Below are 142,945 nucleotides of genomic sequence, written 5' to 3'. Positions count from 1 at the left end.
CAGTCATCACAAACTGAGAAAACACTTGAGGTTGCTTCGTTTTATAGTCAAAATACTTTGAAAGTGAAAAGGTCATTTAAGACCCCTCTGAAGTGAGAGTGTAACCGGATCTATGTCATTTTAAATAATGCATCAGTCTTGAATGTTTAATGAGAGAAACAAGCCATGCAAGTGAAAACATCTTTTCTGAATTCTTTATTCACTCAGACTTGGAGGTTACACTGACAGAGAGCAGCATTGTGGGCTTACATCATGAAAAAATAACAAAGAATGCTTTCGTAGAAAGTTGTTGCAAAAAGACTGTCAGCTATGCATGAAGTCAGTTTATTGTCCACTCTTCTATGAAGTACAGCAATAACTAACAGACAACACAGAGTTAGATTTTAGCAGTTCTGCCCATGTGCAAAGGAATTAGCAGATGCCTTGCTGTATATGAATCCATCATTTATTCAGTGCATTTATTGAAATGAAAGACAGTTGTGTGTAAAAAAAAAAAAAAAAAATCAGGAAAAAAAAAAACTTTGAATGCAAAACTAATGAGGATAAACACTAGTAAAGTAGAAAAAGTAACACATAAAAATTGCTCTTTTCTGGAAGATATACTCTTGGTGACTGAGATACTTGCATAAAGGGAGTGTAAAGAAAATAAAGAAAGGAGATGGTCTACCTTCCCTCTGTTTAAACCCCTCTATCCTGAACATAAGAGCAAAAGAAATATACATCATCAGTAACTTCCATCTTCATTCCTTCCTCTGATACCACCAATCATTTACAACCTCAATAACCACTTTTCTTTATTCAGTGGTGGTCTCCTTGACCTTCTGCATGACATTCTCAAGGTGCTCGCGGACCTGAGTGGCGTATGGGGAGAGCAGCTCCGTTAGCTCCTCCAGCTTGCTGTCCATGGAGGTGCTCAGCTCCTTCATGCTGCTTTCCAGCTGGGTCTTGATGGTCTGAGCCTGGGTCTCCAGGATGGTGGAGATGTCCCTCAGCTTCTGAGCGGCGCTCTCTCTGGCCTGCTCCACGTAGGGCTCAACGCTCTCCTTCACGGTGTCTAGGTTCTGGTTGGTGCGGGACTGGATCTCACTCATGTAGGTGGTCACAGTGCTTAGGGAGAGAAAGAAAAGAGGGGAACGTTTAGGTTACGTGCGAGTGAAAGCTTTATTCAGACAGATTCCCGAAACCCAACTTACTCTTTGATGTCTTCAGTGTCTTTGGTCAGGCGCTTCCTCAGCTTTGTTGTGTAGGCGGTGATGCGGTCGCGGACGTCACCTGTGTTCTCCTCAACCATGGTCTGGAGCTCGTTCAGGTACTCAGTGCTGCGCTCCTTGGCATCTGTCATGTCTTTCTGCAGTCTGTTAGCCAGAAGCTGGAGATCCTCAGGGATCTGGCCTGGGGAACCTGCGGTGTAGGTGGCCAGCCTGCTATGGATGCCGTCTCTGTATGTTGTAAGCTCACTCATGGTCTCGGTGATGAGAGTTCTGGAGAAATCAGACCAAACATCAGAATACTGTGGTCCCAATGGCAGAAAGGAACATGCAATCAGAAGACATCACTCACTCCAAGTTCTTGCTGAGCTCAGGGACTTTGAGGTTCGCCAGGACTCCATCGGCTTGTTGGTTCAGGTCTATGATGTACTGCAGGAATCGTTCCACACTGTTCTCCACGCGGGTCATGGAGGTCTCAGCCTGTCGCACAACACGGCCATTGCAGCCTACAGTGTATATAAACACAAAGCATTAATAATTAGAAGGAAAAAAAATTGCATCGTGTGCTATCTGGCAAAGCAACACAAAACCTACCAGTGATGACTGCCAGAGCGAGGATCAGAGCTACAGCCTTCATGGTTGCTGAACAGAAAGATACACCTGGAATATAAACAAAAAAAGCAACAAAAAAAAGTCAGAAATTGCAAAAATGCAGCAGCTAAATTCAACAATTCAGAATCAGATCAAGGCGAACAGCCTTTTAAGTTTTTTTGTTTTAGTTAGTTTAATTTATTTCTTCCTTGCATCACTCACCTGAGAGGTTGAGCTTCCTTCGTGCTCCCAGGATTGTGGCGGAGGGTTTTTATAGTCCCAGGGTGCCGCTGCTGTTCCGCGTGGAACGGGAGGGGTGAAAGAAGGAGGAGGAGGAGGAGGATGGGGGGGTTGATGGGGTGAGTGATTGCTCACGCTCTCGCTCGCGCGTGCGTTCATGGCGTGATGGTGATTTGTCTGCACAGATCCGCGTGTCCTTGCACGCAACGTGCCACCAGCGACACCGCGTCCGAAGTTCTCAGCAGTTTGCATGGCGCTGAGCGCGCTGCGTGGCTCTGACACGAAAGCAACAAGGTGAAAGTTAAAACCTGCAGCGGGGTGATTCATTCATTCTGCAGCGGGATTTTCAACGTCGCATTTTGTCCTCATAAAATTGACAAGACGTTAATTCATCAGATTAGAGTACATCGAGAGACACTGTATTAATCCCAGAAGGTAGATTATTTTGTTACAGTAATTTAAAACACGAACGACTGTAAAGGTTTAGACTTCAGGGGCGCAACCAGAGCTGGATACAGGGGGCAAATCCCCCAGGCTGTGTCCAGAAAGTGCCAGCCCTTTTTATTTTATTTAGTATTTTTGGGAAAATAGGAATAAACACAAGTTAGAGTAATGAAATAGACATTTGAAATTCATTGTCTAAGAGTAGTAAATCAAACTGCAAACAAACATTTGTGTATAATTACTTACATATTTACAGCTGAAGTGAAATGTACAGTGAATCATTCAGTCAAATTAATCTAATGTAATTGTTATGTGAAATGTAAAAAACATGAGAAGCTGAAAAAAAGAATTAAGATACACCTTTTTGGCATTCATGAGCTGAAAAAAACAGAGTGATCTAAGTCAGAAGAAATATCTGTTTTTTTTTCTTGTTTTGCACAAACATGATTTATAGTTTTTATATTTGTATGTCTCTACATTTTACACAGAAAGTCAGTCTGAATGCTTTCTTTGCTGCTCTTTTTTGCAGGTTTGTGTTAACTGGGTTTTCTTACTCTGATTGTTGACAAATCAGTTCTCAACCAAAAGCATCGTCTAACACCAGGATGTAAAGCAGCTTTTCACATCCACATTTTAATTCAAATGACCTGCATTAGCATTTATCGCCACAAAGAGATTACCCAACCGTCTCCATCACAAATAGCTCCCTTTATATGCCAGTCTCATGTTTCCAACAGTAGATATGTGATTCTCAAACAAATAGGACGTCCTGATGGCATGATGTGCATGTGTAGGCTTGTGGGATGGAAATCCCATGGTACAAAAACAGGATTAGAATCAGGGAACATTAAGTGTGGATGCCATGGAATAAAATAGATGCTACGAAATCGGCTTAACGTCAAAGAGTGTAAAAGAAAAGTATATCGCAAAGTGAATAGAGGTTTATGGTTAAAGAAAGTACTTATTACAACTTGCTAAGCAGTAAATATTTGTGTTGCTGCACAAATGTGTCATGGACTGTGTTGCTACTTTGATTATAGTCATGCTTCATCTTTCAGTCAGACAAGTATATTATTTTACCGCTCTAATTAGAGCCTTACAACATTGTTGTTGCTTTTGCTGCCAGATACAAGTGGAACAAGAAAAGACTCAAAATCCATAAACAAGAATTAAATCTTTAGTGCATAGCTGAAGTGATCTGTTGAACATTTTGAAAGAGAAACCAAGTTAATGTGTGGTGCTTTGCAGTCATAACTTCATAATCAGAGAAGCAATAAATGGTTTTGGGTTTGTGGAACCCAGACTGGCTATGTGGCCACCTTTGAACATCTTTGCCCTTTAGAACTTGACCGCTTTGTTGTTAGATTTTTAAGTTTCTGTTTAGTGTTGAAAATGTGCAGGTAATTGGTGCGAGGCCACGATAACAGGACCGTGTGATAACTGAGTGACGTCACTTTAACTATCCAGTGATTGGTAAAGTGTAATAAATTGCCTGGCTGTATTCTAATGAGAAAACTTATTTACTTTCCTTGAAATGTGATAACAGCAAACATACCTAAAGCCCTTTGATCCTAATGTTCCAACACAATAATGATTAATGAGGGTTTGGAATGAGTGTCACACAGAAATCATGACGATAACCAGCCTATTCCAGAAAGGGAACGCATTGAAAAATCTTGTTTTTAATCTCTTTGGAACACATTAAATGTGGTAACAGTAGCACCAGCAAAAGACGTTTTCTGAGAAAAGTTCTTACAGTCAAAACCTGCTTCCACACACAAAAAAAATCAAATAAATTTGGTGTCTGTATTGTGCAGATGGAATGTGTTACCTCTAGCACACAACACACAAAGAAGTCAGAGTTTAGTCAGGCAGATCATTTAGGGTTGAGTGCTCAGTTTTTGTTTTTCAGGGGCATTCGGGACAAAAGGCCGTACAGAAAAGGAAGTGAAAGGGACGGATTCAAGAAGACATATAAGGTAATACAGTGAAAATCTGACAGAGTCATCCAATCTGCAGATGCTTCTTCTTTTGCTCCACGAAAACACCAAACGTCTGATGTCAGGGGTCGGCAGGCAGAGCACTGAACGAACGTAACCCCAATGAATGTGTTTTTTGGCTGATGGAGCTTTAGTTACTGAACAAAAGGCAACTTGTTTGGATGTGTCAGTAAGGTTATCATAGGTTAATTAGAAGAACATGTTCACGTTAATGTAGATAAACATGTTTTGATTTCTGCACAGGAAGCTGCACATTGTCAAAGTCTTCTTTATGCGTTTGCTTTGTTTGATATGGCAAAAATGAACTCAAAAAACTTCTTACCATCGGATTCTGACTCAGAGGTATCAGCTGATAGGAGTAGAAATGAATCAAATGTTAGGAATTGCTGAGTTTGTCATTGTTTTGAGCTCAGCTAATTTCAGGAGGAATATGTAATCAACAAGACTGATGTGGAAAAACACCATATAATGTGTGAACTGTTGCATTTATTTGGATATGCATCTTGGTGCAAGATGAGGAAAGATGTCTCTTTAAGTTAGTGCTAAAGTATTTATAAAAAGTCTTCTGTTGCTTTTCAGATATATATGTACTGCCCTGACAGATGCAGTGATGAAAAGTGGGAATGATTTCCATCCTTTGTTTCCACCTATCAAAAAAGAAGCATTAAAAGTAAGGAAACACAGTTGTATGCTTTAACTCACTTCTTTATTTTTATCATATCTCTTATTTTTTTCTCATTTTATGTCATTAAAACCTGCAACTTTATTTTACTTGTTGTCTTATTTGATAGACCAACTCAAAATAGCACATAATGATAAAACAAAAGGGGAATCATGATTTTAAAACATTTTTAGAAATAAAATCTTGAGTTTTTGAGTGCAGTTATAGCGAGTCTTTGTCTGTCTACCAACTTTGCACACAATGTTTTACAAATTCGTTGCAAAATAGGTCAAGTTAAGTCAAATTATAAGATGAACATCTGTAAACAATCTATAAGCCTTGCAGAACATTCTTGATTGAATCTGGTCTGAACTTTGATTGGGACGTTCAAACACATGAATCTCTTTGATCTGCTTCAGCCTAAGAATTTCTTTGCCATCCATTTAGCTACATCCTTCTTCCCATCAACTTTAACCGGCTTCTTGTCCCTGCTGGAGAAAAGCATCCACACAACCTAATGCTCCATGAGGTTGGTGTGTTCAGTAGAGCTTTGCAGTGAGATTTCCAACAAACATTATTTTAAATATAAGCCAAAACATGGATTTTGGTGTCATTTTAACAAAGCACCTTCTTCCACATGCTTACTGTGTCCATGCATTAATGTGTGTGACCCAGAACCCAACTGTGTGTCCCCTGGTTAGGTTTTCTGCCTTAAGGAGCATCTTAAAAAGACTAATGTGGAATGTCAGGGCTGCCAAAAATTGGCTGAAACAAAAACCCCATAACCTGGGTTTCCAAACAAGTGTTATTTGGGTTAAAATGTATTGTCTTATTTCTTGTTCAGTCTGTGGAGGGTTAACAGTGTTTTTAGGTCCTGTAACAGCTGGGGGCAGAACTGAGGAATGTTGTTTGCCACTGGGTAAGTCAGCGTGGGAGTAATCTTGCTGAAGGTTTGGAGGCACGAAAAGAGAAGTGATTTAGAGCAAAAAAAAAAAAAAAAAACAAACAAAGAAGGATCAGGATGTGTTTACGAACATCCAGACTTGCAGGTGAAAACAAATTTGAACATGCCCTCCACAAGAGAATCGTACGAGGGCGTGGAGGCGGGTGTTGGGGGGCAGCTTTTGTAAGTAGAACATAAAAACAGCGTGTTGCTCAATTCTTTCTCAGTATTCATTAATGCCTTTACTTATCACTGATGTTGAGTGTTAAAGACAAGGTGTGTTGTTATTTTATAAAATTTGACAATTTTTGTTAGGTGTTAAAGCAGGGTTTAATTCAGGATTTAACGTATCATTGACTAGACTGAACACTTTATTTTATGCTAAGGCCTCATTCTCCTTACCCTGCTTTACTTACAAATTCTTTAATAATTAAAAAGGTTGTGATAAAACAAAATATATTTTGCATGAAATCTATAGCTACTTTACTAAATTCACTCATATGGTCTGTTTTGAATATGCCTGTCTCGCAAACTCGCAACTCTTTGCCGCTGCAGCATCTATAGTGCCTGGCAAAAGTATTGGCAAAAGGACCATGGTAACTTTGGAGGAGCAGCACTAATCCACAGCTCATATTGACAGGAAAACTACTAGTAATTAGGAAGAGTTGTATGCAATAAGCCACTTTTCCGTCTAATACACGTCACACATCGATGTTCTTTCAAAACCCTTCCCTATAATGGAACATAGGAATTAATTAAACATCATTAAGTAAGAATTATCTATAAAGCTTTTCTTTATATTTCTTTTCCCATAAAACCCCAATCATTAGCAGCTGATCTTGAAAAAAGGTTTCAACTTTAAACGTGATTTTTACAGAAAATTTCTTCTTTGCTTGTTTATAAACGTAACAGTTGCTGTTGTTTTCATTTTGTTTATTTTTTAACATCTTTAAACATATTCTGTGTTTTTTTGTCCAAAGGCTGGAAAATGAAATATTACAAAGAAATGTAATAAAAAATAGACAAGGATCTCAAGTTTCTTTTGCTTTTGTTTTATTTTCATAAATTAGGGAGCGGACACCTTGTGGTCACAGACCAACATGCATTTGTTATGTATCACTTTTCTGACAACGTTACATGAACTAACAACTGTAGCTTTTCCAAACAGGTAAATTAAAGTTGCACTGCCATGTTTCTGGCATCCAGGAGAAAATTCTGTTTTATTTGATGCAGTTTCTTTTGGTTCAGAGTCAGCTGGAGTTTGACTTAGTTGGCCTTGATGTAGGATTCATAGAGGGAGGTCAGACGAGTCTGGAGGTCCTGGGCGTAGGGGTCCAGCCTCTCCCTCAGGTTGTCTACGTATGGGGCAGCCATTTCCTTCACCTGCTGGGCTCTCTGTGTGAGCTGATCCTGGACTCTCTCGGTCATGGGAGCGACTCTCTGCTTGAAGTCTTCCAGTTGCTGGTCAACCTTCTGCTTCAGGTCGTCGGTGTAGGGCCCGAGGTGAGTCTGCAGCTCCTGCACACTCTGCTCCAGCTGAGCCTTCAGCTCCTCGCTTTTCTGGATGATGGTGGTCCTCAGGGTCTCAGTATCCAAACTCTCGGTGTAGGGGGCCAGCTCCTGCTTGAGCTGCTCCACTCTCTCCCTGATCTGGACCTTCAGGTTCTCAGTGTAGGGCTCCAGCTTCTCCCGGGCGTTGTTCAGGTCGGTGTTCAAGCGTTCTCTCAGATCTTCTGCCTCTTGGGTGACTCTGGTGATCAGTTCCTGGGCTCTGGGTGGGAGCTGCTCCTGCAGGGTGACTGCATACTGGCTGGCTGCTTCAGCGCCGTCGGTGATACGGGCACTGAACAGAGTGACAGGAGACAGTGAGTTTACGCTCTGCAAAAGCTAAATAAAAGCCATGCTTCATGTGATGGTGTATGTCATACCTGATATCCTGGCCAAACTGGGACTTTCTGATCATCTGAAGGGTGTCATCAGCTGTCTGGGTGGCTTTGCCGACATAGTCCCAGAAAGCATCAGTCATTACTTCCAGCTGAGGCTTGGGAGCGTCAGCGTAGAAGATGTTGGCATTGCAGCCTGTTGGACGGACAGAAGGATAACTTGAAACTACCGCAGCTGTCTGAAGGTACAATGCAGTCATTAACAAGACTTTACGCTTCATTTTGATTTGCCCCCAGCTTACTTACCGGTGAAAACGGCCAGGACGAGCACAGCAAGGACCTTCATGGCTCTTTGAAGCTACAACAAAACAAACAAAAAAAGAAGTCACAAAAGCATTTTCCCTCAGTAAGGTTAGATGAAAAGAGCTTCCTCCGTTTCCTCTTCTTACCTGAGTTTACAAGAGTGTCTGTAAATCCGCTCAGTTGTGCTGGTGCCGAAGTGATGAAGCTCTGCAGCTTATATAGTGAATTCGGACAGTAATGATCCCAAAGTCCAAGAGGTAGTGCTTTGCTGTCACCTTGCCTCACCCTTCTTTCCCTGCTGATATTTTGTAGCAGACAATCTATGCAACAAGCAAGTACAAGCCCCTTCTGCCCCAGAAATATCATTTAAGTACTGGTTTTATCCTGTACAATTACCACTTTAAGAGGAAATGATCAATGTAAAATCAAGATTACATTGTTCTGTTATTGCCTAAAAATGTGTTTGTGCTTCATGACTACAGCAGTGAAACTAAATCCATAGTGTTAACCCTATTTGACCTTATGTTCATCTGAAAGCCTCCAGCTCTTTACTACAGACAGAATCCACAACATTACTGTCACTGAATTCCAACTTTAAGTAGACATACAGAATTTTTCCTGTAATCTTTTTTATTGTGCCAACAACTTTCAGGGTAATTAATAGTTGTTGCTTTTGTGTCATGCCAATGTTCAGCAGTCTTGCATATCTGTCTGACCAAAGGTCAGTACATTCAGGCATCGTCAGCCTCTGAGGGACAAAGTAGCTTCTGCTTCAGTTACATGTGTCAGAGGTCAATTCTCATAAACACATTTTAGAGTTTTCTTGATTAATCAATCTTTTTCACTCAAAGAACAATATTACACCATGTAGAGTGTCAAAAGTAGCTAAAGTACACCCATCCCCTGAACTTTCTAATGTGTTGTAAAATTGCGACAAGAAACTTGATTGCATTTTATCTTTCATTGGGGTTTTATGTAAGAAACCAGTGAGAAGTAGCACATTATTTTGAAGCAAAAGGAAGTGGATTGAAGCTTCTTTGAGGAGTTTTTTCTGTACTTTCTTGTAGACAGCATCTTTAGTGGTGTTTTCATTACAAATGTTCACAAAACTTTGTCAATAATCTGCTAAGATTGGAAAATCACAATTTGCAATTGTAGTGTTTTCATTAAACGAGGAACACAATTAAAATCACACGTGAATACGTTTGTCCACGAGATAAGTAGTTAAAAAGTATGCAGCGGCATCATCCTCCTGCTGCTTCCTGTCATCTTCTTCATCTCTTCTGCCCATATTAACAAGTTGATAACATGACTTGATGCAAAAAAAAGTGTTTTCATTTAAGTTTTGAAAAATATACTAATTTTGATAGAGTCAAAAAACCACCTCACACATATGCAAAAACATTTTAGCAAAAAATTAGATTTTTTTTTTTCAAAATTGCCATTAACAAATTTATTTTTAGTGATTCCAATTTGCACAATTATGTGATCAATGGAAACGCAGCTACTGTTGAGTCTTTAGTCTTTCGCCCAAGTGAAAAACAAGTTATTTATACTCCACCATCTCCACTTCTTTTCCACAAATGGAAGTACAGTGTCTAGAAAGTTTAATATATCCCATAGCACAGTTCAAAATGTCATTCAAAAATGGAAAGAATATGCCACACATGTAAACCATACATTTATTCAAAACACAGGTAGAAGAATCAGCCATCAGCTGTGCTTTCAGATTTGTGGAGAGAAGAGAGCCATTGTTGGAAAAAAAAGGCAAAAAAGTCCAGTTTGCAGTTTTTCAATAAGCTACGTAGGATGCACAGCTAACATGTGGAAGAAATACTCTCGTCAGGTGGGACCAAAGATTAGCTTTTTGTCTAACATGGACAGAGAAGCTGTTTAAAGCTGACAAGTAAGTAAGTAAAAATGTACTTACAACACCTTTTAAGATCACAAAGTGTTGTCAAGAAAGCTAAAGGAAAAAATAGACCGAGAGGAAATCTGCTAGAGGCTACAGAAGACATGAGACTGGGGCGAAGCATTATGTTCCAGCAGGACACTGACCTAAATATTTTTGGGACAAAGCTGTCCTGGGCTGCTTTCTATTTCCCTCACATTCATTTAAAAATATCTCCTTTAGTAGTCAACTCATAAAACCATTCCAAATAGAAATGTCCAACAGGTATCTCCTGAATAAATAAAAGAAAACCCTTAAATGAGATAAAATTCTGTCCACAATGAATTCAAGGGGCTAAAATTAAGAAATAAAGAATTTAAGTGGATCCATCTTGATAGCGCTTAATTCGTGGAGCTTGACCTGAAGACAAAGTCCACAAGTCTAACAGGGTTATCTTAAGTTATCTAGTGACTGGTAGTGCTGGACCATGTTGACACCTTAAAAGCTGCACACTTTTAAAGCTTTCTGCAAACAGTTTAGGGGAGGAAGTGACACTATTGAAAACCAAAGTGGATTTTTCTGTATGTATTTTCCATCATTCAGCTGTTCAGTGAAAATATATTTAAAAAAAAACAGCAGATATAAAAAATAGAGCAGTTGTGACAGCATGGCAGGGACTCCTGGACTTTGGGCTCTTCACTACAACGGTCATCTGACTCCTGTATATATACACGGAAGCAACACTGAGACACAGTCACTAACACGCTAAGCCCTGAAAGATACACACGCCCCAAAGCAGGTGAGACAAGCACTGCGCTTCAGACTACATGTTTACAGCAAAATCTAAAAGTGTTGATGTAGCCTTACTAGTAGGAATTGATTATTAAGTATTAATGTCTTTCAGCAGGTTGCAGTCATGAAGGTGTTTGTGTTGCTAATCGCCGCAGTGCTCTCTGGTAAGATGCTCTCACTTAAATAAAATAAACAAGGACTGATAATATTAATAGCAACAAATAAATAAATAGTAATAAAATAAATTAGGTCTGAAAATAACCTTTATTGACATCCTTATTTTTGCAAGGCTGCAATGCCAACCTCTTCTACGCTGATGCACCAAAGCCAAAGTTAGAAGTGTTGACTGATGCTTTCTGGGACTACATTGCCAAGGCCACACAAACAGCGGATGATACTCTGGAGATGATTAGGAGCTCACCAATTGGACAGGAAGTTAAGTACGTTGCGTGAGGGAGAGTTGGAGGGGGGAGGCTTGTATTCTGCAGCATGTTACACAGTCGTAGATGTCCTGACAGTCATTTTGTCTTGTTTTGGTCGTCTAGTGCCCGCTTGACAGAGAGCGCTGACTTAGCCAGCAAGTATGCTGTGACCCTGCAGGAGCAGCTTTCCCCCGCAGCCGAGGACCTGATGAACAAGATAACCACAGAGGCTGACATGCTGAAAAGTGTGCTGACCCAAGAGCTCAGCTCCGTCAGAGACAAACTGGAGCCCTACACCGAGAACATGAAGGCCCAGATCCAGCAGAGGGTCGAGCAGCTCAAGCAGGAGCTGGCCCCCTACGCGGACTCGCTGGACTCCGAGGCGCTGAGGTCCACCTTGATTCAAAAGAGCGAAGAGCTGAAGACCAACCTGGAGCAGAGCGTGAAGGACCTGCAGGCTCAGCTGGGGCCCTACACAGATGACCTGAAGCAGAAGGTGGACCGGCACCTGGAAGCGTTCCAGAAGAGCGTAGCCCCCGTGACCGAGAAGGTCCAGGTAGAGCTGACCCAGAGAGCCAGTCTGGTGAAGCAAATTGTGGCTCCCTATGCTGAGGACCTGAGGGACAAACTGGACCCCTACGCCCAAGACCTCCAGTCCCAGCTCATGTCTCTCTACCAGTCGTTCATCGAAGCCAACTAAGTCGTCTTCAACCTCTGCAGACATAAACACAATCCTGAAAAAGCGTTCCACCACCAGCCATATGGAGGATGAACAATGAAATGCCAATGTTGCACTGTAAATGAGACCAAACAGTTTGAATATCCATGTTATATTTATTGCTGAGTCCTGAAAAAAACAAGCCAGATCCTGCACTTGTCCACATGTATATATGTATTTGCTGTTTATTCCGTTTTGTGGAAAAAAAAAAAAACTGTGAGCATTTTTGTAATTTCTTTAAGTTATCTAAAATAAAAAAAATACTGCATAAAAATGTCTGAACTTTGTTTATCTGTGTATAAATGCAATTCCATAAATCACACACCTCTGATTAGCTACCACAAAGACATGTGCTTGGTTTTTCCCAAGAAGCAATAAGTATTTTGCCTCAACATGTTTCAGCTTGTACCACAGTTTCGCCTTGTAGTTTCTCCTCAGGCTCCCTATTGTTCTTGCCATGAAAGCTTTAGTGTGTTATCACTACAAATCAAACTCAAAAAGCCATGATGGACCAACACTATTATGGGAGAAAGTAAGATAAGCAGATGTTTTTACATATAAAATATTTTGGTAAAAATGCATGCCTAACTTTCTTTCATATGACACGATTTAGATTGTGCAATCTAGCCTTTCCTCCTTTTAGTCCACCCCCTCACCTCCATGCTGACAGTGCCAGCATCCAACGTGGAGGGTTAGAGTCCAGCAATGATAGAGCAAACATGCGTGCATACACAACACATTTGCTCTCCAATCGCATCTTATGAGAAAATAATGTTGAGATTTATGTCTCACAGAAAGTTTTCTACATTTTTTTCACATATTTTCCTATTACACAAAAAGCTATAATTTTTTATTCCAGGCTGAGAGCACAAACAGTTTAACAAAACACACTAATTTGTATGAGGTAAAGATAAAGTTTGTGTTTTTGTTATCTCTGTAAACTGTGTAATTATCCAAAAATGTTACCTCCAGGGAAATTCTGAGAAGAAAGACGCTAACTGAAACTCCGTGAGGCTCTGCAATGGCAAATCTTATCTTCCATTTTCATGTTCCAGCCTGTTTTATTGCTGATTAGAGCTGTTGGTGCTGCCTTATCAGTCATTGTGAGGCATTAAGAACTTGGTCCAAATGGCCACGGTAAAGGCAGCTGTTGGTACAATGAGAAGCTAAAAATCTCAGTTTTCTTGAACATGATAGGACTCGCATAAAAAGGCAATAAGACATTTGGTTGTTGTGATGGAGGTAAGAAGTCATTGCTTGTGAATTTGAGGCAGTTTTAAAGCAACCCAGTGCCATTAAAGACCAGAATGGCTTGTAGATCAGTGGTTTGTAACAAACCCTCAAACATTTCCCATTTGTCTGGTTTTACAAGACCTATATGCAAACATAAAAACCTGAAAAACTGAGAGGAGTGAAAACAGAAACTCAACTGTGCACCCTAGTGGCAGGAAGTATGTTACTGTTTCACATTAATGAAGCCAAAATAACGAACGAGAGATTACACAAACAAAGGAGAACAAGAGTAGGTATGAAATGATAATTTGTGAGAAATGTTAAAATTAGACATACTTTTATTAATACAAAATGTGCCAACAAACCAGTGAAAAGGGATGCCAAAACAAAGGGAATTCAGTCTTACATGCCACATCACCTTCACTGTGGATTTCATTAAAAAGAGAAAGCCAATTTATAGAAAAACATTTGAAAAAATGCACATTAAAAAAAGTTATTAGTATTTTAGGTTTAAATAATATATATAATCAATTCAATAAAGTTATTTTTTTTTCTGAGTTGTGGTCAGGTTTGTAGCCAAGATTACTTTCTTTACCAAAATCAAGAAATGTGTGTAAAAGCATCAAAGGGAAAAATTAAGCACAACAGAGAATGCAGATGAAGTGATGTATCTGCATAAACCAATGACCAACCAAGGCAAAAGTAACAAAGTTTATATAGTGATGAGGAAGTCTTTAGAAATGCCATCTGAATTCCGTTGCTTGGAGACTTAACAAATTGGCACCACACCAGTGGCGCAAAAAGTGGGTATGCAGCTCATGCAACGCATAGGGGCGCTGCATCAGAGGGGGCGTCAAAACCCTGTCTGGAGGGGCCCGATGATGTCTGTTTTGCATCCACGTCAGCGCACCCTTACGCTCCTTCACCTCGCGCACATAACGAGGTAAATGTAGGGAGTTTTACCTTTCACGTGTCTTTGTCCTGGGGGATGAAGGGGGGTAGAGTGAGCGTCTGTTTTCTACGCTCCTTCACCCTGACGTACCTTCCTTCCTTCTTTCCTATGTTTTCGCATCCACCTGAATAACATTTAGTTGCGACCCTGCACCACACTCAGGGATTTGAAAGCATTCTCCAGCACACCCAGCCTGCTTGTTATTCACCAGTTTTAAAAGACTGCTTGCAATACAAATAATAAAAATAAATAAAATTCTGGCAACATTTAGATTAAATGTTGCAATTTCTGCTCCAGATCTGATCAGCATTGATACTCTAAAGCCAGTTGATGTTTTACCTTCATTTTTCCAAATAACTGTGTAGCAAGAATACTTTATGTCAAGTAGCTTTGTTGTGATTCTGTAACTCTCACATTTCACATTTCACACACCACCTGAGTACCTGTTTATTGCTAACGTTGCTGTTGTAGATCTATTAACTCAAGATGAGCTTTAATTTGAACAAAATCATTTAAAGTTACATTTTCTCTGTTTATTCATGGATCAGCCCAATGAGTTCTCATTTGGGGAAGTTTTGCTTTTTGAGGCATGTTTTTCCTGTTATATTGTAATATTTTTATTCAACAACTGAGACTGATTCTACAGTTTAACTTAACATTTGATTCCCGTTAAGGAGAGCCTCTCTCAAGCTAATAGAAGGTGTTACACTGCCACCCAGTGTTGAAATTGTAGCAGAACATTTTAACTGAATTATTTCTAACCTTAATATGAAGTTAAAATCCCACAATAGATTAAGTTCCTACAATAAAATTGTTAACATATTGTCAGGACACTACTAATGCACTTTCAAACTGATGTCAAAGTCAAATTTATTTATGTAGCACTTTAAAAACAGGTGTAAAACTGCAGCAAAGTGCTGTACAAGAACGATAATAAAATAAGTTGATGAAAAGAAAGAGAAATATTACAAGAGAAGAAAAAAAATCCATATATATTTTTAAAATAAAAAATCAAAACAGAAGAGCTACAGTATCAGGCCTCAATTGAATGCCAAAGAATAAAAATGAGTTTTGAGAAGTGATTTAAAATGATCCAGGCTGTGGGCAGATCTAATCTGGGAAGGTAGATTATTCCATAGAAAAGGAGCAGCAACAGAGAAAGCCCAATCTCCTTCCCTCTTAAGTCGAGTCCGAGGGACTTTCAGTAGCAGCTGATCATTTGATCATAAAGTTCTGGACACAGAATGACATTTCAAAAGATCCTGAAGATAAGAAGGAGCTAACCCATTTAAAACTTTATAAATTGTTAAAAGAATCTTAAAATCTTTTCGAGAACAAACAGGCAGGCAGTGTAAGGAGGCCAATACGGGCCTTATATGGTCACGCTTCCTGGTTCCTGTAGGAAGCCCAGCTGCTGCATTCTGGATCACGTGAAGATGTTGCATCTGGGATTTATCCATGCCTTTATATAATGAATTCCAATAATCCAATAGAGATGTAATAAAGGAATAGATAATTCCTTCAAAATCCTTAAAACAAAAATAAGATCTCACCTTTGCTAATATCCGTAAGTGATAAAAACTTGATTTAACAACAGAACCAACTTGTTTGTCAAATTTTAAATGACAAATGACACATTTGTGGGTCTACGGCCTGATTTATAAGACAGTAATCATTAAACTAATATGGATGTTAATGGATGGTTGTCTAGGACAGTCCTACAATCAAAACCAAACTCACAGGTTAGCGGTTATCATCTCACATAGAGTACTGCAGCTTCCTAAAACCTAAACACAGTTGTGTACTGTAAGTATTCTCCAAGCAAAACAGATTATATATTCAGGTGAAATGTTTTATTCTGTGTGTTTAGTTTAGATTTCAGCATATGTGTATTTTCTGAAAAGATTAAAACGGTCTCACATTTCAAGTGCATTATTTGTAGAAATGAGCAAATCTACTAAAATGGAATATACTGCAATGCTGCCCAGTAATGAAAAACAGCATAGTAAATGTCATGTATTGCATTACAAGAGCTGGAACATTTTAACATGGAAAATTTGCAGAAATACAAACAAATATGCAAGATTAGAAATATAGTTTATAGGAAATCAACGGAATTGTGACAATCATTTCGTGGTTAGAGGTCATTTTTTGAGATGGCCACTGTTTGTTTTTTTCATGCTGCAGTATCTCTCTTTGGAAAGTTTTCACATTATTCTTCATACCAGTAAAGGTGAGTTTATCTATCAATTGTGTCTGAGTTTAGCACATGTGCAGTAATAAAAATAAAACAAACAATAAAATTCAAAACATAATATCATGTTTATTTGTTGCAGTGAGTGTGATTTCTGCATGAACCAGTCGTTTTTACTAATAAAGTTTCTTGTACTGCCTATTGTTAGGTAAATTGTACTATTATCAACTATTTGTTATACTTTTATAATGTTCTTACTTTATGTACTCTTATTTGTTTAGTCATAACTTTTAAGGAATGTTTCTGTATTGTTAATCATTCTGATTTCCTTTCTCAGAGGGCCTCTCTGAAGAAGAGCAGTGACAGCAGCTCTTCACAGAACGCACTGCTTTTGACCTCTTAAGATAGCTATAAAACCATTGCCATGAAGATCTACAACTTGCTCTGTTTGACCTGTGTCAGGAACTGGAGAATCTAGGTTAAGATAGATTGTGTTGTTAGTTGGTGACAATCATTGGCGCTGTGACTTGTGATGAAGTGTTTTTCCCCCCTCCCTTTAGAGTTGCAGCGCTCTCTGTGATTAGGGATCCGAAAGACAATAAAAAGAGAGGGGCAGGCAAATGTGCTTTCAGAACAGTTGGAGATTTGTAACTGAAAGCACATCTCTGTCTGTTCTCCTCGCGAGTATTCAGAATCGAACTTTCTCTTGTCTTTCCTGTGTTATTTGGTGTGTTAATAGGTGTCAACTTTGACATCTATGTCCTACTGAAACAGGTGGGAGATGGATGAAGACGGAGCTGAACCTCTCCTCGCCTCAGAGGTGAGGTTCTCATTCATGAATCCAATCAGTCATATTTATTTTATTTTCTCAGTCACCTCTTTAATGGTTTATTACACCGGTAATGCAGGTAATCAGTTTTCATTATAGATGTGTTTTGTTTTACATGCTTGCATAATATATTGAATCGGTCGTAAAACTGTAGGGAAGCAGCCAGAGCTGAAATGTGCAGTACCTCTACTGGTCTCTTCTGACAAGACTGCAAGCACCAAACACTGGCTAAAAATTAGAATGTCAGATGTTGTGGAGTATCAGTTGATTTATTTGATCAGACAGCATAAAACTGGAAACTCCAAACACGACTTTCCATCTGAAACTGAACAGGACTGAAACTGGAAGTATAAATCAGATTAGAGTATTAGGTTAAAATAAAAGAGGCTTTTTGAGTAAGACATGCTGACAGTTGAGAAGCAGAGTCAAGACGTTAAGTAGAGGCAGTGTTAAACAGGAGAAGTTAAAGTGGGAAAGTCAGGGGTTTGCCAATGGCTAAGAGGCCGTGTAGAAACCACCGATGTGGACGGTTGAGTTGTCACGTGTACCATCCACATACACACACATGTAGACAAAAGATATATCAACTCTAAGAAGGGGAAGCAAAGTGTTCTTTGTTCCTGGTGTCGGAGTAGAGCTAACTTGATGCAGAAGGATTAACAGCAGAGGATGACGCCCTGGAATCCAAGGACCGGCTAAAGGCTCCACACCCCAGTAAGGGACGAGATCCGTGTACCCACTGTTCCAAGATTCCTCATTCGACCGCTGCCCTGCTCTCTGCCCAAAGACTCCAAATCTGCTGCAATGGACTTGGTGAATGGACAAAGTACAAGGATTGATGGGGATCTAAGAGTCTAAAACAGTGGTTCTTAACCTGGGTTCGATCGAACCCCAGGGGTTCGATGAGTCGGCGGAGCCTCTGCCGCGGAGGTAAAGACACACTTGTGTAAAGTCGTGATGACGCCCCGCTTTGCCATCACTTGCTGCAGAGGATCACATTACATTGCTTAGCCAATCAGAGCTGCGGAGGATCACTGATTGAAGGAGTTCCACTCTCAGCATGGATTTGAACTTGTGTCATTAATTACTTCAGCAAAACTCACCGTTTTTACTAAATTCTGTAGCTTTCGGTGTACTTCTAAATCTGCTTCTTAGTCGCATCTTTTCGGGGTTGGTACTGCCTCTAGTGGCGTGGGGGTGGTAACAAACTAATATAATTACATTACTAAATCAGAATGTCGCAAAGTCTTTATTATTTATTATTAATTTTTCATTCTCTTAAGAATGTAGAGCTAATTAAATAATCTAAACAAGACCTTAAAGTGGTTCCAGTTTCTCTCAATGTCCAACCTGTTGAAACTGTGGCACATTTTAAATACCTTGGGTCGTTCCTGGACAGTCAGCTCAACTGTGCTGAAAACACTGACTATGTTTTGAAGAACTGTTCTCAGAGACTCTACCTTTTAAGAAGACTTGGTGATCAAGGGGTGACCCAACTAGACTCTAGTTGGTCATGATAAATAAAAATCATATTTTATTTATCACTACAGAAGGGTTCAGTGAGTGCGCATATAAAACTGGTGGGTTCAGTATCTCAAAAAAGGTTAAGAACCACTGGTCTAAAGGATATAAAAGACTGGATCTACTTTGTTCCATTTTAAGGGGATTTTTGTCTCAACAAAGACTAGATCCTGACCAAGAACGAAGAAATTACTGTTGCAAAGGGACATTACATCTGCTGGGTATGAGCAGAGGCGCAAAAAATGGGTATGCAGCGTATGCAACGCATAGGGGCGCAGCACCAGAGGGGGCGCCAAAACCCCGTCTGGAGGGGGCGACGCACCGATTATGTTTTCCCATACACTTCAGCGTGCCTGACGCTTCTTCACCTCTCGCACATAACGAGGTAAATGTAGCGATTCTTATACTTTACGTATCGTCGCCTCGGGGGGGCGCCGATTTATGTTTTCGCATCCACCTGAATAATGTTTAATAGGAAAGGGATAGATTATGGGGTATTAATCTGGCTTAAAAAGTGTTGATTATAATCGGTAAATTGTTTGAAATAAGCTACTATCCATCCATCTATCCTTGTCCCTCAATGGGGTCAGGAGGGGTGCTGGTGCCTATCTCCAGCTAGCGTTCCGGGTGAGGGGCAGGGTTCACCCTGGACAGGTCGCCAATCTGTTGCAGGGCAACGCAGAGGCACACAGGACAACCAACCATGCACACACACACACACACGCACACACACACACACACACACACACACACACACACACACACACACACACACACACACTCACCTAGGGGCAATTCAGAGAGGCCAATTAACCTGACAGTCATGTTTTTGGACTGTGGGAGGAAACCAGAGTACCTGGAGAAAACCCACGCATGCACAGGGAGAACATGCAAACTCCATACAGCAAGAACCCAGAACCTTCTTGCTGCAAGGCAACAGCTCTACCAACTGCGCCACAGTCTAGCCTCTAAATAAAATATGTATACAATTTTGTTGACAGTTGTGGATATTGAAATTAATTCTGAGTCCGGAATTTACTAATGGTTCTTCTGATCTTTGTACAGTCTATGCACATGGTTCTAGGAAAATGGTGGCTCCATAGGTTACTTTGGCGATGAGTAAATAATCACCCAGGGGTTTGAGCCGAGCTACTAAAAATGATCTAATCTGTAACAAGTGCTTGTTATTATAAGGGAGAGAGCTGCCGTTAACAAGAGTGATTATTAGAATTTAATAACCATGAGCTACTGGGTTAATTGTTCTAATAATTGAAAAGGGGGATAACTTTTGGATTGAAGGCAGTTAGAGATTAGACGAGTCCTCCCGCCACCAGTTTAAACAGAATGTTTTCTAGACTGTCCATGGAGTAAAAGCCCTAGGAACTAGGAACTTTCTGGACCCTTTAAATGGAGAGCTGGTCAATAGTCAGTCGATGAGAAGCGAGGTTTAGGTGGGGCTGGCTATTGCACAATAACATACATACCCCACCCTAAAAAAATAATTAACAGAAGCAAACTACACAAAACCCAATGATGAGATCACTTTTTCCATGACCGTAAATGAGCTCATGTGAGAAACAGCAGAGTTATTTGTTGATATGGGAACAATCCAAACAGTTGTCCAGCTGGTGTAATGAAACCAAACAACAGACTCATAAAGTGTCCCGTCATTTGACAGTTACAGTCAACATACTTTCTCACAACTATTCCTTCTCTGCTGAGCTTCCAGACAGTGGTTGCAACATTCAGTGTGGTTGAGCTCCTTGGACAAAGGTTACAGAGGATTAACATTGTTTTAGAATGTAATCCCATTGTAACGTAAAGTACACAGTGTCTGTCATCTTTGCGTTTATCTTCTTAACATAAATTGTTGTTCTTGTGACTGTAAAGGTTTTACAAGAGAATGGGAGTCTAACTCAGTCAAATGAGAAAACAGTTCAGCCCCAAAAGAGATTGAACAATTGTTCAAGTAGGCAAAACAATATGCCACAGGTCATTTTGTCTAATTGAGGTTGTACATTATTTGGTTGGTGGAATTTGTTTTTGTAGTATCTGTCTGGTAATTTACAGTAAAATTCATTAGGTAAATGTGCTATTCCTTTGAAAACTCACATTTGGCTGCCATGTTAGAATCAAAGAGTCCAGTCTTTTTCATTAGGATCTAATGTGTTACACCAAAACCGTAGAGCGTAATTGTAAAATGGAAGGAAAACTGTGGATGCAAAAACCACAGCTTTGACCTTTTGAGACGCACCTGAAAGACGAAACTGAAAGGTGATTCTTAAAAGAATTGGCACAGAAAAATGAATAGATCTGGAAAGCATGAACATATTTACTTGTAAATGAAACAAAAGAAGCAACATATCTTTTTCGTCCACTTCAAAAGTACGTTCTACCTTTTGTTTATCGACCACAAAATATTTTCATAAGACACCTTGACAGTTGTGGGTACTGCGTGACAAGATGAAAATGTAAAAGTATGAATGCTACTCGTGCAGATAAACACAACATTGAGATATAAATCTTTTATCTTCCCTCAGTTGCATCTACTTTTGAGGACAGAACTGCACCAACTTCTCTCATTTCTCAGTGTTTTTATTTTTTGTAAAAGTACATAAACATATGTTGTACATATTTTGTATGAACTAGTTACAATGCAAAGACACTACCTTTTCTGCTAGCATTATTTGTTCTTTCTTGATAGGCAAAGGAAGATTTGAAGTGAATCGCTCTGAATGACTCTTCAGCTGTGTTTAAAACTCAGTAAATGTTTTTGTTGCACAAAAAAACACTACTGTTATTTACATCAGATGTCATCCGGCGTTAGGTAGATCTGACGTAACAGTGATGAGCAAAATTTCAACTATATTGAACTTTTAATAAACATATTAAACAAAGTCAACGTCCTTTTCAATGCCTGACCTGTTTTTGTATTTTGCTTTCAGCTCTTTACTTAATAATAACACAACTTGAGTTGCGTTCACTCCCCTGTTTTAAGCTGCTATTGTTCAGCAAAAGTGGTTGATGCATTTCCCTTTTAAATTGCCAAGAGAGGTAGATACAGCTCTGTAATGGCATATATAAACTTGGATCCAATTTGGAGCTTTGAGTTTTATTGAAGCATTGACAGAAGGTCTGTTCAACCGTTTGGGTGATCTAAGGTGAATGTGTAACATTCAGCACTTATCTCTCCTCATGACTGAGACGTACTTGAAGGAGGCGGTGTGAACTGGATCGTGACAGATTAGATTACAGTAATATTAGGTAGTGAAGCTCCTGGTGGGCCATGGAGAGACATTTTTTACTGTAATTTAGACCAGTGGTTCTCAACCCTGGTCCTCAGGCCGCCTTTCCTACATGTTTTAGATGTATTTTTATTCCAGCACACCTGAATCAATTGACTGCATGTCCTCCTCTGCTTGCAGTCTAGAGCTGCTAAAGCTTGTTTATCACACAGTTATGTAATTCAGGTGTGTGGCAAAAAGAAGACACCTAACCCTAGTTTGAGGACCAAGGTTGGGAACCACTGATTTATATAACAGAAGTGTGTGTCACATGCTGTTAATAGATTTTACCCTAAAAAAAGCATTATTTTATACTTACGACTCTATCAACCCTGCTGACTTTGATTCCTGCTGTGAGCCCTGATGAAGTATTTATACACCTTGAACTTCTTCTACCATGGTAGAATTGCAAACTTTGATGCATTTTATTTAGAACTTTTGCGCCACAGAAAATATGGAAACAGGAATGATTGAAATAAAAATCTGAATCTGAATTTACTTTTAGGCCTCCGTAAAGCAACACTGTGAGAGACACATCTTTCCTGTATGAAAGCTGCAAGTCATTTGTAGTACGTCTCAAATATCTTTGCACATCTAGAGACTGAAATGCTTGTCCACATTGTTCTGAACAAAATATCTCAACGTCTATCAGATTCATTAAAGAGCATCAGCAATATTAAATGTTCCCACAGATTCCAAATTGGATTCAGGTCTGGACTTTGGGCCATTTTAGTACATGAATATGTTTTGAGATAAAACCATTGTGTTGTAGATCTTGTTGTATATTTAGTGATATTTTGCTGCCTGAAGGTGAACCTCCTCTTAAGACTGGAGTCTTTTCCAACCTCTAGGATGGATCTGTGTTTAGCTGAAGACTTCTTCGATTCCGACCTGTTTTACTTCTTCATTCGAAAGAAAAACATCCCTACAGATCCCAAGGTTTTGCAACAGTGGCATGCCTTAATAGGTGATTTATAAATAGTTAGCGAGGATTTAAAGATGGGTTCTTGTTTTGTTGTGTATGATGGAAATGTGTGAAAGATGCTCCACAAACTCCACTTTCATTAACACAAACACAAGTTGCACAAATCTGAGAACACAACAAACAGCAAAGATTCTGCATAGGCACAAATATTGATTACCGAAGCTCAAACAATGAAATCTGGAACAGTTTCAGGTTGGGCTGATAGGAAGGGAGTCTGACTGACCAGGTTACGACTGATCTTTACCAGCATTTTCACAGCTGCGTGACAATGCGGGCAGAGACGCACAACCATGGAATGAGCAACATGCACTTGTCTTTCCGGTCTATTTAGGTTCATCAAGCATGAAACAACAAACTGTCTGTAGTTCTCTGATTATCTGGGAAAAGGTTCAAATCATTTCATGCAAACTGAAAATTATATGGTCAAAAAGAATAATAAAATCATTTAATGATGTGATAAAATAGATGTTTTTCTTCATAAATAGCTAAAATAATTGGTCTGAAGAAAGTACAGTTAATTCATTTGGTGTGAAATATTCAAAATATCAGGTCAATTTGACAGGTATAATTAAACTTAGACTTTTTATTGAACAATCACCTTTTAATAAATTACATATTTACACTAGCAAAAAATCTGAAATTCTGGCTAATTAAATCTAGTAAACTTGTGCTGGTTTCAAAGATCCTTTCTCAAAAAGGGAACGTAAATGACTTTTGTTGCTACAAAACAAAACAAAAACAAAACAAAAACTTTTGTTCTACTTAAATCCTGTTTTGTTCCCAGCAAGTAACCCGAAACATAGCAAACAAATGGTGACAAGCAGCTTCAGAAGAACGACTAGATCAGTCTGACAGATATACTGAGACACAGTCATTACCAAGAATGAGGACATAATGTGAAGCTGGCAGGAAAACTGGAAAGCATCACTGTGTCTTTGACATCACAGCCAGCAGTCAGGTGTTGTTACCTGCATGCATGTGTCAGCCGAGTTCATGGGCAAAGAGATACAGTAACTTTATGCCGCACTGTTCTTAGAGTGTGTATGGAAAATATTAGCAACTTGGAGTTTTTTTACATTTTGCTATGTTATAGCCTTATCCTAAAATGAATTAATCATATAATCCCCTTACTCTACTTGTAGCTGCTGAACAGGAATTCGACGGCGAAGAATCTGAACCCTGGAGGCCTCATCTGAGTTTTCAATGGGGGGTACGATCACTAAACAGGAAGTCCTCATTTTCCAATTTGCCTTTTTATAGAGGAAATAACACATAAAATAATGCCAAAGCAGAAGCTCAGCTTTAGCTGATCTGAGTTTTCCTGGGCGTTCGACAATTTTAACAGGGAAACTAGACCACCGCTCCACTCACGTTGCCAATTGAGCATCTGTCTCAGAAAATAGTGCAGCCACCTCAAAGAATTATGTTTTTTATGTAATGATAATAATATTTCCCCAACAAATCGTGTTGAAAACATTTAGTAAAAGTCACCACATACAGATTTTTTGTTTTCACACATTTTATTTCTTGTTTTTTTAGGATTCTACTTCCATATCTCACAACATGGACGACAACATCACACTTTTGTGACCAAACCGCACCCATTCCTACATTACTGGGATAAGTATCAAAGTCAATACTGGAGTAGATAAAATCCTTTAGCTTCTCAAAAGCCTTCTGACAAGCTGGAAACCATTTACACTCCCTTTTCAGTCTGCTGATGCAGAAGTTATCCCATCTCAGTGACAATAACAATAAGTGTAGAAAAACTATTAAAAACAAAAAAATTAAAAAAGAAAAGAATAAGCCATCAGGATCAGATTTAGAGGTGATGACAGAATAGTCAGTTTCTTACATAATAAACTGACACAAATCACACTGTGAGCAGTCTTTGTATACTCCAGCTGATTATGTTTACATCATTGTATCTGCCCTCGCCCTTTTAGCTGAAGGTACAGAGTGATATAATTGAAAGATTTAAACAACAATTACAACTATGCTCTTTGTTTGGTGCTTTATGTATTTCACTTATAAATATTTGCCATTTTGGTGAAACTGTCTGCACTATGCACCTTGTCTCACACTGCAAAAGCATTCATTTCTGCTTCTGGGCCTGACTCAAGGTGCCATTGTACAATTGCATATCTCTTTGCCGACATTTTCACATAAAAAGTGTGAATATAAACATGAAGTTGGGGGAATGCGGCCAGCAGACACTTATTTGCATGATAGTGACATAACTCTAAAACAGCTCATTGTGAAAAGAGTTTAAAATAAGCAGAACTGACTAGGTGGAATCTTGAATGATTTTGTTCAAAAAATCATAAAGGACATATTTTGTACAGCCATATCTTAACTTGTTCAAGGAATCATAGTAGGTCACTGTTGAAACCACGAGTGCAAAAGATTTTGTAGAGACTCGGAGAACTACTCAGTATGCTTCTTGCATAAAATAATAAAAACAATATTTGAGTGAAGGATCCCGACCAAATATCAAGTATTGCTTTTTCTTAGTGTTTGTCAACAGACTCCTGATCATGAATGTGAGTTTATTGTATTAAATTAAATGTATTGATTAAATTAACTGTGCGCCTTTAAACTTACCATAAAATGAGGAAATGGAAGTGAAGTGTCTGATCACCGATCAAAGCCTTAAAAAGTGACTATAGATCAGACTAGTGGTTGACCAAAAGCTGATTATATATGTGTTTATGTAGTTAATGGAAAGAATCAGTTTAATTACTGATGCTAAATGACTTTAATCAGTATTGATTTTGTATAACTGAAAATGCCCTGTCATGGTGACTAAATGATACAGCATTTACAAAGCAAAGCTGTGCAGTGATCCTGGAGCTCTGCCCACTGTTGAAGCAAACCAGATGTTGTTTGTGGTTTTGGTGTGCACTTAGTGACTTACTGCACCAGCTCCAACATTTTTCTTTTAAATGTGTTCTTTTTTCATAATTGTCAGTAATATTAGTTGTTATACTTGTGTAATACAGGGACAAAGAGAAACCAAGGAAAGCGTAAACAAGACAAAACAATTTTATTTAAGTACTGACATTCATATGAAAAAAGGAAACAAAGCATCCAAATAAAAACAGTTTCTAAAAGTATGAGAAGTAAAAAACACGTTATACAATAAATAACAGTTTAAAACAATTGTCTTTACAAAAACTGTTTTAAGTCCTGATTTAAATGAACCAATTGTTTCTGCACATCTCATGTTTTTAGGGGGTTTGCAGAGCTAAAGAACACGAAACTAAGTGATGATGGTAAATGCAGAGCTGTAAAATATTTGCTTTGTTCCCAAAACAGCCTCATTTCCTTGTGTGAAGTTATGCAATAACCTGAATAGTTGCACCTAATCAGTCTGTTCAATTCTAAAATTATTGCACAACTAAAGGTGTGAGACCAGATTTACAGTTTTAACTCAAACTGCCTGAACTGTGTTCTTGCCACACTATCAATGACACACCTTGATTTGCATCAGAGAAAACAATGGCCTTCACATTGGACATACAACAAACAAGAAAGCCAAGGAATAACTGATTGTGTAAAAATGATCCTACTTGTTTGTCTTGAAAACCTTCATCCATTTCTATATAATCCTGGTCAGAATGAAGACGGAGGTGAGAGTGGTTGACTCCTTCAGGACAGGTACGAGACGAGTCACTTTAAATTCAGATGAACTGAACTAAATCCATAGACTTTGTTGGTTGAAGTATTTTTGACATTTATTTCATTTGATATTTATTCAGTAAATCTCATATTTAACTTTTATTCCAGGACCAACCATGAGACTGAAAAGCTACTTTTTTCTTTTGGTGAACTTGGCAGTTTCATCAGCACTCTCCCTCCCTACGGTAAATATTTTTTTTTTATATATATAGCTGTTGTGTTATAAAGTATTAAGCATATATATATATATATATATATATATATATATATATATATATATATATATATATATATATATATATATATATATGCTTAAACACAAAATACAGTAGAATAAGTTTTTGGTTAAAAGTCAAGATATACCTTCCTTTACCTTTAGAGATCTGCCAGCATTTATAAAATTTAACAATCGTTAAACAAAATATTTCATTTATAGATTATCTGTAAATCTTGTTTTTAAATCCCAAAATAATCCCGTTTTTTCTTGGTCAAAAACAGGACACAGATTTCTCAACATCCTTTATTGAACAAAGAAAGTCAAAACGTGAAATAGTGCAAAAAATAAGAACATCCTCCAAACATGTAAACCTCTCATGTTTGAAGGAAGAATGCTTTCTTTTTACCATTATTTTATGTCAGTTGTTTTGTTTTTCCATTGTTTTAATCCAGGTGGAGGTAGAGATAATTGGTAAGTTATAGACATTTATTTTATATCTTCATACATTTAGTCTTTTGTATGACCTAATGTGAACTTACAAAGAAGAATACTGTGTGATTTGTAGATGTCAGTGAAAACAACACACAAGGTAAAGTTACATTTCAATGTTTTTGTAAGAAGATTTCTGAGAAATGGATTTATTTTTAAAAACTATTAACTTTATGCCCTCATCTTAGATTTAACACTTGATGATATTCGTGAGGTAAGTTTGGTGCCACAAGCCCCTGATCAGGGTTCAGTTAAAAGTATATTTTTGTGTGTATGTTTTGTCTTATGTGGCCGTGTCTCATGCACAACTTGTTCAGCCTCCAAACATTCAAAGGAGCAGCATTGTACCTGGAAGCAGTCAGTGGACATCCCCAGTTCCCTACGTCTTGGATGAAGGCCTGGGTATTTTTCTTTCTTTCATAAAAGAAATTTATTTGAACCAAATTTTGTGGTTTGATATTTTAGTGGATGTGTGATTCAAGGAAGTTCTTGTAGTGTAAACGTTCACTGTTGAAAACTGGATCTGCAACTCAGCAAATATCAATATAACGGAATCCTTTTTCAAATGATTTGTGCGATGGAAAACTGCAAAGGCAAATGAGTTGAATGAAAATATTTTTGTGTTCCTGTTTTTTCTAATGAATATTATTGTGAAGTGATTCTAAGAACAATAAGCAAAAGTAATGTTATGTCATTTGTTCTCTATTTCACTGCTTTGAAATTGACTTTGAACTGAAAGACTTGAGAGCTAAAGGAGTCATCATGAGAGCCTTTGACCAGTTCAGAGTGAAGTCATGCATCGATTTCAAACCCTGGGACTCTGAAGATTATTACATCAACATCAAAAAGGCAGATGGGTAAGTTCCCTGTTTTCTTATTTTCATACTTTGAACAATATTTCCTGATTGAAAAACCCTAGTCACACAGCTGGTTTACGTGAATGCAAAAGCTCTAAGACCCGCCTCCTGGCTCTGATTGGTTGTTCTGGTTAGCAACGGGTGAGGGCAGAAGAGCTTGATTTTTTTTTTTTTTTTTCATATCATAGTCTCACGACATGGTGTGTCACAGTCTTTTTGTTTTGAATTATGAGTGTATAAACAATGTATAATGTTATTATCACGACGGAAATCACTTTCACAGTACATGTAGTGGTGCTTATTTGAAAGATTTTGATGCACGTGTCTTACTGGTGTTTTTTTCTGTTCTAGATGTTTGTCATATATTGGTCGAGTATTCGCGAATGGCCAGGACCTCTCTATTGGTGCAGGCTGTGATACCATTGCCACTGTTGAACATGAGATTCTTCATGCTCTTGGTTTCTACCATGAACAGTCTAGATATGACAGAGATGACTATGTACGGATTGTATTCGCCAACATCCAAACAGGTAGAACTGATATTATAAGATTCATTTATATGGAAAAAGTCATTTTAATTATAGCTTTGTCTTTTTTTATTATTTTCAAAATGTAATATGTACAAAGTACATCAACCAGTTAGTGATTCTGAACCAAAAGTTCATTTTCCAGTGAATAAATGTGTATTTTTACTGATGAACAAGTGCAGTGTTTAGCAAAGCAAGAAAACCTGTCAAGGTACATTCAAGAATTAAAAATCCTGCTCACCTTCAGAAAAGAACCAGCATGTAGTGAATGGATATGTTGCAACTGTCATTCATGCATCAGATCACAGTTGCATACGACTGAGATGTTTTTGAAATAAATTCCATAATATGAAAAAACATAACTTGCAAAAAGCAGCAATTTGACAAATAGTTCTTTTTACCCCACAAAGCAAAGAGTTTTCTGTAAGAGCAAGTTGTCTTGTAAAGAGAGCAGATTATCAGAAAAGCTTTATTTCTGGAAAAAAGTACAATTAGTCAATCTATGCATATGTAAATATGTGTGAAAAGTTTTACTCAAAATACAAAGATTTTGTGTCATATAAGAGTGAGTCCTGAATATTATTTTTCAAGGCTGAAAAGATATCATGTGTCTCTATAGATTTTGTATTTGTTTAATGACATCACAGCTCAGCAATTGATGCCCAACATGGTTTCAATAAAGTGTTACCAGATAAACGCTAACTTAATTAGGAGACTGTTGACTTATAATAATAACAATGATCAATTTAAATTATTCTTAAGACCTGAAAAGTGTCAGAAAAACAAAATTCACTGAAGAAATCCCTGAGGGGTTCAATACCTCTTACAGCTCTGTAGATGTCTATGCACTCTTTTCAGACATGTCCTCAGATTTTATTTTAATAATTTTGTTCTATATTTCCAATATTTTTATGATAGTTGTAGGTTTAGAAATTTACAAGAGTTTAAAAGCAAAATGAAAAGATTACTGACCTCTTTTGGAAATTATGACCAGTATCCTTGAAAGTGCTGAAAAAGGCATGTATTATAAAACATTTCTCATTGCAATGGGTTTTTTTCACTCTATTGTGTTTGCAGTTAAAAAACTGGATGTTGCCAGCTATGTTCAGCTTTACCAAATGGTTAAGGAGTTATGCTGAGTAAAATTTTTCTTATTCTTACTATGTTTTTAAGTGCAGCATGTTTTGTGTCTCCCAGGTAAAGAGAGTAATTTCAGGAAAGTTGAAAGTGGTGTAAGCACCTCCCATGGAGTCCCGTATGACTACATGTCAGTGATGCACTACGGCAAGGACGCATTCAACAATGGAAATGGCAATCGCACAACAATTATTACCATAGACCCTAAATACCAAGATGTGATTGGTCAAAAGCTCGACATGAGTCCTAGTGATGCTCTGGAGCTGAACCTCCTCTACAACTGCAGTGAGTCCATACAGATTGTTGGAGAAATTGTTGAGATTACCAAAATTGGTGTATTTACAATCTGTCACATACAGCTGAAGGTATTAATTATACCATCAGAGTTGAAGTTTTCTGCATATGTTTATTGTAGCTTTCAGCTGATGATTAGTTTTACAGTTCAGAGTAAAACAGTAACAACTGCCATGATGAAACGTGTAAAGAGTAACTTCAAAATACTGTATCAAAATCAAAACCTAACACATACATGTAAACCCTTTCACTGTTTCAGACACAACTATTGCCTCCAAATTTTACTGTGGCTTTTCTAATGGATCGATGTGTCAGATGAGCCGCTGTTCAGGGGGTGGGAGTGGATGGGAAGTGGTTACCCAAGTTCCAGGGGGTCCAAGCTCGGACCACACCACTCTACCAAGTGGAAGTGAAGATTATGGTGAGTTTTGGAATTAACTTTATATTCAATGCATAATAATGAAAACAAATTCAATATAAATTCAGATAATAAAAATGTAATCTCTTGGCAGTTGTCATAGAGTGAGTAAATATATCAAACTTTTTTCCTCAGAGGGGTTAGGTGATGGTTAAGTGTAGAAACAAACATGCTACGTATGTCCTATGTCCTTGTTTTATGGAGCAAGTGCTGAAGTTGTGCAAATACCTTAAATTGTCTGTAAGCTACATGTAAATAAAATGGAGAATACACCAGAAAACTTTATTTTGGACATTTTTGCAGGTCAACAAACAGAGTACTTCATTGGTTATAACATGCATAAGTAACTTTTACCTTGTGCAAATGCATGGAGTTGTATGTTATTATATTGTAGATGAAGGAAATCTACCAGAAACTTTATCTTGAACAACATTTTGCAGGTCAACAAACGGGGTACTTCATCCACGCAAGCACAGCATCAGGACAAGAAGGAGATTCAGCACGACTGGAAACGGAGGTAGTGAAGCCGACCAGGGCATGTAATGTCCAGTGTCTGCAGTTCTACTATTTCCACAGTGGAAATGAATCAGATGAACTTAATATCTGGATCAGAGAGTTTGAAAACGATCAGGACACCACAGGAACTCTCCGCCTTATGGGACAAATTACTGGTAAAACTTATAAATATCTGTAACTTTTCACTTTTGTATGATGTAATATTTAAATTGTGTAGCATAGTAAATTAAAACCTCTCACTCCAGGTTCACCAACATCTCACTGGAAGATCCACCATGTTTCCTTGAATGCCACCAAGGACTTCCAGGTGGTGTTTGAGGTCCGGAAAGGAGCAGGAATCTCCACAGGAGGTTTCTCCATTGATGACATCAATCTCTCAGAGACAGAGTGTCCACACTTTGTCTGGCAGATTGATGACTTGGAGAATCTTTTAAACACAAGCAGCTCTGGAACCCAAATATACAGCAAACGACAATTCTCCAAAGACGGCTATGCTTACCGAGTAGCCACTATTCTTTATAAAACGTATATTGGAATGTATGTGCAACTCTTGTCTAGTCAGAATGATGACCAGCTGCAATATCCTTGTCTGCAAAGACATATGATTTTCCAATTGCTGGATCAAACCCCGAACAAGCAACTGCAAATGTCTAAGGAATCTACTTTAGTTTCTGATAAAACTCAAGTACTATCTGGTAAGTTTGTCATATAGTGTTGATATTTTGAAGAAAAGTTGTTGGTAAAAAAAACAAACCAAATAAAAACAAATGTGTTTTCTCATGTAACAGGAACAAATACCTCAATCTGGGACAATCCTAGGGAGACTGGAGTTGCATTGTTTTATGAGGATGGAGAATTAGTCTATGGTGGTAGGGTTCTCTGGGGGTCCAATCCTTTTACAACGTTACAAGAATTGCAATCCAGAGAGTTTCTCAAGGGAGGAAGTGCCATTTTCATGTTCAACTTTGAAGGTGGGTTTAATATTCTGATCATAATCATATATTGTTAATGTTGCAAGAACTTGCTTTCTCTACAGCATTCTTGGAAAGGAATGTTGTAGAGAAAAAGGATCAAAGAAACATCAGTCTTAGAAATATCATATTTTTACACACAGAGAACATAAGGGAAACGTATTTTAGATGTAAAAACAATACAGTAATAATATTGTAGGTTATTTAGTTTTTATACACTTTAATAAAATGTTGTCACATGAACGTCGCCATGTTGTTCACACTGCAATGCATTCTGGATAAATGACGTGTAATGGCCCAACTGCCTGCATCATCCAGCCAAAACAGTGATGATTAACGATATTAAGCCTTTTCAATTTGAACCGAAGCATTTTAAAATCGATCGGAATGTAGAAATCACAAGAGGTGATGAAGGTGAGGAGGACCAAACAGAAGATAAGGACAGAATTGGCTGCAGAAGCTGGTATTTTGCTGCTGATGCCTTTGGCTTCATAAATGAAACGATGAACGACATACCCCCGGTCGGACTGTGTGATCCAGTAAGTAGCGATAAGCAGATGCCTCATTGCGTGTTTGGCACATTTCCCGAACTGTGTTGACACTGGGTTGCTGGATTCAAAAAGTCATTGCAGGTAAATACATGTTCAACTTATTGTGGACCCTTTCAAAAGAAGGTGAAAGGACAGTGTAAAGTTCCTAATTCAAAAGCATTACTTCAATTGTCCAGAGGTGATAAAATAACCATTTACAATTTAACTTCAAAATGCAACATTTTGCTTTTTGCATCTGCAGAATTTGTATTTTGCCATCCACAAGACTACCTAGTCAACCTAATTGGTCGACAATGTCGACATTCTCGATGCATTTCTTTTTTCTAACTGACATTTTTGTCGTTTGATAGATCTCACCCCACTAATCAATGGAACAACTCTACCATGTCCTCAGTTAAGACCAGTGAGCATGGCAAATCCTCCACAAAATCTGAATGAAAGTCAATGCACTGCAAGGTAAACTTTTTGACAAATGATAATTTAATACTAACAAATTTGCATTCCTTCACAAAGCTGTAAAAGAAAATGTTTTGGAACTACAATCAGATTTTAGAGTTTTTGTTGAATAGTCCTCTGACTTTTACAGAGTATCTCCACGCATCAGTCCACCTTTTACAAGCCAGGAAAACAGGTATTAATTATACTTTATTTTTTCTAATGTATATAAACTGTAAAAATTATGTATTCTCTTTTTCTGTTATTTGTGGTGTATATGTTGTTACATTATTCAATCTGTTTATTTATTATGATACTGATTCACAACAGAAGTCATGTCAAGGCTGTTTACAGAAAGAAGATATCACCTTCTTCTCATATTCATTTTTTTGATATCTTTTATAGAATCTTTTCTACCATCAGTCAAACTCCTAGTATCTCACATTTATTGATACATTTTCTTCAAACACAAAGTATTGCTGTCCTTTATTTAGCTATTCAAACAATGTTAATTTTTATGCTTTGATGAACACACAATAATAGTACGAACCGAATGCACAGCTTACCTATGAGGGGCCGTTTAGGACAAAATTTACGTTTTGTCTCTCACACACTACCAAAAACTCTCACACACTCAAAAAAAATACGTTTTGTCTCTCACACACTACCAAAAACTCTCACACACTCAAAAAAAATACGTTTCCTCTCTCACACACTACCAAAAACTCTCGCATACTCCAAAAAAGTAGCCACGCACACTCAAAAAAATTACGTTTCGTCTCTCACACACTACCAAAAAGTCTCGCATACTCCAAAAAATAGCCTCGCACACTCAAAAAAATTACGTTTTGTCTCTCACGCACTACCAAAAACTCTCGCATACTCCAAAAAAATAGCCTCGCATACTCAAAAAAATTACGTTTTGTCTCTCACACACTACCAAAAACTCTCGCATACTCCAAAAAAATAGCCACGCACACTCAAAAAAATTACGTTTTGTCTCTCACACACAAACGTTAACTTTCTCGCTCACACACACACTATCAGCTCGCTCACATACACTGTACTAACAGCTCGCTCACATACACTGTACTAACAGCTCGCTCACATACACTGTACTAACAGCTCGCTCACATACACTGTACTAACAGCTCGCTCACATACACTGTACTAACAGCTCGCACATTCACAAACGTTAACTTTCTCGCTCACATACACTACCAGCTCGCGCACATACACACAAACGTTAACTTTCTCGCTCACATACACTACTAACAGCTCGCACACACACACAGACGTTTATCTCTCACATACACAAGACTAAAGTTGAACACACACACACAGTACTAAGACTCGTCACAAGACCTCTTAATAATTCCTGTAATGCTGGCACCCAGTGGACAAATTGTACTACAGCAATTTTGCTATTTTTAATCAATTAATCAGATTCATTTATTTCTATAGCACATTTAATCTACAAGAAAGTTAAACGTTCTATATATATTTAAAAGCACAACTAAGTAATAGAACATACAGTGAGTCAACAATCGAAACTTATAGTTTAGGATCTACGCATGCGCAGTTTGATCCAAAAATTATGCCCCGCCTCTTCCGTGACAACTCTCACACATTCAAAAAGAGTCTCGCTCTCACACATTCAAAAAAAGTCTCGCTCTCACACATTCAAAAAGAGTCTCGCTCTCACACATTCAAAAAAAAGTCTCGCTCTCACACATTCAAAAAGAGTCTCGCTCTCACACATTCAAAAAAAGTCTCGCTCTCACACATTCGAAAAACGAGTCTTAGTACTGTGTGTGTGTGTTCAACTTTAGTCTTGTGTATGTGAGAGATAAACGTCTGTGTGTGTGTGCGAGCTGTTAGTAGTGTATGTGAGCGAGAAAGTTAACGTTTGTGTGTATGTGTGCGAGCTGGTAGTGTATGTGCGCGAGCTGGTAGTGTATGTGCGCGAGCTGGTAGTGTATGTGCGCGAGCTGGTAGTGTATGTGAGCGAGCTGGTAGTGTATGTGAGCGAGCTGGTAGTAGTGTATGTGAGCGAGAAAGTTAACGTTTGTGAATGTGCGAGCTGTTAGTACAGTGTATGTGAGCGAGCTGGTAGTGTATGTGCGCGAGCTGGTAGTGTATGTGAGCGAGCTGGTAGTGTATGTGAGCGAGCTGGTAGTAGTGTATGTGAGCGAGAAAGTTAACGTTTGTGAATGTGCGAGCTGTTAGTACAGTGTATGTGCGCGAGCTGGTAGTGTATGTGCGCGAGCTGGTAGTGTATGTGAGCGAGCTGGTAGTGTATGTGAGCGAGCTGGTAGTAGTGTATGTGAGCGAGAAAGTTAACGTTTGTGAATGTGCGAGCTGTTAGTACAGTGTATGTGAGCGAGCTGATAGTGTGTGTGTGAGCGAGAAAGTTAACGTTTGTGTGTGAGAGACAAAACGTAATTTTTTTGAGTGTGTGAGGCTACTTTTTTGGAGTATGCGAGAGTTTTTGGTAGTGTGTGAGAGACGAAACGTAATTTTTTGAGTGTGCGTGGCTACTTTTTTGGAGTATGCGAGAGTTTTTGGTAGTGTGTGAGAGACAAAACGTAATTTTTTGAGTATGCGAGAGTTTTTGGTAGTGTGTGAGAGACAAAACGTAAATTTTGTCCTAAACGGCCCCTCATACTTACCAGCTGGGGTTGGGCGATATAGATACCAAGTTTTATCATGATATTTTCTAGTACTATTGTGATAATGATAAAAGTGAAAATAGTAACTTTTTATTATTTCTTTTCACATAAAGAAGAACAGTTGCTTTCACTAAATTGCTCAAAGTAACTGAATTAAATCATATTTTCAAATTTATTTCTATATAATGATACTCTCCTTTAACAAAAAATAAAGAAAATACTAAAACTCACAATCTCCACGATACGGACAGTTTTGGGGGCGGATAACTTTATAAATCACAATTTTTTTATGAAAATAATAAATAAAACTTTTTATCATGATAAGAAATTTGTCACACGATAAATGATCACCACGTTTGTCAACGCACAGTTCCTCTTCTCCACCACAAAATGTTTTCTGTTTGGATCATTTTTAGAGATGCTACAGCTGAAACCAGATATTTACCTAAATTGCAGAAAAAGGCAATTTTTTTTTATTTTTTCACCAACTTTGCCTGTTTTAGATCAGTTTCACTGACCTAAAACACAAAAGACTTCATTGTGTGACTTTTATAAAAATGTGCTTTTTTCACTATGTTCTGACAATATAAAATGGAACAAGACTTCATAATATTTCAAAGGGGTAGTAATGGCAGTGTATGTAAAGATGGGAATTTGCAGAAATTGACACAAACATTTTCCACAGGGTTGTCTCACTCATTACTTAGAAAAGTCATTAAAAAAAAAAAAAACAATAATTTGGCTAATTCATACATCTTAAGACCTATGTAAGATATTTAACATGAGTCAAATATTTATTTTTGTTTGGTTAATATTTTACAGGGTTTCCTCTACCGTCCGTCCACCCTTTACTACAAAAAGATATTGTAACATTTAACGAGAGTTGTTTGCAAATCTTTGAAACGTCATATAGGAATATATGCAGGGCATAAAGGAAATAAATACAGCATTGCTACTGTAACAAGACATTATCAACAGCAACAAGGTGATAAGATCTAACAGGCACATTTTGATTGAATTTAAACCTAAAAATTAATATTCACACATGATGATTCATGTTGTAGCTGTAAGTATTTTTGCTATGCTGCAAAAAATCTCATTGTTCATTGATGCTTTGGCTTTTGCAGAACCTCCACCATCGTTCCACCACCCGGTCCTACAACAGATCACAGGTATTCCCACGTTCAATGAACACCTCATTTTTTCAAAGCCATTTAGGTGACGTTGGATCAGAACAGGGATGTGTTCAACTGCACTTATATTGAACATTTTTCTTGTACTAACCAAACTCCTAACAACTATGTAGACTTACTGTTAAAAAATTCCCAGACTTTCTCCAGAATAGGCCTGCTAACCTGATACATTTTAATTAATGCTAAGCATGGAGGCATTGTTTTGAGTTGTTGCCCTAAAATACATCCACATTATCAAGTTGGAGATTATGGATTTCAACAAATCAGAAGATTTTCCATATTGTCCAAAGGCATAGCAGTCTTAGTGTAAGTAAACTTGTAAATTATAATAAAATGTTCTTAAAGGTTCTTTCTTTCTTAGTAAATAGAAACTACAAGTAGTTGTTTTACTTCTGACTGATCTAGAAATAAATTCAATGAGACAATTACATTATCAGTGCTTTGTAAGGAATTAAGGTTTTTTTTCAGGTTTGTACTTAAACTTTGATTCAAATTTCTACTACTATCCAACTGTAGTATTTTACTACAGATAATAGGCTGCAAAAATTATGTTGTACGATGATGCTTTGGCTTTTGCAGAATCCCAACCACCATCATTCCACCACCTCCTGGAACGACAGATGACAGGTATTCCTAGATTAACTTGACTCCTTATGATGGGTTGTTTAATATTATTTCATTGCTCTGTAAACAGGTTTTATTGCTTTCATTTCTGGTGGTAAATAAAATATTCACATGCCTTCACCCACCATCAATCCTTCTCTTAAAAGATATGACAAATTTTACCCATTTAATATTTATCATAGAGAGGAAAGTCTGGGTCAAACAATTTACACTGTGCAATAATACCTTTTTGACTTTTGCAGAATCTTCCCCACCAACACTCCACCACCTGCTACGACAGATGACAGGTATTCCTAGACTTAGTGGTTATCTTGTATCTTTTTAAAAAACATATTTATCAGTGTTGACCATAGTCTTTTACATAGAAGGCTGTTTCTGGATCAGTGTTGCTAGATGTCAGATATTGAAGTACAACACCTTTTTCTGAGACATTCTAGTTATCCATTATGAGTAAACGTAGATTCACTCCATCTGCTTAACTTGCCATGCAAATATGTTATGCAGTTTAACTAAAAAATAAAAATAAGTCACATTTTTGCCGACATTTTAAAAGTGTTAGCAATAACAGCATCTATGAACCACATGTGTCTTCTGTCAGTTCAAATTGCTACATTTAACCTTTAATGCAAAGCAGGTTTCTTTTTCACTTTCATGGCTTCTTCCAACGGAGCCTTTTCTGAATTTTTCTGCAGACATTGTGTTATTGGTTTCTAAGCTCTATGACATGTTTGTGTGACCTATGTGGTTTTGGTGGCTTCTATCGGTGTGGTAATGAACGACAAGGAGCTGCTCAAGTTGGCATCAGCTGTTTCTTTAATTCTCCATCTGCATTTCACAGAACGGGCATGGAGGTAAGGTCAGTCTCTGGCATAAAACAAGCTCCTCGTCAGTGATCCTCATGGCTCTGAGGATTACCCATAATACAATAACCACAATAAAATAATTTAAAATTACAGTGATCGTATAGTGGATTTTGTTTTACAATAAAAGGACAACCAGTGAGTCTCCTTTTTAGAGAAAATAAAGTAACTAATTAAAATGTTCTGAAAAATAAAATAAAATGCTGACATTTTATTTACTGGATGCCATTTTTATGTTTTAGTTTATATAACCTTGCATTTTAGAACAATGCAGAAACATAAATTAACCACATCATTGTATAAAACTGTTAATATAAAACTCAGTGTCATGCTAACCATCTGCTACAGGAGATTTGGTAAAACATACCTGCATTTCACAGAACGGGCATGGAGGTAAGGTCAGTCTCTGGCATAAAACAAGCTCCTGCAAGGAGGAGCCATAATGTTACCACGTGGGAAATTCCCACTGCACTTTCCCACGAACTAAACATTCTCAAACACGACAAAAACGACATAATAACAGAACTAGCGTGACCCAGACCGAACATATTTCAACAATATGCAAAAACGACAACCACAAACGCACTTCACAAAATGCATTAATAATATTTCTTTAACACATGACAGAGACACGTTACCTCGTCAGTGATCCTCATGGCTCTGAGGATTACCCATAATACCTCGCTCTTTCTAGGGTGAATGCAATACAACTTTTTACCAGCAGATGGTGCATTTTAGCAGGATTTAACCTCAACCATTTTAACTATGTTACATACACCCCCCTTAAATTCTGCTAAAATGGGGTTGCATCAAACAAGCACACACAGCACTAAAATAAAAGTGCGATAAAGAGAGCACATAGTTGTCACATCAGTTCAAAACTTCCCCTAAGGAATAATGCTAGCAAGAGTGTGGCCAATACTCTCACCAACACAGACCCAAAAGATGCCATTTACACCTTTTGATATTCAACCGTTGCTCTATAAGGCAATCACCGAGAAAAAAAAAAACAACCCCCAAAAAACTTTGAATTAACACAAATCTACCCAGCAAACATTGTCTTTACAAAGGAAAACAGAGAGTCCACAGTCGACATTGAATCATCCACAACCTGTTCATTCATTTCACATATAAGTCTGGCCGGAGGCTTAACAGGCCTACCCGACCTAGTGCATAGCCGAGAAGGCTGAGTGCAAATAACATCAGTTGCGGGCAAGTCCAGTTTTGTGTCAATACTATGTTCAGCTGAAAGATCATGCTGAATGAGCTCAGAGTGGACAGCTGCAGTTGTAAGGTTGGAAACTGGTTCAGGAGAGCTTGACAGTGCAACAGATTCAGGGAGATGAGGTTCAGGCAAATCCTTGGTCACATCACTTGAGACAGGAGACACAATGTCTACTGAAGAACCACATACTGAAATGTCAGAAGCACAGTCAGGGTGATTTACAACAACTTCATCCATACAACCATTTCTGTCCATCTGCAAAAGCCAGTTCACAGTTTTAGTTTCATTGTCCTGTACCTCATCAGGCACAACAGGGTGAGAAGGTCCACTTCCTGCTGTGGAAGGGCAAGAGGAATTGTCCACATCATCAGAAACGGCAGCAGCAGTAAGAAAGTTGACAGGGAGGAGAAGATTTCTGTGGAGAACCTTTGTCCTTGATGTGACAGGGTCTCTGATGCAATACACATTGATATCAGGCTTCACAGACACCACTTCATATACCGTTGATTCCCATTTGTCTGCAATCTTCCTCTTCCCTCGCTCACCACGATTAGCAACCAAAACTCTGTCACCCACATCGAGAGGAGAACCTTTAGCCTTGCGGTTGTAGTACATTGCTTGATGGGCTTGTTCTGATGAACTGTTTTGTCGGGCAATGCGGGCAGCCACAGAGAGGTCATGTTTGAGGCGGGAGACAAACTCATGATGGTCTACAACTGGGCCATTTGACAGAGCGTGCTGGAAAACCACATCAATGGGCAGGCGCGGGATCCTGCCGAACATAAGGAAAAACGGTGCAAATCCAGTTGTTTCATGCTCAGTGCAATTGTAGCAGAATGTTAGCATTTTGAGCATCTGAGGCCATCTTGCCTTGGACTGGGGAGGAAGTGCACGTATCATGTTTCCTAAGGTTCTATTGTAACGTTCAACAATGCCATTCCCCATCGGGTGGTACGGTGTAGTGTGAGATTTTTGTATGCCAGCCATTTCCAGAAGTTCTTTGATGAGAAGACTTTCGAAATTTGCTCCTTGATCTGAATGAATGCGTTTAGGAAATCCATATGTGCAAAAGAAGTCATCCCACAGACGACGAGCAACTTGTTTGGCTGACTGATTCTTGCATGGAAATGCATGTGCCATCTTGGAAAAGTGGTCTGTTACAACTAGGACATCCACACTACGCTTATCTGAGAGCTCAGCTGTCCAAAAATCAATACAGACCAGTTCCATTGGCTCAGAGGTCTGAATACTTTCAAGGGGAGCTCTGTCATTAGGTTCTGGAGTTTTGCCAACCACACATCGAAAGCAACACTTGACATGGTTAATGATGTCACGTTCCATCCCAATCCAAAAGAACCTCTGTCTGGCGAGAGACAGTGTGCGGGCCTGGCCCTGATGACCAGCTGAGTCGTGCACTCCTTGGAGGACTTTGGCTTTCAAAGAGTCAGGGACAAGAAACTGTTGAGTTGTCATGTTCATTTGTTTGTCTTTCTTAACTCTGTAAATCAGGCCATCTTTAATGACAAGCTTAGGCCAATGTCTCAGCAGGTTTAAAACACCAGGTGACTCACTTGCTCGTTCACGTCTGGTGGGTCTCCTGTGACGCTGCATATAATAGAAAAGTCTGCCCAGCACACCATCCTGACCTTGTAAATTAGCAAGTTCACTCTTTGGCAGCAAGGCAGATTGATCAGTGTCACTGAGTTGCAAGACAGCTGGATCAGTGGCTCTCATCTGACTGAAACCTCCAGACTCATGTGCCTCAAGAACAGCTGACACATCTTGTGATGTTAATGATGTCTGGGAAGTTGGTGAGGGCACCTCAGCATCGTCATCTGTGCATTCAACAACCAACTGACAGTTGGTCGTACAACGAAACGCGTCTTGGACCGTTTTCTCCACCACACCGTTCACCTGGTTAAGTAGTGCGGTATATGGTTCAGTTACAATGCGATGGCTCATGCATGACTGAACAAATGGTTCTCTACTCAAGGCATCAGCGACAACATTTTTGCTACCAGGAACATAGTTCAGATCAAAACTATAGGGAGCGAGCCTGGACACCCACCGCTGTTCACACGCATCTAACCTCGGTTTGGTTAGTATGTACGTTAATGGGTTGTTGTCTGTCCAGACTGTGAAATGACGCCCTTTAAGCCAGTGGCTAAACTTGTCACAGATTGCCCATTTCAGAGCAAGAAATTCCAAGCGATGTGCTGGATAGTTTAGCTGAGAGCGTGAGAGAGTCCTACTGGCAAAAGCCACCGGTCTAGCCACCTTTCCATCAGGAGGAAGCTGTGACAAAACAGCTCCAATGCCATCAAAAGAGGCATCAACTGCAAGGATGAATGGAGCATTAAAATCTGGATGAGCCAAGGTAACACCACTTATCAACTCATTTTTCAAAGTTTTAAATGCTTCCTTGCACTCATCAGTCCAGTCAGATGGGGACAGTTTAACCCGACCCTTTTTAAATTTGGGTTTGTTGCCTCGCCCCTTTTTGTTTGTCACTCGTGGCTCAGCTACAAGGCTAAAGAGTGGTTTAGCTTTAACGGAGCACTTCCCAATAAAGTGATGATAATAAAGGACCATCCCAAGAAAGGATCTAATTTTCCTGGCACATGGTGTCTCACCATCAGGCTCCATAAGATCAGTTTCCTGTACCTCACTGATAGCCTGAACTTTACTAGGATCAGTGCTTACACCATCCTCACTTATCACATGACCCAAAAATTTCACTGACCTACGAAGGAAGTGACACTTTTTGGGAGACAGTTTTAAGTTATTTGCAGCCAGACGAGAGAAAACCATCTGGAGCCGATCAAGCGCAACCTGTTCAGATGGGGCAAAGACCATCAGGTCATCCAAATAACATAGCAAGCTAGTGAAATTTTGGTCCCCAAAAATAGACATCATCATCCGCATAAAAGTTGCGGGGCTGTTGGTCAAGCCTTGAGGCATCCTATTGTACTCATGCAGGCCAAAAGGAGATGAAAAGGCAGTAAACCTTTTGTCATCCTCGTGTAGTCTCACATTATAGAACCCTGAAGTCAGGTCCATGGTGGAAAAGAATACATTCCCACCAAGTGCAGCGAGGGCATCTGTTTGATGAGGCAATGGATGCGCGTCTTTAACGGTTCGCGCATTCAACCATCTGAAATCATTGCAGATACGGAGATCTCCATTCGGCTTCACAACCAGAACCAGAGGAGAGGAGTATTCGCTTTGTGATTTACGAATAATTCCCAACTCCTCCATTTCACTCAGAGCAGTGCGCAGTTTTTCATAATGACAAGGCGGAACACGCCTGTATGGTAGCCTAAAGGGCTTGTCATCCACCAGACGTATTCTGTGCACAAAATCTGTAGCATCCCCACAGTCCATTTTATGCCGAGAAAAGATGTATTCATACTGCTGAATTATTTGCAGTAACTTATTTTTCCACTCAAGGGAGACTTCACAAGATGAGAGGTTCAAGTCCTGGAGTCCAATGTCACTCAGAATGTGAGACATCTCCTCGTCAGTTACTGGTGTTTCTACAGGGTCTTTGGTGTACTGTGTGTTGGATTGGATGCACTCAGGTTTGGTGAAGTCATGTACAGAAACACAAGTGGACACATCGGCAACTTTTGCATTTCTTCTCAGAGTGAGAAGTTTTTCAGTTGGATTTACAATCTTGACAGGAACACAACCATCAGCATACAATGATGCTACAACTCTCCCCACTAGGATTTGTCTGGGTCTGCACTTGGACTGAGTTGGTTCAATGATGACTGAACATCCAACTAAAGAAACATCAGATGTAGGCAGTTTGGCCCAAACTAAATGTTCAGTTAGGGGCTGGAGAGTAACAGACCTTTTGAGTTTGGCTGTGCCCACTTTGATGGGTTTCATGCCTGGGTCACAGGACATCGAGTCTGACAGCAGAGACATTAAACAGGGCAAATTGTCTTTGTGAATGTCTCTCTGAGAGGAACAGTCAGTTGTCTCATCAAAAGAGACTTTCATTCGTGAAATCAGCCATCTGATAGCATTACTGCCCAATATCATTTCATCAGATTGGCCCGGAACCACTAGAACAGGGATCATGACATTAAAGCCAAAAACTGTTAGAGTGAGTTCATACAATGCAGAAGGTGTGACGACATGACCTCCACATCCAACAATAACAAAATCAGCGGCTGGTTTCTTATCCAGGTTCGTGAGATAGTTTGAAAGTTTTGCTTCTGCTTCCTCACTCATGGTGCATGCCATTGATCCACTGTCAACCAAGGCTTTGAGGGAATGTGTGCCTCCAACAGTCACATCCGTGTAGAACAAGCTGTCAGTCTTAGAAAGTCTCTGAGGGGCTTGCACAATCAGTGTCTTTTGTGGTGGAACCTTGCTGCTGTAATTAATGTACAGAGTCTCACAGTCATCATCAGAAGAATCCAAGGTGGGAGTGTCACTAAGAGGATCTGCGCTGTCCTCCCCTCCACGCAGATCTTTCAGTTTTCCTGTTAGTTCGTGGGAAGGTAGCTGATCTCTCTGACTGCAGTTTCGACTTGAATGGCCAGGAAGATGACAGAAGAAGCACAGATTGTTCTGTCGGCAGTGCATACGTGCAGTGTGAGAATTATCATTACACACAGAACATGGTATGTCATTCAGTCCTTTAATAGTCGGCAAACGGTTTTTAACAGGTTGCCTTCTGCTGGACTGGGAGTTGCACTGGGCTTGAAGTAGCACTTTCTCCAACATGCCAATCAGTCTTTCCATTGTGGAATTGTCTGGGGCCACACATTGTTGCAGTTCCTGCTTTTGAACAGATGTGGGCGCTGTGCAGGCCACTTCTGCTCGGTTCACACTGAGTCTGCTTTCTTTCTCAGCAGACCGCAGTCCCTTTTCCATATGATACTCATCCAACACTTCCTGAACATCTTGTGCCGACCATTTTTCTATGGTCTTGGATCTGAAGGTGAGAGCTAAATCTTTACATGGACAGTATCTGATGAACATGCGAGTGACTTCAACACTTGGATTGTCAAAGGTCTTACCCTGTTCTTTAAGTCGGTTAGCAGCAACATCAGCTGCTCCATTCAATCTTAGCCAATATTCGAATGGATCCTCGTTCTCTCTTGGCCGGGTGGAGTAAAAATCAGCAAGTGGTACGGGAGAGCACTGATCAGACCCAAAATGTTTGCGCAGAAGCGAATAGATGGCTTGAGGATTACGCTGAACATCAATTCCACAGTTGCGTATTCCACACCTCACAACATCCCTCGCTCTGCCTCTAAGATGGATAAGGATCTCCTCAGCCTGGTGTTCTTGCTGCACACCACTCTTTTTTTATGTAATTTTTCATCGAGTCCTCCCATTCATCAACTGTAACCGTATCAGAACTCTCCCCCTTAAAAATAGGTGGTTCCTTCACCTGGCTTCTGGAGACGAGTTGGACCTGAGAAAGATCCAGTGAGCCGCATGGGACTTGATGGTTCTCATTTCGAGTTGTTTCAATTACAGTTCCACTTGGGCTGCTTGAGTTCAGGTGTGCCATAACACTATCAGCCAGCTGTTGCCCTATTTGTTGGACAATAGTGCTCATCTGATCCACTAGCCCAGCATTATCAACATGAGAATCTTGGATAGATGTGCTAGAACACTGAGGAGGTTGAATAGTAGGACAGGTCTGACCACTGGGTGTAACAGTTTCCCCAGTCACCAATGAGTCATTTACAGTATGTACATCAAGTGATGGACTACCCAATGAAAATGGAACAGGGGTGTTAGAGAACCCTCTACCTCTGCCAATACAGAGTGGAGTCACATTTGATTGTCCAAAATTACTGTAACTCATTTTGACAAAAGTCCAAGAGCATTCAAAAGAAATGTCCTTTCACAAAGATGTACAAACACACTCAGATGCGCTACTTAGACTTCCGTTGCAAATTCAGATGACACAGTGGAGCTCCAGCGACGTGAGGATCAGAAGTCACCAGCCTGGTCCGATGTAGTTCTCGACGAGTCACGGCACCATTGTGGCCTATGTGGTTTTGGTGGCTTCTATCGGTGTGGTAATGAACGACAAGGAGCTGCTCAAGTTGGCATCAGCTGTTTCTTTAATTCTCCATCTGCATTTCACAGAACGGGCATGGAGGTAAGGTCAGTCTCTGGCATAAAACAAGCTCCTCGTCAGTGATCCTCATGGCTCTGAGGATTACCCATAATACAATAACCACAATAAAATAATTTAAAATTACAGTGATCGTATAGTGGATTTTGTTTTACAATAAAAGGACAACCAGTGAGTCTCCTTTTTAGAGAAAATAAAGTAACTAATTAAAATGTTCTGAAAAATAAAATAAAATGCTGACATTTTATTTACTGGATGCCATTTTTATGTTTTAGTTTATATAACCTTGCATTTTAGAACAATGCAGAAACATAAATTAACCACATCATTGTATAAAACTGTTAATATAAAACTCAGTGTCATGCTAACCATCTGCTACAGGAGATTTGGTAAAACATACCTGCATTTCACAGAACGGGCATGGAGGTAAGGTCAGTCTCTGGCATAAAACAAGCTCCTGCAAGGAGGAGCCATAATGTTACCACGTGGGAAATTCCCACTGCACTTTCCCACGAACTAAACATTCTCAAACACGACAAAAACGACATAATAACAGAACTAGCGTGACCCAGACCGAACATATTTCAACAATATGCAAAAACGACAACCACAAACGCACTTCACAAAATGCATTAATAATATTTCTTTAACACATGACAGAGACACGTTACCTCGTCAGTGATCCTCATGGCTCTGAGGATTACCCATAATACCTCGCTCTTTCTAGGGTGAATGCAATACAACTTTTTACCAGCAGATGGTGCATTTTAGCAGGATTTAACCTCAACCATTTTAACTATGTTACATTTGCAGCCCAGGACAGGTCCTTCAGAGGTCATAGCAAACATGTATGACCTCCACAGGCCATGCATGTCTGATGGTCTTATTATAAAAAACCTAATCAGCTCTTTTTGACATGCATGTAAAATGTTACTTGTGACAAAAAGCAAACGCCCTGAAGATTCTGTTGCCATGATAAATCAGGTTAGTTGCTAAGTTTCAGGTCTTATTTACACTCCTAATTTGATGACTAAATCATATCAATGACCTTATTACCTAATCTATTAAACGTGATACAGGATGACTGGACTGATGTATATTCTCAGGGTGTTTCTTTTTTCTTTCTCTTGTAGCATTTTTTGCCTCAGTCCTGGCATGGTGGCCTCTCCCATCCTCACTGTCCTGCTGGCGTTGATCCTTCTGTTGTCATAACGTATGCCTCTCATATAAATCTTCTGTCTCTGCATAGGCAGGAAAATAATTAGAAATGTCTCCCAGCTATGCATATATGTTATAATGACAATGTAAGTTCATATATTATCCTAAACATGTGAGTTCATTGTGCAAAAGCAAACTGGGAAGATATGCATTGCTTTAAGAAATCAGCGTATAGTGCCTGAACTTGGGGCTCATATTCAACAATATTTGGTGATGGGAGTTTATTTTTATTCATTGTGCATCAGTAGATTATTGTATGGTACTGCTAAAGCCTGATTGAAGCAACGTTTTGTTTTTACAACAATTGATACACTTTGTTCCAAGTGCTTGAATTTCTGAATCAAACCCATAATATTCTGTATAAAGATTATTCTGTTTTGCACAAATATTTAACCATATGCTAATATATTTAAACATATGTGCTTGGTGACTTAATGGCAAAGAACGTTTTTAGTCAGATATGTATGATCTATTGCTTTGCAAAAAGTTTGAGACAATAAATATTAATATAATGAATAAAAAGCCACCATAACTTGAAATTTCTTGCATTTTTGTCATGCAAATTTGAGATTTTATTGTTCCACTACCCATAATAAAATCTAATAAATTAGTTAACAGGAACACATATAGGTCAAATGTATTCATATTTATAATGTACAGTGGATTGAACATTTATGATAAATGGAACTTTCTTCAAAATTTACATGGAAGTACCTGTACACTAAAACAAGTCTAGTGCTTGCAGTAGAAATGACTCGTGGTCTTTAGCCCAAGACAAAAGAGAAACCCTAGAACTGCTAAAAATAAATTTTGATGTGCCTTTTGAGAAGAAGGAAGTTGCACTCAGAGTCTTCTTGAGAGGTTTTCATGTTTCCTTTAGTGTTTTTTGGTTCAGTGCCACCACAAGAAAACAGGTTTGAAACAGGTTTTTCAAAGGGTTTGCTTTGTTTCATACAATGCAGCGTGAAAACAAACCCTAGCAGCTGAAAATGTCACATATGTTGTAGTTTTTCTCTCCAGTCGAACCGAGTTTACCATCAGGTGTGAAAACACACTACAATTTGGAAATATGAATAATTTAATTCACATTGTGAAAAAGTCTGGTGTCATCTGTTTAAGAAGTGTGATGGAGCCACCACACCACATCTCTGTGGTTATTCTTTTGTTGATGTGCTGTTGATTTTGTAGCAAACCTACCATTGGAAACTATGGCCTAAAAGTTCCAGTTTGATTTCATGAGACTATAACAATTACTCCCACAAGATTACAGGTTTTTTGCAGGCTTGGATGTTGAATCTGAATAAAATAATCTTGTGCAAGCCTGATTGAGTCCTGTCCACACAGACAAAACTAACATCTACTGAATACTGACTTGAAGGGGATGAATTCTTATGTAATCACTTATTTTAGGGTAAATGTGATTTAATTTTCATCATTTTGTACAAATTCACTTTCAAATTGACATGAAGAGGACTTTTTGTAATTTTTTTTTTGTCAAAAAGGTCAAATTTTGTGGGCCACGGAGAGACATTTTTTACTGTAATTTAGACTAGTGGTTCCAACCCTGGTCCTCAGGCCGCTTTTCCTACATGTTTTAGATGTATTTTTATTCCAGCACACCTGAATCAATTGATTGCATGTCCTCCTCTGCTCGCAGTCTACAGCTGCTAAATCTTGTTTATCACACAGTTATGTAATTCAGGTGTGTGGCAAAAAGAAGTCACCTAACCCTAGTTTGAGGACTAAGGTTGGGAACCACTGATTTATGTAACAGAAGTGTGTTTTTAGGCATGTGTCACATGCTGTTAATAGATTTTATCCTAAAAAAAAGCCATTATTTTATACTTACGACTCTATCAACCCTGCTGACTTTGATTCCTGCTGTGAGCCCTGATTAAGTATTTATACATCTTGAACTTCTTCACATATTTACCATGGTAGAATTGCAAACTTTGATGCAATGATGATTTATAAACTGTTAGAGAGAGTTTAAAGATGGGCTCTTCTTTTGCTGAGTATGATGGAAATGTGTGAAAGATGCTCCACAAACTCCACTTTCATTAACACAAAGACAAGTTGTACAAATCTGAGAACACAACAAACAGCAAAGATTCTGTGTAGGCACAAATATTGATAAGTGAAGATCAAACAATGAAATCTGGAACAGTTTCAGGTTGGGCTGATAGGAAGGGAGACTGACCAGGTTACGACTGATCTTTACCAGCATTTTCACAGCTGCGTGACAATGCGGGCAGAGACGCACAACCATGGAATGAGCAACATGCACTTGTCTTTCTGGTCTATTTAGGTTCATCAAGCATGAAACAATGAACTGTCTGTGGTTTTCTGTTTAACTAGGAAAAAGAAAAATAATTTTTTACAAACAGTGAGAATTTTATGGTCAAAAACAATAATATAATCATTTAATGATGTGATAAAATAGATTTTTTTTTTTCATAAATAGCTAAAATAATTGGTCTGAAGAAAGTACGGTTAATTCATTTGGTGTGAAACATACAAAATATCAGGTCAATTTGACAGGTATAATTAAACTTAGACTTTTTACTGAACAATCACCTTTTAATAAATTACATATTTACACTAGCAAAAAATCTGAAATTATTTTACATGTTTTTTAATTCTGGCTAATTAAATCTAGTAAACTTGTGCTGGTTTCAAAGATCCTTTCTCAAAAAGGGAACGTAAATGACTTTTGTTGCTACAAAACAAAACAAAAACTTTTGTTATACTTAAATCCTGTTTTGTTTCCAGCAAATAACCCGAAACATAGCAAACAAAAGGTGACAAGCAGCTTCTGAAGAATGACTAGATCAGTCTGACAGATATACTGAGACACCAAGAATGAGGACATAATGGTAAGCTGGCAGGAAAACTGGAAAGCATCACTGTGTCTTTGACATCACAGCCAGCAGTCAGGTGTTGTTACCTGCATGCATGTGTCAGCCGAGTTCATGGGCAAAGAGATACAGTAACTTTATGCCGCACTGTTCTTAGAGTGTGTATGGAAAATATTAGCAACTTGGAGTTTTTTTACATTTTGTGATGTTATAGCCTTATCCTAAAATGAATTAAACATATAATCCCCTTACTCTACTTGTAGCTGCTGAACAGGAATTCGACGGCGAAGAATCTGAACCCTGGAGGCCTCATCTGAGTTTTCAATACGATCACTAAACAGGAAGTCCTCATTTTCCAATTTGCCTTTTTATAGAGGAAATAACACATAAAATAATGCCAAAGCAGAAGCTCAGCTTTAGCTGATCTGAGTTTTCCTGGGCGTTCGACAATTTTAACAGGGAAACTAGACCACCGCTCCACTCACGTTGCCAATTGAGCATCTGTCTCAGAAAATAGTGCAGCCACCTCAAAGAATTATGTTTTTTATGTAATGATAATAATATTTCCCCAACAAATCGTGTTGAAAACATTTAGTAAAAGTCACCACATACAGATTTTTTGTTTTCACACATTTTATTTCTTGTTTTTTTAGGATTCTGCTTCCGTATCTCACAACATGGATGACAACATCACACTTTTGTGACCAAACCGCACCCATTCCTACATTACTGGGATAAGTATCAAAGTCAAGACTGGAGTAGATAAAATCCTTTAGCTTCTCAAAAGCCTTCTGACAAGCTGGAAACCATTTACACTGCCTTTTCAGTCTGCTGATGCAGAAGTTATCCCATCTCAGTGACAATAACAATAAGTGTAGAAAAACTATTAAAAACAAAAAAATTAAAAAAGAAAAGAATAAGCCATCAGGATCAGATTTAGAGGTGATGACAGAATAGTCAGTTTCTTACATAATAAACTGACACAAATCACACTGTGAGCAGTCTTTGTATACTCCAGCTGATTATGTTTACATCATTGTATCTGCCCTCGCCCTTTTAGCTGAAGGTACAGAGTGATATAATTGAAAGATTTAAACAACAATTACAACTATGCTCTTTGTTTGGTGCTTTATGTATTTCACTTATAAATATTTGCCATTTTGGTGAAACTGTCTGCACTATGCACCTCGTCTCACACAGCAAAAGCATTCATTTCTGCTTCTGGGCCTGACTCAAGGTCAAAGATGTGCCATTGTACAATTGCATATCTCTTTGCCGACATTTTCACATAAAAAGTGTGAATATAAACATGAAGTTGGGGGAATGCGGCCAGCAGACACTTATTTGCATGATAGTGACATAACTCTAAAACAGCTCATTGTGAAAAGAGTTTAAAATAAGCAGAACTGACTAGGTGGAATCTTGAATGATTTTGTTCAAAAAATCATAAAGGACATATTTTGTACAGCCATATCTTAACTTGTTCAAGGAATCATAGTAAGTCACTGTTGAAATTACGAGTGCAAAAGATTTTGTAGAGACTCGGAGAACTACTCAGTATGCTTCTTGCATAAAATAATAAAAACAATATTTGAGTGAAGGATCCCAACCAAATATCAAGTATTGCTGTTTCTTTGTGTTTGTTAAATAAAACATCATGCCCCAGTGGAACAGATTCCTGATCATGAATGTGAGTTTATTGTATTAAATTAAATGTATTGATTAAATAAAGAGTGCGCCTTTAAACTTACAATAAAATGAGACAATGGAAGTAAAGTGTCTGATCACCGATCAAAGCCTTAAAAAGTGACTATAGATCAGACTAGTGGTTGACCAAAAGCTGATTATATATGTGTTTATGTAGTTAATGGAAAGAATCAGTTTAATTACTGATGCTAAATGACTTTAATCAGTATTGATTTTGTATAACTGAAAATGCCCTGTCATGGTGACTAAATGATACAGCATTTACAAAGCAAAGCTGTGCAGTGATCATGGAGCTCTGCCCACTGTTGAAGCAAACCAGATGTTGTTTGTGGTTTTGGTGTGCACTTAGTGACTTACTGCACCAGCTCCAACATTTTTCTTTTAAATGTGTTCTTTTTTCATAATTGTCAGTAATATTAGTTGTTATACTAGTGTAATACAGGGACAAAGAGAAACCAAGGAAAACGTAAACAAGACAAAACAATTTTATTTAAGTACTGACATTCATATGAAAAAAAGAAACAACGCATCCAAATAAAAACAGTTTCTAAAAGTATGAGATGTAAAAAACGCATAGTATACAATAAATAACAGTTTAAAACAATTGTCTTTACAAAAACTGTTTTAAGTCCTGATTTAAATGAACCAATCGTTTCTGCACATCTCATGTTTTTAGGGGGTTTGCAGAGCTAAAGAACACGAAACTAAGTGACGATGGTAAATGCAGAGCTGTAAAATATTTGCTTTGTTCCCAAAACGGCCTCATTTCCTTGTGTGAAGTAATGCAATAACCTTAATAGTTGCACCTAATCAGTCTGTTCAATTCTAAAATTATTGCACAATTAAAGGTGTGAGACCAGATTTACAGTTTTAACTCAAACTGCCTGAACTGTGTTCTTGCCACACTATCAATGACACACCTTGATTTGCATCAGAGAAAACTGTCAATAGCCTTCATATCTGACTTAACTCAAACAAGAAATGCAAGGAATAACTGATTGTCCAACAATGACTCGACTTGTCTGTCTTGAAAACTTTCATCCTCGTGTTTAGGATCTTAGTCAGAATGAAGACGGAGGTGAGAGTGGTTGACTCCTTCAGGACAGGTACGAGACGAGTCACTTTAAATTCAGATGAACTAAACTAAATCCATAGACTTTGTTGGTTGAAGTATTTTTGACATTTATTTCATTTGATATTTGTTCAATAAATCTCATATTTAACTTTTATTCCAGGACCAACCATGAGACTGAAAAGCTACTTTTTTCTTTTGGTGAACTTGGCAGTTTCATCAGCGCTTTCCCTCCCTACGGTAAATATTATTATATTTTATATATATAGCTGTTGTGTTATAAAGTATTAAGCGAAAAATGTTTGTAACCTTTACACATGTTAAAAAAAAATAAATATATATATATATATATATATATATATATATATATATATATATATATATATATATATATATATATATATATATATATATATAGTTCCAAAATACAGTAGAATAAGTTTTTGGTTAAAAGTCAAGATATACCTTCCTTTACCTTTAGAGATCTGCCAGCATTTATAAAATTTGACAATCGTTAAACAAAATATTTCATTTATAGATTATCTGTAAATCTTGTTTTTAAATCCCACTATAATCCTATTTTTTCTTGGTCAAAAACAGGCCACAGATTTCTCAACATCCTTTATTGAACAAAGAAAGTCAAAATGGAAAATAGTACAACAAATTAGAACATCCTCCAAACATGTAAACCTCCCATGTTTGAAGGAAGAATGCTTTCTTTTTACCATTATTTTATGTCAGTTGTTTTGTTTTTATGTTCATCTTTGTTCCATTGTTTTAATCCAGGTGGAAGTGGAGATAATTGGTAAGTCACACACATTTATTTTATATCTTTATACATTTAGGCTTTTGTATGACCTAATGTGAACTTACAAAGAAGAATACTGTGTGATTTGTAGATGTCAGTGAAAACAACACACAAGGTAAAGTTACATTTCAATGATTTTGTAAAAAGATTTTTGAGAAATGGATTTATTTTTAAAAACTATTAACTTTATGCCCTCATCTTAGATTTAACACTTGATGATATTCGTGAGGTAAGTTTGGTGCCACAAGCCCCTGATCAGGGTTCAGTTAAAAGTATATTTTTGTGTGTATGTTTTGTCTTATGTGGCCGTGTCTCATGCACAACTTGTTCAGCCTCCAAACATTCAAAGGAGCAGCATTGTACCTGGAAGCAGTCAGTGGACATCCCCCGTTCCCTACGTCTTGGATGAAGGCCTGGGTATTTTTCTTTCTTTCATAAAATAAATTTATTTGAACCAAATTTTTGGGTTTGATATTTTAGTGGATGTGTGATTCAAGGAAGTTCTTGTAGTGTAAACGTTCACTGTTGAAAACTGGATCTGCAACTCAGCAAATATCAATATAACAGAATCCTTTTTCAAATGATTTGTGCGATGGAAAACGGCAAAGGCAAATGAGTTGAATGAAAATATTTCTGTGTTTTTGTTTTTCTAAAGAATATTATTGTGATTTGATTCTAAGAACAATAAGCAAAAGTAATGTTATGTCATTTGTTCTCTATTTCACTGCTTTGAAATTGACTTTGAACTGAAAGACTTGAGAGCTAAAGGAGTCATCATGAGAGCCTTTGACCAGTTCAGAGTGAAGTCATGCATCGATTTCAAACCCTGGGACTCTGAAGATTATTACATCAACATCAAAAAGGCAGATGGGTAAGTTCCCTGTTTCCTTTTTTTCATACTTTGAACAATATTTGCTGATTGAAAAACCCTAGTCACGCAGCTGGTTTACGTGAACGCAACAGCTCTAAGACCCGCCTCCTGGCTCTGATTGGTTGTTCTGGTTAGCACTGGGTGAAGGCAGAAGAGCTTGATTTTAGGGCTGAAACGATTCCTCGAATGATTCGAGTACCTCGATTACTAAAATTCCTCGAGGAAAATTTACCTGCCTCGAAGCTTCGTTAATTTATGTTTTATTATTTAGCGCACCGTGTTCCGGCCGGGACTTCATTTGCGTTGCGCGGAGCTCTCACTTCCGCCTCTGAGTTGTTGACAAAAGCTAAGTCTCAGCGGCATAAAGTCCAATCTTCAAGATTGGCCCGTGGGGATTTTATTGATTGATGATAATGCCCGACTTTTTTATCGTTTTTGGGGAACCAATAAGCATCCTTAAAATGACTGGGGGAATGCCTGGAGTACGGCAGCATTTCTCCTCCGGGGCTGCTGGTTGAAAGCGAACGGCGGGAAGAGCGCTGAGGTGAGCGGATAGCCTGAACAGGGCGGGCGGCTGAGTAGCTGATGCTTACCGTGTAAATGTAGCTTTACCGACGAACCGCACAATAAATTTCATATCCCGGTCTGAAGAAACGGGTGGCGGAGCGCATCGTACATGGCTGGTAGATGAGTTTCTGAGTGTGACCAGTGAAGGTGTCGTAAATATCCCGTATTGCTTCCCCCCGTGTTCGTCCCCCGGTCTAACGGTTCGTCAGTCCGCTGGTCCATTTCCTCCCTCCACCCCATCTTACGTTCGTTCATTCGCCCTCTCCTCCCACTCCAGGCGGAATTTCCCGTATTTTCAAACCCAAAGCGTGACAGGTTAGGTGGCAAGGTGAGTTTAATTAATCTATTAAACTCACTGAAGATGAATACATAAACTAAAAGCTGGATTGTAGACATTTTTTATAAGCATATTTGTGAGCCTGCCTCTTTGTTATTAAATTCAATATAATTTCAGATTTTTCTATAACTTTTCTTCTGGTTAACTTAGAAAGTGAGCTATTATTGTTACAGGTTAGTTTTCTAAACTACAAAAAAGCAACTGTTAGGGATGCTCAAATATGAAAAATTGGACTGATATTGATATCTGATAGTAACACCGGTATTATGCCAGATTTACCAATATTTCATTTTAGAATTTTTTTTTATCCGATTACTCGATTAATCGTAAGAATAATCGATAGATTACTCGATTACTAAAATATTCGTTTACAACAGCCCTACTTGATTTCTTTTTTTTTTTCACATCATAGTCTCACGACATGGTGACAGTGTGTCACAGTCTTTTTGTTTTGGATTATTAGTGTATAAACAATGTATAATGTTATTATCATGACAGAAATCACTTTCACAGTACATGTAGTGGTGCTTATTTGAAAGATTTTGATGCACATGTCTTACTGGTGTTTTTTTCTGATCTAGATGCTGGTCATATATTGGTCGAGTATTTGCCAATGGCCAGGACCTCTCTATTGGTGCAGGCTGTGACTACATTGCCATTGTTGAACATGAGATTCTTCATGCTCTTGGTTTCTACCATGAACAGTCTAGATATGACAGAGATGATTATGTATGGATTGTATCTGCCAACATCTTATCAGGTAGAACTGATATTATAAGATTCATTCATATGAAAAAAATCATTTTAACTCTTTCATGCATGAATTATGATCCTTTGTATCAGGATTTTTTTTCCAAATTTTTCTTGATTTTCTTAAGGCATAAAAAGGTAGGAACATATTATTTGTAAAATTTATTTATTTTTATTATTTTTATTTTTTTTATGTGATCAATTGTAATTTTCTCCAAATACAAAGTTATTTGAAAAACACATCATTAGTATTGTTCTTTAGGGGCTATCTGATGTCACAATATTTCATAGTTTGTTTTTTTTTTACCTCCAAGAGTCGTCTACAGCAGATGGAGGGACCGGGTCGGTTGGCATGCTTTGTTGTCTGTCAGCCATATTGGATTTAACAAAATAATTTATTTCATTTGCAGCTGATGGCCAGTAGTTGATAGTATATTTTATGATGTATTAGTGTCCACTTCAGTGGTCTGTGTGCATTTATAACATAAAAATCCACAAGAAGCACAAGAAAATGGCTTTTAGACAGCTACCCACTGAAGTGACCACTATGCATGAAAGGGTTAATTATAGCTAAGCAATTGATGCCCAACATGGAGTCAATAAAGTGTTACCAAATAAACGCTAACTTAATTAACAGACTCTTGACGTAAATAATAAATATAACAATAATCATAATAATAATAATAGTAATAATAATAATAATAGTGATCAATTTAAATTATTCTTAAGACCTGAAAAGTGTCAGAAAAACACAATTCACTGAAAAAATCCCTGAGGGGTTCAATATCTCTTACAGTTCTGTAGATGCCTATGCATTCTTTTCAGACATGTCGTCAGATTTTATTTTAATAATTTTGTTCTATATTTCCAATATTTTTATGATAGTTGTAGGTTTAGAAATTTACAAGAGTTTAAAAGCAATATGAAAAGATTACTGACCTCTTTTGGACATTATGACCAGTATCCTTGAAAGTGCTGAAAAAGGCATGTATTATAAAACATTTCTCATTGCAATGCTTTTTTCCCCCACTCTATTGTGTTTGCACTTAAAAAACTGGATGTTGCCAGCTATGTTCAGTTTTTCCAAATGGTTAATGAGATATGCTGAGTAAAATTTTTCTCACTCTTACTATGTTTTTAAGTGCAGCATGTTTTGTGTCTCCCAGGTACAGAGAGTAATTTCGGGAAAGTTGAAAGTGGTGTAAGCACAACCCATGGAGTCCCTTATGACTACACCTCAGTGATGCACTACGGCAAGGACGCATTCAACAATGGAAATGGCAATCGCACAACAATTATTACCATAGACCCTAAATACCAAGATGTGATTGGTCAAAGGCTCGACATGAGTCCTAGTGATGCTCTGGAGCTGAACCTCCTCTACAACTGCAGTGAGTCCATACAGATTGTTGGAGAAATTGTTGAGATTACCAAAATTGGTGTATTTACAATCTGTCACATACAGCTGAAGGTATTAATTTTACCATCAGAGTTGAAGTTTTCTGTATATGTTTATTGTAGCTTTCAGCTGATGATTTGTTTTACAGTTCAGAGTAAAACAGTAACAACTGCCATGGTGAAAAGTGTAAGAGTAACTGTAAAATACTTTGTCAAAATCATAACTTAACACAGACATGCAAACCTTTCACTGTTTCAGACACAACTATTGCCTCCAAATTTTACTGTGGCTTTTCTAATGGATTGATGTGTCAGATGAGCCGCTGTTCAGGGTTTGGGAGTGGATGGGAAGTGGTTACCCAAGTTCCAGGGGGTCCAAGCTCGGACCACACCACTCTACCAAGTGGAAGTGAAGATTATGGTGAGTTTTGGAATTAACGTTATATTCAATGCATAATAATGAAAACATATTCAATATAAATTCAGGTAATAAAAATGTAATCTCTTGGCAGTTGTCATAGACTGAGTAAAAATATCAAACTTTTTTCCTCAGAGGGGTTAGGTGATGGTTAAGTGTAGAAACAAACATGCTACGTATGTCCCAGTAAAAAGTAGCATACCTTAATACAAACATGCTGCCCAAAACAAATCAAATAAGACATTAGAATTCATATAGACATGATGAGACATCTTGCTTTCTTTCTTTACATTCAGACTGATGTAAAATGTTTTTTTGTTTTTTTTTCTTTATTATCTGCAGAAACATGTATGGTAAGATAAACACAATGACAGTAGCTTTATATCATAAAAACATAAACTGACATGAATCAAGCTGAACTAGTGCATTGATGATATTCAATAAAACATGTCAACAGACATTTAGAACATTTAGACAAATCTTAGAATATTACTGTTATGGATTGTGTTGCATATGAGCAAATTCTACATGTGAATCATGTGGAATATAATGTCTGTAAAGGACTTTGTAATGTTTAGTGTGGACTCAAAGGAAAAATAGTCTGTACCATAGCAGACTAATGTGAATCCTGAGTTAAACAAATAAACAAAAACCTTTAAAATTACTTGAATATATTCTTCAAAATGCGTGATAGTTTCAGTTTAATTTATTTCACCACAAATCTCAGTTTTCCAATTGGTATAAATTGTAATAATATTGATTTAAGATGATAAAATCCGTTACTGAAGTTGTGCAAATGCCTAAAATTGTCTGTAAGCTACATGTAAATAAAATGGAGAATCCACCAGAAAACTTTATTTTGGACATTATTGCAGGTCAACAACCGGAGTACTTCATTGGTTATAACATGCATAAGTAACTTCTACTTTATTATGCAAAATGCATGGAGTTGTATGTGATTATATTGTAGATGAGAGAAATTGATCAGAAACATTATTTTTCAACAACATTTTGCAGGTCAACAAACGGGGTACTTCATCCACGCAAGCACAGCATCAGGTCAAGAAGGAGATTCAGCACGACTGGAAACGGAGGTAGTGAAGCCGACCAGAGCATGTAATGTCCAGTGTCTGCAGTTCTACTATTTCCACAGTGGAAATGAATCAGATGAACTTAATATCTGGATCAGAGAGTTTGAAAACGATCAGGACACCACAGGAACTCTCCGCCTTATGGGACAAATTACTGGTAAAACTTATAAATATCTGTAACTTTTCACTTTTGTATGATGTAATATTAAAATTGTATAGCATAGTAAATTAAAACCTCTCACTCCAGGTTCACCAACATCTCACTGGAAGATCCACCATGTTTCCTTGAATGCCACCAAGGACTTCCAGGTGGTGTTTGAGGTCCGGAAAGGAGCAGGAATCTCCACAGGAGGTTTCTCCATTGATGACATCAATCTTTCAGAGACAGAGTGTCCACACTATGTCTGGCAGATTGATGACTTGGAGAATCTTTTAAACACAAGCAGCTCTGGAACCAGAATATACAGCAAACGACAATTCTCCAAAGACGGCTATGCTTACCGAGTAGCCACTATTCTTTATAAAACATATATTGGAATGTATGTGCAACTCTTGTCTAGTCAGAATGATGACCAGCTGCAATATCCTTGTCTGCAAAGACATATGATTTTCCAGTTGCTGGATCAAACCCCAAACAAGCAACTGCAAATGTCTAAGGAATCTACTTTAGTTTCTGATAAAACTCAAGTACTATCTGGTAAGTTTGTCATATAGTGTTGATATTTTGAAGAAAAGTTGTTGGTAAAAAGAACAAACCAAATAAATTCAAATGTGTTTTCTCATGTAACAGGAACAAATACCTCAATCTGGGACAATCCTAGGGAGACTGGAGTTGCATTGTTTTATGAGGATGGAGAATTAGTCTATGGTGGTAGGGTTCTCTGGGGGTCCAATCCTTTTACAACGTTACAAGAATTGCAATCCAGAGAGTTTCTCAAGGGAGGAAGTGCCATTTTCATGTTCAACTTTGAAGGTGGGTTTAATATTCTGATCATAATCATATATTGATAATGTTGCAAGAACTTGCTTTCTCTACAGCATTCTTGGAAAGGAATGTTGTAGAGAAAAAGGATCAAAGAAACATCAGTCTTAGAAATATCATATTTTTACACACAGAGAACATAAGGAAAACGTATTTTAGATGTAAAAGCAATACAGTAATAATACTGTAGGTTATTTAGTTTTTATACACTTTAATAAAATATTGTCACATGAACGTCGCCATGTTGTTCACACTGCAATGCATTCTGGATAAATGACGTGTAATGGCCCAACTGCCTGCATCCTCCAGCCAAAACAGTGATGATTAACGATATTAAGGAATAGGGTTAGGGTTAGGATTATCATCGTGAAATGATGAACAACGTACCCCTGGTCAGACTGTGTGATCCAGTAAGTAGCGATAGCAGTTGAGGCCTCATTGGGTGTTTGGCACATTTCCCAAACTGTGTTGACACTGGGCTGCTGTGTTGCTGGATTTAAAAAGTCATTGCAGGCAAATTCAATAAAGACTGGAAACTGGATAAGTTTCACTTATGTTTTTATTTAGAAACATCAGCCACTGTAACAACTTTGGGCCGAGGCGATTGTGCCGTTTACAAACTATTTCGGTTTGGAAATGGTGAAACGGTGCTTTTGAGAACACCCTTTCACATTACACTGATGATGTCGGCATATATAGAAATTTAATTGCAAGTTTGTACAAGGTAGTGTCATGATATGCAGTGAAGAGGTGGTGAGGATGACACTGAGGACCCAGGTTGGAATGAAAGAATGATGATTTAATGATCCAAAAACACAATAATCCAGGCAGCACAGATGAGCGGAAGGCTATTGCCCACAACTGGTAGCAACTGGTACAAAACAAATAACTGACAGCAAGATTTAGACAAACTAGACGATAAGACAAGGACCCGAACAAAGAACAAGGAACATAGCTGAGTTTAAATACACAGGGAGTCAATCCGTGGGAAGCAAGGAACAGATGTCACTAATCAAGGGGTAGACGGGACAACATGGAGGTGCCACAGAACACAGAAACCTAAATAAACACAGAAAAACTCAAATCCTTATGGGTAGGGCAATGTAGTCTTTGCATTTCCCAGTTTTGTAGTGGATCCAGTGATTTTGGCGTATTCATCTCGGAGGTGCGTCTTTTTACCTCAATAATGGCATCGGTGGTGACATTTGGATTGGCCTTGCTCTCTTCAGCTTCCATGTTCAGTTGCTGCCACAGGCCGTCATCGGAGAAAAAAACAAAATGCATCTGTATTACTAATTCATTGTAATTACATGGAGTGATTTGCAAGAACATTAAAAGGCAAATAAATCAATCATGACACACCTGAATGTCCTGTGTGTACACTGTAGATTTCAGAATGGACCAAAACGCGTCATCAACCCAGCAGGTGAAAAAAAGGCGACCTCCATTGGTGAAAAATATAACAAAAGATGATTGAAGCAATTAGGAGTTTTAGCGTATCACAAACAGCAATTTTTTTAGCTTACAAGGAAAATTACAACATGTTCAACTTATTGTGGATCCCTGTAAAAGAAGGTGAAAGGACGGTGTAAAGTTTGTAATCAAGAGCATTACTTCAATTGTCCAGAGGCGATTAAATAACCATTTATAATTTAACTTCAAAATGAAAACATTTTGCTTTCTGCATCTGCAGAATTTGTATTTTGTCATCCATAAGGTGGGAAGAATTAGCTGGAAAGTTCTAATTATTCCAACTTCCTATGAGGAAGTTCGTCAGACATTGCATTTCTTTTTTCTAACTGACATTTTTGTCGTTTGATAGATCTCACCCCACTAATCAATGGAACAACTCTACCATGTCCTCAGTTAAGACCAGTGAGCCTGGCAAATCCTCCACAAAATCTGAATGAAAGTCAATGCTCTGCAAGGTAAACATTTGACTAATGATAATTCAATACTGACAAATTTGCATTCCTTCACAAAGCTGTAAAAGAAAATGTTTTAGAACTACAATCAGATTTTAGAGTTTTTGTCAAATAGTCCTCTGACTTTTACAGAGTATCTCCAAGCATCAGTCCACCTTTTACAAGCCCAGAAAACAGGTATTAGTTATCCTTTATTTTTTCTAATGTACTGTTGTTGCACAACACCTCCCCCACCCCCTTCTCTCTCTCTACTTCCTCTTCTGAGAGGAGGGAGATGTTGCTCCCAGCTCTCCGTCTAACGGGTGAATTGAGTTTCCTAAATCTGCCGAGATTTACCCTACCCAGAACTGAAGTAAACTCTGTTTAAGCTGGGTGCGAGAAAGACTAGCCTGGCTTCTAACGACCTCCATCCAGATGTCCCACCCTTTTTCACCTTGTGAACCAGCCAGATAGAGCAGCCCGGAATCAGCTAGTTTCACAGAGCACACCTGTTAACGGTCGCTCTTTCTCTTATTACAACTTGCACTTGTTACTGAACCAGGTTGGTTTTAGTGACTTGGGCGAGTCCCAAGGGTGTTGTTTTAGTTTTGGCTAAAAGCAACCTATAAAACATTTTCCACTTTCTCCTCCCAGAATCAAACTTCATAGCTATTTTACAACCATCAAAGAACTTTAAGGTGACTCATTAACTGAATGTCCACAACATCTTTTAGATTTTCTTGATGCTAATTATTTTATTAGTAAGGCAATTTTGCAAGGGTCAGTACAGCTTAAATCAGTAGCAGAAATAATCAAATAAGTAAAATCAATAATCCAGCCTATCTTTCCCTAATGCTGACACTGTGAACTAAAAAAGGGAAACTTTGAGAGAGACGGATGGAGTTTGGCATTTTGAAGCCCAGAACTGGCCTGATGATGAAAAAGGTGTTGCAGCAGCAGGAGGCTCCCAGTACAGGAAGAGTACTGAGTCAGAGCGGCAGGTCTCGGGCCTCAGGGTGACTTCCTCATGCGCGTAGCGGCCCTCTCCTTCTTGTCTTGCAGCTCTGTAGCTCCTTTCTCTTCGTCTCACGATCTATCTGGTCCATTGAGATGTAGATGAGCTGGTCTCATGGAAGGAACACACCAGTTCTTCCTCTTTGCCTTTGTTCTTTGCCTTTGTCTTTATCTTCATCTTTGCCTTGGTCTTTGTCTTTGGGGTCTGAACCCACCTGATGAGAGAAATGCAATTTGAAGCCACGTGTTGCGGGGCTAACGGGTTGGTCCCCATGTGCAGAACAGTCTTCGGCTCTGTGGCTCCGGCTTTTCTTCAGCTGCAGAGTTCTTTGTCCATCTCGATCTTGGCTCGAAGCTGCCTGAAGGATCCAACCAAAGACTCCTCTCTCGCACTCACCTTATATAGGGTTTATCCACCCTTTTGGTGCATTAGCATTGGCCGATGATCTCATATCCATCACCATCTTTGGACATGACCTGATGTCTGTTCTAATGTCCCAAGTTGCTCAACAGTCCTCTTGTGTCTAACCTTCTCTTAGGTATGTTTAAAGTTTAGCAATAAGGCCTTAAGACACCTCCGCTCTCCCATCAGTTCCTCTTTCTCCCTGACATTTCACCTACCATCCACCTCTAACACAACATCAGTGACCTTTAGTTACAGTTACACATTTTACACCATTTCAAGTTCAATGTCAAAATCACATTTATAACCTTTTAGTTTCTCTGATTTAGCATTCACTTATAATATTATAATAACCATTACTTATTAGTTACTCTTATAATCATAATGTGTTATTACAGACATTTCTGAAAAGAAACCAATAATAATTCATCATTCTAATTATTTGACACCATGTTACAGTTACTTCTTTCACCTTTAAGTATAAGAGTAAGTGTAAATATTCTTATAATCAAACCAACATCAACCACTGGTTAAACCAATATTAATTATTGGCTTAATAACAAGTTATCATTATTAATTCAAGTATTTTACTCTGGGTTTTATCCAATTACTCCAAATGTCTAGATTTTATTCCTTAAACCTTTAGCGCTCAAAATGAGCAGTCTGAACTATTTTTAATCACTGCAGGCTGGAAACTTCCTCTTTTTCCAGGAAACCTGCTTTTCCTGTTTCATAACTCTCTTTCTGCCTGACTATGATTTTATGATTAAATAGAAAAAAGTAGAATTAAAGCAGGACACAATAACAACACACACAACCAGATTAATTTTATTACCGTCTGACTCTACTGTTAGGTCTTGATGTCACCTGTGTAATCAGTTTTAAAGATAACTTTATTTATTGTTATTATTAAACTAAAATCTCCAGCATGGGGAAGTGGGATGAGCTCGACTTTTCTCGACAGTACATAAACTGTAAAAATTATGTATTATCTTTTTCCTTTATTTGTGGTGTGTATGTTGTTACATGCTCATCATTTTAGTTTAACTAAATTGAATCTGTTTATCTATTATAATTCTGATTCACAACAAAAGTCACCTTCTTCTCATATTAATTTTTTTGATATCTTTTATAGAATCTTTTCTACCATCAGTCAAATTCCTAGTATCTCACATTTATTGATACGTTTTGTTCAAACACAAAGTATTGCTGTCCTTTATTTAGCTATTCAAACAATTATTTAATTGTTCGAATATTTGATTAAACTAAAGGATTTTTGGATTCAAGCTTTTTCTTTTCAATAATTATCTCTGTAATGACATGTAAGACGATGTTTTGCATCTTTCAAAACTAAACATTCATGTTTTGTTTTTTTCTTTGCAAAAATTCCCTTCCTCTTTTGATTAGTTCTCAAGCAGTCACTCCTACAGCTGAAATTGCGAACTTGCCAGTTTTAGTCTCGGTTTGTTTCACAGGTAAAAATAAAACACTCTTGTAATTAGATGATTGCATCTATTGAAGCCTATTTTGATACGCTAACGATGGCGAGCTTTACACACATGACAATTGAAACAGCTGCAAGTATTTTGTTATAGATGATATAACCTCCAGGAACACGCGTGTTCTTGCTACGCGCGTGCTTTCTCAGTGCTCATCACGAGCACGCGCGTATTTTGCCGCATGGGCGGGGCGGAGCGGCAAGAGACGCAGGGGGAACCGTATCTGATGGGGAAACGCGGATTGACGTAACACAGGCAAGTGGTCCGACAGGCTGAAAAATAAAAGACACGGTTAGTGTCGTGACTGAGTGGTCAGCCACGAACACCAACCGGAGCAGCTCGGGTCACATTTTTCCAGCCCAATCACGAGAAAAACTTTACAAATTATATTTGTAGATGTTAAATATTCTTACAGTACTTCGTTAATTGTTGAACTAGAAAAATATGACCCTAAGTAAAAAAAGAAGTGAAGAGCTGCCTCTCTCGCACCCACCTCCACCAGCGCTCCTCAGAACTCTGGTGGGGGAAGCCGCGAGAGAGCCTGACGGACCAGGTGCATGCAGTCACTCATCACACCACTAGGTGGCTTCAAACAAACGCATTGATCAAAGAGCTCATAAACACATACAACCCTACAATCATTTTGATCAAAACTCACAAAGACACACACAAGCTTTTATCTCTGTTACATACAGATAATAGGCTGAAAAATGATGTTGTGATTGATTCTTTGGCTTTTGCAGAATCTCAACCACCATCATTCCACCACCTCCTGGAACGACAGATGACAGGTATTCCTAGATTAAATGAACATCTCATTTGTCATAGACTTTGATGTGGACTTGGTGTGATGGGTTAATGCACTTATTGCAAGACATGACAGATATTACCCACTTAAAATGTTTATTATAGGATAAAGAATCTCCAAAGATCAGTCGTTAGATAATAATCAAAACTAAAATTGCATGCTTTTTAAATATAAATACAATTTCTGTGTACTACAGTTGTTCTCAAATGTAACTGGATTTGTAACCACTGGGATTAACTCTGACCCATTGTGCCACCAAATTAAAATTCTTTAAAAGATTTTATGGCAAATGTTTTTATTAGGGCTTTATTAGGATTTTTGGTGTTTAATTTAAAATTATATTTGGATAATTGTGTATTAAAGAATTGTTTGAGAAAAATATTGTACACACTCAATTTGGATTCTGATGAGAATCAAGATAACCTATTTTAATAACACATGACCGCAGACATTCAATGTGTATTGTAGCCCTTAACATTTATTTCCTTAATGTGAATTGAGAAAAAATCAAATTTAAATATTTGCTCCACATTTTAGCTCAGTGTATCCTGGCTCACTCAAACAGCAATGCGAAAAAAATAAATAAATAAAAAATTGGCATCAGTACGAGGAATGCTCAACAGCACTTTTTTTTTGTTGATATTCTTCATACTAATATTAACAGTTATTTAGACTTAGTGCTAAAAAAGAATTAAAGAATTGTTTGAGAAAAATATTGTACACACTCAATTTGGATTCTGATGAGAATCAAGATAACCTATTTTAATAACACATGACCGCAGACATTCAATGTGTATTGTAGCCCTTAACATTTTTTTATTTCCTTATTGTGAATTGAGAAAAAATCAATTCTGGCTCACTCAAACAACAATGCAAAAAATAAATAAATAAAAATTTGGGATGAGAACAATTAATGCTCAACAGCACTTTTTTTTTTACATTTTCTTCATACTAAACAAAATCTTAATCTCTGAAAAATGATGTTGTGATTGATTCTTTGGCTTTTGCAGCATCGCAACCACCATCATTCCTCCACCTCCTGGAACGACTGATGACAGGTATTCCTAGATTAACTTAACACTATCAACAGCAACAAGGTGATAAGATCTAGCAGGCACATTTTGATTGAATTTAAACCTAAAAGTTCATATTGAAAACTTTTTTTGACATCAGCCAAGGTTCACAGCTGTAATGATCACATCATTCACACACGATGATTCATGTTGTAAAATAGTATTTTTGGTATGCTGTAAAAAATCTCATTGTTCATTGATGCTTTGGCTTTTGCAGAACCTCCACCATCGTTCCACCACCTGGTCCTACAACAGATCACAGGTATTCCTGCGTTCAATGAACACCTCATTTTTTTCAAAGCCATTCAGGTGATGTTGGATCAGAACAGGGATGTGTTCAACTGCACTTATATTGAACATTTTTCTCATACCAACCAAACTCCTAACAATTATGTAGACTTAGTATTAAAAAATTCCCAGACTTTCTCCAGAATAGGCCTGCTAACCTGATACATTTTAATTAATGCTAAGCATGGAGGCATTGTTTTGAGTTGTTGCCCTAAAATACATCCACATTATCTAGTTGGAGATTATGGGTTTCAACATATCAGAATATCAGAAGATTTTCCATATTGTCCAAAGGCATAGCAGTCTTAGTGTAAGTAAACTTGTAAATTATAATAAAATGTTCTTAAAGGTTCTTTCTTTCTTAGTAAATAGAAACTACAAGTAGTTGTTTTACTTCTGACTGATCTAGAAATAAATTCAATGAGACAATTACATTATCAGTGCTTTGTAAGGAATTAAGGTTTTTTTTCAGGTTTGTACTTAAACTTTGATTCAAATTTTAACTACTATCCAACTGTAGTATTTTACTACAGATAATAAGCTGCAAAAATTATGTTGTACGATGATGCTTTGGCTTTTGCAGAATCCCAACCACCATCATTCCACCACCTCCTGGAACGACAGATGACAGGTATTCCTAAATTAACTTGACTCCTTATGATGGGTTGTTTAATATTATTTCATTGCTCTGTAAACAGGTTTTATTGCTTTCATTTCTGGTGGTAAATAGAACATTCACATGCCTTCACCCACCATTAATCCTCCTCTAAAAAGATATGACAAATTTTACCCATTTAATATTTCAGTGATTCTTGAGAATAGGGACAAAACAGGTCCTATGGATAAAGCATGAAATTTGAATAAAATATACACAAAATATATTTTTTTCAAATATCTAACTAAACTAACCTGGGTCATGTGAGCACAACAATGTATATTTTTCTTTTTTTTGCTGAATATTTTTTTTATTTTAAACATTGTAGTCGGTGGATGATGCCTGTAAAAGCCCTTGTCCAGGAGCAGAACACAACACATTCTTATAGTTTAAAACAATTAAAGAAATACTAAAATTACATATTATGACAATTAAGTATAAGTAGTCATATAAATAATTATAAAAGTATTGATAAATTGAATTAAAAATAATTTTTAGATATTTTCCAACTCCGTTGAAATTTGTCCTTAGTTTTTGTCAACACCGTCAGAAATGAAAAGAATGTAAAAAAAATCAGGCATTATTGGGGGGCACCAGAACTTCTGAGGACCCCATGACGTTGTCTTTTCTCTTCCTTTGCTAGGAGGGTTAGTTAGCTCCGGTTAGCTTAAGTTATTCTTTAGTTTTTTCTTCTGTTTTATTCCTAAGTTGTTTGTCACAACCATGATGTGTCAACTCCATAACTGACAATTTACAAAACTTTGATGAAATTTTGCGAAATAAAAGCTTAATTTTGGTATAATGTAAAGATTTCATGGACCTGACGAGCTACAATATGGCCTGCTTCAGAATAACATCATATAAATTGAGGTAGTTTGGCATTTCGTCAACTCCGTCAGATGTCAACTCCGTCAGAGTTTTTCTGACTCTTTCAGTGAAATTGTTGTCAAATCTCACTTAATTGTGCAACTAATTCATTTTAATGTATTTTACATGAATTGCATTACTTCACATGTACCAAGTTTTTCATTTTACTCACTAGTTTGTCACCACCTTCAGTTCTGTGTCAACTCCGTCATGCACTGTCAACTCCATCAGATGGACTTTTTCTTGTTTTTTGTTTTAAATAATATTTATTTTATTTCTTGAGAAGCATTTGTCTGTAAATTGAGTAAAAATATCACTAACAGGGTATTTTAAAAATCATTTTAGATTTATTTTTGTCAGATGGTGATGACAAAGTTTTGGGTCAGGTCGATTAAAAATGTAATTTTTTTTTAAAAATTCGCAACTGGGAGCCTGTACCTTAGCATCTTCATATTTTCTAAACATTATTTGTCATATTTGCATAAATAAGGTTGAGAAATAATAAAAAAAAATATGGGAAAATTAAAACCCATTTTGTCCCTATTCTCAAGAATCACTGATTTATCATAGAGAGGAAAGTCTAGGTCAAAAAAACTTACATTGTGCAATAATACCTTTTTTTGACTTTTGCAGAATCTTCCCCACCAACACTCCACCACCTGCTACAACAGATGACAGGTATTCCTAGACTTAGTGGTTATCTTGTTTGATAAATCCTTTTATTACTGGTTTTATATCAGTTAGCATAAAATTTTAACATTTTATTCTGGATAGTGAGGCTCATTATAAAATTCTAGTTAATTGAGTGCAGACAGAATTTTCAGAAAAGGTTGTTGTTGGATGCTTATTTCTTTTTTAAAAACATATTTATCAGTGTTGACCATAGTCTTTTACATAGAAGGCTGTTTCTGGATCAGTGTTGCTAGATGTCTAGGGCTGTTGTAAACGAATATTTTAGTAATCGAGTAATCTATCGATTATTCTTACGATTAATCGAGTAATCGGATAAAAAAAAATTCTAAAATGAAATATTGGTAAATCTGGCATAATACCGGTGTTACTATCAGATATCAATATCAGTCCAATTTTTCATATTTGAGCATCCCTAACAGTTGCTTTTTTGTAGTTTAGAAAACTAACCTGTAACAATAATAGCTCACTTTCTAAGTTAACCAGAAGAAAAGTTATAGAAAAATCTGAAATTATATTGAATTTAATAACAAAGAGGCAGGCTCACAAATATGCTTATAAAAAATGTCTACAATCCAGCTTTTAGTTTATGTATTCATCTTCAGTGAGTTTAATAGATTAATTAAACTCACCTTGCCACCTAACCTGTCACGCTTTGGGTTTGAAAATACGGGAAATGCCGCCTGGAGTGGGAGGAGAGGGCGAATGAACGAACGTAAGATGGGGTGGAGGGGAGGAAATAGACCAGCGGACTGACGAACCGTTAGACCGGGGGACGAACACGGGGGGAAGCAATACGGGATATTTACGACACCTTCACTGGTCACACTCAGAAACTCATCTACCAGCCATGTACGATGCGCTCCGCCACCCGTTTCTTCAGACCGGGATATGAAATTTATTGTGCGGTTCGTCGGTAAAGCTACATTTACACGGTAAGCATCAGCTACTCAGCCGCCCGCCCTGTTCAGGCTATCCGCTCACCTCAGCGCTCTTCCCGCCGTTCGCTTTCAACCAGCAGCCCCGGAGGAGAAATGCTGCCGTACTCCAGGCATTCCCCAGTCATTTTAAGGATGCTTATTGGTTCCCCAAAAACGATAAAAAAGTCGGGCATTATCATCAATCAATAAAATCCCCACGGGCCAATCTTGAAGATTGGACTTTATGCCGCTGAGACTTAGCTTTTGTCAACAACTCAGAGGCGGAAGTGAGAGCTCCGCGCAACGCAAATGAAGTCCCGGCCGGAACACGGTGCGCTAAATAATAAAACATAAATTAACGAAGCTTCGAGGCAGGTAAATTTTCCTCGAGGAATTTTAGTAATCGAGGTACTCGAATCATTCGAGGAATCGTTTCAGCCCTATAGATGTCAGATATTGAAGTACAACACCTTTTTCTGAGACATTCTAGTTATCCATTATGAGTAAACATAGATTCACTCCATCTGCTTAACTTGCCATGCAAATATGTTATCCAGTTTTACTAAAAATAAAAATAAGTCACATTTTTGCAGACATTTTAAAAGTGTTAGCAATAACAGCATCTATTTTAACTTTATCTCCTCATGAACCACATGTCTCTTCTGTCAGTTCAAATTGCTACATTTAACCTTTAATGCAAAGCAGGTTTCTTTTTCACTTTCATGGCTTCTTCCAACGGAGCCTTTTCTGAATTTTTCTGCAGACATTGTGTTATTGGTTTCTAAGCTTCTATGACATGTTTTTAGCCCAGGACAGGTCCTTCAGAGGTCAGAGCAAACATGTATGACCTCCACAGGCCATGCATGTTTGATGGTCTTATTATATAAAACCTAATCAGCTCTTTTTGACATGCATGTAAAATGTTACTTGTGACAAAAAGCAAACGCCCTGAATATTCTGTTGCCATGATAAATCAGGTCAGTTGCTAAGTTTCAGGTCTTAATTACACTCCTAATTTGATGACTAAATCATATCAATGACCTTATTACTTAATCTATTAAACTTAATACAGGATGACTGGATTGATGTAATTCTCAGGGTGTTTTTTTTCTTTCTCTTGTAGCATTTTTTGCCTCAGTCCTGGCATGGTGGCCTCTCCCATCCTCACTGTCCTGCTGGCGTTGATCCTTCTGCTGTCATAATGTACGCCTCTCATATAAATCTTCTGTCTCTGCATAGGCAGGAAAATAATTAGAAATGTCTCCCAGCTATGCATATATGTTATAATGACAATGTAAGTTCATATATTATCCTAAACATGTGAGTTCATTGTGCAAAAGCAAACTGGGAAGATATGCATTGCTTTAAGAAATCAGCGTATAGTGCCTGAACTTGGGGCTCATATTCAACAATATTTGGTGATGGGAGTTTATTTTTATTCGTTGCGCATCAGTAGATTATTGTATGGTACTGCTAAAGCCTGATTGAAGCAAAGTTTTGTTTTTACAACAATTGATACACTTTGTTCCAAGTGCTTGAATTTCTGAATCAAACCCATAATATTCTGTATAAAGATTATTCTGTTTTGCACAAATATTTAACCATATGCTAATATATTTAAACATATGTGCTTGGTGACTTAATGGCAAAACACATTTTTAGTCAGATATGTATGATCTATTGCTTTGCACAAAGTTTGAGACAATAAATATTAATATAATGCATAAAAAGCCACCATAATGTTAAATTTCTTAAATTTTTGTCATGCAAATTTGAGATTTTATTGTTCCACTACCCATAATAAAATCTAATAAATTAGTTAACAGGAACAAATATAGGGAAAATGTATTCATATTTATAATGGGCAGTGGATTGAACATTTATGATAAATGGAACTTTCTTCAAAATTTACATGGAAGTACCTGTACACTAAAACAAGTCTAGTGCTTGCAGTAGAAATGACTCGTGGTCTTTAGCCCAAGACTCAGACTCAGTCTTCTTGAGAGGTTTTCGTGTTTCCTTTGGTGTTTTTTGGTGCAGTGCCACCACAAGAAAACAGGTTTGAAACAGGTTTTTCAAAGGGTTTGATTTGTTTGCTACAATGCAGCGTGAAAACAAACCCTACCAGCTGAAAATGTCACATATGTTGTAGTTTTTCTCTCCAGTCGAACCGAGTTTACCATTAGGTGTGAAAACACACTAAAATTTGGAAATATGAATCATTTAATTCACATTGTGAAAAAGTCTGGTGTCGTCTGTTTAAGAAGTGTGATGGAGCCACCACACCACATCTCTGTGGGTATTCTTTTGTTGATGTGCTGTTGATTTTGTAGCATTGGAAACTATGGCCTAAAAGTTCCAGTTTGATTTCATGAGACTATAACAATTATTCCCACAAGATTTTACAGGTTTTTGCAGGCTTGGATGTTGAATCTGAATAAAATAATCTTGTGCAAGCCTGATTGAGTCCTGTCCACACAGACAAAACTAACATCTACTGAATACTGACTTGAAGGGGATGAATTCTTATGTAATCACTTATTTTAGGGTAAATGTGATTTAATTTTCATCATTTTGTACAAATCCACTTTCAAATTGACATGAAAAGGACTTTTTGTATTTATTTTTGTCAAAAAGTCCAATTTTGTTCATGATTGATTTGTAAGAGCAATAAAAGGGGGACATATTCAAAGGAGATGTCTACGTTTTATAGGCACTGTATGGCCATACAGAACCAGCTCAGAATAAACAGCTGCTTTAGCTATAAGGCATTGTCATGTTGTTCTGTAATTTCAGAACCCACATGTAAAACAACTCTGCAAAACAACACATGCAAAACAAAATCAGATATAGGACTTATTTACAGAACGAACAAAGGAATGATTCGACAACGGGATCCACGGAGTATCTGATCTGGAATCGAGTCGGCAGTGGACAGCGATCTGGAGGCAGATTATGCAGATGAGGACCCAGAGGGGAGAAATTGACTCTTAATGGACTGGTGGGGACCTGAGCCAGTTTCAGTATTAGGTGGTGGCAAGATAGAAGACTAGCAGGTGTCCTTCTTTGACGGGGAATAGAAAAAGGAGCGTCTTACGCATGGAGTATCCAGGTGGCACTTAAAACCTCAGACTTCAAGGCCATGGGTAATTTGGCTGAGATCTGATGACCACAATGGAGAGACAAGAACAGGTAAGAAAGCTAACTGGCTGAATCACTTCTGGGGATTTCTGAGCTAGACGTGACCATGATGGTGAAACACTCTGGTGGCGTGGTGCTGGGGAACTGCTCCTCTTATGCAGCCGCTGATGATCCACAGGTGTGCCAAAACACACCTGTGAGGAAGACCACACCTGGCGAGCTCTGAAGACCACCTAGAGAGGAATAGATGGATTGCTGGCGAAGCAGCAGATCCTGACGGGTATAACAAGCAGAATAGACTGAAACCCAATTTTACTGGTTGAAAAGTTGTGTTCCCCCTCCCATTAAATCTAATGGTTTCTAACATACTGTGTTCTTTCTGTTGTGGCTCTAACTAGTTCAACTGGACCTGTCGCATGTTTGCATACTGAACATTCTTGGAAGTTGTGGTTGATGACACCATTGGTTTGCATGTTCTCTGAGGATTTATAGTCTTAAAAAAGTTTTAAGTTCACGTAAGAAATTCCAACTATGCTTGTTTCGTGCGAAACAAAAGCAAGAGACAAAAAAATAAGACTTACACATTTGTTTCTCAGCTTATCCAAAGTTGAATATCAGGCTTAAAAATATAACGTTTGCATACAAGTCTGACTATCACGTAATTTTCAGTCATACTGTGGTGGGTATGACTGCAATCATCCCCCTTTGTTTTTCACATGCAGAGGACTAGCCAAAAAGTTGTGGACATAACAGGTCAAACAGGTTCAAGCTGAAAGGGAATGTACCAGGAAGTAGTTGGCGTCTTATCGCTCCTTTCCATTTATGACTTTTGATTTCAATAGTCGTCCCAAACATAGCATATCAGAAAACACTGAAGATAAAGTCCCCTGGCATATGCTACCTGTTTTTCAATGGACATTTACAGAAATAAAAAAAAACCTAATGCAATTCAGTCTGTCACAATAAAAGTTTTTTTTTTTTTGTTTTTTTTTTGTGTGATCTTATTAGATACTTACTCTCTAAATGAATCAGAGTCAGTTCACCCACTCTGTCTATTGTCTATATCTGTCTATATATTTTCTGTTTATAATGTAAATCAATTCTGATGAGGAATCAATAGCTACTTTTAAAAGAGAGTTGACTAATTTTAGTAGCTTTAATTTTTTTACCTTCTACTTTTTGAAGTAGTATATACTGCTCTGTAAGTATCATTTGATTAAGAATTTCAGATATTATTTATCTATTAATATTAATTAGCTGATAATGTTCAAACCAATTTGGAGGAAAGAGAATCTAGGTCACTTTGAGGGTGGCATTGGTCCCAGATATAATTTTAGTATATTAGGAACTGCTAAAGTGATGTGATTTATTTTTTTTTTTTCAATCATCTCTCAGATCTACAGCAAAAGGTCCACAAAAAGGAGAAAATATCCGGTGACTCCTTGGTGTTGGTCAAAAATGACTTGCTGATGTCAGAAGAAAGGGCTCACTGGCTTAAGCTTAATGGATCTAGAAGACACATAGATCCTTGATGGACTACAGGAGTAATTTGGCAATTTCCAGGAACCGTATTGTGTCCTGTTTTATGACTTGACCCTTACATTTGTCAAACAATTACAACTAGTCAGTGTATCATATATTTTACATCTTTTCTTCATGGTAAACAATATACATTTTCTATGTTGAGTGACTCTGTCAGCACCTTTTTATAACCTAACAGGAAATAATGTGCGAGAGCTGCAAAAGAAGAAGGCCTGCCGACAACTGTAAGATCAACCTCAAAGCAAAGCCTCTCAGTATGACTCTGACACTTTGAAATGATCCAACCTGTTTTGTAACAGAGTGAGATTTTAAAAGTCCTTCCTGTTCGTTTGGAATCTCATTTGAACAGATTTCCAGCTACTGAAAGTCTTCATACAGGTAGGAGATTAATTCCTGTAAAATTTATGGAATCTTAAAGTCATGAATCTTCACTGGATTAAAGTATTTTAACATTTAATTCCATCTAATGTGTTTTCTGTGAAGATCAAAGTTAGACTTCATCCACAAAGCCAGCATGAAGATGAAAGGCTACATTTTTCTTTTGGTGCACCTTGCACTTTCTTCAGGACTCTCCATCCCTGGAGTAAGTATATTTTTGCATAAACCACAGTTTAAATGTCAACCGGTTTGACATAAATAAGAAATAAATAAGAATAATTTTGCTATTTTATGTAATAGTAAAAACCTTTAAAAAAATTATGAAAATCTGGTGACAGTGAGTATAATAATTCAGTCCAGCAATCCATCTGCATTTTCCAGTGGTTGCTGTATTTTCATTATATGTATACTGATACCTTTCTATTAACTGTTTAATTGGTTTATTAACTATTAAAAGAAGTTATTAACTTCTTTTTATTTCTCTGTCTCACTGTCTGTTTTTATCTTTTTTTCAAAATGTCTTTCTCTTTCTCACTGTTTAATCAATGTCACATGCTGTTTTTATTTTAATTATGTAAAGCACTTTGAAATGCCTTGCTGCTGAAATGTGCTATACATATAAAATTTGATTGATTTATTGATTTTATATATTTTTATATAGAAAATGTATCAAAATATATTTCAATATATATCAAAACATATCAAATTTTGATATATTTGATAGTTATATCAAATTAACAAGGAATATATATATATATATATATATATATATATATATATATATATATATATATATACCTTGTTTTATTTTAGTGTAAAACCTATTTAATTATTTTGTGCATTTTGTCCATTTGCCACAACATTTTATGCACGTGTAAGTACATTAGTAAGTAAAATGTATTTACTTACTAACAGAGTGCTTCACAAAGATGCAACCATAAAATCAAGAATAAAAAACATTATATAAAAGGTAACAACCTAATACTGTTGGTATAACAATGACCTTAGCTGTTTCTTTAAAAGGTCGGTGGAGATCATACAGTGCAGGGACAACAGATTTCTAGAGCCACAACCTGAAAAGCCAAATCTCCAAGAGTTTGACAAAGTAGTATCTAAAGTATTATCTAAAAAGAAAACTATAGTTTTAAGGTCTTCATTTCAGGTCTTAGGTCTAAATACCCTTAACAGCAATTTCAAGAGTCCTTGTTGTCATGACAGCATCGTGCAGGTACACTGTCAAACATTTGAGCCACATTTAGTTGTGCCTACTCTCGTATTCTCTTTAAGTCAGATAAATCTTCTGAACCGAAATGTGTGCGTTTGTGAAAGATAAACCTACAGTAGTAAGTTGCGTTAACTTTGTATTAATCTCGTCATACCACCAAGAGTTGGAAAAACCAGGTTAGTGTTACAACCCCCTCCCCAAGACCACTATGGGTAAATTCTGGCACTGGGTGTAACACAAAAGAAGAAGTAACCTAAACAGTTGATATCCGTAACAAAAGGGTTTATTTACAGTGCAGGTAGAAAAAAACTCAATCACAGGAGCAAACCAAACAAGAAGAACAACACAGGGAAGCTTTGAGCTTCAGGGTCTCCAAGACCAAAATAATAAAACATCCCCTTCTAACTATGATACGATAAGAACAGCTTTCTAGAGGTGAAAGTAAAGCCAAATACAAAACCTGAGCTCCCTGGATAATCATCAAAACAGGAGAAAACAGTTAAACAAAAAAGGCAGAGAACCCCTACCGGCTTCCAGTGTGAAAGAAATAAGGTTTTGGGTTACACACTTGATTTGTCACAAAATGCTCACAGCAACATCAGCCAAGCTTCCACAAACAGCCAGCTTACAGACAAGAGCAATACAGATCAGGAGAGAGGAAAAAAGGAGGCCTGACGTCTCTTGTAGGGAGCTTCTTTTTGGATGGCAGACGAGCTCCAACACATTCCACCTGTGGCAGCCAGGTAAAATGAAACACAAAACAAGAGAGCTCTCTCATGAAGAGAGCCCCTAGAGGTCAGTGAACGTAACAGTTAGCACTTTAAAAAATGTCCTAGTGTGGTTAGTGGCATGTTTTTGTATCCTGCGTTACACTGAGTGAGATGGAAGATGATCTGACTCTTGTTTGTTATTAAGGAAAATAGTCATTTTAATCCATTTGTCAGTTTCCAAATCTTGAGGATAATGTTCTGTTCACAATAAATGTTTTTGAGCACAATACATTCTGATGTTTAATAAAATTCATTATCAGATTAAAAATTTTGTTCATGCAATTTGAAACAAGATTTGAAATTATTCTAATGTAAAACTAGGTAGGTATTTTAACTCTGTAACATGAGTGAAAATAAAACAAAACTGTGTGCTCTTAAACTAGGTGAGGAATAATTATATAAAAATAATTAGGTAACACTCACAATTCCAGATTAATTAGATGACAATACTGTTTACACACTTGTCTCTTGTTTTTAAATCAACTTAATTAAACTTTAAAACTGAATTAAATTAATTTTCGGAGTTCAAACCAAAACACTTTTCTTGTTAATTAACTTTTATTGCATTTTCAAGACAGCAGATTAACTTTAGTTTTCAAGTTGAGCCACCTTCAAATGTTTGTTGGCAGCACACACGATCAAAGATTCCCCGTCCTACCACACCCAAAAGTTGCTCTACCAGATTGACATCTGGTGACCCTGGAAAGTTTGTATGTGCATTATTATGTTCACAAAAATAGTTTTAAGTTTCTTAAGCTTTGTGACACAGTAGTTGTCCCAAATCAGTATTATGTCACCACCAGCCTGCACTATTGCTTCAAGAAAGGTTGGATTGACGGTTTCATATGTTTAAAGTGGCATTATTATGCGTTTTCCAGCCACATAGTATCATTACATAGCACAATCAAGTAACTATGTTATTTTCAGTCTTTGTGTCATCTAGGTAAAGAGAACAACCAAAGCCTAGTTTTTTATTAGTTTACTACTTAAAAATATATATTTGCATGAAACAGTTTCTCAATCCTGTTTTATTTGTTTCTCTGCCCAAACTTTGAGTAGAACAAACAATAATATGTAATGCTACACCGTCACAGGTTAGGGTTCATGGAAATGAGCATTGTGGTGCAGTTTCATGTATGCAAATGTAAATGCTAAAAGCTAGCAAGCTAGCCTCATTCTTGATGAACGCCTTAAAAATCTTAAAACAACTTTTTTAATTATTTGCTACTGCTACTGGTACAAAGCATTTTGGGACATCTTGCTGGCCAATGCATACTGTCACATGTAAATCAGTGTCCTAAACGAATAAATTACTATGAGTGTTTTTTTTTTCTGTGGATAAACTCAAAAAGATATGCTTTCAGTACTTAATTTATTTTCTGAAAAAGAAATTACAACGTCTTGTATCCTAAACAAATAATTTTGACCTCAATACTATATATATTTGTGTGAAGATACTAACTTGAATTTTTATTTATGATTTCACACTTTTAGCTATGTTAAATTTACTTCACCACAGAATCATTTTTTTCAGTGTAGGAACATGCAGGTACAGACGTTGGATGGATGACACTCATTTTTTATGGCTAAATTAGGGTTAGAGTGTGGGTTTTGATGTCTTCGATGATTTAATGTTTTTATCTTTACTTTCACATACTGTTTTTCTTCCTTCTTTAAATATGTAAAGCACCTTGAAATGCTTTGCTGCTGAAATGTGTTGTGCAAATAAAATGTGATTTATTGATTAAAAAAACAAAACCATTTGTCTGTTCTTAGTTTGATGTCTAAATGATTTAGTGTTTATCATGTTCTAAATTTTGAGTCTAAAACTTTTAAACAAACAAATATATTGAACATACAGAAACACCTGATAAAAATGTACACTTTGGTTTACCTTGTTTATATATTTTCATTTTATCGTTTTGACTCCAGTTTGATGGAGAAATAATCGGTAAGTTTCATGTATTTTCTTTATACTACAGTGTGGATTTCACTATTAATTTTAAGTAATTTTTAATGCTAATATGAAATTACCAAAAGTGTGTTTGTGTTTTAGGGTTTGAAAACACCACGAATAAAAAAGGTAAAGTGACTTTTCTTAACTTGTTGTAAAAAACAGTTTTGACATTTGTCTGTGAATTGTTATCCAACTTTCTTTGTTAAAAGAACTAACATTATTCCCTGATCTTAGATTTGACTCTTGACGACATTTGGGAGGTATGTTTTAGTATTACTTTAAGCAACTAACTGCAGTTTGTAGAACAACATTAATGTAGGCATGTTGTTTTCTATTTTTATGCCCCACATTCTTGCTTGTTAGCCTCCAAAATTTCAAAGGAGCTCCCTTCTTGATGGAGATGATCTATGGACATCCCCAGTTTCATACGTTTTGGATGAAGGCCTGGGTAAATATTATTTTTCTTTTATAGCAGCCAATTAGACAAACCATAGTTCTGCTGGGTGTGGATGGAAGTATTAGTTAGTCTGTTTTATCCAGAAAACACTTGGAGATAATATCGGAGAAACCGTGAGTGAAACAGTGACTGGACAAGCCTACTATATAATTTACTTGTATAGTAAATTATAAGTAAGTACATCCACTTTCTCCGGATGTACTCAGACATTAAAACAAATTTAAACTCTTACTCTCAGGGCCCCTCACCCAGCCCAGCGGACCGCTGCCCTCCCGGCTCCCATAGCTCCGCCCCTGCACATGGTGTCTGCAGCAGCAGAGACAGTTCATCTTTGCAAAGGCCTCTACTTTTAATTTTAATTGAGGTCTTCTTTTCTTTTGCTTTAAACTTGACTTCAGTTAGCTTTGGTTGTAAAGACATTAACTGAACAATCAATTCTCCAACCCTTAAAACTATCAGGTTATACTGACAGATTTTTGGGGGGACAAAAGTTTGAAAAAATGTATTAAAGCTGTTACGTTATACTGCTTATGAGGGCAAAGAGAAAAAGAGAATGAATCAGATTCTAGATATTCTAGATTTCTATTAATAAAATAATCAATATAAGTTGTTCCTGTTGGTTTGTTAATTTTAAATCACTGATCTGGATCAAATTTGATAATTGAACAAGAACTAGTTAAAGTTGGAGATGGATTTAGTCCAAAGGTGCCAAACTATGAGGATGAATTAATTTATTTTAACTTGACAGGACTGGAATTAGATAGAATTAATCTAAAGGATGAACTGGCACAATAATGGAAGCACTTGTCCAATGGTGTTTTTTTATTTTTTTTAATTTGTTTTGAATTAATGTTCAAAACAAATTGAACATTAATTCAAATGTTCAGAAATGTAACAGTAGTAACAGAAATGTTACGGTAGTAACATTTCTGTTACTACCGTGTAGTAACAGAAATGCTATATTACATATTATCTAAACAATAATTATGTGTGTTCTTCATTTTCTACCATTTTGAAATTCCTCTTGGAATGAAGACTTGAGAGCTAAAGGAGTCATTATGAGAGCTTTTGAACAGTTCAGAGTGAAGTCATGCATTGATTTCAAACCCTGGGATTCTGAGGACTATTACATTAACTTCCAGAAGTTAGACGGGTAATTTCTCTTCATCTTTGATTTCTTATTGTGCTTACTTTCAGATAATTTTTACTTGTACATTGTAACTGAAACATGAACCCTCTACATGTTGCAGTTGCAAGTCATTTGTTGGTCGAGTATTCGCCAACGGACAGACCCTCTCTATTGGTGAAGGCTGTGACTACATTGGGATTGTTGAACATGAGATTCTTCATGCTCTTGGTTTCTACCATGAACAGTCTAGATATGACAGAGATGATTATGTACGGATTGTATTCGCCAACATCTTATCAGGTAGAACACTTACTTTTTTGTGTGTTTTTTTTAATCTGTTAAAATCTGTGTTAATGTTTTTTTATTTTTTCTCAGTGCAATAATGAGTATTTTTTTGTGTCATCTAGGTAGAGAGAATAATTTCGTCAAGGTTGGCTGTAATGAGAGCACCAAGCACCATAGTATTTTTTAAGTGCAGTATGTTTTATATCACCCAGGTAGAGAGCATAATTTCATCAAGGTTGGCAGTGATAACAGCACTACACATGGAGTCCCATATGACTACATGTCAGTGATGCACTATGGGAGAAATGCATTCACAAATGGCAGTGGTGATACAATTATTACCATAGACCCTAAATACCAAGATGTGATTGGTCAAAGGCTCGACATGAGTCCTAGTGATGCTCTAGAGCTGAACCTCCGCTACAACTGCAGTAAGTCATAACATTGTTAAACCTGCTGTAAATTGATTGTTTAAAAAGCCATGGTCAAATTATAATTTCTATCAGAACTTCTGTACTTTTTGACAAGCTGCTATGGTTAGCATTTTAGTTTTATTTGTATTTTCTAACATATTTCTATGATGAAACCAAAGGGTTTCGCAAATTCAGCTTTGAAAACCCTACCCTAAACTCACTGCAGATGCATCTCAATAAATCTGATCATCGTCAAAAATAGTTTTTATAGTTTTATAGTTATTTTACTTAATCCCATTCTAAAATTATATTTTAGAATGGGATTAGTAGGTAATTATATTATATATATATATATATATATATATATGTATATATATATGAAGTAATTGAGTGATAAATGTCAATTGTTTAGTTGAATTTGATGAATATGGTCCTTCCAGTGTTCCTGGAACCATAAAAGTTTGATTTTTAAATTACATAAGAGCTCCTCTACTGACATGGACATGTACATGAATAGTACATGTTAATGCACTATAAATGATATAAACCACCTTTGGTTGGAACGCCTTTTGCATAATTTACGGCATGGATGTGATTAGCTTGCGGCTCTGCTGAGGTGTTTGTTGTTTTAACAGTGGGCTTCATCTTGTCTGTATTGCTAGTTCTGGTGTCACTCATCTTCTTAGCAGTATTCACCTGTGATATTTAAGCCAGATGAATGTGTTACATGATCAAGCACAGATGTCAGTATTGCCAGGAAAGTAAATCTGCATTTCCACATAGTTTGTTAGCAGAGGGAAGCAAGAAATTCTTTGAAATTTCCTGGTAGATGGTCGTTTTGACTTTGAGATTAAACACAATTGACCAACACCAGAAGATAAATTATCACTTTCAGAGAAAACTTCGCACTGGACCTCAGATAACTTTGATTCTGGTTTCACTCTTCTTCCAGTCTTTGAAATCTTGATTTAACTCTGGGAATCCAGGTAGACTGTGCACCTCCTGCTGCCACATTTTTTTTTTCATTACATTTTTCAATAAAATACTTGGATACAACAAAGGCAGGTGCTTTGGCAATGACATTCTGTGGTTTCACACTCTTTGTGGAAGTTGTCTTTTACTGGTAGAAAACCACCAATCCAGCAATTATAGCCTTTATTCTGGAGGCCACAAGATGGCCAAAAGTTAATGATTCTTTTTTTAAGAAAAAAAAGTAGCTTCATTGGTTTTACATGATATTGTAATTTCAGAAGAAACTATTTTTTATTTTTAAGCGATTATTAAAATGATCAGAATTTTTTTTTTAAATATACAGCTGTATATATACCATAAAATCATATAATATGTTTAGATTGTTTCATTCGTTTACTCAATTAAAGAACTCTTTCCCTGATGTCTTAATTAATGAGATGCACCAGTGTACTCTGGTCAAACAATGTCCAGTCCATAAATAAACTTTTTGGAGTTGTTAATGACAGTGTTGTCTTAGATAGAATATGTTTGTGTCATTTTGAAAAGGTTAGCCTAAATAATAATCAAAATCTTATATTCTTCCTTGTCACCATCTTAGAGTCAACTGTTGCCTTTAATTCTTACTGCGGCTTTTCGAATGGAACGATGTGCCAAATGAGCCGCTGCTCACAGGGTGGGATCGGCTGGGACGTCGTTACTCAAGTTCCTGGGGGGCCCAGTTCTGACCATACCAGTCTGCCAAGTGGAAATGGAGATAATGGTGAGATTTGCACTCATGACTATTTTTTCCTTATGGCTTCGATGAGCAATGGAAAGTGGACAAATCTGAGCCAATAATATATCATTTAACTGTTTGGTATTTTTGCTGAATTACTTTTTCAGTTGTGTAAACTGTGTAAGCTGACAATTATCTGTAACTCTGTCTAAAGTGCTGCTCATGAGCAATGGAGAGTTTTGGGGGATTTTTTAAGTCTGGCTTCCGCAGTAGAAGTGACATGCCACTTCCATCAAACTTTTTCAAATCTGTCTCCAGATCAGCAGTTTTTTTCTACCACACCGAGTTATGTATGTCCTAAAATGTTGCTCTTATGCCTGGATTATTTGAAAAATACTTTGTCAAAATATTAAGCCCACAGTGCTTGCAGTTTTTTGACTTGCAAGACTTTTTTTAAAAATATACTTTTAAGAATATAACTGAGGGTAATGAAGCCCCCACATATGGCTCCCTCCTATTAGTAGATTAACAAAATAGGCAGGAAACCATTATTAATAATTAAACGCTGGCCTTGTTATTGTAGAATTTGAAGGTTTGCTGGGTAATATACACACACCGAAGTCTTGACCAGTAGATATTTTTAGACCTTCATAGTTTATGAGAGTTAGTCGTAAATGTTTATTTTTTATCTAAAAGTAAATCAGAGCTAGAATAGTGAAAATAATTTGTCATATTTCTTAAATATTAGAATAAACTGGTGCTGGAAATATAAATTTGGTTTGAACTAGATTTCAATATTACTTTAAAAAAACTAACTCATCTTTGAGCAAAAATTGTTTCAGAAATAATACATTGAAGACCATTTTCAACTAAAAAGAAACAATCCTTCTTTAAGAATCATAAAGATGAATTATTTCCAGTTCTATTAGCTTTACTGCAAAATTGAATGAGTGTCACCAAGGTTATGCAAACTTCTGCCTGAGCATGTAAAAATATGCTGAGTTGTCTATAATTATCACATAGAAGAAGGTGATTTATGAGAAACATTGTCTTGATCAACGTATTTGCAGGTAAAGAACCTGGGTACTTCATCCACGCAAGCACAGCATCAGGACAAGAAGGAGATTCAGCACGACTGGAAACGGAGGTAGTGAAGCCGACCAGAGCATGTAATGTCCAGTGTCTGCAGTTCTACTATTTCAACAGTGGAAATGAATCAGATGAACTTAATATCTGGATCAGAGAGTTTGAAAACGATCAGGACACCACAGGAACGCTCCGCCTTATGGGACAAATTACTGGTAAAGTCAGACTGTTAAAAAAACAAATCTGAAGTCTGTGCTTTCTACTTTTGTATGATGTCATATTTAAATTGTGTAGCATAGTAAATTAAAACATCTGACTCCAGGTTCACCAACATCTCACTGGAAGATCCACCATGTTTCCTTGAATGCCACCAAGGACTTCCAGGTGGTGTTTGAGGTCCGGAAAGGAGCAGGAATCTCCACAGGAGGTTTCTCCATTGATGACATCAACCTCTCAGAGACAGAGTGTCCACATGTTGTCATACAGATTGATGACTTGGAGAATCTTTTAAACACAAGCAGCTCTGGAACCAGAAGGAACAGCCCACGACAATTCTCCAAAGACGGCTATGCTTACCGTGTAGTTGCATTCATTTATCCACCCTATGTTCTCATGGGTGTGCAGCTCTTGTCTAGTCAGAATGATGACCAGCTCCAATATCCTTGTCTGCAAAGACATCTGATTTTCCAGTTGCTGGATCAAACCCCGAATAAGCAACTACAAATGTCTAAGGAATCTACTTTAGTTTCTGATGGTAAGTTTACAATAATATGTTGACATTTAGAAAAAAAAAGTTGGTTAAAAAAAGAAAAGCTGAATGTTTATTCTTATGTATTGTGTGTGTGTCATACAGGTTCCTGGGACAATCCTAGGGAAAATACTTGGGAAACATTTTATGAGAATGGAGAATTAGTGTATGCTGGATATCCATTTCTACTCCTTCAAACCACATCAGAAGAATTGTCTTCCAGAGAGTTCCTCAAGGGAGGAAGTGCCATTTTCATGTTCAACCTTGAAGGTAGGCTAAAATTTTAATTAAAATTATTTTGTAAACTATAAATGATAACACAAGACCGTCTTTGTCATCTTCAACATTTTTGGGGCACAATACTCTCACAGAAAACATGTTTGCTCTCATTCAGAGTAGCTACTATGAAAGGATTTAGAATCACAGTTAATGATGAAGTGCATTACGTAAATTTTGTTACTTCAAATTAACACTTTGCATTTTGGCTCTAAAGAGTTTGTATTTTGTCATTCACAAGGTGGGACGATAGGGAATAATTAGCTGAAAACTTCTGATTATTCCAACTTCCTCAGACATTATATTTGTTTTTTCTAACTGATCGTTTTGTCCTTTGATAGATCTCACCCCACTGATCAATGGAACAACTTTACCATGTCCTCAGTTAAGACCAGCGAACATAACAAATCCTCCACCAAAACTGAATGAAAGTCCATGCTCTGCACGGTAAAACAAATTGTCAAGTAAATTATAACTTAATTCTGACAAATATGCATTTACAGACAAAGCTCTAAAAAAATGATTTAGAAATACAGATTTCAGTTTTTGCTCTGACTGTTGCAGAGTATCCCCAAGCATCAAACCTCCTTCTACAACACCAGAAGACAGGTATTCACACATTAGATTACACTTTATTTTTTCAAATATATATCCACTGCAAACTAAGATGTATTATTTTTTCACCATTTCTGTGGTGAATGATTTGCTTCATTCTTATCATTATTGTTTAATTAAATTAAATTCAGTTTATTTTGATAACACTGTACAAAGACAAAACAAGTTAACACTTTCTTGTATTTTTAATAACTACCATCAGTCAGATTGTTTTTGTATATAGCTATTGAAACAATGCTGTAACATTGAACAGTAGGCAGAATGTGTTTATTGTTTTTTATTGCTGGTATATTGTTTTCAGAGTTGTGTTACCTCTCACTAGTTGCCACTTCTAACAAGAGAATACAGATGTTTTACCTTCATTTTTTTGTTGTAGAAATAAAAAAGAATCTAAGAAATATTTCTTGTCAAGTAATGATCAGAACTGAAATGTCTTACTTTTTAATCAAAGTATAAATTTAGTTATCTATTTCAGTTGTTCTTAAAGGAACTATTATGCAAAATCAACTTTTTTTACCTTTATATCTATAATATAAACACACAAATATGCCTTTTGCTTTAAATATTTGGTTATAATTTTACAGGACTACATCTACCGTCCATCCACTTCCAACTACAGACAGGTATTGCCACATCTGACGCCTATTGATTTCATATTTCTCAACTTTTGATACCTTTATACTGTAGGTAGAGTATAATGGAAATATATGTATTGCCACTGTTACAATATAGCAATTGGGTCAAATTTAAAACCCCAACACAATCCAGGCCTCCAGAAACCTGTAATCTCTGAACGTAGCAAAGTATAGCAGAGGCTAGGGGGATTTTCCAATATTCAAACAACAGTATTCTTAGTGTAAACATTTGAATTTGAAGACACTAAATCAGGGGTGTCAAACGTACGGCCCGCGGGCCGGAACCGGCCCGCCGAACGATTTAGTCCAGCCCGGGGGCTAAATGCATTATCATTATTCATGAAAAAACATATACAATACTTCGTTTAATTGAAAATCTGCAGTTCCTATACTGTCCACGAGGGGCGCTGTGTTTTATACAGAGCACGCATGCAATACTGCAGCGGAACTAACAGCAGATGGCAGCACTGAGCTTCAGGTTCTGTAAACAAGTTCGATTCTATGTTTTACCAGCTTTTTATTTTGACCCTGGCAACCTCATATTTCTCGTGCATGCTAACATACATACGTTATGTATGTAAGTTTTTCTATATGTATGCATTTTATGCATCAACAAATGTACTTAATCAAATGTCTGTTTAAAACAGCTGACACTTAAGATTTCAAATGTGTGAAGCCAGATAATTTGTTCAAATTGCTTCCCAGATGTTGAAAATTGATTTTAAAACTTTTCTTAATTTTTGTCTGTTGTATTTTGTGATGCAGGACAGTGTTTTTAAGTTCCAAAAACTGTGAATAAATGTTTTGCAACATTGTACAATCACTGCGATCAGTTCTTATGCATAATGCACTTAAATAAATGCTTAACTGAGTAAAAGTATTGTTGAAATTGCAGATACCTTTCTTAAAAACTGAGATTATTCATAATATATTTTGTAAAAGTGAAATTCGTTTAATATAAAAATCAACAACAAGTCCACTTTTATTGGTTCTATTTAATCTTGCAATGAGTTTACTTGTGTGGCCCCCTGCAGATCAGATTAAGCTGTATCTGGCCCCTAAACCAAAATGAGTTTGACACCCCTGCACTAAATGTTATTCTGACATTTGCAAAATATATATAAAAAAATTATTTTGTCTCAGAAACATAAAATTTGGTCTGATTCAATGTGAAAGTGACATTTTAATAGCTATGTAGGCTGTGTAACATCAATAATGAGTCTGGTATTTATTTCTGTTTTGTAGCTAAATGTTTGGTTATAATTTTACAGGACTTCTACTGTCCATCCACCTCCCACTACAGACAACAGGTAGTGCCACTTTTTATGCCATCGTTTCAAATTTCCAATATCTCCATAAGCAGAAATTAGTTGAAATAAAACATTGCAACTCTTACAAGACATAACTAACACAAATCCCTGAAAAGGACATGATGTGTAAAAAAAAAATACCAAAAAGTTTGTCTAATTAAAATAATTCCCCACCTACACTTAACAAGCCATCACTCCTAAAAATTAAATTGATAATTTTTCCATTTTAGTTTGAATTATCATTTTACTACAGGTAATAGGCTGCAAAAATTGTATTGTATATTGTTTCTTTTGCAAAATTTCCTAGAGAGAGGGTTAGGGCTAAGCCTGATACTAATCTTAGAAAATGTTTTAATGACTCTTTGGTTTTTCCAGAATCTCATCCACCATCATTCCACCACCTGAAACAACAAAAGATGACAGGTATACAAATTTAATGACCACTTTATTTGTCAAAGCCTGGTGGGTATATTTAATATTACTAAATACCTAAATGTTTAATGTCATTTATTAAACACTACAGAGAAAAGGTCTTGCCACATTTGATGCCATCAGATCAAACTTTCCTTGACTCTATTCTTTCATTGCTTTGTTTATCTCTTAGTTCTGTTAGCTGAATTTTGTCACAAGTTCTCACCCTCCACCTATCCACATTTTACAAGACATGGCAGATATTTTACCCATTTTATTGTTATTTTTTTTCCTGGTAGCAGCATCCTGAAACTAAACATATTGAAAGCTGGGATTTTCCACTGTTCAAAGGAATAGTATTATTTAGTATTATTAGTGTATGTAAACTTTTGAATTTGAAGACACTACTATGAACATTTTCTCAAACGTTACCCTTCTCTCCATTCTGGCATTTGCTAATTATATTAAAAAATATATATATTTAACTCTCTCAATAACATAAGATTTGATCTAATTCAATGAGAAAGTGACATTTTAAGAGCTATGTAAAGTACGTAAGATAAATAATGAGTCAGGTATTTATGTTTTGTATCTAAATATGTGGATATAATTTTGCAGGACTTCATCTACCATCCATCCACCTCCCACTACAGACAACAGGTATTGCCATATTTGATACCGTCATTTCAAATTTCCCTTGACTCTACATGCAGAACATAAAAGAAACAAACCATTGCTACAGTTACAAGACATAACTAACACAAATTCCTGAAAAGGATTGTTGATGTTGTAGCTATGAGTATTTTTTATTTTATTTTATTTTTTACATCTAATAGGCTGAAAAGAATATAATGTTCAATGATGTTCTGGTTTTTGTAGAATCTCACCCACCATCATTCCATCACCTGAAACAACAACAGATGACAGGTATTCACAAATTGAATTACTTTATTTAAGTTATCTGTCAAAACCTTTTAGGTACAGTGTGTGTGACAGGTTGTTCCATATTCTTTGCTTAGCTGAATGTGTGTTTGCAACTTTCACTTCTGTTTTTTTGTCACAAGTTCTAACCTACCATTAATCAATCTCTTACAAGACATGATAATTAATTTACCCATTTTATTTTAAATACAAATGTCTTGAATTACTTCCTCTTTTACTTCCAAGGACAATAAGATGTATGGTTTTATTGAAAGCAATGGAAGCAATAAAACCGTACAGTGGCAATACTTGGGATTTGTATGACCTGCCAAAAACCCAAATATCTGATAAAACTAAAAATAAATTGCATTCAGGCTCGCAATTTCTTTTTAAACAACTAGCATATTTCAAAGCTTTGAAAGGGTTTTATTTAGTTGAACAACAGCAATAATCTAAGGATAACAACAAAAGATTTTAAGCTTTCTAGTTTAGGACACATTCATATTGGTAAATTAGCAGAAGGTTGACGTAGTTTAAATTGCCTGTATTTATTTTTTCCAAGTAATCTCTTCTACAAATACAATCGCTAACTTTTAATTTTTAATTAGAATTATCTATGTCTTTTACATATTTATGTTTCAAGTCTAGTCAGTATTGCCAACACAATGCAATCTATACCACACAGATACTTAACACAACAGACATAACATATATGTTTTAGCTGTAAGTGCTGTGCTACAGATATACAGGCTGCTAAAAAATAAATCCTTTGACTTTTGTAGATTGCCATACACCATCATTCCGGGTTTGACGACAGACAACAGGTATACCCAAATTAATGGGTCTGCTTGTATGAGTAGAAAATATTGCAGTATTTTTTGCTAGATGATCAAATGTTCAAATTCAACTTTTAAAAACTTTTAGACGGTTAGTCAAGGTCCACAACTTAATGATAACCTAATTCACACATGACAATTTATTTTGTTGCTGAAAGTATACTAATATAGATATTAATAGGCAGCCAAAATGACACTGTGCAATTACGCTTTTACTTTTTCAGAATCTCAACCACGATGAATCCACCACCTACTACGACAGATGACGACAGGTATTCCCAAATTTAATGACCATTTCATTTATCAAAGCCTTAAAGATGGTACCTGTGATGGTTCATTCATATTTTTTCATTGCTATATAAAGTATTATTGCTTTCATTTCTGATGACATTTTGTTTATTTATTTTTACTTCCATGTCATCACTGATAATTAATCCACCTTGTACAAAAGTATGCAGATACCTTATCCATTCAAATGTCTTAATAAAGAAAATCCAAAAACAATTATAATATGGCAATCTACCATAAGTTAATAAATAAATTAATATCTGCAGTGTGATTCCAACTGAATATGTAAACATTGAGTTTAACTATAAACCTTTGTCACTAAGCTCAAAATCACTTAGGATTTTCAACTGGAAATTTCTTTATTAGGGATCCAAACTGTGACAATTTAGTTTACCTAAAAAATGTGAGTGCAGCTACAAATAGAGAAGTAAACAGTCAAGAGAAATAAATAGCTCTTATATCGATGGTGTCTATATGAGAACTGTTTTACTTGGTGGCCCTCACAAAGTCCAATGTTGATCATTTTAAAACTGATCAACATTTTAAAGTTTTATCAAATACATTTTCCATGGGAATACCTTCTAAACTGTGTTTGATCCTCTTCACTGCTGACCTTGTTGTTGATGACTACGTACCTTCAAAGTGCAATAAAATAACACTGAATTTAACTACGACTGCACTTAACTAAAACACAGAGCTTAAACTTTAACTTAATACAGGATGACTGGACTGATGTATATTCTCAGGGTGTTTCTTTTTTCTTTCTCTTGTAGCATTTTTTGCCTCAGTCCTGGCATGGTGGCCTCTCCCATCCTCACTGTCCTGCTGGCTTTGATCCTTCTGCTGTCATAATGTACACCTCTCATATAAATCTTCTGTCTCTGCATAGGCAGGGAAATAATTAGAAATTTCTCCCAGCTATGCATATATATTATAATGGCATTGCAAGTTGACATTTTGTCCTAAAATTGTGAAATCTTTGATCAACAACAAACTGGGAAGCAGTGTATTACCTTAAGAAATCAGCGTAAATATATTGTTTAGTAGAAACCGAACTTGTAGCTTCTGTTCAACAATATTTGGTGATGGGACTTCATTTTTATTAAACTTTTACATGCACATTTTTGAAGATTGCAAATTTTTGAAGTATGATTTTGTTTTTATAACAGATACGCCTATTCACAGCTCTTCAATTTCTGAATCAAACCCATAATATTCTGTTTGAAGATAAAAAAAATTTCACAAATGCTTAGCCACATGCTAATATATTTAAACATGGGTGCTTGGTGACTTAATGGTAAAGGACATATTTTAACAAACATGACTTGTATTTTGGGTTCTTGTTAAAAGCAACCTTACAGTAATGTCAAAATGTTTGGTTCACTATGTATTCACTTTTGGATGCCTTCATTGGTAATCTATAATGTCAAGTCTCAATAAAACACATAATGTGTTATTTTCTCTCTGTCTAAGGCTCCTCACATTTTTGGAAGGATTATATTAGGACCTTGATGTCATACAAACTACATTGTGTACAATAATGTGTGGAGTGTGTATGAATAAAAGAGACTGCTTTGTTCATTGAGAGCACAACAGGATTTATTTGTCATTTTGCCTCAGCTCTATCATCTCAGTGTAGGTCGCTACCTCCTCCTGAAGGAGATCCATCCAGGAGCTGCTGTTCATGTTGCTGACGGTCCCCCCATCGTTTACCATTGTCAGTCATGTTCCCCTTCTTCTGTTCTCTGGTCAAAGTAATCAAATGTATTTAGATGTGATAGATGTGATTATAGTAAATACTAATGTGGAAGTTACATACACAGAAAGAATTATTTAAAACAGACATTACTTTTACCATTCAGACATGCACAATTATAAATAACTGGAATAGTCGTATAAATTAAAGACTATTTCAGTCGTGTCTTTAATTTGCAGTGGCATTTTATCCACTCTTGTTTATCAACGAGAGTGGATAAAATGCCACTCTTGTTTTATTCAAGTTCATTGTTTCTTTCTGTGTCCTGTACAATGAATAGTTTATAACTGTTTAATTGGAGAACTGATATCTAAACAAAGCTTTCCATTCTCTCCGCTAACACTGCGTTGACAAAAACAACTCATTCCTCATTGCTCCATGAAGCTGCCGCTGAATATTGAAGTCTGATGCACAGAAAAGCCAGCGTCTCAACATTCACCACTTGCTTGTAACTTCAGAGGACTCCCATCACTTCCATGTTGCAGCAAGTTTGAAATTTTGTGCCATTTGTTTTTCTTCTCTCTTTGGTCCTATGGCTGACCATGACCAGTGAACAGGAGCTAAGCTTACATAACCCATGCCGGCACCACTCCAAAGCAGGGACTGAAAAATCATGGACTGGCTTGGAAAAAATGATAGTGGAAACGTTTGCAATGCAGGTTGAGTAGAGTGGAGCTGGATTCTTTAAAGCCAGTGGTAAAGGGGCATACGTTAAACCTGGATCAGTTTCACGAACCAGTTCTGAGATCAGAAGAGCAGCTGTCTCTCTAGTGAATGTGTTCTGTGGGACCTAGCTGACTCAGGCTACTAGTTGGTAGTCGGGTCTACCTCACCAACTACTCCACAAATCATGACACCTTAAGCTTAACACTGGACCATTGTGTCACCAAATCAAAACTTCCCTCTGAGAGTTTTATTAGCGCTCCATTAAGTTTTTATTTGGGTTTTATTGGCATGTTTGTTGTTGGTTTAAAAAATGTTTTAGACTGTTATGAGGAACTCCTCTAATGTACATTCACAGGTGTGTATCCTTCAAGTATATAATGTGCACAAAAACATCAGGAAATCAGATTTGATGTCCAGGAGTATAATAATCTTATTGTATGTAAAATTTTGAATTTGAAGAAAATTACATTAAAATAAGCCTAAAATATTCTTTCATGATTCTGGCAGATAGAATTGTTGTACTTTCAACTGGCTAACTTTACTTATTAATTTCTTCAGCTACCATTAATTCACCTGCTACCACAGACAACAGCTATTGTCATATTTAATGAGAGGTGTTTGCAATTTTTTTATCATTAGATGAGTCCATATACAGAACAAAATGGAAATAAAAAGAGCTGTGTAATGGATAGTAAATTCAAAATAAATTGTGTAAATGATTTAAAACTGTAGACTATTTAAGATAAATTAGTAAATTATTCAAAGGGAATTTTCTAAATTATGAATGTTGCAGATTGTGTATGGATGATTGTCTGTTTTGATTAGCACTGTTGGTAGTTTATATTTTGATTTGTTTAATGATATTTGCACTTTGTAATAGTTGTTTGTTGTATCCTGGATGGATGGATGGATGGATGGATGGATGGATGGATGGATGGATGGATGGATGGATGGATGGATGGATGGATGGATGGATGGATGGATGGATGGATGGATGGATGGATGGAGTTTGTATTTACATGATCAAATTTATTAAGGCTTATCTTTATTGTCTGCAAACCTAATAATACATTTTGAGAAGTTTTATGAGTTCAGCCAAGGATCACAGCTCTCAAGATAACATATTTCACACACATGGCAATGTGTGTTGTTGTTGAAAGTATAGTTGCTGTAGATAAAATTAAAATGCAGAAAGATTATATTGAGTAATAATGCTTTGACTTTTGCAGAATCGTTTCAACCAACCTACTGTAACAGACAGATGTTCCTAGAAGTAATGATTATATTGTTTGTGAAAGCTTTTGTTTGGTTTTAGATAAATTAGCATAACATTTTAGCATTTTAATCTAGATAGTGAGGCTCATTATAACATTCTAGTTAACTGAGATCCTTGATAGACTACAGCACCTTTTCATAACCCAATAGGAAATAAGGTGTGACAGCTGCAAAAGAAGTCCTGCCTACAACTATAAAGACAACCTCAAAGCAAAACCTTTCAGTATGACGCTGACGTTTTGAAATAACCCAACCTGTTTTGTAACACAGTGAGATTTTAAAAGTCCTTTATATTTGTTTAGAATCTAAATTTCACAGATTCTGAGCTTCTGAAAGTCTTCATACAGGTAGGAGATTAATTATTGTAAAATTTATGGAATATAGTGAAATGAATGAATCCTCACTGGATTAAAGTATTTTAACATTTAATTTCATCTAATGTGTTTTCTGTGAAGCTCAAAGTTAGACTTTATCCACAAAGCCAGCATGAAGATGAAAGGCTACATTTTTATTTCCGTGCACCTTGCACTTTCTTTAGGACGCTCCATCCCTGGAGTAAGTATATGTTTATATAAACTACAGTTTAAATGTCAACGTATTTGGCATTATGAAATAACAGCTTTGTTTTTTCAAGCAATTAGTAAAAGCCTAAAACAAAACAAAATGAAAATCCAGTGGCAATGAGTGCAATATTTCAATCCAACAATCTATCTGCATTTTACAATGGCTGCTGTATTTTCATTGACTGAAAATTAAACTGAAATGACTAAATTAAACTGAAATGACTAAATTAAACTGAAATGCTTTTCAGTTTAATTTAGTTTTAAATTAATTTTTTCATCAATTCTGTTTTTTCTTTGTTGTATGGTTTTGAACATATTTAATTATTGTATGGTTTTGAACATATTTAATTATTTTAATGGTTGTGATTCCTCTCTGAGCTATTTGCAACAAAAAATAATCCATGTGTAAGTCCATGAGTAAGTACAATTCATTTATATAGCACCTACCACAGACTTTAAAATCACAAAGTGCTTCAGAAAGACGCAAATACACTGAACAAAAATATAAATACAACATGTCAAATATAAGAGCTTTCTGAACGTTTGGGTTACACAATATATAGAGTAAACAAAGTAAAAAATAAAACAGTCATTCACTTACTAGATGCAGAAAAATAATTTTACAAATTAAATTGGACATTTCTCATAAAATTACTGGAGGAATTTTGTTTTGGACAGTCATTTATTTAACGGATCAAAGCATTTTACAATAAACCAAAAGTAGCAGTTGTAACAAACAATTTAAATTCAACAAATTTCAGACTCCACAGAGGTAATAGACAAGAATGCACACTATCAGCTTCATTATTTGCACTTTTCATTGAACCATTAGCAGCAGCAAACCATCAAAACATTAATATTGAAGGCATTCAATATTAATGCCTTTACGTAATATATATTATAATTGTGTGTATAATATATTAAATAAAATTTGCTTAAATGCAGATAAGCTATTTCTACAAAACCCAAACAAATTAATTAAAGAATTAATCAAAATTAGTAATACATACTCCAAAATTTCAGTCTCCACAATAAACTGGAAAAAATCTGCCATGTTAGCAATAAGTGGATACACCAATTTTCAAACATCACAGATCCCTCACCTACCACCATCAACTGACCAGATCACATATTTAGGAATAAAATCCTCCCCCAACATGTCAGACATGTTCCACCTCAGTTTTGAAAAAAAAATAAAAGATTACTTAAAACGATGGATGACAATATTCCTTTCAATTATAGGACACATACACATCATTAAGGTGATGATACTGCCTATACTCAATTACCTATTTATTCACCTTGATCCCCATTCAAACCACAGCAGCATTTTTCACCACCCTGGACCCAATTATAACATGATTTTACTGGAAAAATCAAAAACCTAGAATAAAATTAACATTGCAACAGTTAAAACTCCAAAGCAGCCTAAAGCACCACATTTTCACCATTACCTCTTAGCTAACCAATTACAATACCTCATCAAATGGATACACTCAACTCACCACGTTCATCCCTGGCTAGACATTGACAACAATCTAACTTCACCACATAATAACTGTTTTCAGTGTAAGAACATGCAGGTACAGTCCTGCATGTCCCTACATGTTTTGAAAACATTTAATAAAACATATTTTGGATGGATGATACTCCAAAACAAAACCTGTTTGATGTCTAAATTATCTAGTGTTTACTATATTCTAGAATTTGTGTCTAAACCTTTTAAACCTACAAACATATTCAAGACACAGAAACACCTGAAAACAATGTAAATTTTGGTTTATATATATATTTTAATTCTTTTTGACTCCAGGTAGACGTAGAAATAGTCGGTAAGTTTCATGCATTTTCATTATACTACTGCATGGATTTTGCTATTGATTTTAAGTGTTTTTTTTTATGGTAATGTGCATTTACAAAATGTGTGTTTGTGTTTTATAGGGGTTGAAGACAATAAGAATGAAGACGGTAAAGTGACTTTTCTTAACTTTTTGTAAAAAAAAAAATTGTGTGAATTGTTATCCAACTTTCTTTGTTAAAAGAACTAACATTATCCCCTGATCTTAGATTTGACTCTTGACGACATCCGGGAGGTGTGCTTTATTATTACTATGAATAAAAATAAACTGCAATTTTTAATACAACATTAATGAAGGCATCTTGTTTTCTGTTTTTATGCCCCACATTCTTGCTTGTTAGCCTCCAAACTTTCAAAGGAGCTCCTTTCTTGATGGATATAATCTATGGACATCCCCAGTTCCATATGTTTTGGATGAAGGCTTGGGTAAATATTATTTTTCTTTTATGCAAGACAATTAGACAAACCATACTTCTGGGTAGTTGCATTTTAGTGTTTTAATTTCTCGAGAAGAACGTGGCGACAGTGGAAAAGGGCACCACTCTTTGCAGAGCAGACAAGCTGCAGGAGAACCTGGCTCAGTTTGAACAGCCATCAGTTGCAAGTTCAACTAAAGTTGCTAATGAAGGGAGGTCATATTTTTTAAAACATTTCATTGAACTATATATACTTTTTTTAAGTGGAGAACACAGCAATATTTGGCATAACTCACTGGTGCTCTGATAGGGAGTTAAATAAAGATTTAAATATCCACATTTTTAGGAGGAAACTTTTAATATGTTTCTTAGATAGAATGGCAGAATTTCCCCTTCCATTCTGTATTTGCATTCTGTCTATGTTTGCATGTGTGGCCAGCAGAAACAGTTCGTCTTTGTGAGGGTCTGTACTTTTGAATGAAGTCTTCTTCCCATTGCTATACACTCTTAACACTTAACTAAGCTGCCTTCAATTTGCTTCAGTTGTAAGGACACTTCCTGAACAATTAAGTTTCAACCCTTAAAACTATCAGGTTACACTGGGGGATTTTCATTTATTTATTTATTTATTTATTTATTTATTTATTTATTTATTTATTTATTTATTTATTTATTTATTTTCTTTGATAAATATAAATGACAGCAGCTGTTCTGGAAAGTATGAATGGTCATCATTTCCAACTGCAAGGGGAATGACAGGAAAGTGTAAACATATAACACATTATGTTAAATGATGGCAAAGACAAAGAGAATGAAGCAGATTCTAGGTGACAAACTAGGATCTGTCATATCTGAACAGTCTAGATATGACAGAGATGGTTATGTACAGATTGTATTTGCCAACATCCAAGCAGGTAGAACATTTACTTTTTTGTTTTTTTAGTCTGTTAAAATCTGTGATTAAGTTTTTCTCAGTGCAAAAATGTGTATTTTTTGTGTGATTCATTGTAACTTGACTGAACTGTGTTTAGATTTAAACAATGTAATACTGGAGGCACTGGTCCAATAGTTGTTGTTTTTTCAGTTTTGGTTTGTTTTGAATTAATATTATTGGTATTTATTTCTGAGTAATTTGTAAGAGAAATGCTATATTACATGTTATCTAAACAATAATTATGTGTGTTCTTCATTTTCTACCATTTTGAAATTCCTCTTGGAATGAAGACTTGAGAGCTAAAGGAGTCATTATGAGAGCTTTTGAACAGTTCAGAGTGAAGTCATGCATTGATTTCAAACCCTGGGATTCTGAGGACTATTACATTAACTTCCAGAAGTTAGACGGGTAATTTCTCTTCATCTTTGATTTCTTATTGTGCTTACTTTCAGATAAACTTGTTCATTTTTACTTATACATTGTAACTGAAACATGAGCCCTCTACAGTGGTGCAGCAGTTTGACCTGCCCTGTCAGATTACCTCGTGTTTTCTTGAGTGTCTTATTCACCTCTTATCAGTATGGCAGTGAAGGTCAGACATGAAAAATAACAGGTTGATCCTTTTATTATTAGTTTAAACAAAGAGTCTCTGAATTTTTGAAGTTTATTGTTATTCTGACAACAGGACTCATCTGAACAAAATGCTTGTGGTTTCATGTCTCAACAATTCCTGAACAATGCTTTTCTCCCTTTCAGATGCTGGTCATATATTGGTCGAGTATTCGCCAATGGACAGACCCTCTCTATTGGTGCAGGCTGTGACTACATTGCCACTGTTGAACATGAGATTCTTCATGCTCTTGGTTTCCACCATGAACAGTCTAGATATGACAGAGATGACTATGTACGGATTGTATTCGCCAACATCCAAGCAGGTAAAACACTTGCTTTTCTGTGGTTTTTTAGTCTGTTAAAATCTGTGATGTGTTTAATTAATTACGTTTTTCTCAGTACAATAATTTGTATTTTTTGTGTGTCATCTAAGTAAAGAGAGAAATTTCATGAACATTGGCTGTAATGAGAGCACCAAACACCATAGTATTTTTAAAGTGCAGTATGTTTTATATCACCCAGGTAGAGAGCATAATTTCAACAAGGTTGGCAGTGATAACAGCACTACACATGGAGTCCCATATGACTACATGTCAGTGATGCACTATGGCAGAAAAGCATTCACAAATGGCAGTGGTGATACAATTATCACGATCGATCCCAAATTTCAAGATGTGATTGGTCAAAGACTGGAAATGAGTCCTAGTGATGCTCTAGAGCTGAACCTCCGCTACAACTGCAGTAAGTCATAACATTGTTAAACCTGCTCTAAATTGATTAAAGTGCCATGGTCAAATTATAATTTTGATCATAACTTCTGTACTTTTTGACAAGCTGCTATGGTAATTTTTTAACAAACACACTCAACATGCAAACAAATTTTCGTTTTTAAACAATCATGAAAATGATCAGAAATATACAACTGTCTATATAGTAAATTTATTGGATGTTTAAGTTGTTTAATTGTCTTAATTAAATTAAGAACTCTTTCCCTGATGTCTTAATTTAGTGAGTTGCACCAGTGTACTCTGGTCAAACAATATCCAGTAAATAAATGAACTTTTTGGAGATGTTAATAACAATGTGTTGTCTTAGACAAAAAAATGTTGTATCATTTTGAAAAGCTTAGCCTAGACTTGCATTTATGTATTACCTAAAAATCAAAATCTTATATTCTTCCTTTTCACCATCTTAGAGTCAACTGTTGCCTTTAATTCTTACTGCGGCTTTTCGAATGGAACGATGTGCCAAATGAGCCGCTGCTCACAGGGTGGGATCGGCTGGGACGTCGTTACTCAAGTTCCTGGGGGGCCCAGTTCTGACCATACCAGTCTGCCAAGTGGAAATGGAGATAATGGTGAGATTTGCACTTATGACTATTTTTCCCTTATTCCTTTGATGAGCAATGGAAAGTGGACAAATCTGAGCCAATAATATATCATTTAACTGTTTGGTATTTTTGCTGAATTACTTTTTCAGTTGTGTAAACTGTGTAAGCTGACAATTATCTGTAACTCTGTCTAAAGTGCTGCTCATGAGCAATGGAGAGTTTTGGGGGATTTTTTAAGTCTGGCTACTGCAGTAGAAGTGACATGCCAGATCATTTTTTTTCTGTGACTCTGTGCATAAAGTGAGATAAATCTGTTTCCAGATCAGCTGTTTTTTATACCACACCTAGTTATGCATATCTTAAAATGTTACTCTGTTGCTCTTATGCCTGAATTATTAGAAAAAAAAGATATTTGTCAAAATTTTAACCCCACAGTGCTTGCAGTTTTTTGACTTGCAAGACTTTTTTAAATATACTTTTAAGAATATAACTGAGGGCAATTAATTCACCCTATATGGCTGCTAAATAGAAGTGGACTAACAAAATATCCAGGAAACCATTATCAGTAATTAAAAGCTGCCCTTCTTATTGTAGAATTTTAAGGTTTACTAAGGTTTAAGGTATGCACACACCAAAGTAGACAAATCTGACAAAAGTATCTACTGGACAAAAATATCTTGTCCAGTAGACACTTTTAGACCTTCATCATAAAAAAAATTGTTTTAGAAAGTTAGTTTCAGATGCTATTATTATTATTATTATTATTATTATTATTATTATTATTATTATTATTATTATTATTATTATTATTATTATTATTATTGTTGTTGTTGTTGTTGTTGTTGTTATTATTATTTATTATTTAAAAGTGGAACAGAGTTAGAATATTTAAAATTGTTTGTCAGTGCCATTGCAGGGGGGCGATGAATGAGGGGGAAAAAAAACTCTCAGGGAGCTGTTCAGGTTTTAACCCCATTCTGCACAGAGGCTCTTTTTAAATGTATTGATATTAGCAAAGTTTAATATTGTTACAACAAAAAAAAGAGATATATTTGAAGTAACTGTGACAGACTGGCAACCATCCATCCATCCATCCAAGTAGATGGATGGACATTACATACCAGAGCATGTAATGTCCAATGTCTGCAGTTCTACTATTTCCACAGTGGAAATGAGGCAGATGAACTTAATATCTGGAACAGAGAATTTGAAAACGATCAGGACACCACAGGAACTCTCCGCCTTATGGGACAAATTACTGGTAATAAAAAACTAGAACTTTTCACTTTTGTATGATGTAATATTAAAATTGTGTAGCATAGTAAATTAAAACCTCTCACTCCAGGTTCACCAACATCTCACTGGAAGATCCACCATGTTTCCTTGAATGCCACCAAGGACTTCCAGGTGGTGTTTGAGGTCCGGAAAGGAGCAGGAATCTCCACAGGAGGTTTCTCCATTGATGACATCAATCTCTCAGAGACAGAGTGTTCACATGTTGTCATACAGATTGATGACTTGGAGAATCTTTTAAACACAAGCAGCTCTGGAACCCAAATGTACAGCCCACGACAATTCTCCAAAGACGGCTATGCTTACCGTGTAGCTGCAAGACTTTATAAAACATATATTGGAATGTCTGTGCAGCTCTTGTCTAGTCAGAATGATGGCCAGCTGCAATATCCTTGTCTGCAAAGACATATGATTTTCCAGTTGCTGGATCAAACCCCAAACAAGCAACTGCAAATGTCGAAGCAATCTACTTTTGTTTCTAATGATAATCAAGTAGTACTTGGTAAGTTTATCATAAAATGATGGTATTTGAAAGAAAAGTTGTTGGTAAAAGAACAAATGCGTATTCTCATCTATCGTGTCATATAAACAGGTGCCTCTGTCTGGGACAATCCTAGGAAGACTAGATATGGATAATTTTATGAGAATGGAGAACTAATCTATAATGGGCTTCTCTGGGGAGACGGATATTTTTTAACATTAGACGAATTGCATTCCAGAGAGTTCCTCAAGGGAGGAAGTGTCATTTTCATGTTCAACTTTGAAGGTAGGTGAAATGTTTTAATTAAAATAGTTTTTGCAAAGTATAGATAATGTCACAAGAACTTCTGTCTCATCTTCAACATTTTTGGGGACACAAAGAATCAAGAAAACGTTTGTCTCTGATATATAATTTCTTATTTTTACCCTCACTGAAAACATGTTTGCTGTCATTCAGAGTAGCTCTTTTGAAAGGACTGAGAATCACAGTTAATGATGCAGTGCATTACGTAAATTGTGTTACATGTAAACTTCAAATTAACATTTTGCATTTTGGCTCTATGGAGTTTGTATTTGTTCTTTACAAGGTGGGAGAGCTGGAAAGTTCTATTCAACTTGCTCAGACATTGTATTTGTTTTTTCTAACTGATCGTTTTGTCCTTTGATAGATCTCACCCCACTAATCAATGGAACAACTTTACCATGTCCTCAGTTAAGACCAGCGAACATAACAAATCCTCCACCAAAACTGAATGAAAGTCCATGCTCTGCACGGTAAAACAAATTGTCAAGTAACACCTTCTAAGTTGTATTCGGTCCTCCTCAGTGTTCACCTGGTTGTTGACTACATACCTTCAAAGTTCAGTAAAATAACAGGGTGAATTTTACTAGTACTGCACTTAGCATGCATTACTTGTTTCTAAATACATACAACTTTAGTTTTTAATAAAATAAGTGCCTGATTTTTGAAAAAAAAAAAGAAAGTTTATTCATTATGAGGAAACAGATCCTCACTACATCACCATTGAAAAACATATTAGCTAAATTACAGAATTTGACATTGCATTACAATGAAATTATATTAATGACCTTAATACTTACTTAATTAAACTTAATACAGGATGAGTGAATTGATGTATATTCTCAGGATGTTTTTCTTTCTCTTGTAGCATTTTTTCCTTCTGTCCTGGCATGGTGGCCTCTCCCATCTTCACTGTCCTGCTGGTGCTGATCCTTCTGCTGTCATGATGTACATCTCCCAAATAAACCTTTTGTGTCGGCATAGGCAGCAAATTAATTAGGAATTTCTCCCAGCTATGGGAGAAATTATTCCCATAGCTGTTATAATGAACAGTTATAAAACTGTTCATTATAACTGGCCACTTTGCCTACATAAGTGTAAGTTGATATCTTGTCCTAAAAGTTGTGAACTCTTTTGTGCAACAAATTGGGAAGCTGTGTATTACTTTAAGAAATTAGCTTATTTTTTTTCTTAAAGTCTCAAATGTTTTCAAGTTATGTCTGAACTTGTAGCTTCTATTCAACAATATTTGGTGACGGGATTTTATTTTTATTAAACATGTACCTGCAGATTACTGAAGATTGCTGTAAAACCTGTTTGAAGTATGATTTTGTTTTTATAACTAATACACTTATTCAGGGCTCTTGAATTTTTAATCAAACCCATATTATTCTGTTGGAAGATTCTTTTTTTGCACAAATATATAAGCACATGTGACTTAATGCTACAGGACATTTTAATTAGATATGCGTGATCTTTTGCTTTGTAAAAACTGAACAAGTGAATTAAATTAATAAAAATCCACATTAGTTGTATGTCGTATCTTTTTATCAAACCCATTTGAGATTTTATTTTCACTACACACACAAAAAAAAATCTATTAACTTCTTCACCAGATGCAGCCACTGTCTTTGAGATTATGTATTATTTCAATAATAGCACATTTTCCTTTGAGTTTTTGGTAGATTTAACCAGACTTGGAAGTCATTTGAAAGAAAAATCCTCATTGGTCCAGATATATGGACAAAAGTGAATTTGTGGTCATATGAACATAACCAACACAGGTCATCTTCTTTGAACACTTCATGCCTTGTCTATTCACTGGTGTTAGAGGAATATCCACTTTTTATCTAATATCTTTCTACAGGTATTAGTGACTTTCTTTTTTATTGCTAAACTTTATTTACAATGCTGTCTGTTTCTTTGTATTCTTGTCCTCATTGATACTTTTGTGCAGTGAGTTAATTTGATTTTATTTGAAGAATACAAAAAAGAAAATATCAGTAACCCACTAAAACAACTTAATTTTATTCATAGTTCATCACATTCTCTATAACCAGAGTCAGATGTGAATGTAAGAATGTACAAAGTATTAGTTTAAGTTTGTGCACATGGAGTATATGCAGCCAGTTCAATAAAACTCTATAGTTTCCCTTTAATACCTTTGATATGGATGTGCAATTCAAAAAGGAAAATCTGCCATGTTAACAGCAGTACACTTTGGCACTGTATGTAGGGTTACTTGCTTTGCAGATCATAGTACAAATCTTTGAATTTGCACTCCAAATCTAAATAGAAACAGTTTCATTGTATCATTTAACAGTTTAGTAAGATTTATAACTCAATTACCTTACTAAGAATAGAATTTCTGTGCAAAACAAAAACAGATTGAGAACGCAATGTAAATGCCAGCAAGTATTGCAAATAATTAATAAATGAAGAATATTGGGAAAATATATAACAGTTTAGCTTTGCTAAAATTGTAAGCTTTAGCAAAAAAAGAAAAGATCAAAGCCTAATTCAAATATTAATACAGGGTCCCATTACATCTGACAAAATAAATGCCAACAGACACTGGTTTGTATATTAATAATTTGCTTTGTGTGCAATGATATTAAATAAATATGATGAATTTCACACAAAATGTAAAATAAATTGCTTTATTGTACATAGGCTATCAGGTCTATTCTGATTTTAGATACAGCTGTAAAAATATTTTTCCTTGAACATTCTGCAATGATCAGAACACAAGCTGCAGCAACATCCACAATCCTGTGCAAAAGTCTTGAAACATTTCTTATTTCTTTATAATTTCCTTTTAAAGAAGTCAGATTCTTGTGATCTTTATCAACATCTCTCCAGTCTTCCTGAAGGTTTTTCTTTCAACCATCAATGGTTTTTTAACTTCTTTCCAAAAGAAAACTACAGAAAGACCGGAAGACTGTGGAATATGACCATTTGATAAGATTACAAGAAAGTCTAGAAGAAAAATATAGAAAAACTTTAGAAAGGAAGTGGGATTCATCCAAAAAAAATATTTACAACAATGTCTCCCTGCATAATAGGAAAAGCCTAAAGTGGAAAAAGTGGTAAAGACTGTCTCTGAGGAGTAACATGGCTGTTAAACACTGATGAATAACAAGATGTCCAAGAGGTTTTTTTATTTTCTTGACTCAACCGGTGTATCTTGCACATAGCTGATTTGAGTCCCGTCCTCTTGTACTTCACTGCCTGCTTCTCTGTCCTACAGGACCGTTTGCGTGGAGTCAGTGGTGCTGTTTGTGTTGGGTTTCTGCTCAGTATTCACCGAACTCACTGCCGCCTGTTCCACTCTGCTGGTGTTTTCACCGTTCATCGCTGGTTGGCGATCTGGTTGGGCGGCAGTGGTCGGTGGGGGTGAAACCACCAGCCTCTCAATGGGCTCATTGGCTGTTCTGTCTGTCACAATGAGGTAATTCGGCTCAGGCTGGAGAGCGCTGGAGCGGCGCTGCAGTGCATGCTGGGTACATGAGAAAGAGCGCTGCCGGGGGGCTGGCTGGGGAGAGAGGAAGTGAGGTGTAGTGGCTCGGGGGTTTTCGTGATGCCGGTCACGATCCTCGTCTTCTGATGTCACCTCCTGTAAGGTACTGATTGGCCGAGGGGAACGACCCATGACTCTTGGAGGAACGAGCGCCGTGGCTGATTGGTTGAGCTGGGGTCTCCAGTTCTGGGGCGGTGGGTACTGCATTCGACCCATTGACCAATCACTGGCAATGAAGAAAAGTCACGAAAACATGATCAAACTGATGAAGGCATCAAAGAATTATGGTGAACAACTTAAATTAAGAAAAACAGAATGCTTAATTTATCTCCATTGTATGACTGAAAGCATATCGAAATATAAGGGTTACATATCAATCGATATTGATAATTTTTGATTTGTTTTTTGTTTTTCCTCTCGAGCTGTTGTAATAATTCTCTCCTTTCACTCCACCTCATTATTTTCATTCTGAAGCAGCTATGAGGCGCCGAAACACGAAACTGCTGCTGCGCAAGTTACTCAACAGGTTGTTGCTAGGTAACCAAAGAGAGAGTGAGTTAGTCAATGCAACCAACCTGAACCTTGCTTTGCTGACCATTAGTGATCATTTGTAAATTGTTTGGTTAGTCTATCAAAATAATGATGTGTGTTTGAGTTAAATTTCTGAAAGCTTACTTCTGAGGTGGTGAGGTCATGTCTCGATGGGCTATCATCCCAGAGAATGAGGCACTTCTTCCAGGGAGACCCTGAGAACTGACCCACGGCGAGTACATTAGAGCACGCTCCTCCCACATCACATCGTTGGCAGTGTTAACAGGAACAGGTCCTCTCTGGATCTGGTGGGCCAGCAAGAGCTCCAGGACCTGATGGTGCATGGCCTCTCTGGCCACATCGATTGGACGACGGCCCCTCCGGTCATGCAGCTCCAGGTTGGCTCCATGAAGCAGGAGAAGCCTGGAAGTGTCATAACAGCCATGGAGGGAGGAGAGGAAGAGCGCTGTCTCACCCTAACAGAAAAAAATATATATAATTATACAAGCAACAGTACTCAAAATCATTTATTACATATAATCTTTTGATGATAAAACTCTAAACTGATACAGGGCCTTTCAAAAACATTTATACCCCTTCAACTTTCAGGCATTCTAACAACTTACAGCCACAAACCAAAGCAAACTGGTTGCACTGAATGTTACTTAGGGGTAGCTAACTAAAGTGGGATATAATTAAAATCAATATTGAAACACATTTTCAAAAGAATTTACACAAAATGCTCAAATGTTTGTCCCATTCCTCATTTGTCCTCTACTTTGCATTGGTGTGAAACAAATCCCCACAAAAATATATTAAAGTTTGCAGCTATCACATAAAAAATGTGCAAAGGTTTAACAGGTGGGAATTATTTCCAGGACAATCTCTGGATAATAAAGCTTAGTCACGCACCTTGTTGTCTTGTAGGTCCACAGCGGCTCCATAACGAATGAGGGTCCTTGCTAGGGAGAGGTGATTTACTGAGCATGCCCAGTGTAGGGCTGATCTCCCTGAGAGACAAGTGTGAGTGGAGGGGAGGTGAGGGAGTAAGTCAGCCAGTGAACAACCATTACACAACAGAGTTAAGCCCAGATGGTAAGGAGATGGGGGATGAAGAGGGAGGACACCTCTAATTAGGGGAGGAAGGGGGCGATGAGACAGGACAGAGGGTTGAAGACAAAGAAAAGGACAGAAGGGCTGAAGCAAGGAGAAAGATGAACCACAAAGCTAATATGTCCATCAACACAAGAATATTAACTTTGCTCTGAGTCAGAAGAAGAGAGTAGGGGAGCTGGAGAAGGACAGGTAGGAGGGACAGAGGGGACACAAAAAGAGGATGTGAGAGAGACGGGGTAAGTCACAAGTTACTCGACCCCCTCAGTGTCAGAAAAAGATGATTGTGAATAAACTCTCTAAATGAGGACTGGGGGCTGAGGTACATTATCAAGTCCCAGACTAACTAGTGATGTCGTCACAGGAAGCATTACCAGTATGATCTGTGTTGTTCACTGGAACTCCAGCTTGCAACAGCTCCAGAACCACTCTGTCCAGCCCGCTGCGCACAGCTCGGATCAGAACCACAGACCCATCTGGACCACACCACTCTGCTGACTGCCAACAGAACATTACTAGGATAAACGTTTGACTTTACCCACAAAACACATTTGGTTTGTAGCTTAACTACTTGTAATGACTGACCTGCTGAGGGGGACTGAGCAAAGGAGGAGGCATGGCATTCCTTTCCCATCCTCTAGGTGGAGCTGTTTAAAAGAAAGTTCAGAATGAGTGATTCCAAATTCAAATGGCAAAAGTAAAAGGCATGTGAATCTTAAAAACAACATTTTCTCTTATTTAAATAGCTTTATGCAAGCTTTATGATTACTGTAGGGACTGTGTGTGTACTACATTTTGCAAAGAAGTGTTTACATTTTATATATTTATAAATTTACAGTCAGTGATGAGAAATTATACTGTTATACTCATTCAGGGCATAAACTTTGGGCTAAATTCATCCTCAAGTGTAAAAAAATTACACAACACATATATTCTAATTTAAAATCAAGAATGAAGCAAAAGTGGAAAACATTTAGGACAGTTTTGAATCCTTCTGGCAAATTCGCTACTAGATCAGAGGAAGGGGTGATTGTGTTATTGTCAGTTCTACGAAATGACAAAAAACAAAAACATGACAATAACTTCACTCTAGGTGCTGTAGATTTTAGCTATCATGTTGAATCTTAAAGTTATTGTCAAGACAGTTAGCAAAGCATTCCAGGAGAAGTTGTGTTCTTTCTAAAACAAATATGACAGATTACGTTGTATTGGCCTGCGGGTTTGACCGGCACCAGGCCGAAAGTGTCTCTGGTCCGCGGTCCTGTGGTCACAGATAGAGGGGTCCTCGTGTCGCCTGGAGCATCTTATGTTGATGTCCTCCATTGAGCTTTGGGTAAAATCTGTGTCACTTCCTGGCTCTTGGTCCCTTTTCAAAGGCCTGTAAGCCAAGATAGTATGAAATCATGTTTCCAATAAATTCTGTTACAATTTGTTTGTTAGTTTTCCTTTTTCCCCATCTTTTATCCGGAAGTGTCCAGGGAGCTCTGCAGCACATGTACAGTAGATTCCTGGGTTGTTATGTTGATTTTGGGAAACATAAACATCTAACAACTATAGGGACAAATTACCATAAGAGTAAATACAATGATCTTAATCTTTCTTTAGAAGACATTTTTAAATATTGGTGTGCATTCGAAAGCTCTTTAATCATATCTTGAGCTCTTCTGTTTGCCTTGATTATTGACTATTTGTCTAAATGCTCTTTGAGATCAGTACTGTAGTTTTTAATTGAACTGATCCCAAGAAAATAAAAGGTACAATTATGGCTCCATTGAAAATTTTTTTATAGTACGTTAAATGACACTTGTCTTAAATCTAGATTTTTCATTAAAATAAAGCTTTTCTTTCTTTCCAATCCATCCATCCAATTCAATAATATTAACTACAAGAATTTGTCAACTTTGTTGTTATGTTCACTGTTTTGCTGTTCTTATTTTGTGCTAAACAATGCCATCTAGTGGTCATTCTTATTATCAAAAAGCAGTAGAAGTAGAATAGTTGCAGCCACATTGCAGTTCCTCAGCTCTGCTTATGTTGTTTTCTTGTCTGCTAAAGCATCATCTGTAAGTATAATAAGTTGAATTAATTATATATGAGAATAGTTATCGCAGACATCTTCATTTGTAGAGAAATTATGTATTTTTCTGGTAGTAGTAAACTCGGCTTGTTGCTAAGCTAACTCAGACCTCTAGTCTGTGTATAAAAATGGTGTGTGCAGTGATTTTGACGTTTTTACTGCACCAATGATACTTATATGTATTCCTTTGTTTATCCTGTTACAGTTTCACAAAAAATTGATGTCAGTAAATTCTCCAAGATGTCAACCCTGAGTCTGTGGAGTTTCTGCATTCATTCTGTTTAGCTGTTTGGATAGCTAGTATCATTTGGCTGGTGAGGCCTATGCACTTGTGGTTGACAATTATTAATAATTGTCATATGGCTCTATTAAACAGAGGGCTAACAGGATAAAATTATACAAAATAATAAAGCAACACAAGCAAGTTGATTTATTTATATATATGACCATATCCTAATTCCACCTTAAACAATTAATCTTAATGTGGAAGAGCATTGACTGTTCTCTTGGCTACTCCAGATGATGGAGCTCCTCCAGCGGACACTAACTTTAGCTCAACAAAACACATCTATAGGAGAATCAAACTTCATTGACTCCTACTGAAACTCTGAGGATGAACAGTCAATCTCAGCATTCTTTGTTGCATTACAAAGAAACCATCTGAGAGAAATTGAGATATATCAGTTAAGACGCCTTTAAGTTAATTCCACATATCTAGTATCCCAAATAAACCATGCAATGAGCAGTGTACGTACTCTCTAAGTCACATCTTAGTGCTTTGCTGTATTTCTTAAAATTTTGTAAAACTCTGAATTTAATGTGAAATAAATATACATTTAGAACACCATTTCTAAATGTGTTCTAAAATGAGAAGCTTTGACAATCAAAAATAAAATTTAGCCACGATCATAAGAAAGCAGAGGACAAATGTTTTAGCTACACAGCTTTTTCAGACCACTTCACAATCTTTAGGAGCAGCAACACTTACCGCATTCGTATGGCATCCTCCCCTAATGGTTCCCTCCTCCTCTTTTTCTCTGCTTCCTTGTATTTCTTTTTCTTCCGAAGGCTAATTTTGTCTTTCTCTTTGTTATATCGAACTCGTTGCTCTTGGTGTGGTGTGTGTTGCATCCAGGCCTTGGATTTGCTGCTGTCATCATCGTTAGCAACTTTAGACCGATGTCTCACCCTAACACTGCCGTTGTTCTCTGATCGCTGCAATCTCATCTTCCTCATCACCAGAAAGACCACCAGAGGAATCAAAATCAGAAGTCCAACTGCAATGGCAGCCACAGCCCAAATCCAGGCAGGGGTTTGCTCTTTGAATGAAATAATGGAAACATTAAGATATACAAGTAGATAAAAGTAGCATCGGTTATGTAAGATAATTTTACCTCTGATGAAAGGAGCATTTAAACTAAAAAATCTGTTTAATAATTTAAGCTTAATTTATTTCTACAATTTATTTATACCTCTACTTTATGAAGACATTGAAAATCATCTTTGTGTGCTGATACCTTTTTTATTTGATCGTGAATACAATTCAAAGAAACTCACACCCCAGTCTGCACACCAGGAAACCAAAGCTGTTTTACATTGTTTTGATTGGCTACATTTGGAATATGGAAGTGTGTGTGAGCGTGTGTGTAGGTGACGGGAAACAAGAGCCTACCTTCAACTTCCACTTGCTCCTCTCTGCTTCCTATTTCCTCTTGGACACCTCTGACGCCGATAATGACTTGCAGCTCCTGCAGCATTGGGAACGTCGAAGGCTTTGACATTATCACTGCATGTAGGAAACTGCCGGCTTCGGTAGCGTACGGGAAACAGGTAGAAGGTGACCTGGAGCAAGGCCTGTTGTCGACTTGTAGGAACAGGAGGGAACTACAGAGGAGACAGGAGAAATTTGGTACTAAAGAGCAGGTACCTCTTAAATGTTATACCTTTCCTGCACTTAATCCCCAAGGTGTTGTGTTTGCCACCCTCAGTTTTACATGTTTGCTCAGTTTAGGTTGTCTTGATAAATGATTGATGTAGTCCACCTCACTCCACTAGGAGTGACCCACAGTCGTGTACTTCATTTGATTAGTGATATTAAAGTATTTCTCATATAGCTGTGGACCAACTTCGCTTGTTGTATTTTGAAGTCAATACAACTAATCTTTTTGGTTGAATTGGATTAAGTATTTAACCCTACCATACTCTAATTAATTAATAATTATCCAGGTTTCTGCACATTTTTAAGTTAACCAAGGTAGCAATACAATTGAATTTAAGCCTAATTACTTTGAAGATGCAATAGCTTTGGACACAAATCTCTTGCTGCTGCTGCAAATTTGAACCAAATTATCTTAAATATTTAACTAACAGTTACTTCTTAATTTAGCTTTTCTTGTCGTTTCTGCTTGTTGGGCTTTTAAATTATACAGAGATATTTGTTGATTGCACCATGAAAAAGCTTAAGGTTGCCCTACTTGGATTAATGGAGGTCTTCAAGGCAGTCCAGTTACATTTTATGTGTTATTATATAGGAACTGAAACCATTTTCTTATGTATATAAAATGTTTTAGGCAGAGTCTTGCCCAAATGCTTAATTTTTAATGCATAATCTATCATCTAACATATATCACTTACTGTTTCATTAAGCTTACTTTACATAACTAACTTTGTCTTTAATATTATTACTGCTAAAATAAGAAAATGGTGTGGTCTCATATCCCACACGTATTACCTACCCATTAGAGTCTGTTGGTGAAGAGTGAGCCAGCATGTCAGCAAACTTCTGAGGGTAAATATCAAACAAGTTCAAGTTTGCTGCAAGGGAAATGTTTCCCCTCAGTTTGAGGGGTGACTGCAGGATGACGCTGAGTGTCCAGAGTAGAGGAGTGACAGCGAGGGAGAGATTTTGCTTTGGGATTTTGGTGTGAAGAAGCAGGGTGCCTTTGGCCCAGAGAGGGCTCTGCTCTCTGAAGCAGTCACTTCCATCCCATCCACAGGCAGCGTTGTTGCAGCCCTGGTCACAGCGATTGCTGGCATAATAAGCTCGACAATACTGAGTGTGTCCCGGACTGAGAGATGTGATGAATTGGGAACAAATGGGTGAGAAGAAAAGACAAATTAGTGACAGAAATAATAGCATCATAATAATAAAGTGTTTAAGCACACCCTCTAATTTTACAAATATCTGTACCAGGTCGTATGTAAAATAAATCCTCCAGGTAAGGTTTTTTCATCATCTGCTGATATATAACATTAATAATAGAAGAGGGGGTGCTTATTTTGCACCACTAAAATCCACCCTATTAAGCTAAAAGGGTTTCCATAATTTACAGTTCAAAAAGTTAATTTAGTCACAAAGGTTTTTTTACTTGCAGTGACCCCGATTCTTCAGGCAGTCAAATCCGTCTCGAAGGCAACGTGACTCCATGCATTCTCGGTTACATGTCCCATCTCCAAACTTCTCCTTGCAATTGTTCTCGCGACACTGGTCCCATGGATCACTGGACCCAGCTGCTGAAACAGTTACTGGTTAGGATGAATGATAAAGCTGACACAAACAGCAAGAGGGTTGTTGAAATAAACCTCTCGTACATCAGTTTACTCAGTTTCCAAAAAAGACAAACTGGTTTTATGTTGTATTTAATTGCATCCTGCAGCTAATTTCTTTAACAGAAGGATACAACCGTGCAGCAGACTGATCTATCTGAAAACAACATACATGTACACTAGCAGGGCGTAATATTATGACTGCCCTCCTTTCAGTTGATGATCTTTTTGCTATTAAAATAATCGTGTCCTTTTGAGGCGTGGATTTTTTTAGACCCCTGATTGTGTGTTGTGGTATCTGACACCAAAATGTTAGCAGCAGTCAAGTGGCGGTCCTTTATGAATCAATGCACAGATTCTTGATTGGCTTGATATATGAGGAATTTGCAGGCCAAATCAACACCTCTTGGTTGTTCCCTCATTCCTGAACAATTTTTACTCTATGGCTGTGAGCATTATCCTGCTGGAAGAGGTCAAAGACACTAGAATATGCGTATACCCTGTAACAGAAGGTTTACATGGTGTGCAACAATGATTAAAAATGTGGTATTTATTAAGCTAGAATCTATATGGATTCCAAGTAGAACATTGATAAAACATCACACTGCCTCCACTGGCTTGCCATCTTCTAAGTGAACACCACACATTCACTTGGATGCAATTCCAAAACATGATCTATCAGACCAGAACATGACCCAGTAGTGAGTTCATGTGTCCAAATGTTGTTTTTGGGAGTGAACAGGGGTCAGCATGCACTCTGAGAGACCCACAACTATACAGACCAAAGGGCTACACCATTTCTGACAACGGTTCACCATGGTTGCTTCCCCGGATTGATTTTGATAGACGTTAATCACTACAAACCAGAAACACACCACAATCACATGAGATTTGGATATTGTCTAACCAAAGTGTCTAACAGGCATAATTTGGCCTTGGCAAACTCTCTCAAATCCTTAGTTTGGTACATTTTTTTAAATCATTTTCCTGATCATTTTAAGGGCAAAGAGGTCATGATGTTATGCCCATTTAGTGCATTTCTGAATTAATAACCTGGGGAGAACAATACCCCCACATTCACACCTAACTGTGCAAATATAAATTAACCCAGACAACTGGGGCGGGGTTAATGTATTTGTGTATATAACCTTCGCTTTTCAAACCAAAGTGTTTTTATCAGATGGCTGGTTCTCCCATGCATTCAACTACTTATTGTTTCAAGCCATCAGCAGCTATTCACCACAATGCAGGTCAAGCCACGCAAGGTGGGTCGCAATACAGTCAGCTAAAGGGGACAGGAAATGGGCCCGACATAAACAGGAAGTTTCCAGAAGGAGCGAATAGCCAAAGGAAACGGAGTGGGCTGGGAACTTGATAAAGGTTGAAGGTTGTCACCAAGGCAATGTGGAATGTGATGGAGTTGGACAATGGGCTTGGCAGGTGTTAGCAAGACCATAAAGGGAAAAGAGCCCGTTGACAATAGAGCTGAAATTAGATGACTACTTCACTATGATTCATTTGACCAGTAAAATGTCTATCAGTGATACAAAAAGAATTAAATACCAGCCCTCATTTTTATGTAAATACACATTTAAAGAATCTCAGAAAACCTGTTACAGATTGCAAAGCCAAAATATTCACTTAAACTTTAGCAGAACAGTAATAGCAGTTAAAATGAGAATCAGTTTTTTACACAGTAAATGCAAATTTTCTTAGACTTTTATTTGATGACCTCCAGCCATGTGAACAGGAAAACAGAGAGCTGGCACATTAAAATGTGATTTTATGAAATATTTAGCCAAACTCACCTTGAGACGTGCAACTCAATCCCAACAGGACAAACATCCTGAGACTCAGCATGTTCACGTCACGTTCTTCTGTAAACCTGCGTTTGAAAGATCTTCTAATCTATCCCTGATCCATCACATCAAGAACATCTTGAGGTCTTGCTGCTCGCACTAAGCGAAGTCACCAAATGTCATCACTGCTACATCAGCCACCCTGCTCACTCTATTCGCTCACTCCTTTTTTTTTTCAGAGGCCCTGCGGATATCTGGACAACTTCCTGCCACTGTGTGCAGAAGAATAGGAAGGGCGCTAACCCCTGTGTGCCTCTGTGTGTGTTTTTGCAGTAATGTGACTGGAGAACTGCTAGGAGGGCTATTTCTTCATGTCGTGAGGACGCAGCGTGGTTTGAGTTTGATTTTTGAATCTAAACACACACACGCATATCCAGAAATAATGACCATGCCCTTTCTGTAAGATAAATCAGTAAATGTTGTCACATATACCACAAATGTCTGATCTCATTTTGATTCTTGAAAAAAAATTAAATGACTATGGAATGAAGAAAAATGTCAACCTTTTTTCCAGTCTTTCCAGTGTTATCTAAAATTTTGAATTATTTGGATTTATTTAATTTCAACAACAAATGGTTGATTACAGCCGGACTCTTAGAGCACATTGCGAATGTTTTGTGATCCCTTTCACATTTAGTTGCATTACAGCCACAAGCATAGTGTATCCTGTTTGTATTTTATATGACACACTGCTACAAAGTAAAAGGAAATTCAGACATATTTTTTTCATTTATTTTTAAATCTTATTCTGACAAGTGTGGAGTGCCTGTATGTATTCAACCCTTCTGAGTTGATGGAACCAGCTTTCAATACATGTTTTATAATCAAAGAAAGTCACACTTCTTTGTGTTATATTTTGAAAAAAATAGCTTTATTTTTCCGTCATGGACAAAGGCGCCAACCCCCCTGCAACCCTGCAGCTATGTAAGATGGGCTATTGGAGGACCTGTACATTTCTGGTCCAAAGACACAAAACAACAGAGAAACCGGCTCCCTGGTTTTTTTTTCAGTCAAGCTTTAGTTTTTGATTAAGCTCACAGTGTGAATTATCTGTATTCTGCACAGTCTTCTATTTTTCCTTGTTAATGTGTTTTTATGAATTACTGCACCATCCACATTTATTGACACCCCAAGAAAAATGCAGTTTTAAAGCCTCAAAATAGATCAACCATTTAATGCTCTAGTTGTTGAATCTCACCTTGAATGCTTTTTGAAAATACAATCTTTAATTTAAGTACATTGGTTCAGTGACAAAAAAGGACAAATTATTTTTGTTGGTTTTTTTTTTATTTTCAATAGAACCAGTAATGTAGACTCTTATTTGAAACTGTAAAATTTGTCATTGAGGCATTTTTTTTTTAATTTATACTTGATCAGAGTCTGTTAAGCAACAGAGCTTTGGTTCTATCGCACAAATTCAGGTGTAGTTCTTCTAAGGTTTGCATTTGATTTCTCCTGAAATGTATGATTAATGTATGAAGATCCAAACAGGGCTAGCTCATTCATTTCTCCGAAATCTCCTATTTTGTTAATTTTTCTTTAATCTTTTTTTTTTCAGCTTTTGTATTTCTTTACAAATTCTTAAATCCAAAACATTTTATTGGGGTTGCATGTTGCTGCAGTTGGCCATACTGTTACCTTACAGCGAGAAGGTCTTGGGTTCAAATCCCAACCTGGGGTCTTTCAGGATGAAGTCTGGATTTTCTTCACATCCATACTTTTTCTCCCAGTATTCTGGCTTTCTCCTGCAACCCAAAAACAAGCTAGTTGACATCTCTGAACCATAACTTATTTATTTATTTTTATTTACTCTGTTTTGAACATGATAGAAGTATACAATCACACAAGAAATGCAAAAGATACATATTTTTGTACTAAAATAATCTTAACATGTTCGCGTGTTAAGATTATTTAACAGTTGGAAGAAGTAAGGAACTTATGAACTCCCTTCCCTCGGTGTTTAATAAAGAATTCCAGTTGTAAAATAGTACAATGTCCCTTTTCTGTTATTTTTCCAACAAACAGCACGTCAAACCCAAACACAACGGATGGGGTGATTTATAGGTAATGAGAAAAGGAGCTTAAAATAGTACTACCATTTACAACTTTACTTCTGCCATCCTTCAAACACGAAAGAAGGGGAACTAAGGAAGGAAGCTGTCAAAGTTCAAAGTGTTTTAGGGATCCAGATGACAAAAACAGCATGAGCCAGACTGGAAGAAAAGCAAAGCGGCTGTCACTTAGATAGGTGACAATTTTAGGACATCCTGTAGTCTCAAACTTGCCATCTTCTCTGTATGGTAAGAAATGCTAGAAACAGAACATGTAAAAAAATGTAACAGAACAAACAAAAACAACAAAAAGCATTTCATAGAAGCAATAACTTCAGATTATATTGTGCTCACACCGACTTTTTGCAAAGGTGTGTATTAACTAATTGTTAATGCAGTTACATCTACTTGAGTAATATTACTGTAAGGTACAGCTACTCTTACTTGAGTAAAAGTTGTGGATAGTCTACCCACTGTGAATAAATTCATTGAATGAAGAACAAATACATTTCAACCAAATGTCCATGAGACACAAACACACCTAAAGTTTATGTTGAAACAAGACTTCTTTTGTTGTACCCAAGCTTTGTCATTCTTTTCTATCTGCTGAGCCTGTTGCACTACGTGGAGGTCAAAAATAGTAAAAGGGAATAATTTTCTTCTACTTGAATTTCTTACTTTGTAATTGTGTTTTTCCCATTTTTTCTTCATCATCTTAGTCTTTAAAGTCTTATGATCAGTTTTGAGTCATCTCTTGGTCGGATACTTTATACTTGAATAAAATAGATTGAATTGGTGCTGCTTACTCTTACTGGATTTTGGGGTACGCAACCCACCAGGGATGTACTGAAGCCGTCAAGCCTCAACGAACCAGGGAAGGGGAACCAAAACATTAAGGCGGAAATTAACTCAAGTGATAACGTTAAAGTGCAATTTGAGAAAGTTACCACATGGGGTCACTGTTGGGCTATTTGCGACAACCTAAACGTCTTGCATCAGTGAGGTAAAGTAATACACTTTTATTTATTGCATTGAAAAGGACACCTTAATCTCCTGAAGCCAGTAGTTTGTAAATAACACATATTAGTTGGGCTTCACTGTTTGGCAGACTTGCAGGGGACTTTCCGATGTAGAGGTATAAATAGTTGGTTTCAGTTTCACTCTTATCAGATCGATTGGCTCATACACGTTCCTGACGGCCTGTCGGGGTCAGAAGCGTTACAGTTTATTTTGGACACTTCAAGTTTACTATTGGAGTCTAAGTCTCTGAGGCAGCAAACTCACCTTGTGGAGAGGAATTCAAGTAAGTCCGCTGGGTTTCGGCGTAGTAACATTAGCTTACCAGCGTTAGCTACCAGTGTAGCTCGCATATTTACGGTTTGTCTGAAGTAAATTATGGTATTCACCATGGGAGTTTGAGTTGTGTTGTTCGTATCATCCTGACCTGTGCCGCATTTGAAGTTGAACAGTGTTGCAGATAGATGTAGATAAAAACGAAAGTAAAAAAAAAAGCAATTTATTGGTCAAAGTGAAAGTAAAAGCATCTCTCTGCATATTCACAAGCTATATTTAATTGGCATTGTATGTGACACAAACTAATGTGCAATTATTAAGTGGAATCCCCTTTACTTCGACACCCCTAAATAAAATACAGAGCAACAAATTGCCTTGAATTGATACCTAATTGGGAAGATTCCACCTGTTTGTAAATTAATCTGACCTGCAGAGGTCACAGAGGTTTGTTACAGAATATTGGAGACCAAACAGCTAATGAAGACTATAATCTGATCAGGAATAAGGTCTAGAAGTTCAAAGTATTAAAACAATACCCCGAAATTTAACATCTCACTGCATTGTTCAGTCCGTTGATTGATATTGTATTGATACTTTTGGTCTTGACCAGTTCCTTTCCTTTTTGAGTGTTTCTCAAACACTCAAAATTTTTTTAATTATCAAGCGACTCACCTGATTAAAATCTGACTAAACATATCTTTTGATTTGTTTTCACAAGACAGGCTTCACACAGATATATCTGACTGCTTTAATATACATCCTATTATTTTGTCTTAAGCAATATTGTTTCCTCAAATGAGTGAAACTGTCTATAAAAGTGAAATTTCTGCAAGGTGAGGATTGGAATCAAAATACTTTTCTTATTCAGTCTACTGTGTATGTTTTTTAGCTGATCCTGTCTCTCTCTCTGTTTATTTTTGCAGTATCTACGCGTAATGCAGAAAATGAGCTACTTCTTCCCCCTGGTTTGCATTTGCATGGACGTGTGTGCTGTGCACGCCATTCGTCTAGCTCAGCTCTCACCTCTCCTCCTCTCCCATCCTTTCATCACCTTGTGGGGGGGAGCTCTGACCAGGGCCTTCATCCTGGGTTTTCTTGCCTTCACTTACCCCGGAGGCCTCCCATGGGTGAGAAGCTTTGAGGGACTTCAAAGCATCGCCATCCTTTGCTTCCACTTTCCGGTGTACATTGCTCTCCTTTGGCAGCTGGGCCAGTCCACTGTTGAAGAACTGTGGGGATGGCACTCCTGGGAACGGGTGAGTGGGTCCGATTGTTGTTTTTTTTGTGTATATTAATGTGGTGACTGGTATAAATAAAAAAGAGTTTGGTTTTTGAACATTTCCCAAAGACTATAATATGATGTTCCAAAGCTTTCTTGCATAAAAAAGGCAAGAAAGCTTTTATTATGCACAATATATTGTGAATTTTTTAACATCACAATATCACTGTGTTCAATATTCATATCACAAATGATTCTTTACAGTGCAATCATTATTGGATAATAGTATTATAAAGTTATTTTTACATGCTGATGGGACCTTTAGCATTTCCCAAAATGCTGAAGGTCTCAGAATGACAGAAGCAAGAATAAGAAAGAAAGGAAAGAAGAAAATAAGTGTATATTGAAAGTGATATGGACATTGCCTTACTTAATATTATTACTGCCATTGCAGGATTTTCTACTATCCTGCAGCCTTAGGAACTATTTTCTTCTTTCATTTAATTTAACCACTATGGTTGCCATCATCAAATAATTTTTATAGCCATGTACTTAAACTGTGTTGAGTTTGTCCCTCAGTTTAGTGTTTTCATGAATTATAGATATGAATTTAAAAGGAAGTGCTCAAATCTTATGTGAAAACTGTTTTAGATTCTATCCCTATATATTTTGCTCTGGTTACCATTTGGACCAATTGACTTGTTTGAAATATGACAGATTAGGTCTACGGGTAAACCCGTTGCAGGTTCCTAGCCAATCATCAATTTTTCATAAACCTGACCTGAATATTTCAATATTGATTTTTTTTTATCAATCAAGTGTTTTAATGTCACAATGATAAGTATTCATTTAATTCATGGTTAAACTACAAACATCACCTAAACGTAATTCACAGACCCAACCTGAACTAATTTGAAATGATTTATTAGTTTGTAGTAATTGTCATTTTTAATGACTATTATTAAAAAAAATATTTGTGGTGAGAAAATGCATGTAAGTAATTGAAACTTTAACTCTGCTTGTATACTTTTGTCATCTTCTCTTAATCTGAAAAACTTAATTTAAATTTGCCTCAATTCCCATTATAGCTGCTCTTATTTAAATATTTTTGCCCATTTTTCTTGTGGAGTTAGATCCCCGCCTGCAGCACGCTCCTGTAGAGAAGATGTAGACCAACTCAGCAGAGCTGGGATGTGGTTAGGACATGAGACATCATTGTAAATTCCAGCTTAAAGCAAGTGAAGAGTCATAGTATGTCTGGTCCCACCAGAGGCACAAATAAAGCACACACACACAACACGGAAAATGTTGCAACATAAAGAAAATGTTTCTCAACCATTTTATAGTATACAGAGCTCAAGTTTGTCATGTGAAAAACAGCAGGATTGAGTTCAAAGTTCTACAAAAGTGAACAGCAGTCATCATTTGATGCTCTCATATGAACATGCACCACGCTGAGCCTCAGGTACTTTGAAAATAGGATGGTGCAGAGAAAAATGACTCGTCCTGTACATCCAAACGCCACCGCAGGCTGGAGTTATAATACCTGAAATGAAATCATCTGCTGTCAACATGTTCTGCCCCTAAGTCTGCAAAAGACAGAAGATTGGAACCAAAACTAATTTAGTGTGTAAAACTGCAGATATCACATTAGCATAAAAAAAAGACTGCTTGCCATTTAATAAAAGTACTTTAAACGATTAGTTTTAAATTATTTCAGATATCTGAAGCCTGAAAATTGATGTAATATTTTTGTGTTGCAGGTGTTACAGGGCTACGCCGTCACGGCGGTGTCATGGCTCTACTGGAGTCGATACATCTCGTCCTTTATGACCAGAACTCCGTCACAGAAGAAGGAGAAGAAGCCCGGACCGGACAGTAGAGACTCTCTGAAGAGGCTTATGGGATACATGCTGCCGTATTCGACTCGCTTCATTGTGGTGTTGGCTCTGGTTGTTCTCTCATCTTACGGTACGTTGGTCGACATCATTCTATAACATCTCCTGTGTTTCAGGGTTTTTCATACCAGTGTTTAGTGTTTTCTTGAGCTTCGTTTAGCGCAAAATTTTATACACTAATGTTTTTAACTATTAACCGCAGGCGAGATGGCTATTCCCCAGTATACTGGTCGTATGGCAGACTGGATCATAAATGAAGAAGCACCCGATGCGTTCTCCCAGGCCATCACAATCATGACAGTGTTGACTTTCGCCAGGTAGGGCATCGAATCTGTCATCACAAATTTTCTTCATGCTCATTTTTAATTACTATAATAGTAATATGTGATTTATTTATTTTCAGATTTCTTCGTACAGGCCTATTTATTGCTAAGATAGTAGAACAAAGTTAAAAAATGATGTAATATGGTAAAATGCCTACTGAAGGATTGTGGATTCAGATCTAACTGTAAAATTACAGTTTGATATGTAATATCTTTATTTGAGTCATGGTTCAGACTCAAATAAAGATATTTGAGTCTGAACATTATTTTCAGGCATTATTTTCAGATTTATTCGCTGGTTCAGATATTATTTTCGGACTGAAAAAGGATGCTGTGAGGTAGCAAAGTATGCACAGCCATTTTTCTACAGATGATTTCATTTTAATTTTTAAAGTTTAAAATATTTTGAAAAGTTTTAGTTTTAACCAGTTATTTTTTTCCCTCATCATTATGCAATACAAAATGCTGCAAAGAACTTGTCCTCTCAATATGAAAATGCAAAATAAATGGTTGCTAAATACATAGCTGCTAATGTGGCATCATGTTGTGGTACACCTGGTGGTGGACTGAATATGTTCAACTAGACACCAAAAGTTTTTTTTTTCTTTTTTTTTTTCAAAGTGGGCTTTTTGTGACCCCATGTAGCTTTCTATATTCCCATTGTTCACTCCACACTGCAGTTGCAGATCACCAGGAATCAAAAACTGTATCAATTTGATGATTACAAACAAGCAGACGGGTGGGTTTTGAAACTGGTTTGTGTTGAAATTACAAATTATTCTTGTACTGCTTTGGAGTGGAGTGATTTAAGTATCAAGATCAACTAATTTCTCTTAATTAGTCACAACAAACAAATGTCTGAGGCTGAAAACTGTTCATTTTAATGTTAAACTGTGACTATTTCTGGATCAACAAGACATCTATCATTTACGTTCTGCCGCCTTGATTGCCATAAGACATTACCAAATTATTTTCCTGCCATTTAAAAGGATTCTAGCACAGAACCTGCAAGAGAATGTTCATTGTGTGAAAGAGGACAAACTCTCCTCATAACGTATCGTAAATTAACACTTACAAGGTTAGAAATGTGTGGAATGTGATTATCTTAATTTTTCTGCCATTTAAACTTCTTGTACATGTTGGATGAATTACACTGTAACTCCACCTATAAAATGATTCAATGATATTTTGTGTGCTTTCAACCCCTTCTGTGTGTGTTTCAGTGCTGTGTTTGAGTTTATGTGCGACCTGACCTACAACGTCACCATGAGCCTCATTCACACCTCAGTGCAGGGAGCCGTTTTCCAGGCCGTTCTCCGGCAGGAGATCGCTTTCTTTGATGCCACTCCCACAGGTAGGAATAATTTCGATGTGCAAATGTCGATACAACCATTTTTATAATATTCTTTGCAGATTTCAAAATAGTCTCAGTATTGCATTTGAGGTAATTGGGGAACAATGATGCAACATAATGGCAAGTGAAAACTTGCATTCATGTTGAGCTGTAGCTTCTGTTTCATCTCAGGTGAGCTCGTGTCCCGTATTACCACGGACACCAACGACATGAGCGAAGCACTGAGCGAGAAGCTGAGTCTCCTGATGTGGTACACGGCTCGTTTCGCTTTCCTGCTCTACTTCATGGTCAGCCAGTCATGGAAAATGACTTTGCTGACCTGCATGGGACTTCCCATCATCTGGGTCATCCCTGAGCTCACCGGACATTTCCACCAGGTGACGTCACGCAAGGAAACGTTCCAACTGGAATAGCGTTTCTTTTTTTTTGTTTGTTTGTTTATCAGATGTGTTGTTACAAATTTACCATCATTCTATATTACTTAATTACATATTGTATTAGTAAATAATATTAGTGGGCATTTGTGTTCACTTCAGCAGACAAAGAAAACAGAATCTCTTTTTTTTTCACCTGATAAATTCCTAAACATGTCAAAGTTGAATGCTATTTTTTTATATGCTGCAAAAGTCTATTCTGTAAACTAATTTAGTTTGTTGTGTTCATGCTTTAGACTATTGCTGCGAAGGTTCAGGACTCTCTGGCAAAGGCCAACCAGGTGGCCACTGAGACCTTCTCCAACATGAAGACAGTGAGGAGTTTTGCCAACGAGGACGGAGAGACGGAGAAGTACAGGCAGCGACTGGACGAAACGTATTCTCTCAACAAGAAGGAGGCCGTAGCTTACGCCGCTTCTACCTGGGCCAACAGCGTGAGTGTATTAGTGATATTATCCTGCTGTAAGCATTTATTTAAAGTAGCTGCTGAAATTAATGTAGAAAAGAAAATAACCTCACACCTTACATTGGCAATCTCATATATTTTGCACATTTCCACCAAGGGAAAAAATATGCCATGACCTATTTTTAATAGGTCATGTGTGATAATCGATCACTGTTGGAGATCAGTACGTGTTTTGCTTCACACATTCACAACTCCAAATTGCGCCTGTTGACAGGTTGCTGGAGGAAGTTTTTTTTTTTTTTCAGTCGGCTGTTGAGAAACAAAATGTATTTGTCAGTGTTACGTCCACAAAGGGCACAACGTATTACATCATACAACATGGCACATAGCAGTCAGACTGTGATGGAGAGTGGAAAATATAGACAACAATAAAACAGTCCATTAAGTTTGAAACTGATTTTTACAATTTTTTTGTGTATCAGAGCAACTTTTATTTTTTTGAACCTCAGTCTAATTTCCATGCCAACTTCACTTGTTTTTAATGACATTATTTGTCCTGATTACACCTGCCCAGGTAACTTAACATGATTATTGTGCAAGGACCAAATCTTTGTACAGAAAACACTATTACTTAAATTCTCTTGGTGACGGTGATAAGATAATACCACTGGTTGCATTTCTTTCAGTTTCAGTAAAGCTGAAAGTGATGGTGAAGGTCCAGAAACCTCTTATATGTAACACACAGTAAGAGACAATTTTGTAATAAGGATGGGGAAAGTCACGTGAGTAGCACTGTGGTAAGACGGCGGATAGGCAGCAGAGTTTTTGAAAGCAGTAAAGTTCAAACATTCCTGGGGATCATAAGCCATTGTGAACGGCCCGAGCAAAGGTTTCAGCTACTGTTTTCATTTCACAATTCAAAGGTGGCTGCTTTTTAGTGGATTTTAACAGAATCAAGGTCACATTGAAAAATAATAAAGCAGCTGACTGTTCTCTGAAAACTGGCATTTTTGTTGTTGCAGATGACCACTTTGGCCTTGAAGGTGTGTATTTTGTACTACGGCGGGACCCTGGTGACCCGGGGGGCTGTCAGCAGTGGAGACCTGGTCTCGTTTGTTCTCTACGAGCTACAGTTTGCTTCCGCTGTTGAGGTGAGCCACAAACCCTGAAAAGACAAACATTTTGTTTTATTCATGAAGTTTTTTTTTTATTAATCTCCTCTCTTTTTCTTCCAGGCTGTCATGCGCTACTACCCGGAGGTAAAAAAAGCAATTGGTGCCTCGGAGAAGATTTTTGAATATCTTGATAGGAAACCTCAAATACCTCCTCCTGGCAGTTTGGCTCCTGAGAATTTCAAAGGACACGTTCAGTTTAAAAATGTTCGCTTTTCCTATTCTGGAAAGACAGATGCGAACAGTCTTGTACTTAAGGTGTGTGCCCCTCTCTGCTGTTTCTTATCGTTCTGAAAACTGTTTGTTTTTAACTAAATCCTCTTTTGTAAAAGGATGTGACTCTGGAGGTAACGCCGGGCCAGATCACTGCACTTGTTGGACTAAACAGATCAGGGAAGACGACCTGTGTGAAGCTACTTGAGAGGTTTTACCAGCCTCAATCTGGAGAAATCCTGCTGGATGGGAAACCACTGCAAAACTACAAAGACCAGTACCTACATGAAAAGGTGGGTGGTGAACAGAATTTAATAATCAAATGGAATATTTTAACTTCCCTGTCAAATTTTTTATTTATTTTCTTGCCAGATTGCATCAGTAATGGATTTTAGATTTCATTCAACAATATACTCAGATTTAAAGAGAAAACTTGTTTATTAGTGGTCAAAAACCATGACCCCACCAGACCTCATGGTACTAATCCTCCATGTCAAATGTCTGAAACTGAAGACTAAATTAAAATCATAATGACAACAAATAAAGTAAGAAATGTGAAGATGCATAAAAACATATACAGATGCATTTCTCCACACATATGTCTACATACATATATTTATATAGAAAATCTGCTAATAGAAATCGGTAAATTGATCATCCCCAATCTGTAGCAAGTTAAAAACTGTTGAATCAAATGTCAAATTACTCCTAAACTCCTTCATGACACCTGGTTGATTAAACAACACTTTACGGCCACTGAAACCTCTTTCTTTGTGTATTTTTCATAGATTGCTGTGGTGAGCCAGGATTGCGTGTTGTTTGCTCGATCTGTCCGGGAGAACATCAAGTACGGCTGCGAGGGCGCATCAGACGAGGACATGTACAGAGCTGCTGAGCAGGCTAGTGCCCACAAGTTCATCACTGGACTTTCAAAAGGATACGACACAGGTTCGACCCGGAAACACCTTTCATTTCTATAGCAAAGGAACTCATCATGGTGGTGTTACAGTAAAGATAAGACTGTTCAAACAGGTCTCTTTACTGCTTCACAATACTTTATCCTAAACTCCAAATATATTTTTTAATTTGCTGATGTAGTGATCAAATTGAGTGTAAGAACAAAAGGAAATAATGATAGAAAACGCTCCAGCTTCAACGTAAGATAGGGCTGGCAATGAGAACTTGCCAACCCTAATCCTAACCAAAATGTTTTATAATGGTGAGCAGTGCAGCTGCTGTGTAAAACACAGCAAAAGTGAATGGAAGCAGATACAAATCTTTGTTTTGTTACACATAGCCTATTTGTGTTTCATAGCTGTCAAAACATTATTCCAAAAACTTCTTTCATGGCTCTCTCCAAGTCTGCCTTCAATTAGTTTTCCCACATATTGTTTGGCCCTCACGCAAATTAAATTTTTATGGTGGATGAGTGAATTTCTGAAGTACAAACAGGAGCAGCAATGAATACTCTACTACATTTGGCTCAGACACTGAGAAAAAAAAAAACGTCTGTCTGCAGCTACATTATTATGCCTGAAACCATACAGAAGACAGACCTAGCAAAAATGCACATAAAAAAAGAACACAGTAACACAACACAACTTTGTACTTTTTGGGGGACTAACTTACCCATGTGATTTTGCATGTGATTTAATTATGCAGCTAGAAAATGTTTCAAATACTTGGTTATAGTGGAAATGTCTTTCCTCATAAATTTCACAACCTTTCCCTGCATGCCTGGATCTATGGGAAAAGTATTCACTCTACTGTGCTGCTGTAATAAGCAGTCATACAACAATTAGGCATGTTTAAGGTTTAAGCTATTCTCTTAAGGTATGTTATCACACAAAAATGCTTATTGGTTCAGTGCCATGTCTGATTGTGAATGATAAGCTCTCTTTGCATTAAAGCAGTGATTTCTAGGATTATTTTTCTGTTTCAAGAAAAAAATAAAAAGACCTGTTTGAAAATATGAGGTCTTATTAGCTCTCTATATTACTTTTAGAAAAATTCCTAATTACTTAATAATGTTTTTCTTTTTAATGATATGTGTTATTTTTTTACGTAGATGCTGGTGAGAAGGGGGGTCAAGTATCTGGAGGTCAGAAGCAACGCATTGCCATTGCCAGGGCTTTAATTAGAAAACCGAAAATCCTGATCCTGGACAACGCTACTAGTGATTTGGACACAGAGAATGAATACCAGGTACAAAATAATTCACTTGCCTGAATTTTCATTTATTTGTTAATTTATTTTTTCTTCTTTAAAGAAAAATCTTTATCTTACTTCTCAGGTGCGTGAAGCTCTGTCAAAGCTGGCAGAGAACTGCTCTGTGCTTATGATTTCCAACAAGATGAGTGTCGCAAAGACAGCCAGTCATGTCATCGTCCTGAACAACGGGACAGTGGAGGAGGAGGGCAGTCATGATGCACTCATGGAGAAAGGTGGCCTTTATTCAGAAATGGTCAAGAAACAGGAAGAGGGCTTCAAACGTCCAACAGACGAAAGCAGTGATCAGCAGTGACCCGTCTGAGTGATTGTAAAATGACTTGCAGTTGGATGGTTATTTGGAGTTCAGGTGAAAGTTCAAGCAAAACCTATGTTGGTAAGAATGCTCTTAATATGAAACACTTCTTACTAAACATATTTGCTTGAGTTTGACTCTGTAAGACAATTGCACCTTGAAAGTGAAAAAAACTACACCTTTAAGACCAGGGATTCATTACCAACATGTTGTTAAAACCTCTGTTAGTACTGTTTTATTGTAAGGATTTAACAGAAAGTTCCCCTCACTAGAAAGACAAGAAACATAATCTTTTGCTCCCAAAAGCCACAAAACTTAAAGAATCATGTATGTTGAGTGTTTTATTGCCCACTTCTAGATCCTGCTGCACATCTTTTACGTGGCTGTAAAAACACACATGTTGTGCCCTAAAATATTGAGTGTGAAATATATTTATTTTGTACAGAACAGAGAAACTTAAATGACAAAAATGGACAGTTAATTTATTCAGGGCTTTTATTTATATTGCTCATTAGAAATGGCACAGGAGAAAGTATAGGGTTATCATGCACTTAAATAGACAAGGTACATGCCTGAGCTTGTTCTGCTTCCTGCCAAGGCTGAGAAATTCCATATCACGCCTTTTACTCTTTCCATTTGCAACATCTTGTGGAAATAATTTTGTACCTTTTTTTTTTTTTTTTTGGCAAAAAAAAAAAAAAAAAAGATTTTCAGGTGCGTTAAAGAATGTGCCCCTAATATTTTCTGTTAATCCACACAAACAGAATCTCTTCTGTGGCAGCCAAATCTTCAAAACATGGCCCCAGCAATCCTGTTTATTCTGTTAAAAAAACAGCTGAAGTCCAGCAAACCGTTATTTCATTCATGGGGCATTTCAGCATGACGCATCAAATGTCAATTAAAAGCATCAACTGACATGTTTCAGTCCTGAGAATCATTACTTGATTCCCTTATGAATCGTTGTTGCATAAAGTTTATAGTTTTCATAACTATAAACGTCTTGGTTTATAGTCATGAAAATACCACAATACTTTTGACAGCATTTTGTTACTTTTAAAAAAATGTGGATTGTCTTGATCAGAGATTTTATTTAACCCCTTAATTGTCACTTTCAAAATGCTTAGATGCAAGTCAATGTATCCATGAGGACACTTGTGCCGGCGTGACATTAAAGGGGAAGGAAAGTAAAACTCAAACTCATCTTGCATGGAGTGCAAAAGAAAACCAGCCATTCCTTTAATGCTACTAAGTCTAAAATATAACCCTATCTTTTATCATTTTCACAACAAATATGAGGTCCTGTTAGCCGTCTGTCGTGGGCCAGGCCAGCAGGTGGAAAGATTCCTCACGTGACATTATGTGGTCAGTTTTGTTCTTTTTTTTTTTTTTCTGTTTCACATTTTTGAGCTGGTTACATGGTGCAGTAAAACATATAAAATGGTTAACAGTGCAACAACTTCAGAAACTCCATAATAACAATCAAAAAACAACTTTTACAATAAAAAACTGAAAAAGAAAGTTTTTCTGTTTATTTTTCTTTTTTTTAAAAAGTTTTGCAATCATGCTTATCTAATCATCAATATCATTATGCCTGCAAATGCAAATAGAAATATTTTTTTAAAACACTTCTAACAGATAAAGATCACTTGGTGTTCCACAAGGACAAAGCATAAAAATCAGAAGCATTCATGAATCGCCTCTAATCATCATATGCATAGTTCCCTAAAGCTGACCAGCAACGTTGAAATGTTACTCAGCAGGAACGATATCTGATCAATAACCTTTCTTTTCACTCGTGGGTTCGATTTGAAGCACTGGGTTCTATTATTCTCTTTTTTCAAACATGGGAGTTATCTTTTTTTTCTTTAGCTTGGTTGCTTTCCAATATCCTGCTTCAAAATCACCCCGACAACCACTTTAGTTGGAAAAGAGTCTTTAGTGACCTTCATAAACACTTTTATCAAGATAATAACATTTACAGTAATACACAAAACCAGAAAACAAGTAAAAGGCATTGAAAGGGACCTATGTACAACAAAGCAGCATTTAAAAACACATCTGGTGCTTTGAGAAATCTCTTTTTTTTTCCACCTGATGTAAAACAGATGTAAAGAAATGATGTCTGTTATTTTGAAAAGAATTTGTTTTGTGAGTATTCTGTTCATATGCTTGAGTACATTTTCTGTCTTTTATCCGTATTGCAAAATTTCTAAATGTTTTAATGAGAAATTAGTTTTGTTGGATTCAAACAGACATATAGCAATAAACTGTTTTTTATTATTTGTTTTGCTGGGGTTTTTTTATTTTAAGTTTCATGTAAATATATTTCTTTATGTACTTTTATGTTATAATTAACAAGGTTGTTCAATTCCTCTTTATGCAGATGACATTCAAACTAATATCAATGTAGGTAAGGCAAAGCTACAGTTTTTTTTACAAACCCAAGTTTAAATTTTAGATTTTTCACTCGCAAAATATTGTTTTTTGGGGTTAGGGAGGTTGGCTTCACAACAAATTTCTATATTTTATTTCTTTATTTTAATTTGGCATTTCTATGCATTGCATTTATGTAAACACTCAAACCTCCCAGTGTTGATCATGTAAAACTTGTGTAGTTCACTCCCACATGCTTGAATCCCCACTCATGGTGACCAGTCATAGTCCTTTTGGTGCTTGGTGTTGATGACATCTTTTTAGCTTTTATTTCTTCACCTGATTTTGGGAACTCACCTTTTCTTCAAACAATTTTTTCCAAATGTCCTAAACAACAAAGAGAGACAAGTAAGCAAACAATTTTGTGTAAAACTTTCCTTGTGAGGCCATTTTCATGCAAGTCCACGCTTTTATATGGAGTATATGTACCATTTCTAGTTCTTAATTTTACAGTTACTTCCATCATCGCTCCCTTCTGCTAGTTAGATTTATAGTCAGCTTGATTTGCAACTTTACCTTTTCAAGTTGGCTGAAAATGTGTGAAATAATTAACGGAAATATTTTTTCATCAAAAGTGAATGTCTTAAGTTAAAAAAGCTCCACAATGAAATTATGATGTATCTGATCACTTTGTACACCAATAATAATAATAAAAAATCAATGGGAACTTTTAACAATGATAACACATTAAGATGACATGGCCCTTCATACTTCTTTTGCAGGACAAAATCTATGACTATCAGATTTAATTATTAAATCTGACAATTCTTGTGTAATGTCTTAGAATGTCTTTTTTCACCTTTAATTATTACACTATTTTTTCTATAAATGTGTCTGTTTTTACAGGCTCTATGTCTGTAAAAATATATATGATGTATTCAGAGTAAACGTTTGAATTTAAACTTCAAATTTTGCCCAAGACAAGACTGAGAACAGTGGAAAATAAGGTTTTCAGAATGAAAGATATGGAATATACATGCCCTAAAGACTGTTCGGGTTCAAAAGTTGTACAGGCAAACAGAAATCATTATATCTATAAAGAAAGATCAATCTCAAAAGCCTATTTTCAAAATAAAGCAACCACAGCGGCATGACAGCTTGGATTCAGTGAACTGATGTGCTAGGTGTGTTTGACAGACAGCAGCAACCAGCCAATGAGAACCCAGAGTCACAACTGGCGTCACCGGACAGACGCAACACTGCCACGTGACGAGTATTTATAGATTCAAGCGGAAGCAGCCAGTCGCCATTTCATTTCAGAGCTGCGTAGTGGTTGTGAGGTTGAACAGCAGCGACGACAGCGGTTGAAAAAAGGAGAGAAATTGATGGTAATAACAGTCCGCCCTCAGCCCAATGGAAGCGGCCGTCAACCCACCTCAAGACAGGTAATTTCAGGCAGCTTTTTGTAGATTTAAGATATTTTACTGGTCGTTGTGTGCTTTCCAAAACGGACATTTTTTTTTTTTTTTTATCATCGTTGCCGTTAGCTTCTTGAGCCAGCGGTTACAGACGGATTTAGCTAGCTCTCAAAACGGTCTGTTATTTCTGTATCAATTAACTAACGTATTCTAAAAGTATATCCGGAATTGGTCATGCGTTTGCTATATAAACTCAGTGTACAAGCAGCAGTCTGTAGATGACAGCTGCAGCCCCATCGGCTGTCTCAGCAGGCTGCTCCCCGCCGGCTTTCTGTCAGGCGGGTCATTCATCGCTCACAGAGCCTGGCAGTGCTATCCTCCATCTTTATGCAAGCATTATTAAGATGATTTTTCACAATTAACTGCTCGAGCGTATGTCCACATACGCAATTAACCAGAGCAAATCGATAGCCCTTCCACGAACCGTTGGATTTGCGAGGATATTAATGGATGCCTTAGCGACAGCTTCAGCTCTGAAGGATTAGACTCCTCTATGATGCGACGAAATAGCAAGAACTGTCTGTCAGGTTGACGGTAAAGCTCTGATATTACAAAAAATAGTATTTATTAGTAAGTAAAGACATGTTTCCGTCTTTGAGGACTGTGTGTGTTTACAAACAAGGAAGGCGGGGCGTTCAAACCACGCCATCATCAGCCAGGAGATTGGAAGTCTTGCAGTCCGATCTGTAATTACAGCTGTACTGTTTTTGTATTGTCAAATTGCGATATTACATATTAAAAAAATAGACAAAGCGCAGATAATAACAAAACACTGAGCGTGACAAGACACTGGAAACATTAATTTGATTATTTTCAAACAACGAATCGTGTAGAATGCAAAGCATTATTTGCATAGGGCTAACATTTTAATCATTTTTGATGACAAATGACTCCACAAATTTGTGTGTATAAGACAATAATTCATATAGTGAGACATTGATGTCTAGCAGATGGTAAACTTGTTTGCATCATTCATCTTTCTAGCTTATTACAGAAATGCATTATGTGGCAAAAATGTAAAAAAAAAAAAATCACATTTTGAAAGATGCAAGAAAAAAAAAACTAACCACAACAGCAGGCTACCATTAGTGTACCCTGCTGTAACTAATTTTTCAAATGAACTCTTAGGCAATATCACCTATTTTAATTACATGGTGGAGTTGTTTGATCTTCTGGAGTAAAATAAAGTTTGTTTTTTGTAAAGAAATATGGAATGTTCTCATTCCATATTTTAGAAATGCTACAAAGTGAAATAAATTCTACTGTGTTCACTGAAAATACAGGCCATTTTTTTTGCTGCCTATTGCATTTCATCATTCTGATTTCATGCTGAAAATCAGGCCACAAGCTTTGCCACTACTTCTATGTCAGTGGGCCAGGTGTGTTTTTAGATTTGTTGGGTGAGATCCAATTTCTGCCTAATCTGATTTCTGCTTAGAGGGAAGTATGAACGTGATGAGTCTGTCTGAATGTCAGTAAATTAATTTACAGTAGCGCATCACAAACTTACAACTACATGGTTTCTGCAAGGTCTTAAGTTTTACAAGAAATGACAAAATGTGTGTGTATTTATATTCGTTGCTTCTAGCAGCGATATCTTTTATTTTTCAGAAATGCCCCGGTGATATTAATTTACATTGTGTTTTGTGGCGTTGTCTGAAGAGTTTGAATGTTATTTTGGTAAAACTATAAAGCCCCCTAATGCAAATAAGCAGAAAACTCAGGAATTATATTAGATATGCAAATTATTTTTTATGTGGATTTCTAAATCTGAATGCAGATTTAACAGTTTATAATTAATTTTCAAGTTAACATGCTTATTGCACTGATTAATTCACCTTTTGCCTTTTGGCTCTAAATTTTAACATTTGGGAGTATAATGACCAGATGTTAGTTTATTAGTGAAGCTATTTGCTCAAGTAGAACCTGCAGTCTGTTGCTGAATGGACGTGCAGCTTGTAACTTGGCAACAGTGTTTTTCATTTGTTTAACCTTGTTGTATCTTGAAGTGACTGTAGCTTACACAACCTTTTAAAAACATATAAAAGTTTCATTTTTATTCTTTGGCCAGATTGTTTACATTGTGGTGTTTATACTCCTTTTAGATTTATAGTACTTTTTTCTTTTTTTTTTTTTTTTTTTTTTTGCTTTTACCTGATGGGATTAAGTTTGACCTGACATTTTCCTAACAACATTGACTGGCTGAACTCTGTGGCTTGGGTAGTGATATGGTCTCTGTAGAATATGGTTGTGATGGATGTTGTGGCATGTAAAGGACATTGGCATGGTCTCACTTTTTATTTAACACAATTAAGACTTAAAAACCTCCAACCTGGGCATATCAACTGTCCAACAGATAATTATCAGTGGTCTTTAAAGACATGGGCTGAGGTGGTGTGCAACACTGATTCATGTTTTCGCTGAGACAATGTTTTTTTTTTTTTTTTTTTAATCCGTTTCCTTTTTTGTGCTATAATATAACAGAAACATATTTTGTTCATTTTGCATTTTTGTGGCTAACATTTTTTTAAAGCTTGCTGATTTACATACTTTATACTTTGAGTTATTAATGTTCTTGCAAAAGCTATGTAATTAATTAAAACAAATAATATATGCTTTGATTGTAGAATAAAACCACACCCAGTGTGTTTAGAATGGTTAAATGACATGAGCAGCAATAAACAATACAAGCTTTGTTAAAAAAATGTTTTATATTGCTGAGTAAAATGGACTGCTGCTGCTTCACTTCTGTTTTGTTTAGTCATTGCAGCTGTTTCAGTTAGCTTTGCAGTTTATTTAAAATGATATCAAATCAAATGTAAACAGTGTGACTACTACTATTGCAAATCAAGTATAAATAGAGTTTGAGAACTAACTAGAGTTTCTTGAGCTCTAAATTAAACTGATAAAATTAAGACTACTCTGTTAAAATAGCTGTTTCCTGAATGTTATCATTTATTTAATGTACAGATAAGATTTGGAGCCTTATCTGCCCGCCTTGTCACATGATCGATGAAAGTGTGTTTGCTGTTGGCTCCATGCAGCGCTGGTTCTCATGAAAGTGGTAAAAGTAGCAGTGTTGAAGGAATTCCAGTTCCCTGGACAAGTTATGCGAATGGGAGGACGGCTTTTCTTTTCATGTGGCTAAATGGAATGAGTGGGTCAAGAGTATAAACGCAGATTATTTCCCTTTGATGTCTTTGTCACATATATGTTGACTTCCTGTAATTCAAACTCGTTTTTTTTCCCCCCTCACATGTTTCTCTCTGACCTCAGCTCTCTGGTTGGGTTGTCCAGTGGCATGTTGGATCAGCACTGCAGCTCGGGAAAACGCATTCGCAAGCCCTCCCTGCTGTACGAGGACTTTGAAAGCCCCTCCTTGCCACACACAATGACCCAGGCCACCCCTGCCCCTCCGCAGCCCCCGGTGAAGGACCCCAGCCGGCCAGGCCGCATGACCAACCAGCTGCAGTACCTCCAGAAAACCCTCATCAAGTGTTTGTGGAGGCACCACTTTGCCTGGCCGTTCCATGAGCCTGTGGATGCTTACAGACTAAACCTGCCAGTAGGTCACACCTTTTACATGATAGGTTTTGCTGCTCGTTGCATTGAATCAACTCAAACGTCATTGTTAAAATATTTGTAAAAATGGATCGTTTTTCGGTAAACTTCCTCACTTATTTAGTTGACTGGAAAATGAATACTTTATCACAGTCTTTCACATTCTTGTAAACGTTAAAATCCCAAAACAAATGAAGTACTGCATTGTTTCACCTTTTCCAGGATTATTATAAAATCATCAAACAGCCAATGGACATGGGGACAATAAAGAAGCGTTTGGAAAACAACTTTTACCAAAGTGCCGGAGAGTGCATTCAGGACTTCAACACAATGTTTACTAACTGCTACATCTACAACAAGGTAGGTTGAGAACTTACTCAGGGAGAAAACATTAAAATAGAACCCAAAGCAAAACAAAAAAGGACATTTCTGCAGCTTTGCAATAAACCTGTCTGGGAGCAGAATTGCACTCTGAGCCAGTTTTTAAATCTCAACAGCATAAGAGATGTTGGTGACCTAGAAAACAACTTCAGATGTGATGAGCTGGGAACATCAAACTGCTTAAACATTTTCTCAGAAAATACACAAGTTGATGTATTGACCAGTTAACCGTTGGCAGGTTTTCATTGAAACGAGAAGAAAATGAGAAATGCTTGAGGAACTGCTTTTCTAAACCAAGAGTTCAACTAAGCAGGAATGACTGTCACGGTCATCCATGAATGTTTATCTTTGAGTCTGGAATGTGGAATTTATCCAGGGTATTTTTTTATGAATTACTCTGCTCACATGTGAAGATCTGTGTAATTATTGCAGGTAACCAGTGAGTCTGTGGATCACTGATTAAAACATCAGTGATCCACAGGGTCCACCCATCCTTCTGTCCTTCCATCCATCTTCTGTACAGTTGACAGTGTTCCACTGTACTGCTGCTACTAAAACCGATTGTGTGTTTTCTTATTTTAAAAAAAATGAATTGATTTAAATAACAAGCTCACTTTTTTTTTTTTACCCGCCAAATTACACATTTGTATGTAATTTGTAATGTAATTTAAAAAAATGCAAAATGAGAAACTACAGTTATGAATCCCACCTAAATCCTCTCTGACATGCTGTGGGTGCCTGTACAAAAAGACATTTCCACTATCATTTGCATAGTTGATTATGTCAACTAATTCTTTTCAGCTGTAGCTAATTCTCATTCTACACTAAAAGCCAGTGTGGCCTTTTCAAATGACAATATAATGTACATTTGTAGCAGAATACCAATATTCCTGAAGTCTAACATTTTCCTTGTTTAGCCTACTGATGACATTGTGCTGATGGCCCAGTCCTTGGAGAAGATCTTCCTCCAGAAAGTAGCTCAGATGCCCCAAGAGGAAGTTGAGCTGCCTCCTCCTGCTCCTCGGAGCAAGAACAGCAGAGGAAGAGGCCGCAAGTCTAACCGTGAGGAAAATATTTTCTGATTAAGAGTATTGAAAATGTACCATCTTAATTTATGTAACATTTTCTGAAGACTGTGCTCATGAAGCTTTTCAGTCTCAGCTAAGTTTGTGTTATTAGCTATTTTCTTATAATGTGATTAAACCAGATTAATTTTGAACCATTTCCTCCTTTTTCTGACGAGAATTCATTATCTAATTAATAAAAACATGTGTAAGAGAGCATAACAGTTGATGTATGGTATCTTTTTTCTTTTTTTTAAATCTTTGTCAGTTGCTAGCAGTAGTATCTTTTCCTCATGTGTTCCACTCTGCTCCGTGTGCAGCATCTCGGGCTCAGCAGGTGCCAGCGGTGTCCCAGTCCGCCTACTCACCTTCCTCCTCCGATACTGGTGACTCCATGCTGGCCAGCTCTCCTCAGACTGTTCTAACCAAGAGTCTGCCTCCAGCGAACATCATGGGCCTGCCTCCTACACAGCCTACCACTAAGGTGTGTATAAATACTTGATGTGTTTTTCGATTGCTGTGCCTTAAATGTATATGATAAGAGATGATTTGTAGGTTTCACTCAATGATTGCTTGTGCTTATAAGAGAAATGAGCAAAATTGCGGTTCTCTTTTGTGCAGAAAAAAGGTGTGAAGCGTAAAGCGGACACCACAACTCCCTCCACCTTGGGTTTTACTGTTGGCATGTCGGGATCAACGCACATGGTGGGCTTGGGGAAAGGAGGTCACGGGGGTCAAGTCCATGACACTTCCATGCACACCATCTCCTCCATGGGCAGCATGAGCCTGGAGACCCCACCTGGCATGGGCCTGGTTAGGAGCTCCGGCGGTCCCGTTCTCCTGCAGCCAATGATGGCCGGGACGGGCCGAAGGGTGGGCAGCGGCCGTCCCATCAAACCGCCTAAGAAGGACCTGCCTGACTCTGTCCAGCCTCAGCTCTCCAAGAAAGGCAAGCTGAGTCCCCAGCTGAGGTACTGCAGTGGGCTGCTCAAAGAGATGCTGTCAAAGAAGCACGCGGCGTACGCTTGGCCCTTCTACACGCCTGTAGACACGACTGCTCTGGGGCTTCACGACTACCATGACATCATCAAGTGTCCCATGGACCTCAGCACCATCAAGGTAACTATGAATAGATAGAAAAGCAATACATGCAAGGGGAAAAAAGTTTTGTTCCTTGTTAAAATGATGTTAACTGTTTATTGCTTTTATTAAACTGTTCAATGAACTAATGAAATAATTATCCAAGTTTGGACTCCTATTTGAATCCAGACGAAACAAAGCTGAAAATGCAGAGTCACTGAATTTGGCAAACGTATGTAGAAAAGTGTGGAGTATCATATAATTTGGTATCTGTAGGGTTTATTTAACACATTTTGGGATTCCCAACAGTTTTAAGTATCAGTGTTCCCTGAAAGCTCACGTTGGGTGTAAAGAAACTTATTTAGCCAATTCTACTCTTTGTGTTTGTCCAGCTGTAGGATAGATCTCCCTGCTGCAGGCTGCTGTGTCATTACACATTAAATAGACCCTCCCACTTTGGGAATCATAAATTTCATCTTTATACAGGGAACATGCATTTATCCAGGTATTTACAAAGCAGGAAAAGAGGAAAGCAAGGCATTTTGGCTTATGGGTTTAAAAATTAATAATAAATGTATCTGATTTCTGTTTGGACAGAAATAATGGGAACTACAAAAAGAAAACGTGTTAATGGGCTAAATTATATCAAAGCATTACGCAGAGGAGTCGGCATTAGTGTTTGCTGAAGTAATTTTATAACTGTCAGTTACTCTCAAAATAAAAAAATATCCTGAACATTATTTTATTTTTAAGTTAAAGTAGAACACAATCCAACAACTACTACAGAATATGCTTCAAATGTGAAATGTAGCATCAGCTTTAAATATTTTAAGTTGAGTATTTTATTTTTGTTACTTTAAAGACGGATCATTTCTTTTCTTTAGTATGTAGCATATGTGCTTCTGTTTTATTACAAAATACTTAGATTATTTGATTTTTAACTTGACCGTAACATTTGTAGAAATTCTATAAATATTTTTTGTCATTTATAGATGCTTTCTTATTAGGTCTCATATACTTACTTTGTAATATGATAATTTAAATAAAAACAAAAAAAAAAAACTCATGTTATTTGACATGTTTTCTTTTCAAACTGTGTATCAGAGGAAGATGGACTGCCGTGAATACAGGGACGCCCAACAGTTTGCCAGTGACGTCAGACTGATGTTCTCAAACTGCTACAAATACAACCCACCGGACCACGACGTCGTGGCGATGGCACGGAAGCTGCAGGTGAGCGGATCTTTCTGCGTGGACCACGCTTCATGTCTGACGCTTAGTTTGAGGAATGATGGACCGTTTATTTTTTTCCTAAGGATGTTTTTGAGTTCCGTTTTGCCAAGATGCCAGACGAACCGCCGATGGAACACACGGCCATGTCTGTCATCGGACATCCCACGTCGTCTTCGTCATCTTCCTCGTCCTCCTCCTCGTCCTCCTCCTCCACCTCTGAGAGCGAGCCCAGCAGCGACAGTGAAGAGAGCGAGAGCAGCCTGAGCTCAGACAGCGAGGAAGAGCGTGCACACCGCCTGGCCGAGTTACAGGATCAGGTGTGTACTCAGGTAAGTGGCCTGCCCACCGTTTCATTCGCATCCCCTTTTTAGTTCACTAAAACATCCCAGTGAAAGAGACTAATTTAACAAATGTTTGTTTCTTTGTTTGTTTTTATATTTACAGCTCCGGGCCGTGCATGAACAGCTGGCTGCTCTGTCTCAAGGTCCCATCGTCAAATCCAAGAAGAAGAAGGAGAAAAAGGAGAAGAAAGAGAAGAAGAAAAAGAAGAAGATAGAAAAGCGTAGCCGTGTTGGACGGAGCAGAGCCGGTTCTGAGGAATGGAAGATGCCGGGCAAGATGTTGAAGAGCAAATCAGCCAGAGCTGGAGTCTCACAAGTGAAGAGAGTCCAGACAAAGAAGAGCAACAAGAACAGCAAGTTAGTAGTGGAAAACAATCCTAATCCCCATGCAGGGATCCTACAGGCACTTCAGTTTCAGCTAGGTTTTGGAAGGTCTTTGATTTCTGTGTAAGGTCCTGGAAAGTGCTTGAGTTGGGGAATGTCATTTACCATAACACAGTTTTAGATTGTAATGAACATTTATTATTTCTCATGGATTAGTGACTTATTGATCTGTAGAATTGAAATTAACTTGCCTTAAATTTTGTATGTGTTAAAGTTGATAAAGTAGTGATTTTATTTTATTTTTTTGTCTGACCAAAACAGTAAACAGAGTGAGACATAACATTGCTATATTTTAGATTACCTTATCCCTGCTGTAGAATGTAGAATGCTACCACAAAATGTTTTTGTTTTTTTTTTACTTCATTTGTAATGTTTTTATCTGATGCTGGAAAAGTTCTTGAATCTTACTTTGGGAAAAGTGTACGAAACCTTCCTCTTTTTCATGCAACTTATTTCTTTTTTAATTGAAAACAAACTTGACCAGCTGCTGCTGTTCATTTTGTCCTCCAGGACAGCAAAGAAACCTTTCTATCCAACGTTGGCCCCGTCCACGCTTCCCCACTACGACTCGGAGGAAGAGGAGGAGATCGTTCCCATGACGTACGACGAGAAGCGCCAGCTCAGCCTCGACATCAACAAGCTGCCGGGCGAGAAGCTCGGCCGGGTGGTCCACATCATCCAGTCCAGGGAGCCGTCCCTGAGGGACACTAACCCGGAGGAGATCGAAATCGACTTTGAAACCTTAAAGCCGTCGACGCTGAAGGAGCTGGAGCGCTACGTCATGACGTGTCTGAGGAAGAAACCCCGTAAGCCTTACGGTGAGCCAGGTAGATAACGCCTCCATCCATTGGTAATGTCCTCTATCCTGCTTTTTATGTGTTTATAGAACCAATGAAACTGTTTATCCTTACATATTGTACAAAACACAGACATACTTACAGTGAGCAGAACTGAGTATCAGAATCCATTTTATTAAAAAACTGAAGTTTGACTTCTTTTCTGAAATTCATATTCATCAAAAATAAACCAAAATCCAAATGTTCCAGCTCAGACTCTTCACAGGAAAAAATGAACTTTCATCATGTTTTGATTTATTGAGATCCACGTTTAAAAGTTGAATGTAGTTTGGCAGTTTAACTAACGATTATTTTAGTAATCTGTTTATTTTGACGATTGATTGGGTAAAAAAACTGGAACATTCTGCAGATTTTTCATTTCACCACTTAATCCTTTTCAATACAATATTACAAACACATTAAAAGTTACAAATAAACAAATATTTCCATTCCTTTAAGAACATTTTACTGCCTAAAATGCAATATCACTAATGCACGCTTCATCATCTGTAGCAAAAGATGCATCTAGTGCAAAAAATGACTTCCAAAATCAACATGTGAATGTTTATTTGCAGAAGTGAAGAATAAAGGCAGTATGTCTAAAGAGGAGCTGACTCTGGAAAAGAGGAGGGAGCTGGAGAGGAGGCTGCAGGACGTCAGTGGACAGCTCAACTCGGTCAAAAAACCCACTAAGCCTAAAGGTGAGCTCACACTCTGCACTTCAAATGCAAATTCCACTTGTTATACAGAAAACTCTCTAATTTATATTCACTTTTTGAGTCAAAAAGGAAAATAACTCTAGTTTAAGTAAATATTACCAGTACAAATATTTTTTATAGATATAATTTTGTGGTTTAGGTGAGTTTTGATCAGATTCAACCACTTAAATACATCCATTCATGTTGAAAATGAAAAATAAGTGACTGTTGCTACCAATCGGTCTGGGAAGGAGACCAGCAGTCAGCGGAAGTCTATCATTATTACTGTGGGAATTATTATTCCCAGATGCCAACCTTTCCTGAAACCATCATGTGTTCATTAGAGCACGAATGCAATTATACTGAACAATTATGTGGGAAATGTATGTACAAGAAAGCCTCCTCTTTCTAAAAATAATGGGCAGGAAGGCACACCATGTTTGCTTCATATCTCCATAAACTGCTCAGTGTTGGAGGTGTGGTGAAAATCACTGGCTCATCTTTAGAGGTGTGATTTTTGGTTTAAACATGGCCTTCCTGTTAGAAGTTTCTAACTTCTGTTTGCTCTTCTCAGTGGAAAAGCCCAGCGCCGTGGAGGCGCACGCCCAGCCGTCACGCCTCAGCGGCAGCAGCTCCAGCTCGGACTCTTCCTCCTCCTCTTCTTCATCCTCGTCGTCAGACACAAGTGATTCAGACTCGACTTGAATTCATAAACACAAGCTCAAAACAAAAGAAGCACTGATAACTCAGGGACTTGGGCTGGCCCAGGACACAATACGCCCTGAAACTTTTTTTTCTTTTTTTCCCCAACTGAGAAATCAGCTAAATTTGTTGTGAATGTGGGACTAAAAGATGCAAATCCCCAAACACACAATGCCTTGGTTTTTCCTCCCCCGGCTTTGTAAATACCTGTACAATTTTATTGTTTCTTTTATAAAGAAGATTTTTATTATCCCCAAAGAGGGAGGCGCTATTTAAAAAAAGAAAAGGAAAAAAAAAGAGTGATGTGGAAAGACGGACTGTGCTCAGATCTGCGATTGGCTGGCACTTAAGTTCATCCTGAAGAGATGAACAAGTTATTTTCTCCCACATCTCGAAACATCCTGGAGTTTGAACCAGCAAGCCTTTAGTCGCGGACCTTAGCTTTCTTAAATTTAACTTCAGTTCTTGTTTGATTTTAAGGTGAACTCTAAAACTCAGCGTTAAATGTTGAAGGAACCAGATATTAGCAGAACTCTGTGCTTCCTTCTCGTGTTCCAGACCCAACAGCATGTTAGCAGTGTTTAAAAGCGACCATATGGTGCTTTTCATTCTTATGTAAAAACCTGAAGTTGATTACATTTAACGGTTTGAAGCACGACTTGTTCCTCTGTGTTGCGGTGACATTTCTGCTGTAGTCAGTCTTCAATCCTGTACAGTAGTGGGTTTGTAGAACTGTATAGAATAAGTTTGACCTACTGTAATTACAAAGTTTAGCAGTAAGTTGCACATTTTCCAGATTTGACTGATTTAGTGGGAGTTCTCCTAAAATTTCATTAATGTTTTGTTGTTTTTTTAATTAAAATGACACTAACTGAAAAAATGCTGCAGTTTTTCCTTCTTGAAAAGAAACAGAAAAACAAAAGCATCAAAACTATCAGGCTCCTGGATGTTATATTTATTGGACACATCTTTAACACTGAAACATTTTTTCAAACAAATATTTTTGGTTGCACTGCAATTACTGGAGCAAGTGTGGCTGCTTATTTTAAGTTTCCCCTTTAAAGAATTTAAGTGGGATCCTGAAACTACAAAAAGTTGAACCTGCTGTTGAATGTTCACAAAAAGAAACGCTTGTATAAAATACTTTAACTGTATTTGCTGTTGCACAAAGTAATGTATTTCTGCTTTTTCAACTTTTTCCCCTTTTTATGTGTTAATGTCATTCCAGTAGTTGTTTACACTGTTAAGACTGCTGCCTCCTGTTAAGCTAATTACTTCTATTAGAGGAAACCCTCATTGGACTGTAAATTACACCAAATAATCTCTTCTGTAGGACTAATGTGAGTTTTGTGTCTCTGTTTGACATTTCTAGTTTGTATTAAAAACCCAGTGTGCTGGAGTTGTTCCAAAACGGCGTCATTTTCATTGTGATGACAACTTGGTTCCTCTAGGTGGCAGCAGATACGTTACAGTCTGTAAGCTGAATTTACTGGCTTTCGGGTTCAAGGTGAAACGTTCTCATTCTGCTGCAAGCTGTCTTTGGTTAAAGATAAATCCAGAATCGCAAAATGAAAGATGAGTTTCAATGGCAGGAAGAGCTGATTGGACGTTAGAAA

The 142,945-nt window shown here is 37.0% G+C and overlaps 9 protein-coding genes and 1 pseudogene across 21 annotated transcripts; 7 read left to right on the top strand and 3 right to left on the bottom strand.

Moving 5' to 3' along the window:
- Positions 1-180: 180 nt before the first annotated feature.
- On the bottom strand, positions 181-2,105 carry apoeb (apolipoprotein Eb). The gene is made up of 5 exons (XM_014974628.2): positions 2,022-2,105; positions 1,803-1,868; positions 1,561-1,714; positions 1,194-1,481; positions 181-1,107 (listed from the first exon to the last, which is right to left on the bottom strand). The coding sequence occupies exons 2-5, from the start codon at positions 1,843-1,845 to the stop codon at positions 795-797; spliced, it is 798 nt and encodes a 265-aa protein (XP_014830114.2). The 5' UTR covers positions 1,846-1,868; positions 2,022-2,105; the 3' UTR covers positions 181-794.
- A 5,018-nt stretch (positions 2,106-7,123) lies between these two features.
- Positions 7,124-8,743, bottom strand: LOC106908507 (uncharacterized). The gene is made up of 4 exons (XM_014974629.2): positions 8,420-8,743; positions 8,277-8,328; positions 8,016-8,166; positions 7,124-7,930 (listed from the first exon to the last, which is right to left on the bottom strand). The coding sequence occupies exons 2-4, from the start codon at positions 8,314-8,316 to the stop codon at positions 7,354-7,356; spliced, it is 768 nt and encodes a 255-aa protein (XP_014830115.2). The 5' UTR covers positions 8,317-8,328; positions 8,420-8,743; the 3' UTR covers positions 7,124-7,353.
- A 2,162-nt stretch (positions 8,744-10,905) lies between these two features.
- On the top strand, positions 10,906-12,370 carry LOC106908508 (uncharacterized). 2 transcript variants are annotated; one of them, XM_014974631.2, is made up of 4 exons: positions 10,906-10,963; positions 11,072-11,120; positions 11,246-11,396; positions 11,502-12,370. In XM_014974631.2, exons 2-4 carry the CDS (start codon positions 11,081-11,083, stop codon positions 12,076-12,078), a joined length of 768 nt encoding a protein of 255 aa, XP_014830117.1. In that variant the 5' UTR covers positions 10,906-10,963; positions 11,072-11,080; the 3' UTR covers positions 12,079-12,370. The 2 variants fall into 2 exon arrangements, with proteins under 2 accessions (XP_014830117.1, XP_014830116.1); XM_014974630.2 differs by having other exon boundaries at positions 10,928-10,963; positions 11,069-11,120.
- Positions 12,371-26,655: 14,285 nt separating this feature from the next.
- LOC106912957 (meprin A subunit beta-like) lies at positions 26,656-48,413 on the top strand. Its single transcript, XM_088013852.1, has 19 exons — positions 26,656-26,754; positions 26,884-26,960; positions 27,445-27,463; positions 27,558-27,581; positions 27,670-27,695; positions 27,799-27,883; positions 28,221-28,338; positions 28,690-28,868; positions 30,063-30,287; positions 30,556-30,717; positions 31,155-31,385; positions 31,476-31,925; positions 32,019-32,201; positions 33,103-33,208; positions 33,339-33,383; positions 36,987-37,031; positions 37,632-37,679; positions 37,919-37,963; positions 47,007-48,413. The coding sequence occupies exons 1-19, from the start codon at positions 26,715-26,717 to the stop codon at positions 47,083-47,085; spliced, it is 2,187 nt and encodes a 728-aa protein (XP_087869978.1). The 5' UTR covers positions 26,656-26,714; the 3' UTR covers positions 47,086-48,413.
- Positions 48,414-52,616: 4,203 nt separating this feature from the next.
- On the top strand, positions 52,617-71,805 carry LOC106908512 (meprin A subunit beta-like). Of its 6 annotated transcripts, XM_088013843.1 has the most exons (21): positions 52,618-52,762; positions 52,892-52,968; positions 53,515-53,533; positions 53,628-53,651; positions 53,740-53,765; positions 53,869-53,953; positions 54,290-54,407; positions 55,893-56,071; positions 57,228-57,452; positions 57,719-57,880; positions 58,895-59,125; positions 59,216-59,665; positions 59,759-59,941; positions 61,773-61,878; positions 62,008-62,052; positions 65,514-65,561; positions 66,589-66,636; positions 66,869-66,913; positions 67,523-67,570; positions 69,095-69,139; positions 71,195-71,805. In XM_088013843.1, exons 1-21 carry the CDS (start codon positions 52,723-52,725, stop codon positions 71,271-71,273), a joined length of 2,283 nt encoding a protein of 760 aa, XP_087869969.1. In that variant the 5' UTR covers positions 52,618-52,722; the 3' UTR covers positions 71,274-71,805. The 6 variants fall into 6 exon arrangements, with proteins under 6 accessions (XP_087869973.1, XP_087869974.1, XP_087869969.1 ...); XM_088013844.1 differs by lacking the exon at positions 62,008-62,052; XM_088013845.1 differs by lacking the exon at positions 66,589-66,636.
- Positions 71,806-72,915: 1,110 nt separating this feature from the next.
- On the top strand, positions 72,916-91,774 carry LOC106912551 (meprin A subunit beta-like). Of its 3 annotated transcripts, XM_088013849.1 has the most exons (23): positions 72,916-75,132; positions 75,238-75,337; positions 79,060-79,078; positions 79,184-79,210; positions 79,319-79,344; positions 79,448-79,532; positions 80,577-80,694; positions 80,792-80,970; positions 81,168-81,386; positions 82,939-83,100; positions 84,126-84,356; positions 84,464-84,895; positions 84,995-85,159; positions 85,507-85,612; positions 85,730-85,774; positions 86,365-86,403; positions 87,687-87,725; positions 88,101-88,148; positions 88,755-88,796; positions 89,016-89,063; positions 89,840-89,881; positions 90,118-90,165; positions 90,955-91,774. In XM_088013849.1, the coding sequence occupies exons 2-23, from the start codon at positions 75,269-75,271 to the stop codon at positions 91,031-91,033; spliced, it is 2,268 nt and encodes a 755-aa protein (XP_087869975.1). In that variant the 5' UTR covers positions 72,916-75,132; positions 75,238-75,268; the 3' UTR covers positions 91,034-91,774. The 3 variants fall into 3 exon arrangements, with proteins under 3 accessions (XP_087869975.1, XP_087869976.1, XP_087869977.1); XM_088013850.1 differs by lacking the exon at positions 87,687-87,725; XM_088013851.1 differs by lacking the exon at positions 89,840-89,881.
- A 5,734-nt stretch (positions 91,775-97,508) lies between these two features.
- Positions 97,509-103,189, top strand: LOC148154967 (meprin A subunit beta-like; annotated as a pseudogene). Its single transcript, XR_015765621.1, has 10 exons — positions 97,509-97,629; positions 97,940-98,057; positions 98,406-98,584; positions 98,784-99,002; positions 99,457-99,673; positions 100,716-100,852; positions 100,937-101,386; positions 101,477-101,650; positions 102,033-102,138; positions 102,534-103,189. The product of XR_015765621.1 is annotated as a meprin A subunit beta-like (transcript).
- Positions 103,190-104,311: 1,122 nt separating this feature from the next.
- notchl (notch receptor, like) lies at positions 104,312-116,132 on the bottom strand. 2 transcript variants are annotated; one of them, XM_088014098.1, is made up of 11 exons: positions 115,950-116,132; positions 112,275-112,416; positions 111,642-111,974; positions 110,579-110,790; positions 109,895-110,225; positions 108,032-108,207; positions 107,415-107,476; positions 107,204-107,327; positions 106,629-106,726; positions 105,861-106,192; positions 104,312-105,411 (listed from the first exon to the last, which is right to left on the bottom strand). In XM_088014098.1, exons 2-11 carry the CDS (start codon positions 112,331-112,333, stop codon positions 104,910-104,912), a joined length of 2,229 nt encoding a protein of 742 aa, XP_087870224.1. In that variant the 5' UTR covers positions 112,334-112,416; positions 115,950-116,132; the 3' UTR covers positions 104,312-104,909. The 2 variants fall into 2 exon arrangements, with proteins under 2 accessions (XP_087870224.1, XP_014822487.2); XM_014967001.2 differs by lacking the exon at positions 115,950-116,132 and adding an exon at positions 114,261-114,617.
- A 1,140-nt stretch (positions 116,133-117,272) lies between these two features.
- tap1 (transporter 1, ATP-binding cassette, sub-family B (MDR/TAP)) lies at positions 117,273-129,478 on the top strand. 2 transcript variants are annotated; one of them, XM_014966998.2, is made up of 13 exons: positions 117,273-117,365; positions 118,579-118,911; positions 120,638-120,845; positions 120,975-121,089; positions 122,319-122,449; positions 122,621-122,826; positions 123,120-123,317; positions 124,312-124,440; positions 124,525-124,719; positions 124,794-124,967; positions 125,463-125,622; positions 126,743-126,879; positions 126,968-129,478. In XM_014966998.2, exons 2-13 carry the CDS (start codon positions 118,591-118,593, stop codon positions 127,196-127,198), a joined length of 2,205 nt encoding a protein of 734 aa, XP_014822484.2. In that variant the 5' UTR covers positions 117,273-117,365; positions 118,579-118,590; the 3' UTR covers positions 127,199-129,478. The 2 variants fall into 2 exon arrangements, with proteins under 2 accessions (XP_014822484.2, XP_014822483.2); XM_014966997.2 differs by lacking the exon at positions 117,273-117,365 and adding an exon at positions 117,450-117,665.
- A 1,248-nt stretch (positions 129,479-130,726) lies between these two features.
- Positions 130,727-142,740, top strand: brd2b (bromodomain containing 2b). Of its 2 annotated transcripts, none has more exons than XM_014966996.2 (12): positions 130,727-131,016; positions 134,326-134,614; positions 134,833-134,970; positions 135,909-136,053; positions 136,376-136,539; positions 136,677-137,174; positions 138,240-138,368; positions 138,452-138,697; positions 138,813-139,066; positions 139,604-139,911; positions 140,505-140,630; positions 141,202-142,740. In XM_014966996.2, exons 1-12 carry the CDS (start codon positions 130,985-130,987, stop codon positions 141,330-141,332), a joined length of 2,460 nt encoding a protein of 819 aa, XP_014822482.2. In that variant the 5' UTR covers positions 130,727-130,984; the 3' UTR covers positions 141,333-142,740. The 2 variants fall into 2 exon arrangements, with proteins under 2 accessions (XP_014822482.2, XP_014822481.2); XM_014966995.2 differs by having other exon boundaries at positions 130,731-131,016; positions 139,604-139,920.
- Positions 142,741-142,945: the final 205 nt, after the last annotated feature.

Source organism: Poecilia mexicana, unplaced genomic scaffold (assembly GCF_051168715.1).
Source record: "Poecilia mexicana isolate PSO_F unplaced genomic scaffold, ASM5116871v1 scaffold_16, whole genome shotgun sequence".
NCBI lineage: Eukaryota > Metazoa > Chordata > Actinopteri > Cyprinodontiformes > Poeciliidae > Poecilia > Poecilia mexicana.
This window is presented reverse-complemented; position numbering and strand designations above follow the sequence as displayed.

Coding starts and splice junctions, on each gene's coding strand:
- LOC106912551 (XM_088013849.1), top strand. CDS start 75,269: ATGAAGATGAAAGGCTACATTTTTCTTTTGGTGCACCTTGCACTTTCT. Junction 79,345..79,447: donor CTCTTGACGACATTTGGGAG/GTATGTTTTAGT, acceptor CTTGCTTGTTAG/CCTCCAAAATTTCAAAGGAG. Junction 84,896..84,994: donor ATCTACTTTAGTTTCTGATG/GTAAGTTTACAA, acceptor TGTGTCATACAG/GTTCCTGGGACAATCCTAGG.
- brd2b (XM_014966995.2), top strand. CDS start 130,985: ATGGAAGCGGCCGTCAACCCACCTCAAGACAG. Junction 136,054..136,375: donor AAGAGGCCGCAAGTCTAACC/GTGAGGAAAATA, acceptor CTCCGTGTGCAG/CATCTCGGGCTCAGCAGGTG. Junction 139,921..140,504: donor TAAGCCTTACGGTGAGCCAG/GTAGATAACGCC, acceptor GTTTATTTGCAG/AAGTGAAGAATAAAGGCAGT.
- notchl (XM_014967001.2), bottom strand. CDS start 114,312: ATGCTGAGTCTCAGGATGTTTGTCCTGTTGGGATTGAGTTGCACGTCT. Junction 110,226..110,578: donor GGAGCAAGTGGAAGTTGAAG/GTAGGCTCTTGT, acceptor TTTCATTCAAAG/AGCAAACCCCTGCCTGGATT. Junction 108,208..109,894: donor GAGGATGCCATACGAATGCG/GTAAGTGTTGCT, acceptor CTTGGCTTACAG/GCCTTTGAAAAGGGACCAAG.
- apoeb (XM_014974628.2), bottom strand. CDS start 1,845: ATGAAGGCTGTAGCTCTGATCCTCGCTCTGGCAGTCATCACTG. Junction 1,715..1,802: donor CGCTCTGGCAGTCATCACTG/GTAGGTTTTGTG, acceptor TATACACTGTAG/GCTGCAATGGCCGTGTTGTG. Junction 1,482..1,560: donor GAGCTCAGCAAGAACTTGGA/GTGAGTGATGTC, acceptor TGATTTCTCCAG/AACTCTCATCACCGAGACCA.
- LOC106908507 (XM_014974629.2), bottom strand. CDS start 8,316: ATGAAGGTCCTTGCTGTGCTCGTCCTGGCCGTTTTCACCG. Junction 8,167..8,276: donor CGTCCTGGCCGTTTTCACCG/GTAAGTAAGCTG, acceptor TCCGTCCAACAG/GCTGCAATGCCAACATCTTC. Junction 7,931..8,015: donor CAGTTTGGCCAGGATATCAG/GTATGACATACA, acceptor CACTCTGTTCAG/TGCCCGTATCACCGACGGCG.
- LOC106908512 (XM_088013843.1), top strand. CDS start 52,723: ATGAAGACGGAGGTGAGAGTGGTTGACTCCTTCAGGACAG. Junction 61,879..62,007: donor GAAAGTCAATGCTCTGCAAG/GTAAACATTTGA, acceptor TGACTTTTACAG/AGTATCTCCAAGCATCAGTC. Junction 66,914..67,522: donor GGTCCTACAACAGATCACAG/GTATTCCTGCGT, acceptor TGGCTTTTGCAG/AATCCCAACCACCATCATTC.
- LOC106908508 (XM_014974631.2), top strand. CDS start 11,081: ATGAAGGTGTTTGTGTTGCTAATCGCCGCAGTGCTCTCTG. Junction 11,121..11,245: donor AATCGCCGCAGTGCTCTCTG/GTAAGATGCTCT, acceptor TATTTTTGCAAG/GCTGCAATGCCAACCTCTTC. Junction 11,397..11,501: donor CCAATTGGACAGGAAGTTAA/GTACGTTGCGTG, acceptor TTGGTCGTCTAG/TGCCCGCTTGACAGAGAGCG.
- tap1 (XM_014966998.2), top strand. CDS start 118,591: ATGCAGAAAATGAGCTACTTCTTCCCCCTGGTTTGCATTTGCATGGAC. Junction 121,090..122,318: donor ACAGTGTTGACTTTCGCCAG/GTAGGGCATCGA, acceptor TGTGTGTTTCAG/TGCTGTGTTTGAGTTTATGT. Junction 123,318..124,311: donor CTTCTACCTGGGCCAACAGC/GTGAGTGTATTA, acceptor TTGTTGTTGCAG/ATGACCACTTTGGCCTTGAA.
- LOC106912957 (XM_088013852.1), top strand. CDS start 26,715: ATGAAGACGGAGGTGAGAGTGGTTGACTCCTTCAGGACAG. Junction 26,755..26,883: donor GGTTGACTCCTTCAGGACAG/GTACGAGACGAG, acceptor CTTTTATTCCAG/GACCAACCATGAGACTGAAA. Junction 37,680..37,918: donor CCTGGAACGACAGATGACAG/GTATTCCTAGAT, acceptor TGACTTTTGCAG/AATCTTCCCCACCAACACTC.